Source organism: Lissotriton helveticus, chromosome 11, assembly GCF_964261635.1.
Source record: "Lissotriton helveticus chromosome 11, aLisHel1.1, whole genome shotgun sequence".
In the NCBI taxonomy this organism is placed as follows: domain Eukaryota; kingdom Metazoa; phylum Chordata; class Amphibia; order Caudata; family Salamandridae; genus Lissotriton; species Lissotriton helveticus.
Genome location: NC_136072.1, coordinates 1,117,467,397 through 1,117,611,575, shown reverse-complemented (window position 1 = coordinate 1,117,611,575; position 144,179 = coordinate 1,117,467,397). Strand labels below are relative to the sequence as shown.

At 43.7% G+C, this 144,179-nt stretch overlaps 1 pseudogene; it reads left to right on the top strand.

Annotated features, from left to right (window-relative positions):
* Positions 1 to 66,321: 66,321 nt before the first annotated feature.
* LOC144790947 (nicotinamide N-methyltransferase-like) lies at positions 66,322 to 127,884 on the top strand (annotated as a pseudogene).
* The last annotated feature ends 16,295 nt before the right edge of the window (positions 127,885 to 144,179 follow it).

Here is a 144,179-nt window from a genome sequence, read left to right as displayed (position 1 = left end):
TGTATAAGGAATTAGGTTAGGTACTCCTCAGTGTCAAGTACTAATGTAATGGAACCCTATTTTGAATGAATAGTGCATCCCACTCATCATCCTTACCTCACTCTTTTTAGATTATGCAATGTGCACTTTAAGGTAGCCTTTCCTTTGCAATGAAGTTGGCAATAAGACCCTTCTCCTTACTGATGTGGCAATTCTTCTAAACGATATACACCTTATTTTACACTGTTCTTTCCACTATATTCAGCCCCATGGACCTCGTTTGTGGTCCCTATTCTACGTATTGTTAACATTAGACAATGTAAGGCTGGTATTGCGTTTCTGCTCCACCTTGGCACCAAAGAGATTTGTTATGCTGTAATACAGTTTATAAGAGTGACTCTAGTATTCCGGAAATGCTATGAAGATCTATGTCTTTAAATTTAGGATTAATTTGTTTTTTGCATCGAACATGATGAAATATATTGTAGGAATTGTTTAATTATTGATTTTTCACTGTTTAATTGTCTATTGCTCGTGTCTGTGTATATATTATGTTTCCACTTTTATGGCACATGCCGATTAAAGATTATTCACTGCCTGACTGACAATAATTTTAAACGTCTGGGCAGCTCCACATCATGTGGAATAAATTTGTCATGGCATCTGAGATTTACAAATCAATCTTATACAGTGTGAGGTACACCCAATGTAAGATATTAAATTATTTATATCTAAAGTAGGCAATTAAATAACCCTTCTGTGGCTAATCTGAGGCTCCAAGCCACCCCTTGTCGTTTTAGACACAGGCTGTAGGATTTCCCATTTGTCTCTGAGCACCTGCAAGCAACACCTGTTTGTGGACATGTAGAACCATGGCATTACTGTTTGGTATTCTTGTGTATAGTGTCTGCACCATTGTATATGTTGGTGGATTTCTAGGGGGGGGGGGGGGGCGGTAGTATTGATATTCCATTGTTGTTTAAGAACATGCCCAGTCCTACTGTCCTGCAGGAATAGTCCTCTCTGGATATCCCATTAATCTAACAAGGCTGCCCTCATGGAATAAGTGTCCTACAATGTCAAACCCTACTATTTCCCAGTGATGTAAGTCTTGAGGAGTGAGGTGTCCCTGGGTGGTAGGCAGTCCCTTCAGGGATATCGCTGACACATATGACAGCACCGGCCTTGTGTAGGCAATCCTCCATCTGAGACATCACAGTGGTGTTCTGGCCGGAATGGGATGGTCTTTCTTGGTTTCAGGGTATGCGAGCATTAGTACCTGAGCCCTCATGAAGGTCTGCATCTTTTTAGCCCTGTTTCACTTCAGTGATGTTCCATAAAACAATATGTGACCCACTGAGATTTATGCCACTATATAGTACCCTCTGAAGTATGAGTCCCCCATTCCCCTTCTATTAGCTACAAGGAGTCCAACTCCCTGAAAATTGTTGCCCGGATTATAAACGATATGTTTGTAAAGTAGTAAAAAAATTGGGGAAGCATAACCATTTTATCCACTGTTATTCACCCTGCCACGAACGGGCATATGGACCAAAAGGTCACCCGCAAACTCAGCGATCTGATGGCTCTATCCATATTGCCCTCTATCATGTCGGGTTACAGGTGGTATAGTGTTATGATCAGATTGGGAAAGGCACATGGTTCCCAGCACATCACCCAGTCTCCCAGGGTTGCCTGTCACAGTGATTGTGTTGGCCTTAGAGGAAATACACAGGACATGGTTATACTTTAACAACCAGTCCTCCCACCTTCCAAAACTCTTGAAAAGTTTTAGCTATTGGTTTCAAATCCATCCCCACATCTCTCACACATTACATTATGTAACTTGTGTATGGGTGTAAAGGAATTGCTATCTTTGAATGACACCCCAATGTTTTTTGACTGATGCTGCTGTTTTTTGACTCTGAGAGAGCAATGAGGCCTGCTAATTAGACCTCAGTGCCTTGACCCTTAAGTGTATGTCAAATTTTCTATACCCAATTGGAAAGGGTTGACTTACCTAAAAGTCCCTTGTATATGGTACCCTGGTACCCAGGGCTTGCAGCGCTGGTTGTGCAACTGTGGAGGCTCCCCAAGGAAAAAGAGTCCCCAGTCCGACACTACGGACTGGCAGAGCAGTTATGCACAGCTAGCATTGAAATCAATGGCACAGCCACTACTTCCCTCTGTGCATTTGTGTAAGTCACCCCTTTGGCACACCTACTGAGTACTAAAGCAGGGTGAAACATATGATGTGGACAGGGCAAGTAAAACCACCTTTTTATTGTGTTTACCCACTGACCCTTCAGCAATGCTAACTCCTAAATGGTGCAACCAAGAAGCGGCACTCCAAGGTAAAAACATCATTAAGCCTGACTTTTATCTCAAGTCAAAATTAATCTGAATTGTTGCAATGTACAGCTTTTACAAAAACTGCCACATTGTTCCGTTTAATACTCCTGTGCCGTTCAGAGCACACATGAAGACTGTTCCGAAATGCAGCTTTCTGTTCTCCTGCAGAGACGTGCCAATGACCCAGGAAGGAGAAAAATGAGGGATTGCGAGTCAGCAAGGTGTTACCTCCCTCCTGCAGGAAGCTACTTGGGTGTTAGCTACAAAAGGCAGGCTTTAAAGTAGAAGCCACCTTTTAAAGGCAGATATGTTCCTCTAGGAAGGAGGGCTTCCTTATTGTTTAGACAGACAGGCTTGCACAGGGATCAGAGAGGGGTAACCAGATGCCAAACTGGTTCCCCAGATGTGTGTATCTCTGAGATAGCCACACATCAGGGGTCGACTAGGGATGTCTGAACACAGAGAGTGGGGTTTCACCATCTTGAGAGTGGGAAGAATGTTGCATCTTGGGATATCCAGATGCCACACTCCACAGTAAGTGGTCACCAGGTGGGAGGGAGCCTGGCAGCTCATTGGCTACCAACTGCATCCTACCCTGGGGGCATTTCCCGAGCTTAAAGAGGGCACCACTGGCTCCCAGACCTCAGATCTCAACCATTCTGGAAGAATTAAGCACAGACGAAGAACTGCCCTGCTGTACCGAGGTACCAGCAAAGAGTGTCTGCACCACTAAGACAGCACCTGATGCCCCAGGCAGCAAGCAAAGGAGGGACAGTGCCTGACATGTCCTGCTTAAGGAGAAGCCATCTCCAGAGCCCAACAGAGTTAAAAGATGCCAAGGGCCAGCTGTGGGGCCTCCTGTTCACAGCATAGGGACACAACAGCTGATGAAGCCTGCTGGGACAAGTTGGTAGCATCACAACCAACTCCGGAGACACCATCCCCACCGCCGAACACCTACAGTTCCAGATCCACACCGACCCCCAGACCACCCTCAGAGGAACACTCATCTACGGACCCCCGGGTCCACGCGCACAATTCAGCGAAACCATCACCGACCTCATCAGCCCGCATGCCCTAGCCTCACCAGACTACATCCTCCTAGGAGACCTGAACTTTCATCTAGAAAACAACAACGACAGCGCCACCACCACACTGCTCGACAACCTCGCCAGCTTCGGACTCAAGCAACTAGTGGACTCCCCCACTCACCTCACCGGCCACACCCTCGACGCCATATTCTCAGCCAGCGACCACATCGCCTGCAACCACGCCACAGGACTACACTGAACCGACCACAGCTACGTACACTTCACATTCAAGAGGACCACATCTCACCACCGCATGCCCCGGATCCCCCGCAGATGCTGGAGCAAAATCACCACGGACCAGCTTACTACATCACTGAGCCAGAACCCACCTGACAACACCAACATCCCCGACACCAACATCGCAGCGCTCAACCTCGCACATTGGATCAACAGCCGCGCTGATGACCTCGCTCCACTCAAGAACACCCACAGCAAGACCACCACCAGAAAACCCTCATGGTTCACAGACACTCTCAAAGCCGCAAAGAAAGCCTGCCGAACTCTCGAAAAGACCTGGCGCAAAGAACGGACAACGGAGAACATGACAACCCTCAAATCTGCCACCCGCGAATACCATCAGCAGATCCGAAACACCAAGAGGACATCGGTCAAGGAACGACTAGACAACAACGGCCACAACAGCAAAGAACTCTTCAGCATCGTCAAAGACTTCTCAAACCCGAACGCCAGCAATAACGACATCACCCCTTCGTAAGACCTCTGCAACTCCCTTGCCACATTCTCCCACCATAAGATTGCAGACATACACGACAGTTTTGGACCCCAACCTCCACCTCCAGACACCAGCCCAACGACCCCCACCAACACCATCAACTCCTGGAACCCCATCAGCAGTGAAGACACCATCCACATCATGAACACCATCCACTCCGGCTCCCCTTCCGACCTATGCCCCCATCACATCTTCAACAAGGCCGACACCATCATCGCACCCCACCTACGGAACGTCATAAACAGCTCCCTCACGTCAGCTACCTTCCCTGAGAGGTGGAAGCACACAGGGATCAAAGCCCTCCTGAAAAAACCCTCAGCAGACCCCAGGGACCTCAAGAACATCCGGCCCATCTCCTTCTCCCCTTCCCGGCTAAAGTCATCGAGAAGACCGTCAACAAACAACTGACCGCGTTCCTCAAGGACAACAACTCGCTTGACCCCTCCAAGTCCGAATTTCGAGCAAACCACAGCACGAGCCCGCCCTCATCGCAGTCACAGACAACATCAGAACCATGATGGACGACGGAGAAACAGCAGCCCTCATCCTCCTAGACATCTCAGCAGCCTTTGACACCGTATGCCACCGCACCCTAATACAACGCCTCAACAACACAGGAATCCAGGGGGAAAGCCCTGGAATGGATCACCTCATTCCTCACTGGCAGAACCCAGAGAGTCCGCCTCCCCCCCTTCCACTCCTCGTCAACCGAAATCATCTGCGCCGTACCCCAAGGATCCTCACTCAGCCCAACACTCTTCAATATCTACATGAGCCCCCTCGCCACCATCGCACGCAAGCACAACATCAACATCATCTCCTATGCCGACGATACCCAGCTGATACTCTCCCTCACCAAGGACCCAGCCACCGCCAAAACCAACTTCCAGGAAGGAATGAGAGAGGTAGCAGACTGGATGAAGCACAGCCGCCTCAAACTCAACTCGGACAAAACAGAGGCCCTCGTCCTCGGAAAATCCCCCTCGCATGGGACAACTCCTGGTGGCCCTCGGCGTTGGGCGCTGCACCGACACCCACGGACCACGCACGCAACCTGGGCTTCATCCTGGACTCCTCGCTCACAATGACCAAACAAGTCAACTCCATCTCATCCTCATGCTTCAACACCCTGCGCATGCTCCGGAAGATCTTCCGATGGATCCCCACTGAAACCAGAAGAACAGTCACCCAGGCCCTCGTCACCAGCCGACTGGACTACGGGAACGCCCTCTATGCTGGAACAACTGCCAAACTCCAGAACCGTCTCCAGCGCATACAAAATGCCTCCGCACGACTCTTCCTCGACATCCCTCGCCACAGCCACATCTCAACCCACCTGAAAAATCTCCACTGGCTCCCCGTCAGCAAAAGGATCACTTTCAGATTGCTCACCCACGCACACAAAGCAATCCACAACAGAGGCCCAGAATACCTCAACAGCCGAATCACGTTCTACACCCCCATCTGCCGGCTCCGCTCCACCAACCTCACCCTCGCCATCATCCCACGGATCCGCAGAGCCACAACCGGAGAAAGATCATTCTCCTACCTAGCAGCAAAAACCTGCATTACCCTCCCCACACACCTGCGACTGACCCAGGACCACCTCAGCTTCAGGAAACACCTCAAGACATGGCTCTTCGAGCAGTAGAGGCGTCCCCCCCTCCCTCCCCCCCCCCCCAGCGCCTTGAGACCCGCACGGGTGAGTAGCGCGCTCTACAAATTCTTTGATTGATTGATTGATTGATTGATTGAAAGTCTTCAAGCCGCTGCCACCGTGTAGCACCAGAGACCAAGACCCAATGCACACAGTTGACCCTGAGTTTAGTGAGACTGGGAGTCTGTTGGAGAGTTTCTAGGACCCTCAAAAGATGGGGTTTTGACCCAGGAAGCTATACCTGTGACTACAACACTGGGCAAATGGTAGTCCAGTGCTGACTGGACTTTGACCAGACCTTAGCGGACCTTGTGGTGTGAAGACGCTGCAACCCAAAACCCCACACACCCTTCATGGACCTAATAACACCTTCAGGAAGACCATGTCACATCCACTGCATCCCGAGGACATCTTCAGCATCTTTTATCCCTTGCATCAGGACCAAATTGTGGGAATCAATTGCAACTGGAATGAAGTACCTTGAACTGCTTGAGGACTGCTCTTCTGTGGAGGTAACTGTTTCTATTGACCTTGCTGGTCCACCTGACTAGCTCCCTGCAAAGTCGCTCGCTGTAAGTACTCCTACCTGACTGCATTGAGACTTACCCAAGATTTCCATGACAAAGTTTGTGTCAAATGTATTGAATTTGCCAAGGCTTGTTTTCAGTTGAATGAAAATGCTTTGATTTATTACTACTTGTTAAAAACCCTGCGAGGAATATTTTTCATTGTGGTGTCTACATTCTTACAAAAATATAGTCTAATTTTATAAATTGGTGTCAGGTTTCTTGAGTGTCAGGTTGATTTCGTCTGCACTTGTTTTTTGTGCTGTATAAATGCTTTCCACTAGCTCCTCTGTGTAAGCCTTGCTACTTAGTGCAACATCTAACAGAGATTGAGTTGAGGGTTTGACAAATGAAACTTACTGAGCTTAAGAAGGTTGGTAAGTGTATTACACAGTGATGTTGCACATCCACACCATATAATAAACTCCATTACCTCAGAATATGTCTTAAAAATGTGTCACAGCTTTTAGTGATATCCCCAAGGTTGGTCCTCATCATCTCATTTTGATCCCCATGGTTTCTACAGAAAGTGCAACCAATTTAGGGGATAGCGGGTACCCATATCTTATCCCACTGCAAATGCATTTCCATCTTAGATAAAGTGCCCTGTTTGTGCTCTGGTTGTTGGGGCAAAAGATACACAAATGATGGACGGAATTCAGAGCAAATTAAACATTCATCCCCCCCAATCAAGAGATCTTGGTTAAATTCATCATTCTTTTGCTCACCATGCCACCCCAGTTTAGACCCAGCCATATGCAAATCAGTTTTGACCCTGTCCCGCATGGGAATAGTCCAGCCCGAACTGCCAATCCAGATCCTCCCTATGAATGGGGGTTGAAATGCTACCTTGTGGCCCCCGTGATTCGGATGTGACAATGACTGCCCCAGCCTATTGTATCCTTGAATGATGTTTGTGAGGGCATGTGAATATTTTTCGAAAAGCTGGGTGTGATCTTCATGCACCTTGTGTGAGGGGCTGAAATGGGCACCTATGGTACTCTTTTCCCTCCCGTTGCCCCCTCTCTCTCATATCCAGGATGCTTTGGATCAGCTGCCCTTGACGGGCATCAGGGACTTCCTGGCAGATGACACACTACTCCCTCTGTTTTGGTAGGGCATGATCTGATGAGCAGACTTGGGATGTGTTTGGAAGCATTAGGGGAGAGAAGAATGCAGAAGGTCCTGCTTATGATGGGAGCTAAGTGTGTTGCTGGGACTTGTCATGCTGTGAGTAACGTGCCGGAATGGCTGATTGCCCGGGTGAATTTTCCTACGGACTTGGTGCCAAATTTGTGTATGGACTACGGAGTTGTATGAGTCATCTCAACACCCAAGTGCATGGAATACCTGGCTTCCAGCAGGTCTAAACGTGTTGACGAATGGGGTCATTTTGTTCTGGGGTACACACTAGTGACTTCGACGAAGGGACCTGGGTGCCTGCTTTTATGCACTGGTCAGGGACCGCCCTGATCCCTCACCAGACTGCCTCCTCTCCCCCCACCACCCCCACGGAGCACCCAACCCAGTCCTGGGGGATTAGCAGCAGAGTGGAGCCCAGGTCCCTGAAGGCACCCAAATCACAGCTTAGCATGGATTCCAGATCGACAGAACATATGGCAGCCCTGAGCTTTTCTTGAACACAAGTCAAGACTTCAGGTTTACCTAATGCTTTGTCACTAGTCTTTATTATGGTAGTGAGTTTTCTGAAGTGGGTTTGAAGTGGTTGTGTCATTTTGAGGGTTTGGACTTACTGTGTATTTGTATTCTGAGGTTGAGCTTAGGCATTGCGACCCCAGGCAGTCAGCACTCCCTGCTGCGGCTGTGGCCCCGGTACCTGCTTGGCTGGGATCCCTGTCTGCTGTGGCAGCTGCCATGTGCTCAGCCAACCACACAGCCCCTGGTGCGGCGGGGTAACTGTAGCCTGCTTTCCATGATTGTACATTGTGATTACGTTGCTCTGTGTTTGGTTTTGGGGATGGACATTCTGTGGGGGTACTATTCATTTCTACTTGTGATAAACCTTTAGGCGACAATAGTCAGCTCTGTGGTTTCCTCAGTACCAATAGTGGCATTATATAGCATTTGGAGGCACTCGTTGGATCCCTCTGGGGTTCCCTGGCGGAGACTTCTTTCAGCCAGGTGTCACTTGCATGATTGTGGTCGCCCGGCCCTTTTGGGGTCGATATCGCCATTTTTATTCCAAGGGAGCCACTGAATGGGGACGTGGATGGTGGCCTGCCTACTTTTGGCACAGGGTGTCGTTCTGCCACCCGGGAATGCTGTACTTCCAACAGCTGTCAAATTCAAATTCAAATTCAAAATTAGCTTTATTCGATTTGTTTGGTAAAAATCATAAAAGCATACAAAACATTTTATACAACAATTTTTCCCCAACGTTTAAAAAGTCGAAAAAGCCATTTTCACATGATAAGAACATAAAGTCAGTGATGTCATTTCAGAAGATCAACCTTAGGTCGAAACATGTACGAAGATTTAAATATATAAAAGTTACATCATAGAATTTCTAAATTTCATAACTGACTTTAAAAAACGAGAAACGACATAGATGACATACACATCATCTAGCAAAAGTAACTTAAAATAAGCGTTTTTGCATGTTCTTATGCCCCAGCATTTAAGGAGGGGTAATAAGTACAATTTCCTTGGGGCAGAATACAGTTTACAAAAGAACATAACATGAATGTTACTTTGTGATGAGTGATCATCACACGGACAGATTAGATTCGGGGTAGACCAATCATTCTGTTTTGGTAAAGTAACCATACGGAAGAAAGTGCCTAGGCGGAGTCTGGTAAGTAACATACGGGGATAAGGTGCAGTTTCGGTCCTGAGATACAGTTGCAAGCCTTCAGTGGGAGTTATTCTTTGGTAGCTCAAAGTAGTATTTTTGAGTTTCTCAGCCTCCCATCTAATACCCTCCAGATGTGTGATTAGAAGTTTTCTGAGAGATGACCTAGAGAGGTTTTCTAAGGACTCTGGATCGTCAAAGTATTCAGGACAGCCAATCTTGGAAAACATCAACCGGACCTGTCGCAGCCATTTTATTTTGGATGCAGCGTCCAAATTCATACAATCACTGATCAGGTCTCTGTTGAGTTGGCATTCCTTGGTAGTCCAGATTTTGTGCCAGAGCAAGCACGGGGCCAGCTTTAAGGAGTCGCTAAGATATTTGAGGCCAGTCTCAATGTGAGTGAGATAAGTAGAAGTAGTTTTACCCACACCCAATAAATAACGGATAAAAAGGTTCTCACAGGTTTGGAGTGAGGACACATCTTCAAACCCCCATAGGCCTGCTCCATACGTAACTGTCGCTACACACTTTGCTTTGTAAACCTGTATCATCTCAGCAGTCGGCTTGCCCCCAATTTTCGCTGCAAAAGTTCTCAGGGCCCCAATGGCATGCGTAAAGGCAAGCCTCCTAGCCGATACTGCATGCTTCCAGTCTCCTTTTCTCCCAAAGACAACACCCAAATAACAAAAAGTATCCATGCTCTCAATTCTTTGCTCGTCAAGGTAGATCGAGCATTGTGACTTTTTACTCTTTTGGGTGCACGGCATAGAGAAGGTTTTGGAAATATTCACTTTTAAGTTTCTTTTTCCCATATAGGATGAAAATTCTCTAACCGCTCGCTGCAACCCCATCATGGTCCTAGACATAATAGCCGCATCGTCGGCATATAGTAAGATGGGTACAGGCCTATCATTAACAACTGGATAATCATTTTGAAACATTGTCAGGTGGTCTACAACAGAATTGATATAAAAACTAAATAGAAGGGGCGCAAGGATACATCCTTGCCTGACCCCTCTGTTTATGGGAAATTTCTGTGTGCATTGTCCCTGGGTCCCGAACCTTACTCTGGCACCAGCCTCTCTATACAGTTCTTTAATAAATACAATGATGGTGGGATCCACCCCAATAAGCTCCAATGTTGACCAAAGCTGCAGATGATCCACACAATCAAATGCTGAGCTAAGGTCAACAAAGGTAACAAACAGATCCCCTTTTTTGGCCTCAGTATATTTTGCCATCAGTAGGGACAGATTTAAACATTGTTCTTGAGTGCCTAGCCCTTTTCGGAAACCATATTGGAATTCCGTGATGATCTTGTTTTCTGTCTCCCAGTACTGGATTCTCTTGAGGATAATCCTTCCCGCAATTTTCATAAGGCCATCTAATAGGGATATAGGGCGATAGCACGCCGGATCGTCCCTATTTCCCTTTTTAAAAATGGGGACAACAATGGCTTCTGACCAGGTTTTAATTAAGCCACATTTATTTCCCATGTTCAAAACATTAGTTAGGAGTGGAGTCCAAAGTTCCAAATTTGCTTTATAGACATCAACTGGTGTGTAGTCCGGACCAGGGGCTTTCCCTGAAGGGCTTTCCCTAATTGCATTTTCCACTTCTAAGGTGCTGAAGACCAAATCAATTGGATAGGGGGAAGCTGGGGGGTCACTTGACTGATGAACCTGTGTAGATTTGTTCAGGGGTGAAAGAGCCCTTTGTTTATTCGTGTTGTCCCCCTGACTATTGGTATAAAGTTTACCATAGTGTTCAACCCAGCGCTCTGCTGTGATTGCTACATCTATACAGTTCTCAGTTTCCTTAGTGTTATAAGCTGATCTAATCACTTTCCAGAAAAGGTTAGTATCCTTATTCCTGGCCGCTTCTCCCAAAGCTTCCCAGGCCTCTCGTTTCCTAGTTGCTTTCCTGAGGTTAATCTCTCTCTTATACTCGCGTCTGGCCTCAGAGATTAGGACCCTGTTTTTCGGGATGGCCTTTAGAACTTTCTTCAAGTTCTTTAAGGCAGCTGTACACCTAGGGTCAAACCACCCGGTAGCGCGTTTCCCCTTCTTTTTATGGCTCTTAGTAAGAAGGCTTTTTATGTGCTCCTGAATATTAACAAAAGCTGCCATAATCGCCTTAGGCTCAGTGTCTTCCTCTAAACAGACAGATATGTCTGCAAAGCAAGAGGTTGTTAGGTTGTGGAGAAAGATTGTAGGGTTTAGGGTCTCCCACTTGAGCACATAGCCATTTAACTTCGTTAAAGTAACCTCCAATGGATAGAGTGGGCCGCTAATTTCCTTTGCTTTCTCCTGTGGGAGCCTGACCCCAAAGGTAATAGGGTAATGATCACTCATTGGTTCATCCCCTATCTCCCAAGAGGTTATAAAATTAGGTATAGTGGGGGATATGAGTGCAAAGTCGATTATACTTTCACAACCTCTTCCATTGTATGTTGGGGCAAAGGGAACTGGTGGAGAGCATACCTGATTAATGAAGGTGAGGTCGAAAGTAAACACAATGCTGTTAAGGAGAGACCCCAGCTTGGTGTGTGAGAAATGGAAAGGACCGTCCTCCTCTCGATCTGCAAGGCCGCACAAACCTAACTCAGAGAGTGGACAGACGGTACAGTTAAAGTCTCCCACCCACAAAACTGTACTGTCTCCCAGGTTTTGATCTCTCTCCTTGTGAATATAGCTCAACATTTTATTCAGGATGCATTCCATTTCATTTACAGGCATATTATTATAAAAGTTCACCAGTATAAACTTTTGTGTGGTGCCCCATTTAAACGAAAGGATTTGAAAGTATTGATCCAAGTGGAAATTGTACACCTTTATATCCCCTATATTTGAAATGTATATACACAGGCCCCCTTTGTTACGCCCCTGGATGGCGGGAGCCGCGGGTGAATGGAATGTACGATACCCCATGATATGCCTTTCCTCTGCGAGCCAAGTTTCTTGCAGGCAAAGTATATCATGCTTCCGGACGGTCTCCAGCCATGATGTCTGCCTGATCTTATTACCCAAGCCTGCTACATTCCAGGATAATAGTGAGTGTTTCGGTTCCCTAGCCACCTGGTGTGTGTGACCCACATACTCCATAGCATCAACCTGGTCTTGGGGATGTGCCCTGTCTAGATGTTGTATGACTTGCGCAAAAGGCGGGTGACGGGCAAGGGAGGTTTGGGTCGCCATCGCATGGGTCGAGTTATTAGGGATATGTGGCGATGTGATACTATTACTGGCAATTATTGCTTGCATTTGGTCACTTGATCGTGGTGGTTGATCGTCGGTTTCCAGTCAATCCACCTGATCTAAGCAAGCAAACCTATTCATGGTAGGTACACCTTCCCACCACTTGTTAATGGGCTGCCAACCCTGTCCTTGACCCTTCCATCTATGATTATGGACCATAGTCCAAGCCCCAGGATACTCAACTACCTTTTTAGGGGGATAAAAGAAGGTAAGGGGTTTGGTGACAATTGTTTGCTCCGCCATATATGGATCCCATGTGGTGATAAGGTGGGCAGTGTGAGGGTCAGCAAAGGACACCACGATACAATCTCCTGGTATCGATTTATAAGTACGGCCCACCCAGGGGACTCTCCTGGCCATAAGGACCCTGCTCCTGTTGGTTTGTGGGATCTGCCTATTGGTGTTCAACCAGTGGATCACTTTATTTTTTAGGGACCACTGGGTTTCAACAATATCAGGGGCGAGCGGAGGTACCCCGGCCAAAATAACAACATAAGCCCCAGCCTCAGGGGGGAGGTCAATATAGCCCCCACGAAAGTTCTGACGATTCAGGTGTGAGTTTGGTAAGGGCTCTAGGAGAGGAGTGGCAGAATTACTCGCCTTCTGGTCAAATCTAGAGGAAGGTTTAGGCTGGACATGTTTTTTAGTGGATTCTTCCTTGCCTTTTGGAAGATTGGCAGGGACATTAACAAATTTCCTCGGTTTGGGGATTGGTGTCGGCTTAGATGATGGGGTGGGTAAGGGTGCAGGCAAAATCAGAGGGACAGGAGGGTCCTCCTTTAACACTGTGGCTACTTTAGTGTTAGTCTTAGGGTCTGAGACAGATTGAATACCAACATTACTAGCCAGGGGTAAACCCTTGTTAATATGGGGATATATTGCTTCCAGCTGTTTTAGACTAAGTGTGGCCAGGGATACTAATGTTTTATCCATTTCAAGTAGGTGATTCTCAATACGAGACAGTCTGAGTTCAAATGGTGTCAATAGTTGTTTTAACGTGACCCAGACAGTTTGAAGAAAGTCTTCATCATCACCTGGACTATCCGTATCCCTCTCTATCTCTTTTAACCCTCCCGGTGATAGGTTATCTACAGGAATAGTAGGATTCTCGACCACAAGGGCATTAAGGGGGGTAAGAAGATTGGAATTATTATCACCCCCTATTGGCTGTGTAACTAACGGTGGTATTTGTTTGCAATCCCCTACGTTGGGTAGAGTTCTTCTACGATTGAAAAACTGCTGCCTAGCCACTTTGGCTTTTTTGCGAGCATAGGCAGATTTTACATTATTTTTTTTCTTCTTCAGAGCATAGGAACCTGAATTTGTGCTTTTTGCTACAGAGAAGGAAGGGGCAGTTATAACCGGCAAGATGGTAAGATTTTCCTGTTCGGTAGGTAGTGCACCCTCATTAGGTTGGACGGTCATGGGTGAAAAGATGAGGGAAGAATCTAGTGATGGTGAAGAAAAAGAAGGGGAATGATGAACATCCGCAAGGATCAACAGAGGAGGGGGGCGTTCAGCCGGCTGGGGGGAAACAGCGGACGCGATATTTCCCAGAGAGGATTTTTTGGAATTAGCAAAAGTTTGGGAGAGTCTACGTGCCGCATCTAACTCAATTGAAACCCTTTTCTGCATTTTTGTGATTTCTACATCTATAGCCAGATTTGTTTTTGCTAGAAAATTGTCCAAGGTGCCTTTTGACTTAGTTAATCCCAGTGCAGTCTTACTGCGAGTCCCCCGAGTACACATGATGTGTGACGATTATGTTTTATATGTAGTACTCACAAAGCTCAAGGTCCAGGCACAATGGCGATGAGGGGAACCAAGGGGGGTGGGCCAGGCCAGACCTCTTAGACCTCGAACGGCCTCAAACGGCCCGCTCTTAGCCCGGTCTTCGCCCCGGGCTGCGTCCCGCGCTGCGGGAGAACTGGGTCAGTAAATAGGTGATCGGGTAGACAAGGGGGCGTGGCAGCGGGGAGAGCGGACCGGAAGTTGGTGAGTGGTCTTGCAGGGACTCCTGGGCAATGGAGTCCCCTGCACGCTCGCAGCCCCGCTGACCGCACTCACCCGGTAACTCTGCAGTCCTTCCCCTGTGTCCCGGTTGTAAAATGCACGCAGCGGCACCCGCGGAGCGGGTGCTGCAAGAAGTGACAGGAATCCTTTGAAGAGGCGCTGAGGGCAGTTCAATCAGCCAAAAAGTGTGTCCGTGCTCTGGAGGGCGTCCCGCCGGAGAAAAAGAGGTGAGGGTTTTTAAACACACACAGCTGCAAAGGGCGGGGGGCGGCAGCGGGGAGAGCGGACCGGAAGTTGGTGAGTGGTCTTGCAGGGACTCCTGGGCAATGGAGTCCCCTGCACGCTCGCAGCCCCGCTGACCGCACTCACCCGGTAACTCTGCAGTCCTTCCCCTGTGTCCCGGTTGTAAAATGCACGCAGCGGCACCCGCGGAGCGGGTGCTGCAAGAAGTGACAGGAATCCTTTGAAGAGGCGCTGAGGGCAGCTCAATCAGCCAAAAAGTGTGTCCGTGCTCTGGAGGGCGTGCTGTCACTTGCCTGGGTACTGCATTTGGTGACAGATAGGGCGGATCTAGAGCAGGTAGCACACCACTCAGCACAGAGCCTCCTTGACTGTCCCACTTTCTCCCTCAGGGAGGTGCCAGGGTGATACGAGAAGGAACCGGGAAACCTTGGGGGTGCGCATGGTCTGCTTGCTACCGCCATTGTCCCCATGACCCTTGGGCTGAATCCCCAACTAGCCTTTGGGGATTCAGGGGGCTTGTGTGCAACGTGAACCTGTGTCTATTGCCCCTTGTGCGCTTTACGTGCTATCCTTTAGGAAGTTTTTAGCAAGAGGTGGTGTGTGCAACCTGCCTACTGCCGAGCTAATTGATATAACTGTAAGAGGCTTCCAGTGTAATCCAAGACAACCCCATGAGGGCAGCTCGATGGACAGGAATCCCCCTGGCTGGCATCCTCACGGTGTGGGAGCAGTTTCTCATTTGTGCTCCAAAGGGGATGCTCCAGGGGAGGAGCATGCTCCAGTCCAATTCTTGGTAAACTGGATGGACATTCTTAGCTTGGACAATAGGTCCCACCCTAGTATATTGGTCTGGGATGAAAGATAGTATAACAATTATTCCCTTATCCTATTCTCCCCTATTTCCAACTTGAGGGGTTCTAAGAGGGGGACATCGGCAAAGGAATCTGAGATTTCCTGTATTTTGGCAGTGGGCTTCGATATGGGAGTTGCTCATTCCTGCAAGCATGACCTTGCCGTCCGTCTATCCACCAAAACGTGGTATGGTTTGTCTCCTATTAACATCATGACCTCGGGGTCCTCTGCAGGGCTGCCCGTGGCTGATAGTGGGGGGAGTTTGTTTTAAGTACATGGTAGCCTCTGGCATGCACTCCCTGGTTTTCCCCTATGTTAGTGGCTCCCTTTCTATGCTTTCCACTTGCTGTGAGATCCCAAGAAGCTAGAGCATTCTCCCCCAACAATACTAGCTTCTATGTAGGTTACAAGTTGGGATCAGCCTGCAGTTGGCACCGGGGGCCATAGTATCAAGAAAGGGCGATACATTATCGCCGCTTTTAACGGCAGGAAACTGCCGCTAAAGAGGGGGCAATGGGCTTGATAATATGCCCTTGTGAATTCCCACAGAAGCCCAGGTTCTGATTTTAACCTGGGCTTCTATGGGAATTCACAAGGGCCTATTATCAAGCCCATTATCACCGCTTTAGCGGCGGTTTCCTGCCGATAAAAGCGGCGATAATGTATCGCCTTTTCTTGATAATATGGTCCTTAGTTTTAACAAAGCCATTCTTCCAGCCCTCTCTTGGCCCATAAGTCTAGTTTGCATATGTGTCCTTGTGTGTTCTATGATGTTTCTATCGAATGCCCCCCCATCAGGTCAGGGAAATGCATGTGACTTGGTATGGGTGTGCCACTCACAGCAGTGTTTCTCTAGTTTCTGAGCCTTTGCGGGGAACCTAGCATGCATGTATTCTAGTGGTGTCCCCAAGATGGATATGGAATATTGTTAGGGAGTTTATAAACGTTTGACTGTTTCAAGGTTTTATATAATTCCAAATTCTATTTTGATCATGGGGAAACTGTGCACACTGGACTGTGCTGGCAACAATCTACTGGTTGTAGAATCTACTGGTTACGAGCTCTATAAAAGATGATGCATCACAAAAACGCTTGAAAATTGACAAAGACAAATGCAATGAAAGAGTAACAACCTGTAACAAAGTGCAACTGTTAGCCCAGAACAGTACGAGTTGAGTATTAGCAGTAAAATAGCAAATGTAGAATTCTGATTTGTGCGAGAAAATTGTTATTTCATAAACGCATAAACTTACTAACATGACATAACATTCAAGCATGAAGCACAATTATAACATTTTAACAGGCACCATAATATAAACAATCGATTAATGGAAAATGGAAAAGAAACTAGAAGAGAAAAGATCAACAGAAAAAAATTATTCTTAGCCTCCTCCTAGTGCCTACAGCTCGAGGAGAGGGGTTCCACTGTGTTACAAGGAGGTAAGTGAGCTCGCTAGTCTCTCAATATCGGTTCCTAGCCAAAAAATAGCAACAATTTGTGCAGAGAAATAGGAACAACCTGACAACTATTGGCCCTCTGTGACCAGACACAAGCTACATCTTATTCACCAAGGTCTGAATTTTCCCCAAATGTCTGAATTACACCCTATTTCACACCCTGGGTTCATGTATACCTTATGTTGTACCACCCAGTGGTCCAAGCGAAAAGATCCACCTCTCCAATTATTTCAGGCACTATCAGTGTTAAAAAACTGACAGTCCCTAATAAAACTCCTTTAACTAAAATATAAGATCAAGGTGGTGGCCCTATATAACACATCAAGGGCCTAGGTTTACCAGATATGTAACACTCAATTGTTCAAGCGAAAGAAATAAGTGGCCTTACATAATACGCAAAGGGCCTGGGTGTGCCAGTTGTATAATGCTCAACGGTTCAAGTGAAAACAAAATGCAAACTACCTTCACCTTCTCTAGTTTGCTGACTAGGGAAAAAGTGATCTAACCTGCTTGTCAAAGTTTTTCACATGCTGGGACTACTGATCAGATGTCGTTTTTTGCCCTTGTGACGGCAGTCTCCAGACGAACCTCCACCCCACAAATTCAGCAGAGCTTTCAATCAATTATGGCATCTGCTCACCTGTTTCATTGCGCCGATGTGAATCTCTTTGGGCAGAGGTCTTTATCCTTCGACAGTAGTCAGGCTTGATAAATCAATCTCTCATGGCTGGCTCACCAAAATGTTGATCAGATATGAATTTATCTGAAAAAATGAAAAAAACAAGGGAAGTTTGACAAAACAGGAGATAGTTGATTTAATTAAATGAAGCAGCCAAGAGAGCATTGACAGAGCCATGTCTGAAGACAGTCTCAATGTACAGAAGTTTTGGCCAATCATATATACAGATTTTGAGGTACAATAAAGCAATTCCACATTCTTAGAGAGCACTTGGATCCGGGCCTAGTCAGAAATCATGAATACAACCATCAGGTAAGGTAGACAAAGTTTCCTCTTGATTGTGGTTAGAGTGATTATGGGCCAGTGTGTGAGCATCCAGATATTGTATGGGGAACATGTGATCATCACATGTGGTGTGCCTGCTGTGTGCCTGATGTGCTGAGTGTTGCTGACTACAGGTGGTATCTAACTTTGTGGTATTTTGGGAACAAGTGCCTTTGGCCAAATATGTTTTATTGGGGTCAAAATGCAAAAAAGGAAAGAATGTGGTTGACCACGGTTCAGCACATCAATTCCCAGGTAGATATAAACAATTAAAGAGTCTGTGCAACTACTTCCAGAGCTCGCCGCACTTCTGCTCCACTGGAAACCAGATAGGCAAATTTGTGTAACAGGGAAGGTGCACCAGAACAAAGTCAGTAAACTCCAAGTATATCCAAAGCATCTTTATTGTTATTGAAGTTAAAAATTGGACATCAGCCAATGCGTTTCGTTCCACAGCTGGAGCTTCATCAGGGCTTCACTATTTTAATCCAGGCCCGATCTGTCTGTATGCTTGAGCCAATGTACTCCTAGGCCACATAAATTAGAGAGCATCCTGAGATCTCAAATAATAAATATAGTTTGCTTGTAGAAACAGCAATTTTGCTCACCAGTCCAAACTCATAAATATCTTAGTAGTGGTCCAAGTCCTCGACATCAACTGTAAAGTGGTTAGAAATTGAAATATATCACTAAGTATTCCACATTTCAACCTTTTGAAAGTCCGGATGAGAGAGTGCTGTTGCTGTCCCTATATCTGACTAAGGATATTGGTCGCTACATTGGCCGCCTGAGAGGATTCTCTCTAATTAATATGGCCTAGGAGTACATAGGCTCAAGCATACAGGCAGATCGGGCCTGGATTAAAATAGCGAAGCCCTGATGAAGTTCCTGCTGTAGAACGAAGCGCATTGGCTGATGTCCAATTTTTAACTTCAACAACATTAAAGATACTTTGGATATACTTGGAGTGTACTGACTTTGTTCTGGTGAACCTTCCCTCTTACACGTCTTTTATTGGGGACAATTTCCTCTGACTTATTTGTGATGTAACTGCCTATCTATTGGATTGATCAGGATTTTCCCTGGTTGCGAGATTGTCTTTGGGCTGAGTGTAATCCCACCTGTGACCTATTAACCGTAAGGACTAGGTTTGGGTCGCAGGGCCTGTCTGACCATATAGCTCTGACTTGGGATTGATGAAGAGATCATCTTGGGTGAATTAGACAGCAATGATAGGAGTTCGTCATTGCATGTACATAGAACATAGCGGTCATTGATATAATATTTACTGACATTCTCATTACTATGCTTACAGTTGTCAGAGCGTATATTGACATTGCTTTTACTGGTATTGACATTGTTATGCATGCATAGTTTATGGCGTACATGGACATTGCATTTATTGGTATTAACACTGTTGTGCATGCATATATCATGGTTTACATTGACATTGTATTCACCAATATTTACACACAGATTACGCTTCTTTTTGTGTCATATTGTATTTTGTTCTACTCCTGAGATTCAGTTGAACTTCTCATATAAGGTCAAACAGCACTCTCCTTGTTTTTCTCTGTGGTAGAACAAAAACACCGAGACATAATAGAGAAAGCAATCTGCTGTTTTTGAACACCTAGGTTTTATCATATAACCTGGGACTTTTCGTTTTGAAAACACACACACAGCAAATAAATTCTCGCAGAGCAAAGGTCCAGAGATAAGAGGGTTGAGCCAGCTGAGATGCAGAACAGCTATTTATGTATGCAAGGTATGGGGTTTACCTCTAATCCCAGTGATCTAAATTATATCAATTTGCTTCTTAGTGAGGTTGGGCTTAGGTAGATCTGTGAGCTAACATAGCAGGGGTTTATTTTGTGTATGGTCTTTTAATTGTTCTAATCACGTTGTTGACCTGAATATGTTTTCTAATTGCAGTGCAGTTGGTATATAATAGAGAACAATGGTTTCAATACATAATTTAAGCCTTTTTCATCTCTTTTTCATTTATTGTGGACATGTATGAGGGAGAAAACAAAAGGTCATGACCTGCTACTGCGATCTCTGAGAGGGTTTAGAGTGTTGTTTTCTGGGGTGCACATGTCTCTCTGGATAGGTTAGAAGGGCAAGTGAGGCAATACCATCTTTTCGGATTTGGGCCCATAGATACTGATGTGGCATGGTGACTCAGTCCCTACATACTGATGTTTAAAGGTCCCAGGCATTGTTCTGTTTCTGTGCAGAATCCTTGCAACATGGTGCCATTAAAGTTCAGTCTGGTACTCATTTATGGGACTCCTGAGTACTGCTTGTGCATGTCCATAGTACCCTTACACCGCTGGTGGTATTAGGGATTAATCATTCACAGTATGTAGGAAGCACCTAATTCTTCTAGATTTCAAGCTTGAAAGTTATATAACAATTTTTTTGTGTTGCACTTTGTTAACCATTCTGCTATACTATGGCAGCACACACTGTTGTTATTTCTGTAAATTGCAGACCTGCAGTACATTCACATGTAACACAACATGGATTCGCTAATGTGGGTGGTGCTTTGTGGTGGAAGTGGACGCCACTTAAATAATTGATTTAGGTAAATGAGGAATTTGGCCCAAGGGACGAGGTTTGGGCAGGGCCGCATTAAAGTTTTCAAAAAAGGGGGAATGAGCCTTCACCTCGTTTTCATTATAAGAATAAATGATTTTGCTTCATGAACAAACTTTTTGCTTTCTGTTTGTTCTGGTACTTTATTTATACCTTTTACTTAATACTTTTTCTTATTGTTTCATACATTCATTTTGGTCCAAAAAAAAGAACTGTGTCTGGTCATTTTACAAGACATTCAAATTATGAGAAATGTTCAAATCATAAGACATATTACAACACATCAGACATTTCTTTACAAGAGACAAATACAAAAAAGTGAATACATCTAATACATGTAAACACTCAATGTTGCTTTAACTAGCTACATTCAAGATCCTAGACTTAAGTGTCTATATTAGGTATCTATCGAAGCACAGGGAAAGAAATAGATCTTCTTTTCTTTTTTGAAATTAAGTTTTTCCAGGGAGGAGCAGGTCTACTTATTTCACAGACTGGAATTCAATTCTTTATTCCTCTGTGCTCTAATTGTATGCGGACGCGTTTCGATGCCTGGGCGTTTAATTCCAGGTATCTCGTCAGGGCTTTTGAGTTCTTGGACCTTTGGTTGTTTCTGTAATGGATGCGCAATACAACGATTAAAAACCTATTTTACATCTCCTTTCCTTTCTGTTCTCCTTCTAGTCTTATTAATACCTGAGAAGTTCTAGTCGTCTTCTCTTGTGATATTTGACGCCTATGTATTTACCTGCGTCTTCAAGCCGTACTGTCTGCTTCTTCAATTCTTTTAGCTTAGTGCGGCCGGTTTTTGTGAAAGGATGAATTTTATTTACTGCGTGTACTATCTTGCAACATTGTTTCAGTGTTGCTCATAATTGGGGAAAGCATACCTATATTCTCCGTGCGTGTTTGCTACTTCGCTTCTTTATGTTCGTGTGCGCAAAACTTTCACTCACATATGCTGAAAAGTAATAAATAGAAGCGGTTGTAAAGGTTTGCTTTGATCTTTTCAATGTTTTGCATTTTCTAAGTTCGAACAGATCTTACCTCTTTAAACCATTTGATTATCCCGTCATTGTTGATACCTTTCTGAAATGGCTAGCGTTTTGTCCCAGCTTTTTACTAGAATTCTGGGTAAGAGAATTTTGTATCTCTCAACCATTCGGAGAGTATGCTCACTGTTTGCCCATTTTGTTGTATTGTGGGTCACGTGGTTTGGCAGAGAATTTTAATGTTTGTAAAGCTCTGTCATTGTGTTTAAACCTGTCATGGTACTATTGTATTTGAGTATTAAATATGCCTCTTTTTGCAGAAGTGCACTATCAATGTCTTTTGGACGTTTTGATAAATCAATTGTCTCTAGGACTGTCCATTTGAACTAAAGTTCTCCATGTGATTTTTAAGATTAGGAGAAACTGCACTCATCTAGTCTGCCAAACCACGTGACTCACAATGCATTACAACAAAATGGTCCTGCCAACAAGGTGTGCAAAGCAAATTGAGTCAAGCGTCTATAGAAAGTAACTAGAGCAAGGTATAAGGCTTGTGTCTATAGAAGATTTTGATCTGCCATATCAGAATAAGGTGTATGTCCTGCTAGAGCTGTCCAGGTTGCCCAATCATCACTAAGGGGACCAATGCATACAGGTGCAGGTACATGTGGGAGGGCACCAAGGAACCAAGTGTGGTGTTTCCAGTAAGACAATGGTATTTCTATGAGCACATACGCTCTGTATTGATTTGAGGCAGGAGGAGTTGTATGTGTATAAATTGTATTGGCATTAACAGCCGGAAAATTGACCCCTGAATAAAATGCTTCAAAGATTTAAGTTTTCAAAAAAGGGGAAATGCCCCTCCAATGGCTACAATAAGTCCTGTAATTGTTCATTCAGTTATGGGCAAAATTCCCACTAATCATAAGAAAATTCCATTTTGGATCGCCCAAAACAATCAACCAAATTAAAGCTATGTTTCCCCTTATGGTACTACAAGACAAGCAAAGACTATTGGTTATGTACTTTCCTAATGGGATGGTTCCCAGTATAGAAGACTGCAACACCTGGGGGGCAGTTTATGCTCCAGTCTATACTATCTGTCACAGTACTTCTGGTATGATGAACATAAAAGGAGTACTGACATAGATTCAGAACGAATATAGGACAGCTGCTGCCCTGTATTTGTGGGTAAGAAAATGGGAAACGTTCTCATAGTGTCCCTAATGATTCTGTCAAAAGTTAAAGGTGAAGAAGCATCTCTGGCTATACACCAGCATCTCACAGTGGTTGCACAAGTCAACCATAAATGTACGTTGCCTATAATTATTTTTGATGTGTATGCATCCTTAGGACAGACTCATTTGGTAACCAGACCTAAAAACCACCTATTGGCATTCCTAGTACAGACAAAGAAGCCAAGCAAACCCAATAGTTTGTTAAAAAAAACATCGGATAAATCTAAACAAATTCTAAAAGGTAAACACCAAAGGGGTTCTCCACCCTCTGAGAGGATGTACGATTTTTATGACCACACAAAAATCAAGACTCCAGACAGGTATCAGGTTCCTGATACAATTTTTCCACATTCCTTTCAGGAAACAACTGAATAGCAGTAGGATAGAGGAGGGAGATCTGAACACAGACAAGAAGAGTATGTGAAACTGAAAGGGAAACACTACTCTCATCTGACGTGAAGATAAAGAGGAGGACAGACATCCTTTGTATAAAGTCCTTTTTCAGAAAAAGAAAGTTGCAGCCATAACCACTAAATATGACACAGACACTGAGAACCCTCCTCCAGAATAGGAGTTGGGGGGTTACTCTCATCGACCGCTTGGCAGAAGTCACCATAGAATGCCAAAATCTCCAGCAGTTTCTGGTTGAGAAAGCAATTGATATTACCGTTTAGACCCCAGACTGGCATGTAGTCCCTGCCGATAGATTATACCATCTAGACATTCAGGTCAAGGGTGACTAACAGCGTTATGTTATGTTATGTTAAAGAGATTTGTTAAGCGCACATATAAACTGGGGAGTCTTGGCGCTGTCTGCTCCTGAGTAGGAAGAAACCCAGTTGTTGAAGAGCCAGGTTTTTAGCTCTATTCTGAATGAGAGGAGGGTAGGGGGGAGCTTGGATGTAGGAAGCCAATTTTTTTTGCAGCAACAAACTTCCGCCACCCCAACTAGTTAGTAGATTCTGGGAGTAGTCATAAGGTTCACCCCTAGCGATCGCAGCAGTCTGCCAGGAGTATATATATATATCTGAAACAAGTGTTTTAGAAACCCAGGACCAATATTGTGTAGCGCCTTATAAGCTATGTACATAGGCTTACGTTTTATGCAACTTCTAACTTGCAACAAGTGTAACTGCCGATTTACTTTGGTTACGAAATTGAATTTAGGAGTTGTAGTGAGAATCCTGACAGCCGCATTCTGCACCATTTAGAGCTTATTAGGGTTCTTTTCCCTGCATATTGACGTATAGAATGTTGCAGTAGTCCAACTTAGAAAGGACTAGAGCTGTAGTTACTGTCTTTCTTGCCTCCACTGGAATAAAAAGGGAAGAGTTTTTTTATCATTCCGAGCAGATAAAAACAGATGGCGATTAAAAAGCTGATTCGAGGTTTGAAATCTAATTTGTCATATATTATCACACCCAGATTTTTTGCCTTGGTTTCTGGAATAGGAGGAGATCCCAATTCTTCCTGCCACCATCTAGACACGGAGTAAATTACCAAACAGGATCACCTCAGTTTTATTGGAATTCAATTTAAAGTAATGTCTAGACATCCATGAACTGATTGCCAGCATACCATCGTGGAAGGTGGCCAAGACCTCTGTGTCGTTTTTAGAAATGGACAGGACTATTTGGGTCTCATCAGCATATGATAATAATGCAAGGCCTAAGGATTTGACTAAGAGAGCCAGCTCTACAACATAAATGTTGAACAGAGTGGGACTGATAGATGAGCTCTACGTAACCCAACAGGGAAGAGAGAAAGTATCTGATTCAAAATTGCCCAGAGCTAGTGATTGTGATCTATCAGTCAAGAATGATATCAGCAGGGATTTGGCCCTATTCTTGATGACCAAAGTGGCGATACGGTTGATCAAAATCCCGTGGTCAACCATATCAAATGCAGCTGATAGGTTGAGGAGAATAAGTGTTGCTGCTCCACCCCTGTCGAACGCGACCCTTATCTCTTCAGTGGCTTTAATCACCACTGTTTTAGTGCTGTGGCTGGTTTGGAAATCGTATTGCGTTTCATCCAGCAACTTGTTATCATGAATATATTGTGTGAGCTGACTATTCATCACTTTTTCAACACATTTAGCAGGTAGAGGGAGACCGGAGATAGGTCGGTAGTTGTTGAGAACAACTGTGTTTAGGTTTGGTTTCTTTATAAGCAGAAGAACAGAGGTTTTTACCACTGAGTCTGGAAAACTCCTGTAATGAACATAGTATTAAAGATGACTGCAAAATTTGCACCTATATAGTCTGGGATAAATTTCAGAACTGGCCTTGCTCACAGTAGTGTCTATTTGTTCATTGGTAACTGAAGAAAAGGTCATGAGAGTGCAGACATTGGGCAGCACCTTGTCTGGATCAGATGCAATCTTGGCAGAAAAGATAGCCTCAAACTTAGAGTAGATTTGGTTTACATTTCTCTGGTAGTACTGGGCTAATGAGACACAGAAATCTTGTTCAAAGATGTTGAATGGTTCTGTTGGGGTGATGCGAGCTTAGACACCATGTGAAACAACTATTTGGTGGAATCCTTAGCGGTTTCTATTTGCTATGTAAAGTAATCATTCTTTTCCTGAATTAGGAGACATAGCAAAAGCCTGCTTATAACATGTTTTCTCTTGGAGATTGTAATGCGACCGCCAACATCTTTCCTGTCTCCTGCATTGCTGTTTTTCAAGCATAAGTGCTTCGGAAAACCATGGAGCAGAGGGAATTTTCCTGTTTTTGGAGACTTTCGTATAAGGAACTAATTTATAAAAGGCACCTTCGAGCCACTGTGTGTAGCTTTGACTGGCCTGCTCTGTGTGGGGAGAAAGCTTGGTTGGGTGTTAATTAACTGTTGGGTGAGGAGAGAGCCATTTATGTTTTTGCTGGACCTCGTCTGTTTGGGAAGGTACGGCCTAATATTAGAAGATCGTTCTAACAGTGTAAAAAAAAATAGTGTGCTGGTCAGACCAAGCTAAAAGGGGGAACCTCCTTGGTAGTGATCAGCTTAATATTAGTAAACAAGCCATCTAGGGTGTGTCCTGCTGAGTGAGTGGGTATTTAGATGTTTGTGTGAGCCGTAAGGATCCTAATGTGTCCAGGAGGGTTACTGTGCCTTATCAGAAATAAGATCTAGGTGGAAATTAAAATCACCTAATAAGGTGAAGTTATTTTCACAAGCAGTAGCCTCTAAGAAGAACCCCAAATTGTCCAAGAAATTGCCCCTAGGTCCAAGAGGACAATAGAGGAGCATGCCTTTAAATTATTGCTTCATTGAAAGTGTTATGTTGAATGTAAATGCTTCACATACTGAGGAAGCAGCCGTCTCAACCATCACTGAAAAACAATCTTGATATATCAGCGCAAGCCCACCACACCTTTTCCTTGGTCTATCATGTCTATATGGCTGAGATACCCGCCACCCCCTCTCGACACAATCCCCAAGGATGGGAAACCGAAACGGTTCTGGACTTTTGGAAGGCGGGAGGGAGTGACCCTCCCGGCCGTATTTATTAAAATATGAAACAAAATCAAAACATTAAAATAACAGTTTCATATTATGTACAATTTCATTTCCACATTACGATGTTTGGCTAACCTAAACAGATCTCTAATACAAAGATTCTCCTAGCCGATCCAACATCCTACAAAACATTTGACTTGAAATTGTACATCCTAACGTTAAGGGCCAACGGCAAGGTCGTAACCGGTGTCAGATCCCTAAACCATAAATACAACCCTCACTTGTGAGAGGACCGACCGCACAGAGGCGTACCTCAAGTGCATCTACCAATTTCCCTTGGACTTGACGGGGGCCCCAATGAACTCGACGCCATTTAACGGTCGTCCGAGGACTCGTGTGAGGTGTCTAAGAGGTAGCGTAAACCCCCTCCCGAACCCCACACAACTTACCCATCTGCCGTCGCAGATGTCCTGGCCCCGGGAAATTCCCCAGGAGGGCCCGTAGCCCCTCCTATCCAGGAAGGGGCCTTGACCACCTTTCCTTTCCTTCCGGCGGCCTATCCTTAGACGGGACCGCCTCCCCGTTGAGGGGCCAATGGCCACCTCCCCCGAGCGCTCCCATCCGTAATGGGTGACGCCCCCCCATAGGGATCTTCCAATTACTGCTCACCGATCATGACCTTACCGCCTGACAATAAATACGACAAATCTACCTAAATTACTAAATCACGAAAGAATTATAGCCTATTAAAAGCATGATTACTGATCAACACCACTGCAAAATCCCTTATTTGCACAACATACTGAAAGTGACCATCTTTATTGCATACTCAAAATAATATCACGACAATCCTCACAATCCTGTAAGAAAATAGGGTTACCACATCAAAACTTTATTTCAAAACAACTAGCTGTCCTCAGGGGCTGGTGGGTGGGTCAAAAATGGCTCTTCGTTCCGTCCTGAGCTCACGTGCAGTGGGGAGGTGCAGCTTCAGAGCACAGGAACAAGAGGATGTTTCTTGGCTTGTTGCTTCTTTTATCCGTCTTCGGGGCGGGCGTCAACCCGCCCCCGCCCGCCACCGAGGGCGTGGCCGAGTGCGTCAGTGTCTAGGACAACCCACTCCAGGGCGGGAAAAGGTGCGCCCCGGCTACGCCGCTTCGGGCATACCAGCCGAGACTCGCCTCCCGCCCAAGATGGCTTCCCGGGGGGATCGTGGTACTCCACCATACGTTCGGGGGGACCGAATGGTCGCCCCTTTCCATATGGCTGAGATACCCGCCACCCCCTCTCGACACAATCCCCAAGGATGGGAAACCGAAACGGTTCTGGACTTTTGGAAGGCGGGAGGGAGTGACCCTCCCGGCCGTATTTATTAAAATATGAAACAAAATCAAAACATTAAAATAACAGTTTCATATTATGTACAATTTCATTTCCACATTACGATGTTTGGCTAACCTAAACAGATCTCTAATACAAAGATTCTCCTAGCCGATCCAACATCCTACAAAACATTTGACTTGAAATTGTACATCCTAACGTTAAGGGCCAACGGCAAGGTCGTAACCGGTGTCAGATCCCTAAACCATAAATACAACCCTCACTTGTGAGAGGACCGACCGCACAGAGGCGTACCTCAAGTGCATCTACCAATTTCCCTTGGACTTGACGGGGGCCCCAATGAACTCGACGCCATTTAACGGTCGTCCGAGGACTCGTGTGAGGTGTCTAAGAGGTAGCGTAAACCCCCTCCCGAACCCCACACAACTTACCCATCTGCCGTCGCAGATGTCCTGGCCCCGGGAAATTCCCCAGGAGGGCCCGTAGCCCCTCCTATCCAGGAAGGGGCCTTGACCACCTTTCCTTTCCTTCCGGCGGCCTATCCTTAGACGGGACCGCCTCCCCGTTGAGGGGCCAATGGCCACCTCCCCCGAGCGCTCCCATCCGTAATGGGTGACGCCCCCCCATAGGGATCTTCCAATTACTGCTCACCGATCATGACCTTACCGCCACAGGCCGGATAGTTGACCGGCTATCCGGACCCCCCACAACAACTCCTGCCTAAAGGTCATGTTATAAACTCTTTAACCAGGCTATGAGGTCTCCTATGAGTAACTCATTCCCCACCCGGGACAAATGAACACCGTCCCCCAAATACATACTGTCCCCTCTGATACAACCATGCGAGACAGAATGCAGAGAACTTGAACGAAACAATCTACTCACTTTGTTATTTATTTTCCTTACTGAATGATTCAGAGCAGAAACAGAAATAGCCCCCCGCCACACTTTTCGTGGGATCATGTGGGACCATGCAACTGTGCACCCTGGAACTCTCCTTGCTAACCAACTTACTGTGGAAAGCATTGCCTCAAGAAGAAGTCGTCTACCAGTGGCCACCAAATCGTTGCCCCCAAGATGGACTATGATTATAGACGGCGGTGACCTTGTCCGCCCTAACAAACCCTCGAAAAAGGATTGAAACTGGTCAATACAGAGCCCGCCCTTTCCGTAGAAGGACACACTGTACCCGTATTCCCCAGCCACGTGAATCATGTCACCTGCTTTGAATACGTCCGCGGCACGCCTCACGTATGAATGGCCCACGACCCACACCTCCTTTTTCCCAGCCGGTGATGTCTGACCGCTGGTCCCCATGTGTCGGGTCGACTGCACAGTCCGCCCCGCCTCGTAGGCTTGCGCAACTGAAAAACCAAACAAAACAAGAAGCGTGAGTACATCATTACAGCTTCATAACATGTGCAAGCGCACATACCTTTTATAACAGTTCGAGGACCAACGCCCTACACGTTTTACTTCTTCCACACTCAGACCCCTGGCTGTAGCCTCTGTAGCAGCCCCTATCCGAAAAGAATGGGTCCCAAACTCGCCGGGGTTCAAGCCCGCGGCCGAAATCGACATCGCAAGCACCCGCTGGAACTGAAACCTTGTCAGTGGGGTGGTGTCAGCGTGTGTCAACAAGGTCCCCCCCCATGATGCCACTCTCTTCGCTAAATATTCCTCCACGCAAACCACAGGGCACATGGGGGACCCGGGAATCCTCTGTATGATTATGCAGTCCCCAAACGCACCCTGATCGGTTTTGGACCTGACAAACGAGACAGTCATCGTCTCCCCCTTGACCTGAACGTGCTCTTGGCACAGTCCCCCCATCGTATCCCGCTTGTTCCTCGCCACTAGTTCGCTTACCCGCATAGCCCCATGGAATGCTAGCGCAAAAGCGGCTCGGAATAACACTGTCTCATACTGTGATGAACACGTTGCCGGGAGTACGGAAAATAACAGGGCCAACCTATCCAGACCTATCGGGCGCCTCTCATCTGCTTTGCGACCCTCCAGGCGTTGCCACCCCCGTAGCGCTTTCTGGACTACGAAAGACGCTGTCGGGTCCTGGATCCCATGAGCCCTTGCCATAAAGGAAATGGCGGCCCGATGCCTCTGGGCCGTAGCTACTGATTTGCCTGCCTGATGTAAAGACAGCAAAAATTTAACGACAAGCGCCTCCTGGCCCCAAAGCTCCCCCCTAGCAGAACCCAAAAAGGACCAATAGGAACGGAACGCCCCTTCGTATGCCTTCCTTGTCCTGGGCGCTAAACTCTCTCCCACGAGGTTTTGTAGTTCGGGGCACCGAGAGACCAGAGAGCTTCGGGAAAGGGTGCTGCCACCGGGTCCGCTGCGGGCATAAAACCCCAGAAGGCCTGCATATGGAAACGAGAAAGCGCATCAGCCGCTTGGTTCAATACCCCCGGGACATGTCTTGCCCTAAAGAGCACATTCAACTGCATGCACAATAACACAATTTCTTTAAGCAGTCTCAGCATCCATTTGCAACGTGCTGCCTGGTTATTGATACACTCTACCACGGTCATGTTGTCAGACCAAAACACCACAGACTGATCCCGGAACCCCTCAGGCCAAGTTTTCAGGGCCACCAAAATAGGGAAAAGTTCGAGAAAAGCAATGTTCCTCGTCAATCCGCACTCATGCCACGATGACGGCCATTTTTGAGCCGTCCATTGTGTGCCGAATATGGCGCCAAAACCTATACTCCCCGCCGAATCTGTCCACAGCCCCAGCTCCTCAGAGGACACCGCCGGATTGATCCAGACAATTCGACCATTGAAATCCGCAAGAAATGCCAACCAAATGCGCATGTCCTGGCGAACCTCTGCCGAGAGCCTTGTGCGGTGATGACCCTCCTTCAGGCCGACCATGGCTTGTGCAATCGAGCGAGAAAAGGGGCGGGCCATCGGCATTACTCTCAGGGCAAAATTCAACTGGCCCACCACTTGTTGTAATTGATGCAGTTTTACTTTAGTCTCACTGATACATGTTTCAAGAGATGCCCTGAATTTCAAAACCTTTTCTCTTGGTAGTCGAAAACAACCCTCTACCGAGTCGAGCTCGATCCCCAGAAACTCGAGGGAAGTCGAGGGACCCACGGTCTTACCTGGCGCCAATGGCACACCAAATTGGTTCATCAAGACACAAAATTCATTTAAAGCCTGTCCACATTCTGGATCCCCGGCTGCCCCCAAGAACAAAAAATCATCGAGATAATGCATAACATGTTGAAAACCTGTCTTCTTTGTGAAGACCCATTGCAAAAAACAACTGAACATTTCAAAATAGGCACAAGATATAGAACATCCCATTGGCATACATCTGTCCATGTAATAGTGACCCTGAAACCTAAAACCAAGGAGACGCTGATCGTCTGGGTGTACCGGGAGCAACCGGAACGCTGACTCGATATCTGATTTTGCCATCAGCGCCCCGGGCCCCAGGCGATGCAACATGGCGACGGCCTCATCGAAAGATGCGTACCGCACCGAACACACCTCCGAGTCTATCGCATCATTCACTGAAAGACCACGTGGGGCTGACAAGTTATGTATCAGCCGAAACTCACCCGGGTCCTTCTTGGGGACCACCCCTAGGGGGGAACAAACAAAATTATCAACCGGTGGCAAGTCAAATGGACCGGCGACACGACCTCGAGTCACCTCCTTCCCAATCTTTGCCTGTACCACAGCCGAATGCTGTAAGACCGATAGTTGATTCGTACAGTTAGCTACACCCTGAAAATCCCCCACTGGGATGCGGAAACCATATGAAAACCCGTTCCGCCACACCCCAGCGGAAGCATGATCCGGGTATTCACTGAGCCAAGGAATCATTGCCATGGTATCAATCGGAGTAGGTAAAGTCGCCCCTCGGACTATTTCAGACCTGTTTGGCGCTTCCCTTACCACCGTTATCACCCGTTTTGGCTCTGCACATGGACTCAGGATGGGATGGCTGCCCACACCCCCCACATTCATGTCTGAACTTGCATGACCCCTGGGGCCTCGTACATTTACCTCTGTTAAAATTCCAACAGATCCCCCTTTTACCTGCGTTGCCGCTCGTCTTCGAGTGGTACTCGCTACCTGCACCCGTCCGAAAGGATGTCCCAGAGTATTGGCGGGAAGATTCACCCCCGCTACTCCCTGACAATGGTACTTTTAACATTCCAGTACTCTCCATTTTTTGCCATGACACGGAGTCGTAACAATCCCAAGTCAAAACTGGGTCATGTTCCTTAGCTTTTCTAAAAATATTGTCATAGCAGAACCACTGATTGCCCCCATACGCTACGGAGTACTCCATGATACGCGATTGATAAATAGGCAACTCGGTCAGCAACTCGGGCCTGCGCTCACCCATGATGGAGGTAAAAATGCCCCACGCTCTGCCCCAAGTACCAATGTTTTCGTCAACCTTAAAGGCGGCCATTTTTGCGCGCCAAACACTCGGATGCATGAGCTCCTTTTGGCTCTTAACATGCTCCATCTCGTAATGGTCGGTAAGCAAAGAAAAAATATTAACATACTTATTCGCCCAAATCTTTTCCTTAATTTCCAGTGGAACATGCTGAGCCACCTTCTCCCTTCGTGAAGGTACGGACCCTTCCCCCGCGATCGGCAATGGGCGCTTACCTGAACCAGAAGCTGCATTTGCCGTCGAAACTGGGCCCGTTGCATTTTCCGCCGCCGTAACTGGCGGGGTAACAGAAGCTGGTATCTTCGCAGCCTCCCTAGATTCCCGCAGTTGTCTCATTACTGCCCGGGCGTCGTCAGCCGTGGTGCCCTCGTTATCTTTTCCCAACCACGCTGCCAATTGTGCCGCTAACTCGGGAGGCATATCTTCTCTGGTCACGGGGGTGACCACCACGGGGATCGGATTCCCCCCCTTCGGCACCGGGGTTGGCTCCTCAAGTGGGGTATCAGGGGCCGGAGTTTCACCCCCAAGCGCCCCCTTTCTGGACCTCTTGCCTCTCCCACCGGGGACCACTCCCGGCAAAGGCCGTTTCGGTCCTCCCTCCCCGTTTTTAGCCGCCATCTGCTTCTTCAAATCGGCTACCTCCTTCATGAGCATGCGGAGCATCTGATCGGTACTGACCCGCTTTTCGACTTTCTTAGGCATTCCCAGACGGGATATCTGTAAGACAAAAAGAAAGATTACAACGCTCAAAAATGGCTCTTCGTTCCGTCCTGAGCTCACGTGCAGTGGGGAGGTGCAGCTTCAGAGCACAGGAACAAGAGGATGTTTCTTGGCTTGTTGCTTCTTTTATCCGTCTTCGGGGCGGGCGTCAACCCGCCCCCGCCCGCCACCGAGGGCGTGGCCGAGTGCGTCAGTGTCTAGGACAACCCACTCCAGGGCGGGAAAAGGCGCGCCCCGGCTACGCCGCTTCGGGCATACCAGCCGAGACTCGCCTCCCGCCCAAGATGGCTTCCCGGGGGGATCGTGGTACTCCACCATACGTTCGGGGGGACCGAATGGTCGCCCCTTTCCATACACTGAAAAGCAGGCTGGGATGGCTATGCAAAATTCAGGGCCAAACAAAGGATCAGCCCATGTTTCAGTGATAAATAGAAGGTCCAATTGCCAGTTATCTATCAGGAAGGCTATTGCGTTTTTGTGTTTAGGAAGGGTGCACGCTTTGATAAGAGTTCAACGAAGTCGGGCTGTCTCGTCAGCAGTTAGGCTGGAAATGCTGCTAATGTTGTGTTGAGTGTCTAGAGTAGTTGCAGGAGTACTACTGGAGGGAGAGATGCCTCCATTCCAATTAAAGTCAACATACAGGGTCACACAATAGTAATCAAGCAGAGTCAACATGAGCCCACAATTAGCACAACAGCCAATTGCCCTTGTGGGAAGTTCTGCAATGTGGAAACATGCCCATTCATGCTGTGTGTAATTGCGAGCCCCATTGAGCGCATGCAGCTCCTTACCAGTGAAAATTACAGAGTTTTGTTTGTTGCTGCGATTTGGCCAAGGGTCCCAGTGCTATACGCGATCTGGCCTCGAAGGGTGCAGACAGGCTTGCATTTGGTGCAGCAGCGGTATGCCCGTTGCGTGAGCTCACTGAGTCGTAATTTAAATAGCCCTCAATGGCAGGGGGCATATCCAGGAACCAACTCCGAAGCGTGATAGAAGGTGAGTGGGCAAATGAAAAGGGAGACTTAACTAGGGTCCAGCAACCCCTACAGGCCTCACAGGCTTCCATGTGAGCACGGTATCCTGGTAACACAAACCAAATTAAAATAAAAGTGAGAAAGTTAAAAGATATGGGGGCAGATGTATCAAAATACCTATTTGCGATTCTCAAATAGCGATTTTTAGAGAATCGCTATTTGAGAATTGCAAAATGGTATGTATATAAAAAAATCGCAATTTTTTAGCGATTTTTTATAATTCCTTAACTGCGATTAGCAAATTGCTAATCGCAATTAAGGAATAATTTCCCATTCATTTCTATGGGCCAGGAGGCACATAGGAATGAATGTGAAGTTATTCACAATTTGAGAATCGCAAATTGAGAATAATTTCAAGGGTGCAAGGGTGTCATAAGGACACCCTGATGCACCCCTGCAATTTACATGTGTGCGCATATGGCGCACGTACATGCCCCAAGGGCATGTATGTGCACCATATGGCACCTTCACGAATGCCAAAAAGTGCATTTGTGAAAGAAATCGCAAATTACCACCAACTTGAAGTTGGTGGCTAATTTACGATTTCTTAAGGAGAAATCGCAATAATTGAATGCTTGATGCATAGCATTTAAGGAATCGCAATTTGCGATCCCTTAAATGCTTACGCAAAATTAAGGAATCGCAAATTTAGCGATTTCTTAATTTTGCTATGCAATTTCCTTCATACATACCGTTTAGCGAATTTTTTGCCGCAAACGCTGCTTTTTTGCGAATCGCGGCTTGAGACTAAAAATTGCTTTGATACATCTGCCCCAAAATGAATAAAATGGAAGTCTTACTTCCTTAAAGATGGCACCAGCAATCTGGGAGCCAGGCACCTCCCGAAATGGCACTGAGTGCCTACAAGGAAACAAACTGCAGGGCTGTTAATCCGTGCACAGGAGGAGCTGCATGGACGTGCTGAGCCGTGATTTAAATAGCCCTCAATTACCGGGGTTGTGTCCAGGAACCGACGCTGAAGCATGATATAAGGTGAGTGGGCAAATGAAAAGGGAAGCTTAACTGAGGTCCAGCAACCCCTATAGGGCTCACAGGCAACCCTGTGAGCATTGGTTAATGGTAACACAAAACAAATTAAAATAAAAGTGAGAAAGTTAAAAGTTAAATGAAAAAAATGGAAGTCTTGTTTCTTTAAAGATGGCTTCTAGAAACAGTTAGCCAGGCACCTCCCAAAATGTCACCCAGTGCCTACAAGGAAACAAACTGCAGGGCTGTTAATCTGTGCACAGCGCACCATTAAAGCAATATTCTGAAAAAATGTTTCTTTATCCTTCTTCATATTTCTGGCAGAGGTCAATTGGACCCCACAGTTTGCTCAAACCTCCCCCCAGGGAGAGGATGTAATACTTCCTTCCTTTTCTGCTCTCTGAACAAGTAAAACAACTCTACACAGCATAATGGCCTCTTGCACTAGCCCCTATGCTTTATTGCAATCATACTGGCTGGGATAAAGAATCTTGTTATACCCTTAAGGTCCAGCCTACAAGTGCAACCACAATATCCCATTAAACAAGATGTTAAGGCACCCGTTAGGGAAATACTTTCCCAATTGGAGTGAAAGAACTCTGGGCCTCATTTATGAAAAGTGACGCATCGCTGCGTGAAAACAGCGATGCGTCACTTTTCACTGCGCCCTCCTTGCGAGACCAATGATGCGTCATATTTACAGTATGACGCATCATGGCGCAAGGAGTTACAGATACGGTACACAGACAAAATATCGAAAATAAAATATCGGAAAGACAAAATATCAAAGTTTAAATATCGAGATACAAAAATATCGAAGGTAAGTAATATCGACAGTCTAAATATCGATATTGGCATGATATCAGTAATATCGAAGTTGTAAATATCGATGTTAATAATATCGAAATTAATAACTTTGATGTTACTAATATCAAGTTTTAAATAAATTTAGTGTATATTATATTGTATTTATTATGTTTTATTATTTATTTTTAATGTTATTTTTATTAAATATTGTCTTTTACTACTGTAGCGGGTTGTGGGTTTATAGGGGAATAGGGTGGGAAGTAATTTAATTATGTTAAATTAATTATTAATTAGTAGGAATTATTAATTAATTAATTGAGAATTAATTTTTAATTATTTTTAATTAATTTATTAATAGATAAATATGTTCTGTAGCGGGTTATGGGTTTATAGGGGAATAGGGTGGGAAGTAATTTAATAATAAATAATTAATTGATATATGTTTGTACATATTTTAATTAATAATTAATTGGTCATTAATTTCTATTAATTAGTTAATTAATTATTATAATTTTTACATATTTATAATTATTAATTAGTTGGTAATTAATTATTATTAATTATTTAATTACATTAATTATAGTAATTTTTTTATATATAATTTATTGTTATTCTTAATTAATTAATTGTGCAAAATAATATTAATTATTAAATTAAATTAATTACAGCAAATGTGCTAATATATTTACTTTATTGTTATTGTTAATTAATAATTAATTGGTAATTAAATAATATTAATTAATTTTGGGTACAGGGGTATTTTTAGGGTTCAGGGTCAGTTTTCAGTTCATGGGTACAGGGGTATTTTTAGGGTTCAGGGTCAGTTTTCAGTTCATGGGTAAAGGGGTATTTTTAGGGTTCAGGGTCAGTTTTCAGTTCATGGGTAAAGGGGTATTTTTAGGGTTCAGGGTCAGTTTTCAGTTTTTGGGTAAAGGGGTATTTTTAGGGTTCTGGGTCAGTTTTCAGTTCATGGGTAAAGGGGTATTTTTAGGGTTCAGGGTCAGTTTTCAGTTCATGGGTAAAGGGGTATTTTTAGGGTTCAGGGTCAGTTTTCAGTTTTTGGGTAAAGGGGTATTTTTAGGGTTCTGGGTCAGTTTTCAGTTCATGGGTAAAGGGGTATTTTTAGGGTTCAGGGTCAGTTTTCAGTTCATGGGTGAAGGGGTATTTTTAGGGTTCAGGGTCAGTTTTGGGTTTTTGGGTAAAGGGGTATTTTTAGGGTTCAGGGTCAGTTTTGGGTTTTTGGGGTACAGTCGTACAGGGTAAAAATAAAATTAATTTAAATTAAATCAATTAAATGAAATTAAAAAATATAAAATTACATTACATTATTAAGTTTTTAATTTATTTTAAATGTATATGTATTAGTTTTAAATTTTTAATTATGTTTTAATATTTTTATTTAATATTTGTAACATTATATGTATTTTATAATTATTTTTACATTATTATTAATACATTTAAAAAAACGATATTTTTAAATACGATATTTTTGTACTACGATATTATTTTTTCGATATTTTTGTACTTACCTTGTTAGGGATAGGATTCCTATATTTTTGACTTCGATATTTTTGTCCCGATATTTTTGTATTTCGATATTTTTGATTTCGATATTTTGTCAGACATTCACAGATACGTCAGTATTTCTGACGTATCTGTATGGCACAAAAGTGACGCATTGCTGGAGTGTGTCACAAAAGTGACGCAAGTCCAGCAATGTGTCCTTTCACATGGGGCCTGCGTCAGTCTTACGCCTGCTGTGAGGCAGGCGTAAGAAATTGACGCATTTGTGTCCTAGAAATGGCGCAGTGAAATCTTATAGATTTCACTGCGTCACTTCTATGACCCTGTCTTGCGTCAGAACGCCTTCCCTGCATACATTATACCTGGCGTAGGTACAATGTAGCGCAGGGGTTTACAAAGTGACGCATCTACCTAGATGCGTCACTTTGTAAATATGGTGCAACAAGGGACATTTTTTACGCTGCTGGTGCATCAGAAAAAGTGACGCACCGGCAGCGTAAAAGTGACGCACGGCCTCATAAATGAGGCCCTCTGTGTCTCAGATGATTAATCCTCTTCCTCGTGTTTTGAAACCAAATCATTTTTATTGAATAGCCTTAGACTATAGATAATTAAATAGTCCCTTTTCCATTGCAGGGCACACATAGTACAGCACTAATTCATAATATAGACCATAAGAAAAAAAAACTTTGATATATCCAACGGGTTCTTCAGCCACAATTTAGCACCTGAAAGCAGAGATTGGACACCTTTCTCCGTGCTTGGTTTTGAAAGAAAATATGCAAGGCTCCCTATGGGCTATAAGAATAGACCAGAACTATTTGCTAGATGCATAATGTTAAGTCTACACAATACTTACTCTGACGCATTGTCCTATGTGGATGATATCTACCTCACGAACGATGACTTAAACCCACATTTTGCCAGAGTAGTTTGCATTATATTGGGATATACTGACCTTGGCTATAAGATTAACTTCAAGAAATCTAATATAGCTTTTAGAAGTGTCTTTTTCCTAGGATATGAATTTACAGATAAGGGAAAGTGCCCTGCACCTCATTTCTTGGAGAATTGTGCACAGTTGCAACCTCCAAATACATTAAAGAAATTACAGTCCGTGCTAGGATTTCATAATTTTGGCAGAACATACATACCAAATTATTCACAATGCATTATTCCACTCTTATTTTTCCACTTCACCTTGGACATCAGAACACACAGATATACTCAGATCTTTGCAATCTGACTTACTTGCTACACAACACGTACATACATGTGTAAATACCACAACCCTTGTCATCTGTGTTTTACTGGGTGTAATAGAATTTGCCTATATCACTTTTAATGAAGGTGGAACAGTACCAATTGCATATAAATTGCATTTATAATCCAGTGAGGAAATGTGTTTTGCTTCCACGAAAACAATACTGACTGCAGTGCAGATGGCTACTCTTAAAGAACAGCTGCTTGCTCAAGGGAAACAAATCATTGTTGTTACTCATGTGCCAGTCTTGGAGGCTGTCACAAAAGTGAGTGTTCAAAACACTAAAAGCCTCTATCCTAGATGGATACAATGGGCAACATCCTTAACAGATGTTGATGTAGACTTCGTCTTTGAACCGTCTTTGTAGACACAAAAACTTCTACAATATGATCAGGTCTATTCAATGTCAAGGTCTGTCTTACCATTTGAACAGAGTGAATATATTATTTAAACTGATGGTTCAGCCCAACCTTTCTATAGGTTCTCAACAGCAATATTCAGCAGCATGAGCTACTGTTGTTGGTGTGATGTTGGATGGGAAATTCCAAACACAAAAAATAGCAAACTGTCCTTAGGGGACTGCACTGTGCAGTTGTCTGAACTAACAGCTTTGCGTGTTGCACTCAAATGCACGGATCTGAGTTCCCCACACTTATTGTGTGTGATTCATATTACTGTGTTCAGTCCTTTAACCCGTTCCATGCTGATGACGGAACCGCTCCGTCATCAGCTACGGGTGCGCTGTGCTGATGACGGAGTGGTTCCGTCATGGCCCGCCCAGCTCGATAGAACGCTCATGCGCGGCGCGAATTCCGCGCCTGCGCTGAGGGTTCTATTGAGCGGGGCGGGCCGTGACGGAACCGCTCCGTCACGAGCACAGCTCAACCGACGCTGGTGACGGAGCGGTTCAGTCACCAGCATGCAGGCGCCGCGCGGCCGCCCCGCCCCCTTAGCACTGCGGCGGAATAGCCGCCGCAGTAAAGGGGTTAATGATAAATTACAATATTGGCAACAGATTAGATTCAATGACTCTAAAGGCAATACAATCAAGCATAAAACGCTGTGGGTTAAAGTGGCAGACTTCAAAGATAGGTTCCCACAAACTCATGTAATACATACATTGAGTCATCAGCATGTGGAAACTCACGTTGTAGGGAATTCCTTGGCTGATGAAGGAGACAAATCTTCAGTCGTGACTGCTATTGTTGCTGTAATTACTCGTTCTGAAACAAGAACAGATAGTTATATCTTTTTGGCCCAGGGCCATAGCTAGGAGTATATATTTTGGGGGGCATGGCCCCCAGTAAGACAAATGAAGTGTTCTGTGGGGGTATCATTTGTGTGGAGTGGCAGCTTTTGGAAAAATGCTGTACTAACTGTGATATTTCGACATTTGCAGTTGGATTTACTTTGAGGTGAAATTGAGTGGCAAATGGTTTAAAGCATGTCAGTTAAAACTGAACACAGTTCAAAGATAGAGGTATCAAATCTCCAAAGGAATGAGTGAGGACTTTACTGTCCCAAGTTGTGCACCTCACACATTTTGCCTGTAAAATTATTCAAAATTTGACCAGATTTACAGACAAATTTACAAGAGGTTTGGAGGTTTTTCTTCAGTGGACTTTTGTAATAAGCTGTAGCATATGGATATTCACAAAGTACATACGATTCTGTCACATTAGTTAAAATGACGTACAACTTAAATACAGATTTACAGGTGATTTGGAGATATACCCATTACCCTCTAAGCTAATAATTGTTTGAAAAAATTGAGGGCAGTGACACCTACAATCAGTGAGTAAGATTGATGAAAGCTGTATAGAATTAACAGAAAAGTGTATACGCCACAAGTGAGTACTATAAGGAATTCAAGAGTAAAATATATGGTTTAAATTTTTTTAGCCAAAAGCCTCACTGTATACTTGGTATGGTTGGTACCCTTTAGGAACCCCCATGATTATCCCGAAATTAATAAAATGATATTTTCAATATATATTTGAAAATGCAATAATCAATCAGATTTTCAATTAATGAAAATACACAGTTTACTATCAAACGCAAACTTTTAATTTTAGGAAAACAAATCTCAGTTCCCCATAACAAAAAATTATCAGTGGATAAAAAATAATTTACATCCTTAAATACCCCGTTTTCATTTTCGGTAAATGTGTGTTTGGTGTGACTTTCATCAAGCATGTTCAAGTACTAATACAACAAATGGATAGATTGTTTCTAACCTGTCCATTTGTCAGTATCTCATGCAAAGGATGGCCATAATCTATCTGCGCCCATGTTATAAGATTGTCATGCAAATATGGCAAAGATTACCTTCACTGCACTTCGGCCATCTCTATACTAGAAGTGGGTGAGATTATGCCCTTGATGATAACAGTAAGGGCTCCAGTATGACAAGGTCAGTATAATAAATTGGCTATGCATCATCATGCCTTGGATTCCCAAAATAAGCCAGGAATTACCACTATATATTAGAATCACCACTATAACAGAGTGAAACCAGCTGGTCGGGAAGGGTCAGACAAATGACACTATTGCTCTCAAGCATGTATGCATATGCAAGCACACATTTATGTATTTTCTCACATACACAAGCATACACACCAGCAGCATTCAACCTTTTTGGATATACTCACCCTGCCACCATGTCTGTGGGTGCCTTCTGGATCACATTCCTCTGCTTGTCTCCCACTGCCTGTGAAAAACAACAGGGGTATACCCAAATGGCCCTCCTATACCTGGGTAAAGGACGTCATTTATACAAGAAAATTGGTATAAAATGAAAAAAGATGGCACAATTTACGAGTAGAGCACATTTAGAATTCATATTTTTAGGAAATATATCAAAACATTTTCGTAACCCACATGCGCAGAGGCACCTAATCAATGAAATACATACAATTATCCCATATATCACAACATTCTATACAGTGACAAATACAAATACATTTTTACATATATACAACAACACAATAACCTCTACAAAAATAATTCTCACTAGTGTCCCCCTAACCTTTCGGGCTAAACCACTTGGAGGAATTCGGGGTGATACACCTAAGGCAAACAAATCAATAGGCCTAATTCGAAAACAACTGCATATCTAATGGGCTAGCGGGCCAAGTTCAAACTGTCACCCTTGAACCATTTATGTTCCATGGAACACTGAAACGCTAACGGTCTGTAAAGGAGGAGCTAACAAATGATGCTGCTACTATTGCGGTAGCAATAGACGAAAAGACATGAGTGGTTTACTTCTCTAATGTGTATAGTAGCAGGATACAAGAGGAATCCCCCCAGGGTCTTTTACCCAATCAGGAGGAAACTTCAATTAGCTTTTAGCCTATCTAATTCCAGTTTTCCCCTGATGATGTGTTAGAGGCCTTAAATGCAAACAAGGGAGGCAAAGCGCCAGGCCCTGATGGGTTACCTATTGATTTATTTAAATCCACTCAATCCCTATGGTCACCCCTGATAACTAGGGTCCCACATGCCAGCTATGCCAAGGGCTTCCTAAAAACTTGGTCTGAGTCAGTAATAATCCTTATATTTAAAAAAGGAGAACGCGATAACCCGGCATGCTATTGCCCGATATCACTACTAGACTCCCTAATGAAGGTCATGGGTAGAGTGGCTCTGAATAAACTATGATCTTGGGCCGAAGAAAATAACATAATCAGTGATGTACAATACAGCTTCAGACAGGGGTTGGGGACAAATGAGCAAGTCCTGAACCTAAACATCCTGATAGGAAAATACCCTCAGGCTAAGGGCGGGAATCTTTACATAGCGTTTGCAGATTTAACTGCTGCTTTAGACTGTGTAATACATAATAAATGATGGAGTATACTACAAAACATGAAGATTGACCCAGTCATAATTTAGTTCCTAAAGCAATTATATTATGGGGCCTCACTAAGGTGCATTACGGTACAAATGGCGAATGCATCGTGCCGTTTGCCGTAGACAGGCGGGTGAGACAGGGGTGTGTCCTTGCGCCATTCCTTTTTACCCTACATACCAACGCTTTAGAACTGGAGCTTGAAGGAGCGGCGCAGGGTCCCCCCTATGTCGGTAAACACCCGATGGTTGCGCTCGTTTATGCGGACGACACAGTCCTGATGGCGCGCACGAAGCTGGGTTTGTAGAAAGCCCTCAAAACTTATTCTTGCTTCATGTATAACTTAGGACTGAAACTAAATGCTAAAAAAACATTTGTTATGACATGTAGGAAGGGGAGAAACAAATGTGATAGCATTCCTCTGGGGGACAATAAGGTAGACTCCACAAACATTTTTACATATTTGGGTGTTTTATTTGCAGTGGGGAGTAGGAGTCTGCTATTCATGAAGTCAACTGCTGCTGTTGTTAATTTTTCAAAGAAAATGTGAAATTAGCCCCCGCAATACTTCTTAAGATTTACTTAGCTAAATGTATTAGCATTGCGATTTTTGGGTCGGGAGTGTGGGGTTATCATGATGTCTCACTCATCCAGTTAGTTTTCCGTTTTTTAACTGTCATAGTGAGCTGGGTATCTCGTATGTCTCTGATATCATAAAAATGCAACCTGATTTATTATGGCACCGTGTATGGACCACTAGTAGTGCAAGCTTAACTAGAGAAATAATCAGGGACACAATAAATCTGGACCACGTGTGTAAAATTAAGTGGCTGAACTATGTTAAAAAATTTCTTTGCGACATAGGTCATCCTGACTATTATTCTTCACCAGAGAAAATGTGTACCAACCCCGGAAAGGAGCTCAAAAGAATCTGTTTATCCCATCTAGAGTCTCTTAGAGCTGCCTTGGAAATTAATAAAGGGATGGTAGTTCAACATCAAATGACCCTGATTACGTTCAACATTCAACCCTATCTTGTATGCTGTATTAAGGGATACGATAGATATCTCCTGACTCGATTCAGATTAAATAGCTTTCACCGACTTGTTAGTTTTCCAAAAGTCAATGATTGGTCCAGAGAACTGAGCCCTTGCCCTTGCGATAAAATGTCACCTCAATCTACCATTCACGTGATACTGTTCTGTAAATTTTACACAAGGGAAATAATTAGATGGATCATTCCATTACTAAAACAAGCAGGCTTGAGACAATGCAGACCAGCTTTTTTATATTTACAATTTTAGATAGCTTTTTAACAATTTTTGCTATGTCTGGTTTTCTGAAAAATATTTTTAGAGTTAGGAAAAGTTCAAATGAATTAAATGGTTGTGATTTTCGCTCGGCCACTGTTAACATGCAAACTAATTGAATGCACAATACACACTTTGCACTAGATACTGTATAAAGAACATAACAAATGTTTTAAAATGTTTTATGCTTGTTTATCCTTTTGTGATTTTAAATGTCTAACATCGAATAAAGCTAAATCTGAAAAATTTGAATTGAATCAACATACTTATCAATTAAATATTTATTTAAATAAATAAAAATAATAATGAATTAATAATACATTATTTATAAATATTAACACATACTAATTAATAATTACTTCATTATAATTAAATTACTTCCCACTCTATTCCCCTATAAACGCCCAACACACTCCTAAAAAAATAACACAATTAATATAATTATCAATTAATCAATTAATAAAAATTAATTACAGGTCAATAATTTATTAACAATAATTTAATTATCAATACCAATAAATAAAAAATAATAATTACTTCATTAAAAATAAATTACTTCCCACCCTATTCCCCTATAAACCCACAACCCACTCCTAAAAAAATAACACAATCAATACAATTATCAATTAATAAAAATGAATTACCAATTAATAATTAATCAACAATACATTACTCATCAATACCAATAAATAAAAATTAATAATTACTTTATCAAAGTTAAATTACTTCCCACCATATTCCCCTATAAACCCGCAACCGGCTCCTAAAAAAAGAACACAATTAATATGATTATCAATTAACCAATTAATACAAATTAAGGACCAATTAATAATTTATTAACAAATTAATTATCAAAACTAATCAATTAAAAATTAATAATTACTTTATTGTAATTAAATTACTTTCCACCATATTCCCCTGTAAACCCACAAACCGTTCAAAAAAATAATGAATATATTTACCAATTAATTATTAATAATTAACTACCAATTAATAACAAATCAGTAATAAATGAATTAAAGCAATTAACAATATAAAATATGAAATACATAAATATTAATCAATAAAATATATTGATTAATTAATTATAAATAAATTACTTCTCACCCTATTCCCCTATAAACCCACAACCTGCTACGGAATATTAACACAAAATGTATTGAAAAATAATTAATAACTTCTAAAAATGATTATTAAATATAATATATTTAAATTACTACCCACCCTATTACCCTATAAACCCCTAACCTGCTACGGAACTAAAACACTAAATGTACTCATATTAAAAAATAAATGCAATACTTAAACAAAAGCATAGAATACATACATTTAAAATACATACAAAGTAAATACCACTAATATATATACATCGATATTATTAACAACAATATTTTAACAAACAATATTACTGTCTTCGCTATTAAACAACTCGATATTTCTTACCTTACTGTCGATATTCTGGTCCACGATATTCATCCTTTCAATATTTTTGTACCTTGATATTAAAATCTCGATATTACTGTAGGTCGAAAAAAACTCAATAATATGTCTGTTTACCACAGGTAGTCACCTCCCCTGTTAGGATAGCAAAAATGGGACAACACGAGTGCGAGAGGATTATGATCACTGAGCCCAGACCAATAAACACTTAAGTTCTCTACAGCCGAGACTAATGGTGCAGTCAACATAACATGAGCGATGATACTGGACCTGCCACTTCCTGCATAGGTGGGAAGCAAAGCCACTGTGTTTGTTTGCTGTAAGCAGTGTAAATTGTGACTTGAAAGAAGGCCTTCTAAGAGTATGCCTGATGGTGTGTGCTCAGAATGATTAGATAATAAAAAAGGATCCCCCTCCTCCGACGGTAAAATACAGTTAGAATAACACTGGTGAATATTAAATTCCCCTAGAGTTATCGGGTAGTAATGTACTAATTTATCTTCATAGCATTCCAAGAGTTCCTCTAGAGCTAGGAGGTGTCCTAGTTCATGGTTTCTGAAAAAAGAGTTGTAAAAATTGGCCACTGGCAGGGTGGGATTTTTTTTTTATTCAGCTCTACTGCTAGCACGTGAGGTGATCGGCATTCCATCAATCTGGCCTTACAAGACAGTTTCAGTGAAAACATTAAAAGCAAACCCCCTCTGGCTCTTCCCATATTCAAAGGGGTAGCATGTTTACAGAATGAAATTAAACCATCTAGATAAAAACATTTGTTTGCTTCCCAGATTTCTTGTAGGGCAATAATGTGATGCGTTGAAAGAGCATTTTCTCAAGATATAATACCCTTTTTCGACCTAAGACCCACTATATTCTACGAGAGGGCCTTTATACATGGGGCTGCAGAGAGGGTTGATGGGAGAGTAGGGCCAGGAGAGTTATCACACGTTGGGTCGGACATAGGAGCTGGTGGATTTAAGATGTCTGGCACCGTGTAGGATAAATTGTTACCCTGGGTCTTTTCAACCTCCGGCTTTAGTCAGTCATTTTCGTCCAGACCCTGATGACTAGCCAGGGGTTCGAAAGGGTTAGTCAAGGGTAGAATTGTATCTTTGTTACTTATGTGGTCAGGCCTGACTGGATTTGAGGGTAGCTGCCATTGGGGAATTGCAAGCAACTGCTTAGGGGGATAGAAGAACTGTAAAGAGACAGTTCTAATTGTAGAAGTACAGCTCTTCCTATAAACACATCCCACTAGCGACTTAGCCTGCAGGGAGTGTTAAAAATGTACAACTATGCAGTCCCCTGCTACATTTAATTTTGCACGATAACCAATCCATCCCACTCTTCTGGCCATTATGATATCGGAGGATATGTTCTGGCCATTTACAACATTCTTATTGCACAGGTGAGTAACCTTATGTATTAGGTCCAGGGAAGTTTCCTTTGTACCTTGAGATGGTATGGGAACCCTTAGTAATACTGCAGCTAGGGGAGCAGATGCAGGAGGCAGGTTGAGAATGTGTTGATTTATGTCCTTAGCCATAAAAGGTTGGGGCAGGGTACATGAAGATGATGAACCTTTCTTGGATGTTATAGGCCTGCTTAGCTGAGCCTCCTCAGATGCTGGAATCGAATCACTGGGCATATTGTTGCATATGGATCTACAAGACACTTCCTCAGTCTCTGGGTCTTTAAAAAGCAATGGCTGACTAATTTGATTTGAGTTGTCAGACCCAGAACAGGGATTCCCTCCCCACTCACCCACTGGTTTTGATCTTTCAAGGCATTTATTGCACATGATGATAAGTGCATTTACTTTCCTCTCAACTCCTTTCAACTTTAACATTACTGGCGCTAAAAGGTATTTAGTCATTGACTCCAATCCAACAAAAACTGTTAAAAATTGGAGCCGGCTGTTAATGGAGATTTAGACTGTGGAGACTTCCTCTTGGTCTTGCTAAAGGCTATTCGCTTCCTCTTGGTTAGGGGATTGTCTAAAACTAAATCATTGCCCTATGCCAATTTGGCTGTCAATGTGTTTGAGGTGGTTGCTAGTGCACCAGAAGGGGACACCAAGGGTATGAGCACAGAAATGAGAGAGCGTAAAACGTGGGCTGACAACCCTGCAGTATCCCCTGTCATTTCCTGCCCCTCACCATTTGAGGCCACAACTGACTCCTGGGCAAATTTCTCCACCTCCATTGAGAGCCTTTTCTCTGTCAGGGCTATCTCCTGAGTTATCACGTGTGCTGCCCTGGTTAAAAATGAATCAATTTTCCCTGCCATGCCACCTCACAAGGTCCCCCCTTGTACAGCAGTCATTTTTCTTTTACACATGCTGCGAACGCTGAATTAACCAGTCTTGTGATAAGCACTATATACTCTGCTTGAGAGACCAAGGGGAATGTTTAGTACACTCTTTGGCAAAAAGGGTAGAGAACAGTAGCACTTCAAGGCAAAGAGCACAAGGTACCTTGTAGGTGAAAAGGGAACCACGTCCAGGCCCCCCAAAGTCAGCAAATTCCAAATGAAACAGCCAAGAGACCAAGCCCAATCCATCCTCTTACAGCCGCTGATGGGAGCAGAGGGGCCCGTACTTAGCGCGGGCTTTGCCCGGGGTCGGCCCGGCATGCATGCGCACGTCCTGCGCCACAGGAGCCTTCGGCTGTGAGCAGGTCAGCGGTTCCTGCCGCAATGGGAGATGGAGTCCCGTGTTGTGCCCTGTTCCGCCGGACCAGCTGCAATTACGGTCTCCCATGCCGTGAGAGCCCTGGAGCGTTTTCATGCACCTCCTGGCACTCTTGAGCACGTCAGCAGCTCCTGCCGTGAAGAGCAATGGGGGATGGATTCCCCTGTTGTGCCCCATTCCGCCTTGACCAGCTGCATTTAGGGGTTCCTGCAGGACGTTTTTATGTGCCTCCTGGCACTTGTGAGCATGTCAGTGGCTCCTGCCCAGAAGAGCAATGGAGGATGTAGTCCCCTGTTGTGCCCTGTTCCACCTGGACCAGCTGTAATTATGGGCTCCTCCGCCACAAGAGCCCTGGGCCATTTTTATGCGCCTCCTGTCGCTTGTGAGCACGTCAGCGGCTCATGTCGCAAAGAGCAATGGGGGATGGAGTCCCCTGTTGTGCCCCGTTCCACCAGGATCAGCTGCAATTACGGGCTCCCCAATTAGCAGTTGAAGGCTATGATTATTTGAAGGACACAATTGAATTAAAATCGATTTGGGTAACCAAACATTGCCAAGTTCAAGGGACAGAAACTTTGTTTCGAATATGTTTCATCCCAACACAAATGATCTTCCTGAATGACACCGTCCAGCAGAATACATGTTTGGGACAGGCTAAAATCAAGGAAATTTAATCCCCAGACATTCATTCCACCGCCCACTTGGACAATTGTAAAAGTTTAACAAATTACACTTAAGAACTACTCAATAGTATGTCCAGAATGGTGAGTTTAATGTTATACTTTTAGGTCCTTACAGGTGGTTATTGTGGCCAGCAGACTCAAATTGTTATCATGCCCATTTTCTTAATTTCACACCGGGGGTTAAGACAAGCCAACCCGACCATGATGTTCCCACTCACAACATTCAGATATTGTTACCACCTATGCAGTGGTAAAATTGACTCAGCAATAGTTGAACATTCCACACTATCTGCAGTGAAACAACATCTTTCTCTCCAGTCAGAAGACATGGATTTATCATATTTTTTATTAGGCCCTAAGTCCCCACATTCTGAAAGATTTGTTTATGCTACATATAATGAAAAATTGACATAATCACAAATGGAAGCTGCCGCATGTTTAAAACAAAGTGATCAAGATAATTTGGATAAAGTGCTTGCTGTGGTTGATAATAGTATTAATATGCGGTTTTCTGGCATTTATAATTTGAATAACATTGTGTTGTCTGTTATTGCTATGCAAAAGTGACATGTCAACATTTTATCATGGGCAAAGCCAGCTTAGATCTATTATTCAGTCTAGCTGGAATCTTTAAACACTTAAAAATGGGTGCATACCCATGCACTATTTACATTCCAGTAACTTATTTTTGCCCTTTAATTTAACTCGCAAAGAACAACTCTTGGCAAGGAAAGATATAACCTATACAATGTTGCATTTGGAGGAGTTAGAATAGATCCTATTCACAATAGCTGAAACACCTTCAGCTGTCTGGTTGTTACACAGCGTGTGATCTTTACCCATTTTGGCATTTCAATTCACAGCCTTCATGAAACATTTCCCTGTCAGTAGATATGAAACCCCTAGGAGGCAGCTTCATTCATGAATGATGGCCCTCCTCTTTTCCTATTGTTGTTACCATGCTGGCAAAGAGGTCTTCCTTACTGAAAAATAATGCAACTCTTCTGTTGGGCACTCAGTCGTTTGCAAACACCTGATCATACACAGCACGTGTAAAGCTTCAGTAACAAATTTGGCGTTTTTTTTTTAAACAAATACCAGCTCCTGCAATTCTTACTCTTATTACTATACTTTCAAATGGAAGTTATTTAATGTTAAGTGATCAGGATTGTTGTGGAATGCAACCTGGGATCCCACACATTTCGTCGGTTTCGCAACCTACCACATATCCCGTTCCACCCTACGCTTTGAGTTGGGGATAGCCCATTATGGCCTTCCATTCCAACTTTGAAGGCAGATTTTAACAAGCTAAGCAGACTCAAAGCACTATTGTTTCAAAAAGAAGTAGCATTAGCATCTGCTCGAAAAACTTTTGAGTTACAAGCTGCAAAGACATCTTGTGAGATTCAGTCCTTGTTAAACACAAACCTCCCACTGCATTTTGGCAAATTAGTTAATGATATTTTAAAAGCATCTAATACTGCCGGCCTAACATTTTTCTTTAGGATAATGGGCTCCGGCCTGGTTAGTTCATTCTAAGCTATTTTCAGAGTAATACCAGCTTTTATTCAGAGTAATACCAGTTTTTATTCATTCCCTGTTTATTAGTGTGTTCAGAGGATTCCAACTTTTGTTATTCCTTATTTGCGGCTTCTAAGCCAATTTGTGCTTGTCCACAATGTATGTTCCATTTGCAAACCCAATGGAATTACCACTGCTCCAGATGTGTTGAGATCTTGTTGCTTCATAAATTGGACCTTGATTGGTCACTAACATTCTGACTGACCTGGCTTACCCATGTGCAACCCGTGTTTCACTGCCACTGTAGCCCCTTTGAATGGGCACTGGCATTGTAAACGCCTGCTCCCATGAACATTGAACAGCTGATGAGTCCATTAGCGACCCATTGTCAAAGTTGTCCCTTTGGCCTGCGGGTTTCTTCACAATGCAAGGTATCACCACTCCTTTCAGAGGAGATCTGCACTTGAATCATTAAATACTGGCTCTAATAACAGGAATGCAGGTTGCTCGGTTGAGTTCTCAGCATTGACTGAGACCGAAGACCATCTCTGTTCTTTGGAAGTTCTAAACTGGGGTGTAAATCAATCTACTTCTGTAGTGATGGAATACTTTGGGGATTTGCTGGCCTATGAATTTGGGAGTGACCTCATGGATACCACCAACACACGTTAATGTGGTTGTTTTCTAAATTGACATTTTCATTTTTTATTATCCCTAAAAAATGTTATAACATGTTCAGTAGAAATGCTTTGAATTTGCTTATTTTGTTAGTTCATTCATATTATTTATTTAGTTGTTGTGCTATTTCCTCAAACGTTGTTGTGTGTTCCCTATGGTGTCCATTGTTGTTTTTCCCATGTTAGCCTAACTGTGCATGTTGTAGGCCACTTTCGCTTTGCACACTTTACAAAATATCATGCTTGTTTTCGTGTCCATTGTATGTTGTTCTTCTCCTGAGATTCAGTCAAAAATCTCATGCAAGGTCAAACAACACTGCACCTTGTTTTTCTCTGTGGTTGTACACTAGCACCTATAGATAATAGAGAACTCTAGCTGCTGTTTTTGAACACATAAGTTTTATCATATAACCCAGGACTTGCCATTTTGAAAACACAGACACAGTGAAAACATTCTCACAGAGCAAAGGTCCCAGGACGAGATGGATGCACCAGATGAGATGTAGAACAGCTATCGAGGAATGCAAGGTATGGGGTTTGAAATAAATCCCAGAGATCCATAATATATCACTTTGCTTCTTTAGTGAGGGTGGGCTTAGGTATTAGGTATGCTAATCACATTGATGACCTTCATATGTTTTCTAATTGCAGTGCAGTTGCTACATAATAAGAGCAATAGTTTCAATAAATATTGTAAGACCGAAATTACCTGCTTGTGCTTTTGCTGGCCGCTACAGTCTCGATCTTGAAGAGACCCTTGCTCTTGGACGTTTGGACGTTTTAAACCACCTACATCTCGCGGAACCCGCTGCGCGGGTCCCGCTTCGCTCAGAGTGAGCGCTCGCCTGTTTGCTGTGGGGAAAGAGGGGTGAGCGACAGGGCAGGGCTGCGAGCGTGGAACCGGGGACTCGCTTTCCCAGGAGTCCCGGTTCTTCCACAGGCCGTCACACCTGGCCCGCTCTCCCTGACCGCCCCGCCCACCTCCAATCTACAGAAAAGGCGTGGACGCCTCTGCGTCCTGGGAAATTACCTGCTTGTGCTTTTGCTGGCCGCTACAGTCTCGATCTTGAAGAGACCCTTGCTCTTGGACGTTTGGACATTTTAAACCACCTACATCTCGTGGAACCCGCTGCGCGGGTCCCGCTTCGCTCAGAGGAGTGAGCGCTCGCCTGTTTGCCTGTTTGCTGTGGGGAAAGAGGGGTGAGCGACAGGGCAGGGCTGCGAGCGTGGAACCCGGGACTCGCTTTCCCAGGAGTCCCGGTTCTTCCACAGGCCGTCACACCTGGCCCGCTCTCCCTGACCGCCCCGCCCACCTCCAATCTACAGAAAAGGCGTGGACGCCTCTGCGTCCTGGGAAATTACCTGCTTGTGCTTTTGCTGGCCGCTACAGTCTCGATCTTGAAGAGACCCTTGCTCTTGGACGTTTGGACGTTTTAAACCACCTACATCTCGCGGAACCCGCTGTGCGGGTCCCGCTTCGCTCAGAGGAGTGAGCGCTTGCCTGTTTGCTGTGGGGAAAGAGGGGTGAGCGACAGGGCAGGGCTGCGAGCGTGGAACCCGGGACTCGCTTTCCCAGGAGTCCCGGTTCTTCCACAGGCCGTCACACCTGGCCCGCTCTCCCTGACCGCCCCGCCCACCTCCAATCTACAGAAAAGGCGTGGACGCCTCTGCGTCCTGGGAAATTACCTACTTGTGCTTTTGCTGGCCGCTACAGTCTCGATCTTGAAGAGACCCTTGCTCTTGGATGTTTGGACGTTTTAAACCACCTACATCTCGCGGAACCCGCTGCGCGGGTCCCGCTTCGCTCAGAGGAGTGAGCGCTTGCCTGTTTGCTGTGGGGAAAGAGGGGTGAGCGACAGGGCAGGGCTGCGAGCGTGGAACCCGGGACTCGCTTTCCCAGGAGTCCCGGTTCTTCCACAGGGCGTCACACCTGGCCCGCTCTCCCTGACCGCCCCACCCACCCAATTCCCAGTATCTACCTTATAAATACGTTGAAGTCTCGCTGCGCGGGAGCGCGCGGGAGCGCCCAGGGCTAAGCCCGGGCAAAGGGCGGGCCGTCTGTGGCCGTCCGTGGACGAACGAGGACGGGACGGGCCACCCTACTTACATCACCGCCTAAAAACCTCGAATACCGCGGAGACGAAGCGTCAACAAAAGGTAATTCTCCTTCTCTCCGTTTTAAGTGGCACATTAATTGCACATCAGAAATAAAGACCTGTCTAGAGTGTCGGCTGATATATACATCCTACTCGAACGTGACTCTCTGAGAATTTTTATTGGTTAAAATCACTTTAAAATTTGCAACAGGAAAGATAAATGGGTCTAAAAAAATTACGTTCACGCACCATATTCATGAAGCGAATGGGAACAGAGGAAGCAGTCAGGAAATCTACAGACAAAGCGATAAAACCTGGCCGAAGTACTCTAACTCCGGCAATCAATGAATATTTCTCTGCTATACCATCAAAAAAGATACTCGATAAAATAAAGTTAGACACTGAAAACAAACCACATGGGAGTTCTGGGGATCAAACATGCCTATCAGATTCTCCCCATTTGTCACACAACGTAAGTGACATGGCGTCCATCAACAAGTCTAATCACTCAATGAATGATCAAGATTTAAAAGACTGCAAAGCTATTCTCCTGATATCATCAACTCCCATAAAAGGCCATGAGAGTTTAAACAAAACAGAGGATCTAAGTATACTTATCCATGAGACAGAAGAAAATAGTCCTACAATAAAATTACTTTTTACAAAGGACAATGGGAGCCTACAAAAATTAGAAGATCCAAGTATATTCAACCAAAAATCAGAAGAAAATAGCTCCGAAACAAAGCTATTAAATTCTGATACAAAAAAAATATCTGCAAAATTACAAGAACAAGATTCCTTCTTGGACCTCTTTCTAATTGAAAACAATAATCTGGACAAATCTACAATTCCATTATCTAAAGCTTTATTCTCACTACAGGAAATATTAGAATCGGTTCTCTCCTTTTTAGGAAACATCCTGGAAAACTCAGATCAAACTCTGGATGTCCAAATTGGTATTCTAAAGTTTCTAGTAGAAGAGAAAAGGAAAAAGGAGTCCTCAAAAATAATGGAAAATCAAGTAAAGGATACTACCAAACAAATGGAAAATGGCCCCAAACAAAGTAACTGTAACTCTTCTACTCAGACAACAGAAAAAGATTTAATAGAAACTCACAAAAGGAAAAAATCGGAATCTCTAAATGAATCTACACTCTACTCTTTAAAGAAATTATTTAGAGAAAAACCACAAAAAAAGCAAAAACAGTTTCCGATTTTTATCAAACACAGAAAAAAGGATACAAATGATAAAGATTTTGTAAAGGAGGATGAAGACTTCAGCACAAAAACTAATTCAGAAACTCTAATTGTAGAAAAAACAACAAATAAAACCAAGGAATTCGAGCAAAAAGGAAAAAATAAGAGGAGAAAAAAACCTCTAAGAAGGATTCACAAAAAGAAAATACGTAAACTAAAATTCCAAAAAATCAATACATCTCAAAATGATCTACAGGAGAAAAAAGAAGAAAATAGCACGCCACACACGAGTAAAAAAGGAGAATCCACCAGAGAAAAAATTATAGAGACAAAGCGAACATTGAACCCAAGGGCGGATGAATATCTCCCAACCAGGATAGTTATTAAGACAAGACATGAGAATATCGATGTCGAAAGAAGCAACGAGAAGGACATCGAACACAGTGTTAATATACAGTCAAATGCAATACAGTTTGAAGAACTTTTCCCCATCGATAATAAGCCACTAAATAGAGGCAGGATAATCAATCTTTTGCAAAACATACAGTCTCTCCAATTACTGACTAGCAGTGAAATAGACCTAGTGACTTTCCCCAAAAGAGGTCAAAATAAAATTGCAATGGTTTCTTTTTGGTCTCCAGTAATACCCGGGATCATACTTAAGGAAAAAGAAATAATACACAGATTCGGATACGATGTAATTGAGAAGGTTGAGCCCAAAGGAAGTAAAAACTATAAAACCTCAAACAATAATATGCAACGAATCTCTAATCCATATCCAAAGAAAGGTCCTGGATTATTCTCGACGACTGAAGACTCTGGGGCTAGCTATTTAAGAGATATGCGACAAGGAGAAGATTTCTTGAAAATCCGTGTGAACAAAGGGGAAAGGGAAGTTTGGTATCTGGAATCAAATGAGAACAGAGCTACTGACATCGAGAAGGTGAAGTCTTGGACCTGGCTATCAGGGACGCTGAACTGTAATAAAAGTTCTAACCACCTGAAGTACCCTGTTTAACCAAGGTCTAAAGTTAACATCGTGGAACATAGCAGGGAGAACAATAAATAAAATGAAGGAAGTCCTCAATAAACAACCTGATATCCTGACCCTACAAGAAACTTGGGCAACAGAACCCTTTTTACAGAAAGGCTATTATGTTTATAACATATCTGCAAAAGCAACTAATCGGGGCCATGCAATAGGAGGTCTGGCTATTTTAATGAGGGAGGACTACTTATGGGCACAGGAGATAGTTGAGACCAATAATGACAATCTACAATGTATTAAACTTTTTCTAAATACTTATAATACGACTCCACAAAGAGCAATCTTGCTGTTTAACATATACGCCCCCCCTGGTAGAAAGCAGGACACCTTATTTGAAGATATCCTGGAAACCATCACACAAATAATAGAAGCCCATATGTTTCTATCCTATATAATTATGGGTGATTTCAATGGGAAAATCTCAAACCCTGAAATAAAAAAGTGGGAAAGAATTTTTGAAGATGAACGATTGGACTTCTCTACTCCCCAATTCCCCAGAGATATTCACTCAAATAGAAGAGGGAAAATGATGCTATCAGCACTATTTCACATAAATGGGATAATCCTGAACGGGAATATTAGAGGCGATATCCCGGCATCATACACTAGACAGGGAAATGGGAGCTCTTCGATAATAGACTATATTATCTGCGGCAAAGATCTATTTGAAACCCTCACGCATCTTCACTCTAATTTTACATCTGACAGCGATCATGCCATGATGCAACTATGTACTAGTTGGTCGGCCCAGCCTGCAGCGGAAGGACAGATGATCCTTTATAGAAATGAAACCCTGGTAAATAGCGTACAGAGACGTATCTTTTGGAATTCATCTTCTATGGATAAAATAATAATACTGATTAAGCATAAACATTTATTAAGGAAAATCTACTCTGAAGACCCTATTTTAAATCTTGAGATTATGCTTAATGAATTTAAAGAAGCATTAATAAAAATGACCCATCAAGGAAATACTGGTAATAAAACGAAGAAAAATACAAATAAAACTCAGAATACAATCACAAAGAAAAAACTAAATAAACTGATACGTGCTCAATATTTAAACTCTTCTCCTACTACAAAGAAAGAAATAAACAAACTGAAAAATCAACTGAGAAGAGAAAAAATAAGTAAGAAAAAAACCTTCCAAGATCGCAACTGGGTTGATTTACAAATCGCTGCTAAAGAACATAACCAGAGAACGTATTGGTCATTAATAGCTAAAATAACAGGAACAAAAAAGAAATTGCTAGCAGTACCGGTACCGCCAAAAGAGTGGGAAATCTATCTGACAGATCTTTACAAATCAAATATGGTTAAATCACAAGAAAACTGTGCAGATAAAGTAAAGGAAAAACAAAAGTCATTAATTCCTAAAACTACAACAATATTAGTAGAAACCCATATTCGAAAGGCAAGAAGTACAGGTGCCTTCGGCCCCGATCAAATACCGATCAAGGCCCTGCAGGCGGATCCTAAGGAATGGAGTTTTATGTTAACCCCACTCTTCAACTATATCTTGACCACTGGACACGTACCAAAATCATGGCAGGGGAGTATTATCATCCCTATTCACAAAAAAGGTAGCAAAACGGTAGCAGGAAATTATCGTCAAATAGCATTGATGGATGCTACCGGAATTTTTTTTGCTGCAGAAGTATTATTCCAATTGAAAAACTGGGCTTTTTCGCTGGGTCTGATACCTATGTTCCAGGCTGGTTTCAGACCTAAGCACTCTGTCACGGACAACATTGCAATTATTCAGGTTATTCTTGATAAATACGTGACACGGAAAATTCAGATTGTCTATATGGCATTTATAGATTATTCGACCGCATTTGATCGTGTAGATCGACCCACATTATGGAATAAACTGAGGAGTTTTGGAATCAATGAACACCTGCTTCAGGTAATAATAAGCCTCCATACTACAACTTGGTGTCAAGTCCAAATGGGGGGCGAAAAAGGTTTAACGAAAAGAATAAATACAGAGAATGGTCTTAAACAGGGATGTCTCCTAGCCCCTTTGTTATTTTCGCTATACCTTAGCGACCTGCCAAATCAGTTACAGCAGGGCTCAAGCCTGCCTCCAAAAATAAACAAACAAAGTATCCATTCGTTGCTTTATGCGGATGATATAGTGATGTTTGATCTCACACCATTTGGTCTGCAAAAATCTCTGGACATTTTGCATCAATACTCAAAAGAAAATTTTTTAATCCCGAATGTAAAGAAAACAAAAGTGGTAGCCTTTTCTGGGAGGAAAAAAAGCGTCAAATACAACTGGAGCCTAGGTGGAGAAAAGATCGATGAAGCAAATGAATATATTTATCTCGGCAGGATTCTCTCAAAGAATCTAACAAACACAAAGCATATTGATAATTTAATAAAGAAATCTGATCTACATGCTGGAGCACTCTCAAGACTCTATAGTGCTACTGGGAGCAGGCATTTTTCCTCACTATTAAAAATATATAAAGTGAAAATTCCTGCAGTCCTGTCGTATGCAATGGAACATATCCCTATTAAACAATGGGGCTTCATGGATCGCCAAGAAGGAAAAATCCTGAAAAGAATGATGAAGGTCCCTGTCGCAACACCAGTACAAGTTCTAAGGTTAGAATTTGCGATAACAAGTGCTTATGCCACGGCTGTGGCCAACATCATAAGGTGGGCCTACAACCTCCTCCACGCTAAGGAGGGAACACTTAGATTCCTGTTGAATAAAGAAACCTTTGACACAGAAGCAGCTAAACAAACTTTTCTCGGGAATATGATAGCTGCATTTCGAATGGCCGAAATTACTACAGAAATTTTACTCACCTGGTCTGCATCGCAATTAAAACTCTTCCTAAAATGTTTTACACCTAGGTTGAGTTTTGATTTGGATTTTGAGCATAGCAATAAATTAAAAACATACAAATCATTTACAGACCTCTTAGAGTACAAACATATCCAGCCTTACATCGGGTTTTCCCTTACACACAGTGCAAGGAGGGTGATTTTGATGTTACGAATGGGTATTTTACCTGTGCAAGCATATATATCAAAATGGTCAGTAGGGGAATCTTCCTCTCTCTGTTCTTTATGTCAGGGGGGCGAGCAGACCGTAGAGCATTTACTATCTGTCTGCCCTAGTTCTAAAGTAGTAGTAGCTCGCGCTAAGTATCTAGATCCAATATATCGAACTTGCCGGTTAACAAAGGAAAAAGAACTGTTAACAGTGGGAAAATTGCCTCCGAACGAATTTGTGTGTTATAAATTTTACAAATTTTTCAAATCTATGTTGTTTTTATATTAATTAGTGATGTATATTTTGTATTCTTCTTTTTTATTGTTGTAAATATCATATTTGTGGTCCTCTGTTGAGTACCAACACAAATAAAATCTTTTTGACTTTGACTTTGTAAGACCGAACTGATTATCCAGTCAAATACTTTTGTGATAAAAGGAGTATTTAAAATAAACAAACATGGAATAGAAAACTCACACTAAATAATTGTTACATTCTTATAAGAAAGGCTCATTAGCATCATCCATGGAGATGGTGCAAGGCTCCTGGTTGCAGGGTTGTCGCACCACAACTTCATCTCTGATCTGGTCCAATTACTCATTCAATAAGGGAGATGTCTTTCATATATGGACCACGCTAGTCACCATTTGTCAAAGTCTGAGTTTGACTTAAAATCAACTTCAGTGAAGCTAAGCACTTATTTTTTGCTAGTCACGAGGAGGCCTGGTGGTCTATAACAGTCTTAACTCACCCAGTGGCAGTCGGCAATTGCAGGACTGGGGCACATCATCTTGGGTTTCAGCCTCTTGATGCTGGAGGACTACACCATCTTGCAGTTTTATCCCAATTACACATTGGGCCGCTACAGTCTCCACATAGCCTGCATCTGTGTCGGATCCCTTTTCCGTAGCTTTCTGAGCTGTTGGTAGGTAATATCACTGCAGTGGTCTCTAGGCCAGGTCTATCATGGCTGATCCACTGGCTCTGATATTTCTGAGGTGATGTTCTAGGGCAATGGACCTAATTTCACAGTGACCCCCCCAGGCATACAGTGAATGCCGAGTTTACACCTCCAATTGCGATTTTCCCTACTTCACGGTGGCCCCCACCTAGCATCCAAGGGACTATGACTTTGGACGGTAATAGCCCTAACTTCATGGTGACCGCCACTTTGCATCTGGGAGTCACTGGCTTTCATCAGAAAGGGCATAGGGCTTGCACACTCGCAGTGGTCCAGTCTGGACTGGATGTCCAGACTGGACTGGGGTCCACTTGACAAGATCCCTTTTGGGCCTCACTTACCAGCGCTCTCCTCTTCCTCACAGAATTTATTGGCCTTGGAAGACAGGCAGAAGGCGGGCAAGTGATTTTGATTTCCTGGGTGATGGCCCTTACCCAGCAGGGGAACTAGTAGATCTTGGTCTTTAGTCCTATCTGCAGCAGGTAGAAGCCTTGGAGATCTTCGTTCAACACAGGTGCATGCTGTGAAAATTGTTTTGGGACACTTCTAACTTTATAGTCTAAATCCACACTTGTAATGTGATTCAGTGTATTTTCCTTTGAAATTTATGTTGTGGGTGTTGACTTCTTTGAAGTGTCATCTCATATTATATGTCTTTGTCAAATCAACAGTCTGCCACAGCAGGGTCATTTGCATCATGTCAGGACTAAGCCATCTGGCTAAGAACCTATTGAGAGTATTTATGTATGTTCTGTGCACTTCATTGAGAAATCAATAACCAAAAGCACCTCATCTGAATCTGGACATTACGTTTCATATAATTAGGTGTGAATCAGGAGGAGATGGCTTAGTCCTGAAGGAACCTGTTTAATTTGGATGTCAGTCGGAAAGCCTTCAACCGCAGGTCAGAGGCTTTCTGACCGACATCCTTGGTTTGACTTCCGAATGCCATATTACGATTACGGCGGTCAGAAGTCAAACTGGTTGGTAATTATGGCTGGCTTCTAATGAGCTCAAGGAGCCCGTCGTCAGTCAGAAACCGCAGCATAATCCCTCATGGATGGCGTTTCCGCCTTCGGGATTATGATGTTTGTTTCAGGAAGACTTTCCATCTCAGGCTATCTGACATGGAAAGCCTGTCTCAAGAAACTTAAGGGGCCCCTGGCAAGACTCCCATCCTTTATCGGCCCCCAGTTGAGGGCCTGTGGGGCATCTATGGTGCCCCCTGTAAATCCCTGGACTGTGTTACAGGCACTGTGTGGTGCCTACCACGCTGTGCAGGAATTCAGGGAAACTCCCATTTCTCTGTGGGAGCTGCTGCTGCAGCCTGTTTCCGACTGCAGCACAAGCTTGCGCAGTAGCATTGTAATAGGGGGTGCAGGACCACAGTTCTATGGTTAGTCGGTTCTCACAACAAGATGGTGTGAGACATCGTAATAGGACCCTTAGTTTCAAAACATCAACAACTTCCCACCTTGGTTCTCAAATCAAATTTTAAATTATGAACGTGTAATAATACGCAATCAGACCTTTTCAAAATGATGTAATGAAAGCAGGGATGCATAGTGTCTTAAGTATATGTTTTGTGTATTTATGCATTAACTTGAGGACTGCGTCATCTGCATTTTGAACATATTAGTCCCCTTTGGCCTATAGGGTTGTCTTTGTTACATATTATAAAGCTTTCCAAAAGTGCAGTTTTCTGAATTTTGACTTAAAGAAACACAGGATGTGAGGTCTAACAGTCCAAATACAAAATGTGTTCACTCAAGTGGTCATGTATAGTTGCCAGTTTACCTTTGGGTGGAGGATACACATAGGGCCTGATTCACATAAGTACACTTACACTTTTGCTATTCATAAACTCAGAGATAATAGTATGTGTTTTACTATGCAGTTGGGGCTTAGAGCTCAACACATAAAAAGATAGGCCTGGCCAAAAAAATGAAGGTAGAAGAGTTGGAGGAGCTGATATAGAAAGATAGAGTAGATTTAAAGTGATGTAGGTAGAGACCACTGGAGCTAAAAAGTAAGAGAAAGATGAATGTCGGACGAATGAAGAAGAGAGAGGTGAGAGGTGGGTCTAAAAAAAAGAAGGAAAAGATTGAGGTGAAACAACATTGTACATGCAGATGAAGAGGAGAAAAAATGATTATGATGGAGCGAGTGACTGAGTGGATGAAATATGGAAAGAGACAGAGAGGCCTTTTCTTGTCTGTAATAAGGTTCAAGCCTGATATGGTTCTCATTTTCTTTATCTAACTGTGTCAAGCAGTTGCATGATTGTTATGGCAAATATCAGATCATGGCAATTCAGAAAGGTGTATAGTTTCAAAAACTGATATCTTTACATGATTGCAACTACCTTATTATGGTTATTCAAACTGTCACACTTAACGCTTTGGAAAGTCACATTAACACACTGCAAAGATGGGAATATCACACAAACGCTAACTGAAACTTGCCTGCTTTAGAGCTCAGTACCTCAAATTGACAGTCTCTTTGTTGCAATGATGAGCACTGACCCGGAGACTGCAAAATTCCACATCAACTACCACCCACCTCTGGGTAACCTGCTCTTCATCGAATATCTCATAGATCTAGCTGCTCTAAAAGCAAATAACAACTCCAATAGCATCTTACTGGCAGACTTCAAATTACACTGGGTAAATAAATCTGTTTTAGGTGGGTGCCAACTAGCTCTCTTTTCAATAAACCACGACTGTATACAATTCCATTCCACACCTATTCATAAGAAATAAATCTATCCTTGACCTTCTCAGCAGAAAAAACCTTATTGATACTGATGAACTGGTCTGTCCACCTTCCTATTCTGTCTCTCTGTTAGAATATACCTATGAGCAAACAAGTAGACTGATGATCTGGGTAATGCCTTTGAACAATGATGACCATTCCCTATTAAGATTGAAATTTTCTTCAAACCGAATGTACTCAGTGGAGGAAGATACTGATCCTATTCCACTTGTAAAGATTAAAACTCTGCGAAGTTAGAAGTCTGAAATGAACATGAACATACTTAAAATAAATCAAAGGAAACTCTGTAAAAACTTGTAATAAACAGCAAATAATACAAACAACGCTCTTTCCAGACTGAAGGCGAACTCTTCAGAGCAGAAATCAATATTGATAAAACTAAATCCAGGAATCTGTTAATCATTATATCTGTTGTATCATTCTCCAAAGTACCAAAGAAGGCTGTGACAGGCACTCCTATTTCTTCATAAACAAAATAAAAATGATCAGGCCTTCTCTCCTGAAAATCAATACTGCCAATTTGTTTTTTTTTTACCTTTTTTCTTTTTTTTTTTCAATCCTGCCAATCTAACTATAACTGAATCTGCTAGAGGAAAACTCTCTCTGCTATCCACTCATCTTCCTTGACAGGCGTGGCCATCCCAGCCACCCATGCCCAGAACATATCACCCCTCATTCTCTACTTTATTTATGTATTCAACTCATTCTCAGTCCAAGGGTAGTGCCAGTGCTTAGTTTGTAAAACAAACTAAGTGCCAGCACCCTCGCCAGGAGGCCCCTGCAGCTTGCCCCTGCAAGCACTGCCAATGTCAGTCCCAACAGAATTACCAACAATCACAGTCCTACAGAAGTGACAATTGAGCCCATTCTAGGGACCCCAAACCTATGAGAATGGCTTGAACCACAGGAATTCGTTATTTTCAATGTATATTCAATAAACTACTGTTGTTGTGCTCATTCTTAAAAAGAAAGACATTTTCATCATGTAGCAGACTGTCATAAGTACCAGCATTGACAATTAAGTGTGTTGACCTCCGGCTCAAATTAAGTACTGGTACTGTGCCGGACTGCCTTAAAAATGGCCATGTGCGGGTGAACTGCCACGTGACCAACGAATGGCTACCATAATCACGGTGCCAAAACCTGGTAAACCCCCAGATGAGTGTTCCTCTTATCGGCCAATATTTCTGCTTAACGTTAAGGCCGGGAAACAACCTTTACAACGCAACTTTTACATCGCACTACCATTACAATGAAACTTTTACAACGCAACATCCATTACAACGCATGCCAATACAACGCAACCATTACAACGCATGACACTACAACGCACACCACTACAACGCATGTCTTTACAACGCAGCCTTTACAACGCATACCATTACAACGCATAACATTACCATCCAACACTTACCCTACTGTTGCACCCCCTGGAGTTAGAATAGTAATTTTTACCCCTACACTATCCAACACTTACCCTACTGTTGCACCCCCTGGAGTTAGAATAGTAAATTTTATCCCTACACTATCCAATACTTACCAAAACATGCAATGTAATGTTATGCGTTGTAATGGTATGCGTTGTAAAGGTATTATGCGTTGTAATGGAATGCGTTGTAAATGTTGTTTTTTAATTTTCGTTGTAATGGCATGCGTTGTAATGGAATGCGTTGTAAAGGATGTTGAGTTGTAAAAAATGTGTTGTAAAGGTATGCGTTGTAAAAGTGTGCGTTGCAGTGACATACATCCGTTGAGGCCAAGATACTAGCTAAACTGATCGCAATCCGACTGACCCCACACCACGACACCCTGATTCACCCGGACCAGTCCGGATTCATGCCCAATAGGAGCACAATGCTTAATCTCAGGAGAGTGCATGCAGTAATGGCATGTACATCCTGTCTCCAAGAGCCTGCAGTTATCCTCTCTCTCGGTGCCCGATGGCATTCGATATGGTGGAATGGCCATATTTGTTTGCAGTTCTCAGACACCTGGCCTTCGGCCCAAAATTCTGCGCCTAGGTGAAAGTACTGTACTCATGTCCACTTGCGCATGTGGTGGCAACTGGGCATATCTCCAAAGACTTTCCATTGGGGCGGGGTACGCGCCAGGGATGCCCCTTGTCTCCATTATTGTTTGCACTGGCAGACGTACTTTGCATCTGCCGCGGTACCCACCGCCATCATAATATGGTGGGTGGTATTTCACGTTACAATGGCGTAATGTTCGCCACCGCCGGCTCGACGGTGGCTATCGTTACGCCATCATAATGAGGCACTAAGTCTCTTTTTTGGAAGTTGAAAATCTCCAGTGGGATGTAGTTGGACGATGAAGCTGACGATAGTTCCACGAGACCGGATACCCTTTTGACGAAGATCCACTAAACAGGATTGGTTTGCAGTACAATAGTTATTGTTATTGTTACTTTAGTTTGTATAGCGCCAACTCACCTACAGGTCTCAAGACGCTTTCAGACCAAGAAGACACAACAATTTCCAGCAAGGGGAGGAGTAAGATAACCAAATAGTTAAAAGTGACCTAAGGCTTCCCTAAACAGAGTTGTTTTCAACTGCTTTCTAAACTGTAAAAGATTGTGTATGGGATGGGTTAAAAAGAGTTTGATAGTTTTACTTGCTGTGAGAGATTACACCAATAGAACTCAAACCCACTTGAATTAGAGCCTTTCATTTCCATCTTGTCTTCAGAAGGTATGAGTGATTTACTGAATCAAATGCTGAGGATAGGTTCAGTATTATGGGAAGTTAGGTGCTGGGCCAGTAACCTGGTGTCTGTGCCTAACAGGCAACGCCAGCCATATTACAATGTTTCTTGCGGACTTTCCATGATGGCGATGCTGCCATGGAAAGGCTGGTGGGGAATGGCTTTGGAGGCCGGTTGTGGGGCCCAGGGGGTCGGCGGGTGCACTTGGGGGGTACCCATGGTACCACCCTGCAGTTCCCTGCACTGAGTGGCAGGCACTGCAATGTTAAAATGCGGAATGCGACCGCCAGGGTGGTGGTCGCAACCTAATACCACAGTGCGGGACTGCCGCATGTCTGGCGGCCGGTCCCAACACCGTGAGGATCTGCGGCGTACCCCAGGGATCCTCCCTCAGCCCGATGCTGTTCAACATTTACATGGCCCCTCTCACACACGTAGCCGGACAGCACGACCTCAACATAATCTCCTACACCGAAGACACTCAGCTGATCCTCTCCCTCACCAAGGACCCCATCACTGCCAAAGCCAACCTCCAGAAAGGAATGTAGGCTGTTGCCAACTGGATGAAGACCAGCCATCTGAAGCTGAACTCTGACAAGACGGAGGTCCTCGTCCTCAGCTTCAACCCTTCAGCCTGGGATGACTCCTGGTGGCCGACGGCACTGGGGGCAGCCCCCACACCCACGGACCACGCACGCAACCTGGGAATCATCCTCGACTCAACGCTCTCAATGACCAAGCAAGTCAACGCCGTCTCCTCCTCCTGCTTCAACACCCTCCGCATGCTCCGCAAGATCTACAGATGGATCCCGACAGATACAAGAAAGACAGTCACCCAGGCCCTCGTCAGCAGAGCCCCGACCAAGCTCATCAAACGACTACAACGCATCCAAAATGCCTCGGCACGACTGATCCTCGACGTACCACGCCACGGCCACATCAACCCCCACTTGAGAAACCTGCACTGGCTCCCCTTCAACAAGAGGATATACTTCAAGCTCCTCACCCACGCACACAAGGCACTCCACAAGACTGGCCCAGCCTCGCCGCCAAGACATGGAACACCCTCCCACTGAGCTTACGATAGACCCAAGACCTGCTGACCTTCAGGAGGATACTCAAGACCTGGCTGTTCGATCAGTAGCGCCCCCCCCCAGCGCCTTGAGACCCTCGCGGGTATGTAGTGCGCTTTACAAATGATTGATTGACTTATTGATCGAGGATGGCAGGCGGACTCGGGTCTGCCTGCCATAATAATAGGCCACTTAGTTCGAACGTATCAATCTTCACCATGACCTCCTCCAGCAGCTCCCATCAACAATGCCTCCTTCTTGGACAACACTGGCTACCTTGCTCCTCTGAATTTTACATTCTCAGGTATTTTACTATGAAATTTCTTCTAACAATCCACTTCGTGAATCCCAGCCGTGATCTATTGCAGTTGGCCATACCTTTCAACTTTGAACTGGTATAACACACCTAGATGTCCGCAATTGGCGCTTTAAATTTTTGAGTGCTATTTTTCACTCAAAATGTTAAGGATTAATTTCTCCGGTTCCACAGATTGCAGTGTTGGTGTCAAATAATTTATTAAACTTTACTCTATTTCTATAAATTGATGTGGGATTTTTCTTGTGTTGCGTTTTTATTACTTATTAAGTGCTGCAGGAATTATTTGCACAGTGCAGCTAAGTCAAGCCTGACTGCCCCTGATCCAAGCTACTGAAGGGTTAAGCCGAGGTAATATGGTAATTTTTCTAGTTCACCCTGACAAGGATTGAGGCTGTTGCTTGTGAAGAACTCACCCCTCCTCAACCAACAACCGACTTTCTCGCATCCATATTTCTTGTTTCCTTATAAGGAAGAAACATGTGACGTTATAGTTTTTCAGTTCACTTAAGTATGAAACTTTTTCTAATCTATACAGGTGATGTTAAAGGAGAAACACTGATCAAACTTTCCTTTGGCCCCGTTGTCTATTACGCTCTCCCAATCTGTGAATATTTCAACGAGATTACCTTTGCCTGCTCAGATAACAACTCCATTCAGGAGATACAGAAATGGCTGGATAATGAACCTGATGCCTTGGACTGGAGTCAGACAATAAGGATGATTTGTGAGCTTCAAGGCTGTGGGTGAGGGTTCTGCTATATATTAAGACTGTCCTACTGTGATTTCCTTTTACAACTTTTCTTGTATATCCTTTTACAGGAAGCTAGTGCTCACTGAGTGAAGCAGACCTAGAATGGGAAAGTTAAGGAAAATGAAAGTTTAGAAAAATAAGGAAAAATCTCCTATTCACTATGCTTGGACTTCTTGTAATACGGTTTCTACTAATGAAGTAAGACTGTTTGTTTAGGCAACGTAAGGCTCAAATATATGAGGACTAGGTCTATGCGTACCATCGCAATATGTTGACCCGATTCCTGGCTAGCTCACAGCGCAACATCCGGACCCGTGCCTAATGACGTCTACAACCTCAGAAGATGACCACCCTAATCCAGCCAAGGAAAACCTGAAAACAGATCTTACCCTTTCATTAGTAACTCAGGCATGCCCAAAGAGATGCACACAAGAAGGTTCACAAATTGCTGTTTCAATATTTAGTGACGCAAGTTGACTCTTGTGTAACATATGAGCGCTGCAATAATTAATAGAATGAAGCAAAACAATGTCCCCAGCATAACAAGAATGGTGAAAAGAATGAATAATTAAACCATTGTACATTTGCATTAGATAATATGAATGCACATAATTGTACTCTTACGTAGCTCTACCTACGCTAACATAGGGGATGGGGTTCTGCCATATACCTTAGAGTGGTCTAACTACCCAGTTACCGGTGTGCATGTGTCATCGAGTAGAAAGTCCTCATGTTAGAGCAGTCTGCCACCCGTCTCGGAAAGTCGACTGGGCTAGAATTCAGGCACAGGGTGACCACAGAAATCTAGTGGGATGCTCCTCTGCCTCAGTAAAGGCTTGTCCAGTTTATATACTACCTGCATTCAGTGCTTGAGCTCTTATCCGGCTGCATCTTGTTTAATCTATGACGAACTGGCCCGTAACATTCAGCAGTTAATAACACAGTTTGTACAGGGTACCAGGGACCTTGCACAGAGTGTTCTAGCAGATGATAATATGCCTGCTAGGAAATATGCATGCAAACTGTTATTTTATGAATATGCTATTTCATACTGATGTGTAAGCAAAATATGTTACAAGATCACTGTTTAAAAAGATGTCAACTTCAAATGTGAGCATGTAAAAACGGAAGTGTTTGTGCACAGGGCCTAATAACCACACAACATTCAATGATCATGAACACAGTTACTCACAATCACGGATAAACCAAATGCTCACTAAGCTACCTTTGATTCTATTTTAACATCTTTCCTGACATAAATACTTTCCATACCAATTCAATTGTAGGTCTTGATGAAAGTGATGATTAGTCCACCATTTGATGAATGTTGCACTAAAGTTGTAAATTGTGTATGAAAGGGAGATTATGTTTTGGGTTATTGTCACCCTCCCTAATTTAATAGTGAAAACATACAAAGTGCAATTACCCTCTTGCTCACCACATTTTTATAGGATTATCATTTTGAATGATGAATCCTCACTTTCATAATATGGTAGGCTTCATAACTGGGTTCAACATGTATACATTGTAAGCAGCCAAAGTGCTCCTGCCTTATGTACATCATTCGGGTGGAGTCAATATGACGATCACATTGAAAGTAGCTTGTTTGTCATTTACATGTTTTTGATAAAAAAAATGCCATTAATAAAAGAAAATGCAGGGTCTGTAGCTTGCCCAGCTTAGTTTACATTTTGTGACAGAGCTACCACATCAAAAGGTTTTAGGACCAACAGAAATAGAAATTGTGTTTAGGCTAAATTTTGTTGTGTCAAATATAACGGTACACAGACATAATATCGACTCCAAAATATCGTTTGGACAGAATATCGAGTTTTAAATATCGTTTGGAGAAAATATCGACAGGACAGAATATCGACAGCCAAAATATCGTTTTTAAGGTAAGTGAAGTAATATCGACTGTAAATAATATAGAAAGTAAAAATATCCAAGTATATAATCTAGATAGTAAAAAATATCGTTTTTTAAATAATATGTAATTATTTATAGTGTTTTTATGTTATAATATGTGTGAAAAGGGTCATTTAATGTTATAATTATTTTTAATTAATGATATTTTTTAAATTATTGTGTAATTTTATTCTGTAGCGGGTTGTGGGTTTATAGGGGAATAGGGTGGGAAGTAATTTAATTATAATTAATTAAATATGTAAATGTATTAATTGGTAGTAATAATTAATTAATTGGTAATTAAATAATATTTGTTAATTATTTAAAATTTAATTGGTAATTAATTTAATTTAATTTATTAATTGCTAATTATGTAAATTAAAATAATGTATTTCCTGTAGCGGGTTGTGGGTTTATAGGGGAATAGGGTGGGAAGTAATTTAATTATTATTTATTAAATATGTAAATGTATTAATTGGTAGTAATATTTAATTAATTGGTAATTAAATAATATTTGTTAATTATTTAAAATGTAATTGGTAATTAATTTAATTTAATTGATTAATTGCTAATAATGTTTAATTAAAGGGGTATTTTTAGGGTTCAGGGTCAGTTTTTAGTTTTTGGGTAAAGGGGTATTTTTAGGGTTCAGGGTCAGTTTTTAGTTTTTGGGTAAAGGGGTATTTTTAGGGTTCAGGGTCAGTTTTTAGTTTTTGGGTAAAGGGGTATTTTTAGGGTTCAGGGTCAGTTTTTAGTTTTTGGGTAAAGGGGTATTTTTAGGGTTCAGGGTCAGTTTTGGGTTTTTGGGTAAAGGGGTATTTTTAGGGTTCAGGGTCAGTTTTTAGTTTTTGGGTAAAGGGGTATTTTTAAGGTTCAGGGTCAGTTTTGGGTTTTTGGGTAAAGGGTTTTTTTAGGGTTCAGGGTCAGTTTGGGGTTTTTGGGGTACAGGGGTACAGTGTAAAAATAAAGTAAAATTAAATTTACATTAATTTAATTTAATGAAATGAAATGAAATTAAATTATATTTAAATAATTTTAAATAATTTAAATTAAAAAAATTATTATATACTTACCAATACTTACGTTGTAATGGTAGTGCGTTGTAAAAGTTGCGTTGTAACGTCATATATCCACTGTTGCACTCTTTGCAGTGGGAATAGTAATTTTTACTCTTTTGTATTTGTACGTTAATAATATTGGCTATTATTTAATTAAATTTTGTTACTATATATATATATGTTTTAAGAAATATGATTAAAAAAATATTATTTTTTTACTTTCATTAGTTATTTAATTATTAAAAGTTATTTTAAGTATTGTTAATTATATTTTAGTAATTATTTTTTTATATTAATGTAATTAAACATTGTTTTTATTAAAGTCGATATTTTTTACAACTATATTTTTGTAAACGATATTTTGTACTCGATATTTTTGTACTTACCTGTTTGTACATACAAACTCGATATTTTGGTTGTAGATATTTTTTCCTCGATATTTTGGGTAGTCGATATTTTGGTAGTCGATATTATTTCAGTGATCCAAATATAACACCTGACAATATGACAATGCCCAATTTTACCTCCATAATGAGATGCTCAAATGACAGACCGACAAATCACAGGACATGAGCAACGTTTACCTCTTTCTTTTTCTGACTAAAAGTGAAGCACTAACAGAGAGAAGCAGTGAATTCAATTAATTCACATTATACGCAGCATGCACACGCCATAAAAACCACTCAAGACACGGCCCAAGAAATGCTCAGTATTGTAAGCAAACATCGACAACTCCATAGACAGGATGCAAAGTTGAATGTATGTCAGTACAACGCGATCTTTTAAATCGTGGTACTTTACAATGCTGCCATTACACCGCAAGTCGTTACAACGACTTGCGTTGGAGGGCCGGATTGTGTAATATTATAATTTTATATTCCAACACCAGTCCACGTAACAGTAGGGAAGGTGTGAGAATATAAAATTACAATATTCCTTAACCAACAGCGCCATCCAGCGCAAGTCGTAGTAACGACTTGCGTTGTAATGGCAGCGTTGTTAAGGTAGTGCGGTGTAAACACCTCGTTGTAAACGATGTTTCTCTGCAAAGTTGCAGACCATGTGCAGAGATGCAAAATGCAACATAAAGGCCTCCACTATTAGCACAAAAACAGTTTAATTTGAAATTACAAGAGGTGTGGATATAAGCACTCTAGATTCCCATCTGCAACATTTCACCTGCGACAAGCTGGTGACCTCCATTGTACCAGATGGCCAAGAAATTGAGATTACCGCAAACATTAGGTGTTACTATTCATATTTCAACTATAATACACCATTCCTAATGGTGCTTACTAACACCTATACTAGAAAATATACTTTTGGAGATGTTGAGTCGGAGTGCAAAGCGAGTATAATTTGTTGTAACGTAATTATGTGAATTTACAGGAAACCTTTGCAAGATAACATGGAATTATGCAAGGAGCATAAGCCTGCATTTTTCTAAGCTCAACATGCACCATCGAGTCCATAATGGACCTAATGATGAATTATGACCTTTGAAAATAGAACTAAATGTAACAGAACTAGAACAGTAGCACCCAGCAGCCATTGATGCTCTATTGCTGTGTTCTTGGTATCAATTGTTGCTCGAAATTACGCAAAATTATGCAAACAGGCATAGTTGCAAAATGTTGGTAATTTCGAAAAATTACTTAGATTACCAAATCAAAATCAAAATTTCTTCCAGGCCTAATGTTGGGAAGTCATTGGACCTTGAAAAGGGTATTATGTATTTTTGGATGTTGGTCAACAAACTGATAGACTCTGTTGGATGATTTTATCATTGGTGTCAAATATTTGCATGACCAAGCCATGACACAAGTGACGCTTAAATATAGCAATGGCCAGAGCCACACACCTATGCAAAACACACAGGTTATCTGCCCTCCACAGCTTCCCACACCCTGAGCTGCTTTAGAAGCAAGAGCTGTTCAACAGGCAGGCAAATAGCTATCTTATGCTATACTATGGAAACAGAAGACACTGTATAATGCATGTTTTCTCTAAGGAAGACAGATTGACAATAACAATTTCTGGTTACAATGCAATTGTGAAACACCTTTAGGATAATGTTCTATTAAAACACTGGTTCTGTGGGGTCATCTTTACATCTAAGTGGCCCCCGTTTCTGAGCATGAATTGATCCTTTTAGGGCAGATGTCTTCAAACTTTTTGATGCCGAGACCCCCTTGTCAAACTTTTCTAGGGCTACGAACCCCCTTCTGCCAAAAATGTCTAGAATCTTGTACCCTTCATCATCGACAACTATCGACAACTATAAACGCCCCCAATTCCTATAGCAAATCATTTAGCTAAAAACAAAGGGCCTAATTTATGAGGAATTGGCATATTTATGAAATATGGTGCATTCCTGACCTTTTCCCTTGCATTGGCGCACAAATCGCTTCCTAGCACCAACACAGGCAGGATTGTTTTTGTACAGGAAGGGGCACCTTCCTTCACAAAAACAATCCAGAGGCGTTTTTCTCTTTCTATGTGAGCTGCAGAATGCAGCACACATGGAAAGAGGAAACAACTAGGAGAAATAAAACCATCTCTCCTTGTTACACCTCCACTGGGGAGGCATCTGTTTTTTTAAACTTCCCAGGTTTAAGTGATTTTGTAAATATTGGGCAGCATCAAAATCCATGGGTGTTGCGTGGGAATCTCACACAAAGCTCATGGAACACCTCCTTGATGCAGAGTATTTCAAAGCAGTGTTTTGTGCTGCTATGTCTTACTCCATATCTATGAGGTCATGCAAAGCCATGCAGGGTGATTTTGCACCACCTCATAGGTATGGTTGAGAGGTTTGTGCCACTGGAGGGTCAAAAGTGATGCTCTGGCGATGCAAGCCTCTCATAAATAAACCCCAGAATATTCTGGGACTTACTTTTGAAGACTTGCCACACCTTTACGCCACCTTGTGCCATATTTACAAAGTGACGCATTTAAGCGGATGTGTCACTTTGTAAAGGCCTGTTCTACATTATAATGTTTGTAGGGTGGGCGTTTCCCCGCAATAAATGGTTGTAGAAGTGACGCAGTGAAATCTATGAGATTTCACTGTGACACTTCTAGGACACTACTGTGTCAATATCTTACATCTGGCTCACAGTAGTTGTGAAACTGACTCAGGCCCTTTCACATGGGGCCTGCCCCATGTGAAAGGCCCATTGCTGGAGCTGTGTCTGTTTTCAGACACACCCCAGCAATGTGTCACTTTTGCACCTACATACTTTAGAAATACTGACGTATCTTTAACGGGATGCACCATACATTAAATGCGGCACATCCATTGTGACAAGGAGGGCACAGTGAAAACTGCTGTCTTCCTGTTTTGTCGCAGCGATGCAACAATTTTCATAAATGAGGCCCACTGTACGTTTTTGAGGTCTTTCATCAACAGGTATCTACATAAAAAACTAATGGGCAGCACAAATGAAAAATAAATTAAAAAGTTGTTACTGAGTGCGAAATGCACTGTAGTACATTATGAAACCTCTATTAGTGAGTACACTGCAGAGGTCTACATGTAACCAGAGAGCCACAGAATTACATCTTGCTTGGTTCAGTGGAAACTAGTGATGTGTAGTTTTAGTGCTACGGGTTCACTGCCTATGACAGAGAGTACTGTGAATATGCAAGTCATTATTTTATACTTACATTACACACAGTGTAAGATAGAGTGCTGCAAAAGGTGGACATAGTTTTATGATAAAATTGAGCTTCCAAAACGTAGACTTTAGTAACACCAGAGTGTATGTAATGCAAACTATTTTCCCCATAGTTGTCCCTTCAATTCCTCTTTAGGGGTGCTAAAGGCTGTGTAAATGCAGTTGCTGTGAAAAGCAAGCACTTCCCAGCCCAGTTGTTAACGGTCAGCACTTCCACTAAAAAAAAACATTTTTATCATCACAAAGCTTGGAGTGATTTGATTAATTAAAACCGGACCTGCTCCCAAGCATCCCTTACACTTTTACATTTGCATTTCATCCAGAGAAGCAGCTGATAATCTTAATTAGCCCTCTTTGGAGGGCTGTCTTTCTTCAAAAGGAAAGTACACATTTTGAATTGCAGGGAGAAGTGAAGCTGGGGAATGCGCGACCCCCTTGCTAGGACTCCAGGGCCCCCCTGGGCGTCGCGCCCCACAGATTGAAGACCTCTGTTTTAGGGTATTCAGAGTCACCTTTTACAGGAAGAACTCTATAGACATGTCCAAAGAAATATTGAGACCAGAAATCAACTTTGGTGTCTCTTGAGACACATTAGGGTACATACTCCAGGACTAAGGAAAGCGTTGTCTTTTGCTGTAGCGTACAAAAGGAGACTTAGGAACAATACCTGACATGAACCAGTCAGTTAGCTCAAACTCAGTGCTCTATTGCACTGCCTTAAAGACTGGATTAACATATCTTTCCTGTGAGATAATGAGGAGATGACATCTGGAAAGAAGATAAGAATGTATTTGGGTTTGTATATGGAAGGTTACTAAAACCATCTATGTTTAGGGTTTTACTGGAGTGTGAGAGATGTATATAGGTACTTACCTTTCTAGTATCTTGAGAAATAGGTGTTGGGTGTAGAACAGGTAAGGTGAGAAATGGATGCTCCTACCTTGATTGTATAACTGATTAGTTAATGTGGCTGTGTTTTCAAGAGAGATCTAGGTGAAGGATGCAGAAAGTCCTTACAGGAGACCAAGAGGGGTAATTTAAGATGCTTAAGGTTCAAAAGATGTGAAGGTTAAGGCCTGTAAATTGGACCAAAATGTCCCTAGTGCCAGAGATGTATGTTTTGCAAGTCACATGTCTGATATTGGAAACAGGGGGCCATATCAATGTTTGTTTTTTAAATGAGGAAGATTGTCGACAAGATGCAGGTCTATGATGTAATATGGTGGGTGAAAAAATAGATGTTCTATTTGATTTCCCCACAATTCACACTAAATTGTTCCTCAGCAGTCACACGTTCTTGGTTGGTAATTAAGGCTTAATTGATATCATAAGGAATGTTTCCATTGGAATCCAATGTGTCCTTGTAAGGTCTTTAGCTTCTTTTAGGTTTAGGGGACGTGATAGAAACAGCTGAAAGGAGAGCAAATGATTTCCAAGGAAGGGTTCATGGACTGGAAAATGGAATATTAAAGCAGAGAGGAGCATGAGGATAATGATACTCACCAGATGATATTTATACAAGTGTTGTGGCCTATCACATACCTTGGACAATACTCTTCATTGATTGAAATAATGAACACACTTCTCATCAAGACATGAAGTGGGTAACATCTATTTGGTCTGCACCCAAACTTTGTCAAGTAAAGATATAATGGATGGCATTCAAGCAGATATTTTATATTACAAGTACTGGCTTCATAAAAGCAACCAATCATTGTATGTATAGTATTACAGAAATATCCTTTTATGTGACCACTGAGACCTTCATTACAAGTGAGATGAAATTCAGGATTCGGACAGAAACTCCAATTTTGGAACACATCAAAAATTCATCATCATCGCTAAACATCAGTATTTAGATAACAAATTTAGACATAAAATGACACACAGTACAAACTGTCATCATTCTCATTAAAGCACAAAAAGAAAAAAAGAAAAAAAGATAAAAAAAGTTAAAACATCTATACAATTTCAGTTCAATACGACATTAACAAGCAATTTCTTCCATGAGACTTAAAACGGAACCGACCAAGCAAGAAACAACATAATGACAAAGTGACTGTAGAAAAATAAGTACAGGTTTACATGTAAAAAATGCCATCTGACTTAGGGTACGTTACCAAATATTGACAAGTAAATGATCTAAAAAATGTGAAAAAAAGACAAAGTGCAACAGTGTTTGGCCTGAACGTCCATCATAAGGACATGGATTGTGGCAATATCATAATTAAAATTACATCTTACACTGCCTATAAGATATCTTGTCACTGAATGCCTTTTCAATACATAATTTAACAAAATAAGAGAATGTTATGTACTAGGAGAGAATACTCGCAAGCCTTGGTCTTAGTCATTTCAATTTTTCCCTAGTCTACCCACTCTTTCCTAGTAAAGCTGCTTAACCCAAGCTTTATCGTGCAAGGTTATTTGTGTGGCTGTGAAGTACAGGTCAGGGTTATACCATGCATGCCATAACACGCATGCCTTTACAACATAACCATTATAACGCAAATGCCATTACCACGCATTTATTTACTACACATATACCTTTACCACACATGCCATTACAGCATAAAAAATTATATATATATATATATATATATATATGTGTGTGTGTGTGTGTGTGTGTGTGTATATATATATATATATATATATATATATATATATATCCACAAAATTCCAACTCCTTCTGGATCCCTGCAACCCGTGAGAGGTGGCGTGCACACCGGCGGAGTAATGCCGACACAGGTATGCTTTCTTGCGCCCAAAGTCCATAAAGCACGCTCTCAGGACAAACCGAGGAAGTCACCCAATCTCCATAGTGCTGTTTATTTCACAACGCGTTTCGCCGACAAACGGCTTGATCACGTGAAAGAATGCAACAAAAACATTGGCTTATAGCTTTGTGTATGCATGGACATAAACAGAGGACTCACATATTCGTAAATTGATTGCATTGTAAACGTCTGAGAAATGCAACATTACCTCATATCTGACACGAATAATAAATAATATTGTCTCTGTTTTTTTCAACACAAGAAAAATAATAATAAAATAATAATAAACTCATGTACAAAACATCCTTGTAAGTGTCTCTCGAAAATTACCGAAGTCCACAAAATAAGGTCCATTCCATCTGTAACGTGTGAAACTCATTGTATAGAACCACATTAAAATAACATGGAACATATCGTGCAACCCGACCTGGTTGTCAGGCATCCCGTAACCCCTCCCATTCTCACACTAAATGCGTGTGGAACTGAGTGTAGGCTCCCATCGTCAGTCATGTTCGAGAGTCAAGCCTCAATACGGGAAAACAAAATGATAATAACATCTTATTGGCCAGTGCCCAAAGATTCCAAATTAGTTCATCATCACAGAGACACGCACAAGTGAAAAGCAGGTAATGGCAAGGGCCCAGGTTGAGGTTATTAACCTCACGTTGGGCTAGATGGATTGCCCGTCCTGCCCCCGCTAAAAGGATTTCCGGACCTGTGGGTTGATGCAGTGAGGGGACCAGAGGAGGCGCTAACAATCATGCAAAAACATATGGATACACTTTCCAATCATCACGGACTGTCCTGCCAAAACCCGTATTGCCACAAGGTATGATTATCACCCCTGCATCACTCACCCGGTTAAGAACTAAATTCTGGGACTTGTGGTTCACGACGATCACGTGGGCTGCTTGGAGTGAGCAAAGACATCAAGGGTGGGGTGGGCCATGTTCAATTAGCATGGGGCGGGACACATATATAATGTAATGTTTGGATATGCCTCTTGAAACACCTTTTGGCGCTGATGAAGGCCGACTGGGCCGAAATGCATTCGCCGCTGCACTGTGATTAAAGGTGTCTTCGTGGTTTCCCCCATGGCGGCCTCTGCTCTTTTCTTTTGGAGGAGTTACTTTGTGATATATATATATCTTCTTCTTTTGGAGAATTGCTTTGATATTTCAGCGTCAACGCCAACATTCACGCATCAGAGACCCCCGCATTGCAAAGCGGCTGCGGTGTTGTTGGCTTCTGTTTCGACGGACTGCTTGTCTCCAGGGTACTGGATTTACGCTGCAACCCACCATCAATCTCGGGAGGTACTGGGCGGTGGGCTATGTGGAATTCATTCCCGATGTCCCTGCCTCCACTTGGCCCGGAGGATTGGTGGTTTATGCGGTACTGGGGACCCGAGGAGGTACTAATTTTGGGAGGCACATCAACATTGAGGATGGTAAAACTATGTGATGCCGTCCCCTTCCCTGACATTTTCAGCTCATCTGAATTTTGCATTCTGGGACATGTAGGCGTTATTGAACTTGCCACAAACTTTACTCACCATGGAGGCGGAGCTATCACTCAGGCAACAGGATGCAGCTGGGTATTTGAAACCGCGATAGTTATCGCGCATCCTGTGAACACCTCAAGGCACTGAAGAAGGCTGTGATGTATGCCGAAATGCATTTGCCGTTTTTGTGTTCCGAATTAAAGCCTCCAAAACTTCCCCGCCTGGTGTCTCTTCTTCTTTTGGAGAATTGCTTTGATATTTCAGCGTGAACGCCAACATTCACGCATCAGAGACCCCCGCATTGCAAAGCGGCTGCGGTGTTGTTGGCTTCTGTTTCGACGGACTGCTTGTCTCCAGGGTACTGGATTTGCGCTGCAACCCACCATCAATCTCGGGAGGTACTGGGCGGTGGGCTATGTGGAATTCATTCCCGATGTCCCTGCCTCCACTTGGCCCGGAGGATTGGTGGTTTATGCGGTACTGGGGACCCGAGGAGGTACTAATTTTGGGAGGCACATCAACATTGAGGATGGTGAAACTATGTGATGCCGTCCCCTTCCCTGACATTTTCAGCTCATCTGAATTTTGCATTCTGCGACAAGTAGGCGTTATTGAACTTGCCACAAACTTTACTCACCATGGAGGCGGAGCTATCACTCAGGCAACAGGATGCAGCTGGGTATTTGAAACCGCGATAGTTATCGCGCATCCTGTGAATACCTCAAGGCACTGAAGAAGGCTGTGATGTATGCCGAAATGCATTTGCCGTTTTTGTGTTCCGAATTTAAGCCTCCAAAACGTCCCCGCCTGGTGTCTCTTCTTCTTTTGGAGAATTGCTTTGATATTTCAGCGTGAACGCCAACATTCACTCATCAGAGACCCCCGCATTGCAAAGCGGCTGCGGTGTTGTTGGCTTCTGTTTCGACGGACTGCTTGTCTCCAGGGTACTGGATTTGCGCTGCAACCCACCATCAATCTCGGGAGGTACTGGGCGGTGGGCTATGTGGAATTCATTCCCGATGTCCCTGCCTCCACTTGGCCCGGAGGATTGGTGGTTTATGCGGTACTGGGGACCCGAGGAGGTACTAATTTTGGGAGGCACATCAACATTGAGGATGGTGAAACTATGTGATGCCGTCCCCTTCCCTGACATTTTCAGCTCATCTGAATTTTGCATTCTGGGACATGTAGGCGTTATTGAACTTGGCACAAACTTTACTCACCATGGAGGCGGAGCTATCACTCAGGCAACAGGATGCAGCTGGGTATTTGAAACCGCGATAGTTATCGTGCATCCTGTGAACACCTCAAGGCAATGAAGAAGGCTGTGATGTATGCCGAAATGCATTTGCCGTTTTTGTGTTCCGAATTAAAGCCTCCAAAACGTCCCCGCCTGGTGTCTCTTCTTCTTTTGGAGAATTGCTTTGATATTTCAGCGTGAACGCCAACATTCACGCATCAGAGACCCCCGCATTGCAAAGCGGCTGCGGTGTTGTTGGCTTCTGTTTCGACGGACTGCTTGTCTCCAGGGTACTGGATTTGCGCTGCAACCCACCATCAATCTCGGGAGGTACTGGGCGGTGGGCTATGTGGAATTCATTCCCGATGTCCCTGTCTCCACTTGGCCCGGAGGATTGGTGGTTTATGCGGTACTGGGGACCCGAGGAGGTACTAATTTTGGGAGGCACATCAACATTGAGGATGGTGAAACTATGTGATGCCGTCCCCTTCCCTGACATTTTCAGCTCATCTGAATTTTGCATTCTGGGACATGTAGGCGTTATTGAACTTGCCACAAACTTTACTCACCATGGAGGCGGAGCTATCACTCAGGCAACAGGATGCAGCTGGGTATTTGAAACCGCGATAGTTATCGCGCATCCTGTGAACACCTCAAGGCACTGAAGAAGGCTGTGATGTATGCCGAAATGCATTTGCCGTTTTTGTGTTCCGAATTAAAGCCTCCAAAACGTCCCCGCCTGGTGTCTCTTCTTCTTTTGGAGAATTGCTTTGATATTTCAGCGTGAACGCCAACATTCACGCATCAGAGACCCCCGCATTGCAAAGCGGCTGCGGTGTTGTTGGCTTCTGTTTCGACGGACTGCTTGTCTCGAGGGTACTGGATTTGCGCTGCAACCCACCATCAATCTCGGGAGGTACTGGGCGGTGGGCTATGTGGAATTCATTCCCGATGTCCCTGCCTCCACTTGGCCCGGAGGATTGGTGGTTTATGCGGTACTGGGGACCCGAGGAGGTACTAATTTTGGGAGGCACATCAACATTGAGGATGGTGAAACTATGTGATGCCGTCCCCTTCCCTGACATTTTCAGCTCATCTGAATTTTGCATTCTGGGACATGTAGGCGTTATTGAACTTGCCACAAACTTTACTCACCATGGAGGCGGAGCTATCACTCAGGCAACAGGATGCAGCTGGGTATTTGAAACCGCGATAGTTATCGCGCATCCTGTGAACACCTCAAGGCACTGAAGAAGGCTGTGATGTATGCCGAAATGCATTTGCCGTTTTTGTGTTCCGAATTAAAGCCTCCAAAACGTCCCCGCCTGGTGTCTCTTCTTCTTTTGGAGAATTGCTTTGATATTTCAGCGTGAACGCCAACATTCACGCATCAGAGACCCCCGCATTGCAAAGCGGCTGCGGTGTTGTTGGCTTCTGTTTTGACGGACTGCTTGTCTCCAGGGTACTGGATTTGCGCTGCAACCCACCATCAATCTCGGGAGGTACTGGGCGGTGGGCTATGTGGAATTCATTCCCGATGTCCCTGTCTCCACTTGGCCCGGAGGATTGGTGGTTTATGCGGTACTGGGGACCCGAGGAGGTACTAATTTTGGGAGGCACATCAACATTGAGGATGGTGAAACTATGTGATGCCGTCCCCTTCCCTGACATTTTCAGCTCATCTGAATTTTGCATTCTGGGACATGTAGGCGTTATTGAACTTGCCACAAACTTTACTCACCATGGAGGCGGAGCTATCACTCAGGCAACAGGATGCAGCTGGGTATTTGAAACCGCCATAGTTATCGCGCATCCTGTGAACACCTCAAGGCACTGAAGAAGGCTGTGATGTATGCCGAAATGCATTTGCCGTTTTTGTGTTCCGAATTAAAGCCTCCAAAACGTCCCCGCCTGGTGTCTCTTCTTCTTTTGGAGAATTGCTTTGATATTTCAGCGTGAACGCCAACATTCACGCATCAGAGACCCCCGCATTGCAAAGCGGCTGCGGTGTTGTTGGCTTCTGTTTCGACGGACTGCTTGTCTCCAGGGTACTGGATTTGCGCTGCAACCCACCATCAATCTCGGGAGGTACTGGGCGGTGGGCTATGTGGAATTCATTCCCGATGTCCCTGCCTCCACTTGGCCCGGAGGATTGGTGGTTTATGCGGTACTGGGGACCCGAGGAGGTACTAATTTTGGGAGGCACATCAACATTGAGGATGGTGAAACTATGTGATGCCGTCCCCTTCCCTGACATTTTCAGCTCATCTGAATTTTGCATTCTGGGACATGTAGGCGTTATTGAACTTGCCACAAACTTTACTCACCATGGAGGTGGAGCTATCACTCAGGCAACAGGATGCAGCTGGGTATTTGAAACCGCGATAGTTATCGCGCATCCTGTGAACACCTCAAGGCACTGAAGAAGGCTGTGATGTATGCCGAAATGCATTTGCCGTTTTTGTGTTCCGAATTAAAGCCTCCAAAACGTCCCCGCCTGGTGTCTCTTCTTCTTTTGGAGAATTGCTTTGATATATATATATATATATATATATAAATATATATATATATATATATATATATATATATATATATACCCATTTGAAACGAAGTCCCACTCAGATCAATCCTGACACCGGAATTCACAAGTGTTGTTCAGCAAAGGTTGGGGGTTTATTCATGTCATAAACCTGCCGTGCCGCGTCTCGCCACTGAAATGGCTTTTTCACACAGCATTATCGAACAAAGCCCAGTCGTTACATACACTTCTGTTTACCCCCAACCTTTGCTGAACAACACTTGTGGATTCCTGCATCAGGATTGATCTGAGTGCGCGAATGGGACTTCGTTTCAAATGGATATTAATTGCTGGTTTTCTTCGCCGGTTTTCCCGCCACCCCTATAAAGATTGGGAGCACTGAAAGGAGTTTCTTGGATAAATATATATATATATATATATATATGCGTATATATATATATATATATATATATATATATATATATATATATATATATATATATATATACATATATATATATATATATTATCTACTGGTGCTTGCCAGTAGGTAGTTATATTTAGGACCTATTTTCCATTGGAAATCCGCAACATTCTATTTGAAATAACTTTGGCGCCGGTTGACGACTCTTTGTGAAATTTTCAAAACTGATGGGGCGCTCCGGTCCGTTCCTATCCTGAAAGTCTTGGGGTGATTCGTGAAGCGGGAGCTGAGAAAAAAGGCGGGGTTCCAAAACATGTTTTCCCCTTGCAATTTTCCATAGGTACCGTTCATCACGGCTACATCCCGAATGGCTGAACGGAATTACACCAAATTTGGCAAAGTGGTAGTCCTTGGTTCAGACTTGTGCCTTTTGCTTAAATGGTGTAAATCCTTTCAGTAGTTCCTGAAAAAATTACAATTAAAATACATATTTATCTATGACCTCGTGGATCCGCACATCTTGCGCGCACTCTAAGCGCACCGTAGCAATCACGCGCTGAATGCTAATTGGCTGTCAAGTGGTTGTTAACATTCAAAACCAGGAACTGTTGGGAGACATTTTGTGCCTCGAAGAAGGGAGGATCTAGAAAATAGTGGGGCAAGTGTTCAAAAGGTATAAAGGAGGCATGTAAGAAATATTTTGATCATTTAAACCTGCTTATGGGATCCCAAAAACATTTTTTTGGGGGGGAAATGGAGAAATGTGTGTTGGGTACATGGATCTGCCGTAATAAAAATAAAAAATGAAGCAGGGGCTCCTGTACTTGTTTAAGCATTAGCTACCTGGGAGGGCCAAGTCCCGGGCTCTAAAATATTACATTTGATGGGGGTCCAGAGGGGCCCTGTAGCCCGGGGACCTCTACTCCTTGGTGCTACAAAATAAATGGATGAGGGAGCTCAAAGTTCCATCTAAGCCCCAGGGATTACCACCTTCCGTGATTTTTTATATTTTGGGAGGGGGGCCGCTTGGTCTGCATTCTGAAGCAGTCGAAAGCCTTGGGCAACACCGCCCCCCAGGAGCGGTTCCTGCTGTATCTACCCCCGGGACACTGCTGTTTGCTATGGCAGGGCCGGAGTGGAGGTTCCTGCTCTGTCATAGCAAAATTGAGGGCATATGATATTAACAAGTGCCATTTCACCACAATTATTGTAAAAAAGCCAAATATGCGGTGAAAATTATATTGCCCTATTTACTAGGTGACGCTAAGATGCATTAATGCTTGTTAGCAGCCGGTTTACTAAGGGCTCGACTCGTATCTTCAGTGAGTTGCAATGTAGGTGTTCTCAGTGGGAAGGTAGGTGTTTCTATGAGAATATAAAAAGAAAGAGGGAGGTATGACAATAGCGTTGTATTTACAAGGCGGACCTGGATTTGGGGACCAATAGGAAAACTCTCGCTAATTGCGGTTTATGTCGGATCCTAACATCTGTTCTGAAGTAGACTTAAGCATGTTTAATATGCGAGGTGGCAGATTTACAAATTCCTTGCGTCACTTTTGCATCACTTTTAACATGGGAAAAGTGACGCGAAAGTGTTGCATAGGGTTGGAAATCTGCTACACAATGTTCTGTCTTAGTTTGCTTTTCTTTCTGTCATGTAGAGGATCCAGGGTAAATATAACGGTTTCTGTACAGCCAGTACCTTTCAACCTGTCCTCCAAACTGCTTACTGCCTGTTACCATAGTAACAGTTCATGGAACACTTAAGTGAGCACACAGGTTTCAAGTTCACCACACAATTTTGCTCATCGAAACAGTTTCTGTGCTGGAGTTTTTAAAATTTTCCATAGGAACCGTTAATCCCAGGTACAGACTCTGGTAAAGATCTGGTAAAGAGTTAGCCTCAGTATTATACTTCTAGTTATAAACATAATTTCTATTTGAATTGTTTAATGTTTTGTAAGCATATGATTATCACACTAAATAATGGTGAAATTTTGTCAGACAAAAAAGACGTATATACTTTTTTAAATTAACTTTTATTTAAACAACAATAAATAAGTAGAAACGTAACTTTAAAATAACAATGTAATAAATACCTAGAAACATAACTTTAACATAACAATATAATAAACAAAATGTTCGATGGAATCCAATGCAAGGAGGGTAGGTAACCTGCAAAACAAAAAGGAAAATAAGTGTTTAAAATTAGATCAATGTGACTGTATGAGGTCAAAGATCACAAATTAAGGTAACACTTGGCAATATTTGTTCATTTGCACGTCTGTAGTGTGCCTGATACATTCCACCTCTCTTATAGGCCCGCATTCAAGAGGTGTCTGTATGGAAGTGCCTACTGCATCAGATTTACAGTATGGACCAACAGGTCTTTAAAATGATTTAGAGATGAGACAGAATTAGGTGAGAGATGACGTCATTATGCAGGACAATATTCTTTATTTGGAATGCATTTAATCAGAGGCATTGTGTATCTAGGCCGCTCTGCTTACCTTGTGTAAACACTGTGGCGAACAGAGTTCACAACTTGAACTCAGCTTTGGTTCTACGCTGCAGACTGTATTCAATTCAGCCTTGATTTTTGTATCGGTAGAGTGGACAGCAGCGTCCATAACTTTAAAAGAGAAAGAGAAACAATGTGAGAGAGAGTGAGAGAGAGAAAGAGAAAAAAAACACCATTAAAAGTATGAGAGAGAGAAAGTAATAGATGGAGCAGTTAATACTGAAGAAAATCTTTGTAGCTCACCGTTTTGCCTCCGTTGTATGTTCAAGCAAGTGCCGGTTCATAGTGCACCCTCCAGTTTAGCGATCTGAAAGATAGTATAGATTTAGTAATAGCATAGTACATACAACTGCACAAGTATATTTTTGCTTTATGTCTTCGTACACTCAGGATACTGTATTTCATCAACTTCCACTGCAAGGAGGTGTTTGTGCGATGTTTTTCTTCCAAAGTACTATACCCCATGCACTCCCACTGCATAGCGGTGTGTTCTCATTACTGTGTACCCAGACTGTTGAACCCCATTGGTTCCCAGAGTCCGGAGGTGAGTGCTTCTTTTTGCGCACTTAGGGGCAGATTTATAACCTCCTTGCACCACTTTTGTGTCACTTTTCCCATGTTAAAAGCGCAGACTGTAAATCTGCCCCTCAGACTGTTGCAACCTATCCACTACCACTGCCCGGAGGTAATTGTACATTCGTACACAGTCAAGCTGCTGCACCCTACCCACTCTCTCCACCCACAGGTGACTTCTCGTTGCTTCGGAAACAAGCTTTTCTCACATTGTGCCATTGGTGTGATTCAAAGAGGGTACATCACGTGTCGATGCAGCCTTCTCAGACACTGCTACGATGGCCACGCATCATCGCAGAACTCCGCGAACGTTGAGCTTTGGAGGTGTTGGGGGAGGGTTCGCCAATTTGTGAAACACAATCTGTAAGATAAAAAGGAAGTTAATATTGTGCGTCATTTCTTTATCAAACGAGTGAGGAAGTGAAAGAGTGGCTCAAAAAAATATTCGCAGCTCACCTTTCTGTCACCGGTGTGTCTTTCACCACGAGCCGGGACATAATGCACCCTGAAACTTTACATCTAAAAGATAGTAATAGAAAGATGTTATGATTGGTAATTGTTACCATCTTAATGAGGAGTAGAATTACATCGACCTTTAACACACCTTCCCTCCCGCATTTAAAAAACAACTATTTGTACAGTTCCAACTTGTTTAATAGGCTTGGATTTTTGTAAAATTACTATAGTAGTAATTTTTTTTATCCGGTTGTGAAAGCAAGTGGTGTGCAGTGATACATGTGCTTTCGATCATCACAAGCGATGGACATTTGACCGATCATAAAAACGTTCCTGCTATTGGAAAAAAAATACAAATGCAATAAGGTATGGTATATACGACTGCGTACGCCTAAATCGTGGCATCGCCTTTTTGTATCCAGTCTGCTGCACCCCATCTACTTCTGCCGCTGCACACCTTTTCGTGCACAGGGCACCTTCTACATCATGCAGTCCCACTCTGTTACCAAGAAGTCTCACATATGGTGCTAAGTGTTGATATCGCTATGGCTAAGGACATACTTGTGCTCCCATCATCGCAGGTTGCTCACATGCTCAGTCCTTGTGGAACCACTAACTCAGTGACCAAAGAGGCCACGCACGTAGTGGTGGCCCCCCTGCTCTGTGGTTCGGACCTACATTAGGCATCCGAAACACTAGGACGGGCCATCACAGCGCTTGCAATGGGAGCAACTCTAAAATGGCGTAGAGCATGTGCGACCCGTCTTTTTTATTGGTAGGGTTACGTGTAGAGTGACGTATGTGCTGGATGGATGTGGTGTGGAGGTATACCAGCCATGAGGGAGGGTGTGTGTGCCGAACTGACAACTAGACATGGAAGTAAGAAATCACTACAATGGAAATCAGGGCCATGTACGTACAGTTGTTGTGTTTCCCTGGAAGCGTAAGCGGAGTGGGCTGGACTGAAAAATCTACTGATTCAGGTGTCCATGTTGTAGTGCTGCCATCACCCAGGTCATACACGCAAATGTGTCATTATGTCTGTAAAGTCCCACAATATGGCTAACATGGAAGGTACGGGGTATCACTGGCCCTATATTCATCCATATTTGCACACATAAAAGATGGTGAACGTGACGCATTTCTGCGAATATGAATGTTTGTCGCACATTCAATGGAGTGTTGTCACATATTACATCATTTATGACATGGTCAGTGACATCACTGATGACATCACAAATGACATCACTGATGACAACCTATGGTTTTTTCAGTGAATATATATATATACATTTATATATATACACTGAAAAAACCATAGGTTGTCATCAGTGATGTCATTTGAGATGTCATCAGTGATGTCATCAGTGATGTCACTGACCATGTCATGAATGATGTAATATGTGGCATCATCACTATATATATATATATATATATACACAAAAAACAATGTTGCCCCAGTGGAGAGAGCCTCACAGTTCCAGCGATTTATTTTGACAAAGGTGAGCCACATGAGAAAACCCACTGAGGCTATTGCAATGTGCAGGACTACAAGAAAGAGAATGCCTTGAGGCCGTTGAGCGGGGCTTATTGAAAATAAAGTACGTCACTGTTGTTCGCTGTGTGTGAGTCAGTATCTGCCAGTGAGCAAGTCGGGAGCCCGAACTGTTTATGGCTGTGAAGTTTAGCTGCTAGCGTCTGTCTCATCAGCTGCACCTTTTCACAGGAACTGTACCTTCCCGTGAGGCTCTCACCAATGGGGCAACCTTGTTTTTGGTGGATAATATGCAGCAGGCCCGGTCGCGGAGACTGCCCGCCGTGGAATGGCGGATCACGAGTACCTGACAACCTGGTGCTCTGGACGGGTGGGTGTTCCCCGCTAAGGATTGTATTGGCAGCGGTTGGGGACGTGAGTAAACAGCAATCCACTGGGGTTTTAATTTTGACAAAGGTGAGCCCATGAGAAAACCCACTGAGGCTATACAATGTGCAGGACTACAACAAACAGAATGCCTTGAGGCAGTTTGGTGGGGCTTATTGACAATAAAGTACGTCACTGCTGTTCCATGTGTGTGAGTCAGTATCTGCCAGGGAGCAAGGGTGGGAGCCCAAAACGCTTATGGCTGTGAAGTTTAGCTGCTAGCATCTGCCTCATCTGCTGCACCTTTTCGCTGTACCTTCCCATGAGGCTCTCTCCACTGGGGCAACTTTGTTTTTTATATTTTCTTGTACCGAACGTTCACCGCCGTCGCACCACCTAGGTCCCGGGTGCTTTAATCCTGCGGTGGTGTACCGCAATATATTCCAAACACTTCAGCATCCATTCCGATGTTGCAAAAAAGGAAAGCACGCAGGTCTCCGATTTCTAAGTGTTTATTACAGACCCCCTACCACTCCAACAGACTTGTTTCGCCTCACGGCTTCGTCAGTGTTGCCGTGTGCACATGCCAACACTGACGAAGCCGTGAGGCGAAACGCGTCTGTTGGAGGGGTAAGGGGTCTGTAATAAACACTAAGAAATCGGGGATCTGCGTGCTTTCCTTTTTTGCAACATCGAAATGGATGCTGAAGTGTTTGGAATATATATATATATATATATATATATATATATATATATATATATATATATATATATATATATATATATATATATATATATATATATATATATATACATATATTACCTACTGGCGGTCGCCAGTAGGTATATATAATTAGGATTGTTTTCCATTGGGAAATCGCAACATTCTATTGGGAATAACTTTGGCGCCGGTTGAGGGATCTGCCTGTAATTTTCCTTAACTTTGCCTCGCTGCGCTCCGCTCCTTCCCTGAAAGTTTCGGGGGGATTCATCAAGCGGGGGCCGAGATAAAAGCGGGTCCCAAAACGTGTTTTCCCCATGCTAATTTCCATAGGGCGGTTGGACTCACTTTTAGCCCGAACGGCAGAATGGATTTCCACCAAACTTGGCAAAATTGTAGAGACTGGTACCCCGATGTGCCTTTGCTATGTCTCAAGATATATGCTCCAGTGGTTTTTACAAAAATTAACTTTGAAAAAATATATATTGGGCTACATTGGGCTATATATGTGTTAGAGCCCAAATGTAGCCCAATGTAGCCCAAAGATGGCCACCAGAGACAACAAATGTAGCCCAAATATCAGCCATATGTAGCCCAACTATAGCCCAATGACAGAATGTCCCAGAGTGTTCTAAAGAACAACTAGAGCGCTAACAGTCTTACTTATGACAAAAGTATGGCACACCTGAAGTCATCTTGATTGGAATAAAGTGTCAACACTTAAAACATTTAATTTGCAAAGGAACAAAATGAGGGGGTTCATTTTGCCATAGAAATTATGATTAGTGCTGAAGAAAGAAAAATTAGGGCACATTTTGAGTGACTTCTCAAATCCTCTTATATTTCATTAAAAAAATTCTGATATGCAGTCTCCCAAGATGGCCACCAGAGACAAAAGAGCCCAAATGTAGCCCAAATATCATCCAGATGTAGCCCAACTATAGCCCAATGACAGAATGTCCCAGAGTGTTCTAAAGAACAACTAGAACGCTAACAGTCTTACTTATGACAAAAGTATGGCACACCTGAAGTCATCTTGATTGGAATAAAGTGGTAACACTTAATACATTTAATTTGAAAAGGAACAAAATGAGGGGTTTCATTTTGCCATAGAAACTTTATATATATATATATTCACTGAAAAAAACATAGGTTACACACCAGTTATAGTTAGGAATTAGCATTTAAAAAACCTTTGAAATTCACTGAAAAAACCATAGGTTTCACACCAGTTATAGTTAGGAATTAGCATTTAAAAAACCTATGAAATTCACTGAAAAAACCATAGGTTTCACACCAGTTATAGTTAGGAATTAGCATTTAAAAAACCTATTACATTCACTGAAAAAACCATAGGTTTGACACCAGTTATAGTTAGCTGAACATTTTACTCATACACACACCCCCCCACACACACACACACCCCACACCCACACCCCCCACACACACCCCCCCCACACATACCTCACACACCCACACCTCCACCCACACCCAAACACACCACACACCCACACCCACACCCACACACATACCTTACACACCCACACCCCCACCTACACCCACACACCCCACACACCCCCACCCACACACACCTCACTCCCCCCCACACAGACACACCTCACAGACACACCCCACACATCCCCCACACACACCTAACCCCCCCCACACACACACCTCTGACACCCCCCCACACACACACACACACCACACACACACCTCACACACACACACACCCACACACACACTCCTCACACACACACCCACACACACACACACCCACACACACTCACACCCACACACACACCCCACACACACACCCACATATCCTACACACACACACACCCCACACACATACCCCCCCACACACACCCCACACCCACCCCCCCCCACACACACACTCACACTCATTATTATTTTTTTTTGAGGGGGTGCGCGCCCTGGTACACGTATCGGTACACGTACCGGTACGCATACCCTGGAGAAAAAAAGAAAGACAGAGTTTTTTAAAAATGTAGCATTTTTATATAAATTGGAGGTACCCCGCAAATTTTTTAAAAAAAAAATAAAAAATGTTTTGCCTTGGGGGTCCTTGTGGGACCCCCTGAGCAGGCCTAGGGGGTCAGGGTGCTTCTACTCTGGCCCCTTTGCGAGTTTCACACCTTTGTTTCACTGCTTTCTTGTGCCTTGGTTCTAACAAGGCACAAGATGGCTGCCAACACTTCCTGGTTTTGAGTATTGACAGACAGTGGCAGCCAATCAGCATGCCTTCCCGAGAAAGCTGCATGCTCATTGGCTGTCAACACTTCTAACCAGGAGGTGTTGGCATCCATCTTGTGCTAGTGTTGACAGACAGTGACAGCCAATCAGCATGCCTTCCCGAGAAAGCTGCATGCTCATTGGCTGTCAACACTTCTAACCAGGAAGTGTTGGCATCCATCTTGGGTCTTAGTAGACTGAGGAACAAGAAAGCAGAAAAACAAACGTGTAGAACACAAAAAGGGGGCAGGGTAGAAACACACTGACCCCTTAGGGCTGCTCAGGTGGTCCCACTAGGATATTAATATATTTAAACGTTATCCGCTAATAGAATTAGCATTAAAAAAACCTTTGAAATTCACAGAAAAAACCATAGGTTTCAGGCTTTATATTGTTAGGAATTAGCATTTAAAAAACCTTGCAAATTCACTGAAAAAACCATAGGTTTCAGGCGTTAAATAGTTAGGAATTAGCATTTAAAAAACCTTGCGAATTCACTGAAAAAATCATAGGTTTCAGGCCTTATATAGTTAGGAATTAGCATTTAAAAAACCTTTGAAATTCACTGAAAAAACCATAGGTTTCAGGCCTTATATAGTTAGGAATTAGCATTTAGAAAAATCTTGCAAATTCACTGAAAAAACCATAGGTTTCAGGCCTTATATAGTTAGGAATTGGCATTTAAAAAACCCTTCAAATTCACTGAAAAAACCATAGGTTTCAGGCCTTATATAGTTAGGAATTAGCATTTAAAAAAACTTTGAAATTCACTGAAAAAACCATAGGTTTCAGGAGTTATATAGTTAGGAATTAGCTTTTACAAAACCTTTGAAATTCACTTGAAAAACTATAAGTTTTAGTGGTGTTATAGTTAGCTGGACATTTTACTCATACAAAACCATTGAAATTGCTCCTGTAATAGTGTATTAAAAGGTGTATGTGATTGTCACGTGGATGATGTCATCAGTGATGTCATTTGAGATGTCATCAGTGATGTCACTGACCATGTCATGAATGATCTAATATGTGACATCATCAGCAGTGGATTGCGGGTGCGCGAAATATAGTTAGTACAACTAACTATATAGGAGCAATTTCAATGGTTTTGTATGAGTAAAATGTCCAACTAACTATAACACCACTAAAACTTATAGTTTTTCGAGTGAATTTCAAAGGTTTTGTAAAAGCTAATACCTAACTATATAACTCCTGAAACCTATGGTTTTTTCAATGAATTTCAAAGGTTTTTTAAATGCTAATTCCTAACTATATAAGGCCTGAAACCTATGGGTTTTTTCAGTGAATATATATATATACATATTCCAACACGATTTCCAAATCATGGCACGCTCTCGGTAGGTGGTGATTCCGCAGGTGTTTATTTAAATGTTGTAACGCGTTTCGAGAGACTCAGCTCCCTTGTTCACACATCGAGCTTGAGTGACTCTGTGCATTTCATAGACGTCTTTTGGTTTACATAAAAAAAGAGGACTGCATACATTCAATAATATCCGCCATCTTTGAACATGTATTTGTTTTTAACATTTCATATATCTCCAATTCAAGGACAATGTATGTTAAACATTCAGGTTGAGTCAATAATACTAATTTTCACTTGCACATTATACACGATGTACCTATCTAATTTCTTGCAGGTATCAACGAGCTCTTTATGCCTGTACCTACTATAGTTAGGAGTCTATTTGGACATTGCCTCTAGTATACTGCGCACCTGTCTAGTGACCTAATGCTCGCACCAAGTGGTAAGTTGGGGGCAATTTTTTGTTAATCTGTGTTTTCTATCCAATTCTAGCGCCAAGTGGCCATGACGGTAATTCTTAACAGAGTAACACTTTCCAGTACAAAGCAGACTGTCTATGTAGCACTTCATTAAAACAAAAACAGACAGTGAAACTGGTGAATAAAGTGAAAAAGTCTCTTATCTAATCCTTTCTTGGTGCTCTCCAAGTGTTGTTTTTGAAGAAAAAGTTAGGCGGCCCGTGACTGTGCTCGTGGTTCTAACAATGGGCCCCTTCCTTCCCTCCTGTGAGGTAAAGAGAAGACAAGAGGATATGATTAAAACTTGAATTGACATATATGCACATTATTTACATATTTCACAACATTAAAAACTGTGATGATACTTCATTGATATGACAAACATATACTTTTGCATGTACATATTACAAAGGATCGAGGTGATGTGCAGCACTCATGTTTCTAACAGGTGTGTTGCCAGTTCCTCATCCTGATTGTGTCCTGTCGGCTGTCTTGTTTCGTAGTCTAGAATCCATTTGGATTCCCTTTTTCTGAGGGCCAACTCTTGGTTGCCTCCTCTCTGGCTCACATGAATCTGTTCTATCACATAGTATCTTAGAAGGCTGCAGATTGAGAGATGGAATTCTGCAAAGTGACGTGCTACGGCGTATTGTGGGTCCCTATTGGTTATCGCTTGGAGATGTTCCATTACTCTTTTCTTTGCCATAAGGGTCGTACTCCCCACGTATCTCTTCTCGCAAGGGCATTCCAAAATGTAAATGGCAAATGTCGTGCTATATGTAAGGAACTGGGTTATCTCTTTTTTCTGTGATTCGTATGGAATACTAAATTCCTTGACCATTCTGCTGTATTTGCATGCTATACACTGTCAGCAAGGATAAAACCGTTTCAGGTTATGTCGGTTACGGTCACTGTACTCTGTGATATCCCCCCGCATGAGTATGTCCTTTAAACTCTTCTTCTTGCGGTATGTTATCATAGGTCTGTCTTTAGGTTTTGGTCCTACAATGGAGTCACTTTTAAGAATTTTCCAATTCTCCTTCAGTATCTTTTGATTTTTACGTGATTCCCTATTGTAAGTGAGCACTACTCGAGTGTTTAATAGATCTTTGTGTTTCTCTTGTGTCCTTACCTCTAGTGTTTTCTCTCTGGTCACATCATTCATTTTGGATAATGCTCGGTCTAGAACCCTCTCAGGGGAGCCTCTTTCCCTAAATCTTTGTAGCATGATTTGTGATTCCTTCTAGTAGTGTTTGGTGTTGCTGCAGTTCCATCTTGCTCTCAGCAGCCCACCATATGGAATGCTCCATTTGAGCATTTCAGGGTGGCTGCTAAGAGCATGGAGGATACTGTTGCCTGCTGTGATCTTCCTAAAGAGTTTAGTTTCTAGTGTGTTGTCTGTTGCTGTAACTTTTACGTCAAGGAATTCTATCTCTTCTCTGCTCATGTTGTGTGTGAGTTCTATGTTGTAATCATTCTGATTTAATGATTTTACAAATTCCTCAGCCTATTGCTCATTGCCATGCCATATTATAAACAGGTCATCTATATAGCGTAACCATTTAATCACTTTTGTAAAGTGGGCATTATGTCTAGCATCGTTTTGTATCTCCTCCTCCCACAGTCCCAAGAACAGGTTTGCAAAGCTCGGCGCGAAGCTCGTGCCCATGCAAGTACCAGTGGTCTGTTTGTATAGGTCACCATTAAACATAAATACATTGTTTTGGAGACATATGTCTATCATACTCGCTAGCATTCTTGTATGTTCCAAAAACATTATATTCCTTTCCGCTAGGTAGTGCATGCACGCTCTTATGCCCTGTTTGTGGTCAATGATCGTATAAAGCCAGCATACATCTAATGTTGAGAATAAGTATCCCTCTTTCCACATTATACTTTTTATTTTCTTCAGGAAATCTTTAGAATCTTTCACATATGATGGAAGGTGCGTGACATATTCCTGCAAAAAAAGGTCCACATATTTTGATACATTCTCATATACACTCCCGATTGATGATACAATGGGCCTCCCTGGAGGGGTTTGTGAGTTCTTATGCACTTTAGGCAAAAAGTAGATTAAAGGTAGTTTGGGATAGTCTTTTTTAAGAAAGAAATATTCTTCCCACGTGATAATTAAATTTTTTTGCCATTCCGATAGACTTCTCCACATACTCAAAATATCTTCATTATATATCTTAGTGTTACTTTTGCTGTAAAAAGTTTCATTGTTCAATTGCCTCATAGCTTCTTTTATGTACATTTCCCTGACTTGAATAACCACATTCCCCCCTTTATCACCAGGACGGATTATTAGAATCCTGTCTGTGGCAAGGGATGATATGATATTCCTTTGTTTCATGGTAAGATTAAAGCCCTTATGGTTGCCCTTAGATTGTTGGTGTTTGCACTCAAGCAAAGAGTTGGTAACTACCTCTTGAAAAGTGTTCAGGTTATCATGCGGGAGAATAGTGTAAAAAAATGATTTGGGCCTGAAGCCCGTTTTATCTGCTCTGTCCTTGGTTATGTCCCAGGTTTCCATATCATTTGGACTACCAGATATTTCAACTGAATCCTCCCCTCTCGCCAGGCTTTGTATGGTTTGGAGAAAACTTGCATAGCCTACTGTGATTGCGGGTTGGCTAGGTGTTACTTGTATGTAATTGTCCTGGGACCAGTTGCTGTTTTTGAGTGCGTGCCATTTGGTGAGTTTAAGTTCTCTTATATATTTGAACATGTCAATGGAGTTTCTGCATGACTAAATATTTCTGTAGGAAAAAATTATAGTCCAAGGCACAGTGTTTTTTTCTCTCTCGAGAAATGACAATTCCCTACTGGATAAGTTCACAATAGTTTTGTTTACCATTTCTGTGTTATCCATTATTGTTTGCGTCTCCTGTAGCCCCCACGTCTGGTTCCCATTGGCTGTGGTTCTTTTTCTTTTCTTGTCTCTCTGATTCCTTCTTTTCCTTCGTTGTTTAATACGTCCTTCCCTCTTCCTCGGCCTCTTCCTCTTCCCCGATTTCCTCTTCCCCTTTGGGTGGGTGTTGGTGGGGTGATATTCTTCCCGATTGCCGCCCCCTCTTCAGCACTCAGAACTCGTCTAAAAACTTTGCTCTTTTGGTGATGACTTCTATCTCTGGCGATGTACTTGTACTTTGTACAGAGGTGTCTGTATCAGAAGAGCTTGTTGCTCTCGGTGGTGCTCTTGTCGTCTGCATGCCTGGATTTGTTTGTGTGGATATCGTTGTTACTTGGATGTTGTACATGTGATCGTATTTTTTACTGTAGGTCAGTATGCGGCCTGTTTCATAGTCAATACAATTGCGGTGCAATTTTCTTTGTTTTCTGAATTTAATGTCTTCCTCCTATTGCACTAATCTTGTTTTAAGGTCTTCTTTGAATTTTTTTATAGTTGCTTGATCGCTGTCATTTTTTAATTCTTCTTCTATTTCCATTATTTCTTTCATTGCTTTATCCCTATCTTCCCAGGCGTATTTGACTAAAATGTAGAGCATATTCCTGGAGCTATTGGTGGAATTTTCGGACCATTCCTCCAGCATACGCGGATTTGGTAATTCGTAGGACTGGGTTATATAAATTCTCAGTCCCCTTGGTACCATGTTTTTATCCATGTAATCTTCGAGGGAGATTGCCTCCCACCATTTGGACGTTTCAGGTCTTTTTAGCTTCTCATATTTCCTCAGTGTGCCCATGAGTGTAGTTTCTTTATCTTTTCTATTCACAGTAGGTTGTCCTTTGCCTGGTGCACAAGCCAATAGTGTCTGCGCTGCCATTCTGCGTTGGGCATCCTCTTCCATGCTTGCATGTATATGTATTGTTTTTATCTTTCTTTCACAGGTAATATTTTTTTAATATAATGCCTTTTCTTAATTTTGTATGTAAAGATATATGCCTATTGTGGATAAAACACTACAAAAAAGGGGGATTTTACCTATGCCTCTTGTGTTATTTCAAACAATTAATGTATGAACAAGGATAAACAAAACTTTATTGGTTTATCCTGACACTTTATTTATGTCATTTTGTTTTTTAATTAATTGTTAGTGTTAATTTATGATTTGCCAGAGAAAGAACATCATCAACTAAACGTCTTGCCATACAATTGCAAATTCGTAAATCAGAGTACATAAATCTTACTATAAAACACACAGAAAAATGTGTAAATCAATCCAAATACGAAACACATATGGTGACAATTTATACAAACATTGATATACAGTTACCAAAGGACAATAAGAAAAGCAAACAGTTATATATTCAATTCACAGGGGATGAGAAAAACTATTTGTAAACACCCCAAAGGCCTGATTGAGTATCACATTTAGTCTTTTCTATTAGATCAGGGAGTGAATGTTTTGTGGCAACCGAATACCATTAACGTTATTAACGGATGAATGCCGTTGCCGACGCGTTTCAAGTCCCGCTGTCTGAATCACAGGACTCTCATCAGGGCAGAATGAATCATTTCCGTGGGGAACTTTTGCATAGCCAAGGTTGCGCTGACCTTTAGAATGTCGTCAGTACTGCAGGTGTCGCGCTTAATCGTGTTAGACTGGGCGGCGTGCTGCTTGGCCGTTGTGATTTTCAAGATGCCGATTTTTTAATTACATCTTCGTTGGTAGGCGGAAGAAGAGCGGAAATGGATGCCGCTTTTTTTTTAACTCCTAACAGTCGCGTGTCCTTTTTATTATCGAACTCTCAGCCTTGGCAGTTTCATATCACTCACGGGTGTATACGGGCCCGTATACACCTGTGAGTGATAAGGAGGTTGCCCTTATACACCAGTGAGTGATATGAAACTGCCAAGGCTGAGAGTTCGATAATAAAAAGAAAACGCGACTGTTAGGAATTCGAAAAAAAGCGGCATCCATTTCCGCTCTTCTTCCGTACTGACGACATTCTAAAGGTCAGCGCAACCTTGGCTATGCAAAAGTTCCCCACGGAAATGATTCATTCTGCCCTGATGAGAATCCTGTGATTCAGACAGCGGGACTTGAAACGCGTCGGCAACGGCATTCATCCGTTAATAACGTTAATGGCATTCGGTTGCCACAAAACATTCACTCCCTGATCTAATAGAAAAGACTAAATGTGATACTCGATCAGGCCTTTGGGGTGTTTACAAAAAGTTTTTCTCATCCCCTGGGAATTGAATATATAACTGTTTGCTTTTCTTATTGTCCTTGGGTAACTGTATATCAATGTTTGTATAAATTGTCACCATATGTGTTTCGTATTTGGATTGATTTACACATTTTTCTGTGTGTTTTATTGTAAGATTTATGAATTGTGATTTACGAATTTGCAATTGTATGGCAAGACGTTTAGTTGATGATGTTCTTTCTCTGGCAAATCATAAATTAAAACTATCAATTAATTAAAAAACAAAATGACATAAATAAAGTGTCAGGATAAACCAATAAAGTTTTGTTTATCCTTGTTCATACATTAATTGTTTGAAATAACACAAGAGGCATAGGTAAAATCCCCCTTTTTTGTAGTATTCAGTGTCCCAACCTACCCTCGTTCCCATAGGGCCCAACCATCCTTTATTGTGGATAAAGGCACTGTCTGAAGTCACTCTGCGTTCCATTTGTTGCCTGCTATCACTCCCCTACCCCTCCTTAATGGAAGTTCCAGATTCCCCTTCTTTCATTCAGTGGATATGCTTCTTCCGTCAGGTCTGGCTGGATCTTGAATAGCCCCTATGTCTTGAATTGCAGTAACCAGCAAATGCCTCGTTTTTTTTTACGTGTCTAGGTTGACCTAGTTCGTACTTCAACCCACAGCCCCCCAGCGGCGCCCCTCCCCGAGAGTACACTCCGAAGGGTCCGCGTGTGTGTCCAATCCGGCCCCAGAATGCCCCCCGCGGTTCTGGGCTAACCTCTGGGTATGCTGCTCCGGGTCCGAATATCCACTCATTTGGCTTCACATTCCTAGATCCATGTGGGTTGCAGTGGGGGGCGGCAGTAATTCCTCTCGTTTATCCAAATCACGCTTTCAGCTCCTCCTGGAAGAACCGCAATTCATCTGGTGGCGCACGAACACCGACAGAGCCATGGCTGGCAATTCATTATTCCAACACGATTTCCAAATCACGGCGAGCTCTCGGTAGGTGGTGATTCAGCAGGTGTTTATTTAAATGTTGAAACGCGTTTCGAGAGACTCAGCTCCCTTGTTCACACACCGAGTGTGAGTGACTCTGTGCATTTCATAGACGTCTTTGGTTTACATAGAAAGAGGACTGCATACATTCAATAATAGCCGCCATCTTTGAACATGATTTTGTTTTTAACATTTCATATATCTCCAATTCAAGGACAATGTATGTTAAACATTCAATAATGCCAATTTTCACTTGCACATTATACAAGATGTACCTATCTAATTTCTTGCAGGTATCAACGAGCTCTTTATGCCTGTACCTACTATAGTTAGGAGTCTATTTGGACATTGCCTCTAGTATACTGCGCACCTATCTAGTGACCTAATGCTCGCACCAAATGGTAAGTTGGGGGGCAATTTTTTGTCAAACTGTGTTTTCTAATTAATTGCCGGCCGCCGCTCTGCCGGTAATCGTGCGCCACCAGATGGTGGGCGGTTCTTCCAGGAGGAGCTGAAAGCGTGATTTGGAGATATATATATATATAAATATATACAGTTCCACAAGTGCCCAAAAAGCGGAGTGCACTCCCTGTTCGCATGCTCCAGTTAGGGGAAGATACAAACGCAGTCAGCGCCAGCAGAGCCTGACGCGTTTCGGGTTACCCCCTTCCTCATAGGCTTTCCTGCATCTTTGATGAAATAGCAAGTAAAAAGCCACCAGTTTCATAGTCCTTCATTTATTGCTATTACCACAATCAAACTCAGGTGAGTATTTGTAAGTTCAATTCACAGTCAATCGTTCCACCGTGAAGTATGCTGGTACTGGTGGTTTCTTCATATAAACCCAAGTGGGCTACCTGCAATGACACCAAAATTTAAAATGTAATCACAACTGCTTCTGCGTGATTCTTCTCCGTTCAAAATCTATGCAAAGCAGGTCCGCAGCACTGATTGACACACCAGCAGCAGAACCACTCCGTTGTGTGGCGGTACTCTCCTCGGCCGGGCGGCCGAAATACATAAAGTTCCACAAGTGCCCAAAAAGCGGAGTGCAAAAAAAAAAAAAAAATATATATATATATATATATATATATATATATATATATATATATGTGTGTGTGTGTGTGTGTGTGTGTGTGGCATCACCAGTATTTAGTTATAGTTAGGATATCTTTCCATAGGAAGAGTGTCTTTTCATTTTCCAATAACTGGCTTCGTTTGACGAATCTTAGCAAAATTATCAAAACTAGTATGACTCACTTCAGCTTCTGTCCTTAAAAATTTCGAAGTGATCCATGACGCACAGGCTTAGAAAAAGGGGAGGTCCCAAAACACTTTATTCTCCATGTTAATTTCCATAGGAAATTTTAGACACAGCTGCAGCCGAACTGCTGAACGGGCTTCCAATACCTGCAGCAGTTGGACTCTACTAAAAAATGCACTGCAGTTATTGAATTCATTAGAAGTGCATTGAGTATTAATTGTGGAAGTATTCATCTTTACTTCTTTCAGATATTTAGGTATTATAATCTCTTTATATTACATATTGTTCAGAGCTGTCGTTTTTTTAACAAATTGTAGTCTCTTTTAAGAGTTTTAGACTACTTTGATGAAATTAAGATGAGACAACATGTATTGTGATTCTGTCATTTGTTATGATTTTATTATGAACTTTTATGGCATTCTATGCTGAATAAAGTTTATTTGATTTCATAGAATCAATCTAAAGAAAACATTGTTTACTATTACTTCTTTAGAAGACTTTCCTGAGTGGGAAGAATTACACAAGGGCCAGCCTTGCAGGAAGAGCCGATTGATGTATTAGTGGGTGGACAGACAATTTCTCTGCCAGAGCTACATAGCAATTTTCTAGATTGCCCTGTTAGAGGTGCCGCCTGCAAAATTTAGAAATGTCGGCTAGCCCAACAGACATTTTTAGGTCTCGCCTCTCAATGCGCATGCGCATTGAGCGAGACTATAGGGGCTTAAACAAGGGTTACCTACACTGGCGATTTGATGCTGTGCCCGTGCGCTTTTAGGTCAATGCGCAAGCGCATTGACCTAAAATGCACGTGCACATCATCAAATCGCCATCTGTTCCCCAGCAGCACTCCTCCCACCCCTTTGAACTGAAGCTTAGCTTCACTTCAAAGGCCCCTGCTGCTTCACACTCGCCGCTCTCCTCGCTCCGCCCCGTGTCGCATTTCTCATCCCCCCTCCACACAGCAATGCCCTCCGTCTTGTTTTTCTCTGTGCCCTTACCTCTCCAGCCCCTCCCTGCTCGCCGTGCTCCTTGCTTCCAGCCCAGGCCAAACTCATGCCTTCAAAACGTGACAGCATTGTACAGCCGGGTCGCCTTTTGGTCTCCTGGTTAACCTTCTCACTCCCTCTTTCTCCCACGCCACCTCCCTCTCTGTGTCTGCCTCCCACTCTCCGCTGCCGTTGTTTCACATTCTGAATCTCTCCTTTTCAACTTCGTTTCGCCCCTCGTTTATTTACATTTAAACATCAGCTGTTGTGTGTTTGAACTTGCTGGTGTGGCCCCTTTATCTCCCTTTTTCGGCTCTTGACGATCTTCTGCGGCATATCTTTTAGCCATCTGTGGCACTATTTTTTTTCGTTTGCATCAGCTCGCGCACAGCTGATGGCTTAAGTGTAAAAACACACCCAGCATTTCTTTGTTTCCTGATCGTCTTGGGCTCTTATCTCAACACATTTTTGGAGCAGTTAAAGAATGAGATTAGATGTCAGACGTGTTCCGAGATCACCAATTCCATGCACCAAATCCCTCCCACTTGTTTAACTTATGGGCTGGTTCTGCATTGCACTTAATCTCCCCGTGCGGTCCCCCCCCCCTCCTGTCCATCTCTGCTTGTTATTTTCAGTCCTGCCATTCTTCTAGAATCGTTCCACCTCCCACACAGACAGAATTATTTCTACTTCTAATTATATTTGAAAATGCATTTTTCCCAAAGCAGTGTATAGTTGCACTGGGTTATTTTATTTAATTAGTTTTATAAAGAGCTTGGTGTTTACTTGTAGCATGTTTCGTTAAAGCTTTTGCTTGTTTCCCCTGCAGTAACATATGCAACCCCCTTAACTGCTCAAGGGTCAACAACAGCATGCTCCCTGCAGTTAGCCTCGCATTGTCTCACTTTTCTGTCTCCATGCTCTAATCTTTCAGTCTCCCTGGCAGACTTCCTCTCTTCTCCCAAGGCCTGCTTACTGGTAGTGCTTTTCCTTCCATTAGCCTATCCTTCTCAGGGAATTTATCCACCCAAGCATTTTCGTTGCGTTCTGATACTCGTTTTATTACTGTTCCCATTATTAATGGAGGAGACTACCATTACTAGAATGCACAGGAAGTGCCTTGCTGTATGTGCCACTCGCCCAGGCAAAGGGAAGCTTGTAAACATTTGGGGCAGATAGTCTTGGTGTGCTCGATAAAAAAGATTTTTGTTGGTTCTTAGTTTATGGTAACTTGATGTCTACCTGCTTCTGGACGAAACAGCTACTTTAACTTGTTTTTTTTTGTAGGCATGGGGAGGGCTGACATCAAGTCTCGAACTGGGTTCCCTAGTTCCAAAGTCAGCTGCTCATGGTCTTACGCCACACCCTCTCTCCAAATATTGCTGGGCATAGATATCAGTGTGTTCTGCTGGTAGTGGCCGAGATGAGTAATTAATTTTTTCTCGTTTGTTTTCCTGTAGTCACCTCGAGAGGGGGTAGTGCCTGGGGCTGTAGAAGTTTATGAACTGAGTAGCTCACGCTGACACCATGTGTGACCTTGGGCTAAGTTGCAAGCCAGTTTACCCATCACACATTTTAGGAAGAATATCACCAGGTGTCTCTAGTTGGGAGACTGCATCACCCCAAAGGTGGTTTGATGCCATTGAAAGACTGCTGGAAAAATAAAGCCATGTCTGGAGAATACCACTATACATCAGTATCTTACCAACGCAGTCACCACGCAGTCTCTTCTCTCTGTCTTATGATTTCTGCCCTGCCACCATGTACTTCGGACCCTCACCCTCACAACCTCTCACCTTCACACACCCTCACACACCCTCACTCACACCCTCACCCACCCTCCCACCCCCTCACTCGACCTCACCCCCCTCACTCACACTCACCCCCTCACTCACCCTCACCCCCTCACCCTCACAACCATCTCACCCTCACTCACCCTCACCCCCTCACACCCCCACACACCCTCACACCCCCCACCCCCTCACCCTCACCCTCACACATACCCTCACACCCTCTCGCCCTCACTCACCCTCACTCACCCTCACACCCTCACCCACTGTCACCCACCCTCACTCACCCTCACACCCTCACCCCCCTCACCCTCACAACCCTCTCACCCTCACTCATCCTCTCACCCTCACTCACCCTCACCCCCTTACACCCCCACACACCCTCACACCCCTTCCCCTCTCCCTCACACCCTCTCACCCTCATCCTCACACACCTCCTCACCCTCACACCCCTCACTCACCCTCACACCCTCATCCTCATACCCTCACCCCCTCACCCACAACACCCTCTCACCATCACTCACCCTCTCACCCTCACTCACCCTCACTCACCCTCACCCCCTCACAACCCCACACACCCTCACCCTCCCTCACCCCCCTCACCCTCACACACCTCCTCACCTCCACACCCCCTCACTCTCACTCACCCTCACACCCCCTCATCCTCACCCTCACACCCCCTCACCCTCACACCCCCTCACACCCCCTCACCCTCACTCTCACACACCCTCACTCACCCTCACACCCTGCACCCTCTCACCCTCACACACCCTCACTCACCCTCACACCCCCTCATCCTCACACACCCTCACACCCCCTCACCCACCCTCACACACCCTCACCCTCACAAACCCTCACCCTCACACACCCTCACTCACACCCTCTCACTCACACACCCTCACCCTCACACACCCTCACTCTCACACACCCTCACCCTCACACACCCTCACCCTTACACCCCCACCCCCTCACCCTCACACCATCACCCACTGTCACCCACCCTCACTCACCCTCACACCCTCACCCTCACAACCCTCTCACCCTTACTCATCCTCTCACCCTCACTCACCCTCACCCCCTTACACCCCCACACACCCTCACCCTCAGACCCCTTCACCCTCACCCTCACACCCTCTCACCCTCATCCTCACTCACCCTCACACCCTCATCCCCATACCCTCACCCCCCTCACCCTCAACACCCTCTCACCATCACTCACCCTCTCACCCTCACTCACCCTCACTCACCCTCACACCCTCACACCCTCACACACCCTCACCCCCTCACTCTCATACACCTCCTCACCCTCACACCCCCTCACTCTCACTCATCCTCACACCCCCTCATCCTCACCCTCACACCCCCTCACCCTCACTCTCACACACCCTCACTCACCCTCACACCCTGCACCCTCTCACCCTCACACACCCTCACTCAACCTCACACCCCCTCACCCTCACACCCCTCAATCTCACACACCCTCACCCCCTCCACCTCACACACCCTCACACCCCCTCACCCCCTCTTCTTCACACACCCTCACACCCCCTCACACTCACCCACCCTCACCCTCACACACACTCACCCTCACACACCCTCACCCTCACACACCCACACTCACACACCCTCACTCACACACCCTCACACACCCTCACCCTCACACACCCTGACCCTCACAAACCCTCACCCTTACACCCCCTCACACCCCCTCACCCTCACTCACCCTCACACACACTCACACACCCTCATGAGCATAGCATAACAAAACATAGCATAGCATAACAAAACACAGCATAGCATAGCATAACAAAAGAAAAGCATAGGATAGCGAAACATAGCATAGCATAACAAAACAAAGCATAGGCTAGCAAAACAAAACATAGCATAACAAAACAAAACATAGCATAGCAAAACACAACAAAGCATAGCATAGCATAACAAAACACAACAAAACATAGCATAACAAAACAAAGCATAGCATAACATAACAAAGCATAGCAAAACAAAATATAGCATAGTATAACAAAATATAGCATAGCATAACAAAACACAACAAAACATAGCAGAACAAAACATAGCATAGCATAACAAAACATAGCATAACAAAACAGCAAAACGAAACAAAACATAGCATAGCATAACAAAACACAACAAAATGTAGCATACATAACAAAACATAGCATTGCAAAACATAGCATTGCATAACAAAACACAACAAAACATAGCATAGCATAACACGACATAGCATAGCATAACAAAACAAAGCTTAGCAAAGCATAACAAAACATAGCATAGCATAACACAACACAACAAAGCATAGCATAACAAAACAAAGCATAGGATAGCAAAACTAAGCATAGCATAACAAAACAAAGCATAGGATAACAAAAACAAAACATAGCATAGCATAACAAAACATAGCATTACATAACAAAATATAGCATAACAAAACACAACAACACATAGCATAACAAAACATAGCAAAACACAACAAAACAGCATAGCTTAACAAAAAACAACAAAACATATAATAGCATACCAAAACATAGCATACCAAACACAACAAACCATAGCATAGCAAAACAAAGCATAGCATAGAAAAAGACAACACAACATAGCATAGCATAAAAAAACATAGCATAGCATAACAAAGCATAGCATAGCAAAACATAGCATAGCATAACAAAACATAGCATAGCATAACAAAACACAGCATCGAATAGCATAACAATTCAAAGCATGGGATAGCAAAACATAGCATAGCATAACAAAACATAGCATAGCATAACAAAACACAGCATAGCATAGCATAACAATTCAAAGCATAGGATAGCAAAACATAGCATAGCATAACAAAACAAAACATAGGATAGCAAAACAAAACATAGCATAGCATACAACATAAGTCCGCACCACTCAAGGGCACCACAACATCACTATGCGCTACTACAGCATCACTATGCGCTACCACAGCATCACTGAACGCCACAGCATCACTCGTTCGCCATCACAACATCACTCAGTGCCACCACAGCATCAATATGTGCAACCATTTAACAATACCTGGTTCAAATATGTTTTCGCAATGTTTCAAGCTTTATTACAAATGTAACAAAAAGATGTTAATATTTCACTTCTGTTCTTGGATTTTCGTCACAATTAAATACACTGAACATAATCTTCACAAAAGTTATTTACAAAACTTTAAGCTATTGCCAATATGAATTACAATAACTTTTATTTAAGTATTAATTATTGGAAAAAAATGTAAAAGCCATTGTCATTTGTAATATCAATACATGTAAGCCACGTAAATACAACACATATTGCATTACAAATGCTATAGGTGTCACATTTGCGAAAGTTATAACTATTGGCATTGTAAATGACACAGCAATTAATTTTGCTATTTTAAAAAAAAAAACATAAATACAAAATGTGTAATTTACAATACCAATAGTTCAAACTTTCCTAATGCGAGACCTATTGCATTGCAAATGCTTGTTAGCATTGACAGTAACTGCTGTTACAGTGGTTCCTGCCAATATATTGAAAGTTTGATAATTAGTCCCGTTAACATGACAAAGTCATATGACAATCTTACAAATATTTTTTTATTTTCAAAAAGAAATTCCTAAAGCCTGTAATGAGTTCCAGCAACAGGAGGAAATATGCATGTTTCGCTGCACACACTGTGACTTATCACTGGGAGCTCGTTCCACACTGACAAATCAGTATGAACAACACCATGCTGCGCGCAACAGGACACAGCTACTTAAGCTGATTTTGCTGCCAACTGTAATATATTTTGTACTCGAACTGCATTCTTCTGACCACGAACAGTCGCGAACATCCCGATAGAAAAATTGAGAAGAATGTAAGAAGTGATTAGCGGAATTTGGCCAGAACTCTGTTTTACAAGAGTAATACAGAGACACCAAAATTCCACCAATTCCACAGCGGGGAACAGAAAATGTTGCCCACCCCTAGTAATCAGAAATAGTGCCTGCTCAATCAGATTGGGGGCTTTTTACGTAAATTTGTCACATTGGTTCATTGTATTTTCCACCATTAATCTACTGGTTTCTTTAATGGTAGAACTCAAATAAGTGAACCTCAATCCAAGGGGGCTGAGGCATTCTCCATGCTGTGAGAAGTCCCAATCGGAGATCTCCATTACAACCAGAGCCTTCCGCCATGCTTTCCTAAATGAGACACCCTCTGTGAATTGTGAGTGTCAGACTCTTCCTGAAAGAGGTAAGAGGACTGCTGTTGGGAGCTCAGGAACTTTACTCCTGCCCCCCCTATTCCCTCAGGGATCATGGCTGCACAAAGTGACATAGGATGACGCCCTAACTCTGCGTGGGACTTTGAGATGACTGTAACATTGGTCCAGGAAGCCAATGGAGACCTACTAGAGAGGCCAGTCTGAGTGGGCTATACTTAAGGACCACTACACTGCCCCACTGGGGTACTGTATGCAGCCTGGGGGGCATGGTGGTGGCTTCACGACTCCCAGTAGGGAACTACTCAGGGGATGATTAGCCTCACCTCCCACTGCCTGGTGCCTGCTACCATCAGATTTGGGGCAAGATTATTGGGAGAACAGTGACTCACCTATCCTTGAATATGACACTGTACCAGAAGGGCGAGGCACATTCTTTGATCCCTGGCCCTCACCCTGCTCAGTGCCATAAAGTGCTCCTGCTGAGGACCAGAGCCAGGCCTATAGGATACCTTGGGGTTCAGACCCTCCTTCATAACACCTCCTTACTGCCCCCCTGATGTCTTTGGTCAACTGTTCAACTGCCGGAACTATTGCCCCACCTTGGTGACATGAGGGCCAAAGCTTGTGACCGTGGGGTCAGAGGCCATGTGAGTATTGGACCACTGATTCACTCACCTAGAACAACTACATTGAGCACAATTGAACCCCTCTTTTCTCACTAAGATACCCGCATAGACTACTGTGTCAGTCCCATTTCCTGACTGTCTACCCCTCTGGCATTGCCTGCCTAACACTCTCGACCCTGCACCATGGGACACATGCACTGTGTGAAGGACAGCTCCTAACCACTGCCTCCAATTGAGGATCCTACCCCTAACACACAGTCCTCCTCTACGCCTGCTGAGGTGAGCCTGACCCTGGCAATAAACTTTATATGATTCTGGCTGTCATTGTTTTTTTGTAGGTTGACCTCAGCATCTTGCGGGACAACCACTGCAAAAGGTCTGACTAGGGGCGCAGAATTAAAAACTAAGTGTCTGAGCTACTGCCCCATTCATGAAGTATTAAACATCCAAACTTACTGATGTGGCTGTACACATTAAAACATTTAAAGCTAGAATTTAAGCCTAGGAGGGTAGAGACAGGTGCAACATCATTTGACCCAGAAAATATTGAAGAGGGATCCATGGTTGCATTTCTGGAGAATTTGTTGCAAGAGGTGATTGCCCTGTAGGGCCTCTCAAAATGATATGCCCTCGAACAAATGCACATGGTGACAGCCTGCCACCTGGCCCCTACCCAAGACTGGTGGTGGCCCACCTCCATCGCTTTTATGATCAGGGCTTTCTACTTTGACAAGCACAGGGCATCCTACCCCTCTGTAAAGAAAAGGCTACATTAGTTATCTATCCCCTACACCCTACTGTTCCCAATCAGTCTTCGGTTGCAACTTGATGGTAAAACTAGTTTTTTTTACACTTCTGCAGAGGCCTGGAACTGACTGGACAACTATGATGCTTGCAACTTCTGGTAACATTTGCTGTGTACCCCTGCCCCGGCTATGCACAAATGACACAGTTCGATGAGACGCAGGGGGACATTCCCCACACCACACGAGTCTTGGAACTGGAAGGGACCATGAGGGGGAGATCAAGGTTTTGCCACAAAGTACTCTGGCACTGCTTCTGAGAGAGACCTGGGCTGTGACTCCAGTGCTGTACCTCCTAGTTTTATGTCTGGAACTGCAAACAACATTATTTAAAGACTAAGGGCCTCATTTACGAGAAGTGGCGCATCGCTGCGTGAAAGCAGAGATGCGTCACTTCTCAGTGCGCCCTCCTTGTGACACCAATGAGACTTCATATTTATAATATGACGCATCATGTCGCAAGGAAGGACAGATACTTCAGTATAACTGACGTATCTGTCAGCCCAAAAAGTGGCGCATTGCTGCAGTTGTGTCAGAAGCCTGAAGCAACTCCAGCAATGTTCCTTTCACATGGGGCTTGCCCCATGTGAAAGGGCCTGCGGCACCCTTACGCCTGCCATGTGGCAGGCGTAAGGTTTTGATGCATTGGCGTCCTAGAAGTGGTGCAGCTAAATCTCATAGATTTCACTGCGCCACTCCTATGACCCTTTCTTGCGGGGGTACGCCCACCCTGCATACATTATACCTGCTGCTGGTATAATGTAGTGCAGGGGTTTACGAAGTGACGCATCTACCTAGATGCGTCACTTCGTAAATATGGTGCAACATGGCACATTTTTTACGCCACTGGTGCGTCACAAAAAGTGATGCACCAGTGGCGCAAAAGTGACGCAGGGGCTCATAAATGAGCCCCTAAATACTCAGCTTCGGGAACCCATGGAAGAGAACCAGCTGCAGGAACTGCCCTTCTGGCCATCTGATACCTATGTTGAAGGCATTCTTATATTCTTGAAAGTGCTTATTGTTGTGTTGGAAGACTCTGGGGTGGGTGGGCTTGATTTCTACATTGTGAGTTTCCTTCCTCCCCCACTTACTAACCTGGTGTGTTTGGTTCACAGTGACATCACCAACAGTGAGTTCATCATGATTTGAATGAAATACCACTGTGCAACTGTCCTTGTGGGATTTTGTTTGGGAATTTTATTGTTGTTCTCTCATTAACAGCATTTGTTAATTGGTTTTCCACTAGGGTGTACTCTTTTTACATGCTCATCATATGTGGTTGGGTGGATCAGGCGGGTGAAGGGGCCTTCCCGATTCAAGCCCTCTCTTCTTTACCTCTCTTCTTTAGTATGGCTGGAGTGGTTCCCAACTTGAGGGTGATTACTTGCAATGTGCTTGGAATCAATCCCCCACCCCAAATGATATAGAGTACAAATGTTTCTTAAAAGGTGGAGGCATTAGATCTTGCGTCTTGCTAGAAATCGGGTTTCCGTGAAGGCAGAGTATGCACCCTGTCCAAGCATGAACAACTATCCTAGTCAGGTTAAGTCAGATACATTCTTTCAATAAGCCTGTGCTCACCCTCTGGTAGCTTGGTACAGAGCAGTGAGGCTTAACTTAATCAAGAATGTATCAAGTTTATGTGCAATACTAGTAAAACTGTCAAAATACTACAAAATGACACCACACAGGTTTACAAAAATAAAGTATGATTTTATAAATCAGATGAGTAGAAGCTGAGTTATTACCATTTAAAGTTAAGAGCTTGACACATTCCTGATTAAGTTAAGCCTGACTGCTATGTACCAGGTTACCAGAGGGGAGCAAAGGCTCATTTAGATTTTTATATAATTTTTCAGACCAAGAGCTTCGTTCTGCAGTAAGTACTTTTAAAGTTATGAGTTTTTAGAGTTTGAAAAATCAATCACATTTGTGCACAATTACGCACCACTGAGATCAATTAGAAAAAAGAAAAAAATGCAAATAAAAACATAGGGCCAGATTTAGGTAACCCCATTTTCCCGACTCTAAAATACCGAATTTTACCGATTCGGTATTTTAGATTCGGAAAATGGGATGTAGGAAAAATTTCGGTAAAAAATACCGATTCGGTAAAATTTGGATTTTACGATTCGGTATTTACCGATTCGGTAAACACCAAATCGGAAAATACCGATTAGGTAATACCCATTCAACCCTATGGGCCTCCAGGCCCATTAGATAGAATGGGACTTACCGAATCGGTATTTACCGATTCTGTAAATACCGAATCGGAAATAGAAAATACACCCAATTGAGCCTGTCAACCAATCAGGATCATCCACCACACCCCACAACAAAGCAACAGAGGAACCAACCAATCAAATGCATCTACCTCACCCCACTACCAGGAAGTGGCCACACCCATGCAGGTGCAGAGTAAATGAACAGTCTGGAGAGCTGTGAGACACTGAGAAACAGGCTGCCCTGAGCTGAGCTGAGCTGCATAATGGAGTCCTAGGATTCAAAGAGGGATGGAGCAGAGCGCAAAAGGAAACTGAAATTCAGCACAGCTGAACTGCAGGTGCTGGTGGAGAAGGTTTTGAGACACCACACCCAACTCTTTGGTAAGCAGTCTCTGCATGTTGCAGAGTCTGTGAAAAGAAACACCTGGCTGGGGATCCAGTCCAAGGTGAATGCCATCGGGGTCACAACAAGGGAAATTGATGACCTGAAAAAACTGTGGTATGATCTTAGGATCATAACAAAAAAAAAGCTGGCAGCACAGAAAAGAGAAGCCAGTGCCACAGGGGGAGGAAGGAACCGGGCACCTGCACTAACAGACCTGGAGCAGCTGGTGGAGTCCACCCTGGAGCCAGAGAGTGTCCATGGGATAGGGGATGCTGACAGCTCAGCCAGAGCAGCAAAAAAACAAGGAAAGCTGCATGGACATCAATCCTCACCCCCTTCCCTGTCCCCCTTCCCCAATGTGGTTGTGTGTATCACACTCCAGTACAGGCTTTAGGATTTACCTGCAATGTATCATAGGAGACGTAGTCAGAGAAACATACATCAACACATTCATCACAGAAAACAGCAAGGCATGACATACACTACATCCAGAAGCAGTTGAGGACTATGCAATTGTGTGACAGGAATGTGATTTAATAATGGCACACAGGTGTACATCACCACTGAGCCAATGTTCATATCTGTCCACAGGAGAGTCATCGCACAGGACAGCGCAGGAAAGGGAGGAGAATGCAAAGCCAATGGAGAGGAGTGAGGACGCAGGCACAAGTGCAGGGAAAAGCATTGATCCGCCACCCGCACCCACAGCACAGGCAGCAAAAACACCAGTGCGACCCACGACAGCACAGCCTTTGTCACCTCTGCTGTACAACTCACCACAGCAGGACCCACCAGCACTCTCCCCCACACCAACTAAAGTTTCATCAGAACTGGTAAGGCCAAGGAGGCATGATGTGCCCCCTCTCAGGAACTTGGAGATGTCCGGTGAGGATGATGGGAAGGGTGACACTCAAACAGATCCACTGGAGGCAGACAACGCTGGGCAGCAGTCCGCATATGAAGATGTGCGTGCCGGTGCCAGACGCCGAAGGGTACGGGAGAGAAGCGATGCTCAGGATGGAGAGGGGTTCTTCTGTGAGCTGGAGGCCACTATGGTCAAAGTGCAGCGCCTGCAATCAAATGGAATATTAGCAGTGCAGAGACAGGTGCGCCACTTAAATACCAAGATGGGCAACATTGACCGGGGGATTGGCTCCATGACAGAGAGCATGAAAGACATGGCAGAGGGAATGAGGGACAAGTTGCAGTGCATTATGGCTCTCTGTGAGAAACTAGATTCTGACCACACAGAGAGGCACCGGGATAGGCAGTGTATGCGGCAACACACCAAGGCCATGAACCAGCTTGCTACAGCCAACTCCCTGCTATGTCGGCGCTCTGTCGCCATGCAAGATGGCATTGTGCACTGCTGCACGGATTTGTCTAGGGGGATGGAGAGAGTAACCTCTGCAATAGAACTACTACTGACAAACCAGTCAGCCAATGCTGTGGACACAGGTGTGGGGGACACTGAAGACTCCACCAGCAGGAACAGCTGTAGCACTCCCATACCCGACATTCGAAGAAGCAGCAGGTGCCAATCTGCTGACCCTGGCTCCACTGCCAGCATTGCTACCCAGCCTTGGGCATCCCGCACTGTTGTGCGTGGGCACAAACAAGAATTCTGCCCACAGGACATGTCAGGGTGAAGTAACCTGTGACCACCCAGTGAGGTATTCAGACATTGAAGTAGCATGGTGTGCTATCAGTAAATTGCCATCGTGCCCATTAAACTACGTCATTCAACAACAAAGCCTGGCTGCGTCTCCTTACTTACTTAGAAATAGCTGCGTGTGATCTCTGCCCGTCTCAGTCTCCCATCTGTGGCTGGCGCTGCTCCTGCTGCATAGGGCTCTGACTGTTCAGTTCCATCATCAATGTCCTCATGATATGTCATTTCCACTTATGTGCCTTTCTTGGTGGCAAGGCTGTGCAGCATGGCACAGGTCGCAATGATCTTACAGCAGATGATAGGAGTGTACTGCCGTGCACCTCCGTTCTTGTGGAGGCATCGGAACCTGCTTTTTAGAAGTCCAAATGTGCGATCTACAACGCTGCGTGTTGCTCTGTGTGCCAATTGTAACGCCTCTCACTCCTAGTAGATGGATTAAGGTAGGGGGTGAGCACAAAGGACCGCACAGCATAATCGCTATCGCCTAGGTGGAAAAGAGAGTGCCATTACTTACATACTCATAATAAATTCATCTGCAGTAACTATCAGGGTGTGTCACAGTTATTTACCTAGCAGGTATCCTTCCCCCAAAATCTCCAGCAGCAAGGCATGTGTAGATCCCACTGTTTTGGAATATGTAGGAGTCATGGGTGCTCCCAGGGAATTTGGCCACAATGTCTGTTATGATGTTGCCAGCGTTGCATATCACCTGCACATTGATTGAGTGTGTTGAATTTCGGTTCTTGTATATGTATTCTGTGGCTGCAGGTGGGCAGATTGGGATGTGGGTGCCATCTAAACAGCCTCTGACGTGAGGGAAGTGTGCCAGTTGATAGAAATCAGTTTTCATCTTCACCAGTTCCGCATGTGCGTCAGGGAAGCTAATGTAATGATGCATTCTCTGCATCATGGCCTTCAGGAACTTCCTGAATAAACGGGGCAGGCAGCTCTGGGACACCCCACCTACCGCAGCAATCACACTCTGGTAACTCCCAGATGCAAGCAGGTATAGGCTACACAGCACCTGCACATGGGGTGGGATGGCATGCGCCCTTGGTGTTGGGTGCTCCAGGAGTGGGTGCAGGTCCCTGATCAAGTCCAGGATGGTTTGGGGGTCAAGCCTGTACCTTTGCAATATCTCGGGCTCACTGAGTTGGAAAAGCGTAATCCTCTGCCTGTAGACTTGATCCTCCCTTCTCCAGACCCTCTCTTCTGCTGCCTGTAGCCGTAGCCGCCTTGCAATGACGTAGAATTCCGCCATTCTGGTTCAAACGGTTGCATTTTGGGGCCTTTTTTATAGCCTGCACCTGGTTACCACCTGCTTTCACTCCATGGTAAATACCGACTCTTAAATACCGAATTTCATGAAATTCTGTATTTTTGAGGTTTCCTACATCTCAATGGTCATTTTTTACCATTTCTTATTTACCGATTTGGTAAATAAGAGTTCGGTAAATAAGAATTCAGTAAATTCCAAGTCGGTAAAATACCGACTCGTATTTACGGAATCGGTCTATTTTTGGCTCCTACATCTCAAGAAGCCAATTCCGGTCGGTAACGGCCGAAATTCGGTATTTTCGGCTGTTACCGACCGGTATTTGGCTACCTACATCTGGCCTATAGAGTTGACTTTCAAGGTTCACCTCTTGGATTTTAATAGTTAGCAAGGCCAGGTTCAATGCTCCACCATTTTATTCTTGGGTATTCTGCCGGGAGTAGACTGCTGAGGTCATTGGTAGCTGGAGATCTAAGGAAGAAGGGGCCACTTGAAAACACACGGCACTAAGGGACTTGCAGGTAAGTCTGGGGGACCCACTTAGGGAAGCAGGTTGCAGAGGCCTCAGGCCCATGGGAGCACAGCTGGATCATTGTTACTAGTCGTGGTTGGGCCGGGTGAGGAGCAGATAAGTCAGCCAGGCAGTGTACGCCAAGATGTCCTCATTGTCAGGAGCAGGCAATTTGAAGAGGTGATTTTGGGACAGCTGGGCCACTAACAATGTGGGTCTCAGGGATCTTGATGTCCCTTGATAGGTGCTTGCTTCATAGACAATTGTACTCCAAAGGGGACACTTCATCTTAGTGCGGGTTGCAGGAGGTCCAGTACCCTGGGTATTGGTGTGGATCTGGAGATCCTACTGTCCCCAAACTTGGTGGAGGGACTGATGTCACCCTTCAGAGCTGGTGTGCCACTTTTGGTCCTGGTGCTGCGTCTGAGTCGCCAGGGAGCAGCAATTCAGTAAATCTGGAGTCTGCAGTTTGGTGAAGACTGGAGGTGCTCCAGGGTTCTTGGAGTCCTCACAATTGCAAGGCAAGGCATCACACAGAGTTTTGCTATGGGGAACTCTGCGAAGTTACAAAAAAATTCCACGATGTTCCTCGAGTGGTGGAGTACAGTGCAAACTGCAGTTTATGCTGGTATTCCTGTCGCTCGGGTAGAAATTCTACCCGAGCGTCAGCTCGTGCTCGCAAACTTATTGTTCGCGATCGCGAGCGGGAAAAAAACTCAGCTGCAAACTCTGCGAACGGAGTGAAGTTTACCGCCCAGGCCTAATCACACCCTACTTGTCGAGTCTCTGGCATGGTTTGGCCCCAATTTCTCTGCAGCATGGCTTAAGTTCTTGGCCATCGGCTCTTCATGGTCCGATTCTTCTTTGTGTCCATCAAATCTGAAGTTCAAGGTCCAGGGATGCCACCAAAATACTTAATTTGGAGATGTTATGGGGGGAGACAGGTGGTAGGCAATGGGCTACCTACCTTGAGGGTGTCTACACCTGCTAAGTGACCACATACTGTGGGGAGGAGCACTACCCTAGCTCTGATAGAATATTTTCCCAACATCTCAAGAAGGTGAACTTTTAAAAGTAGTGTCTAAAATGCCTGCCACACCTTAGAGATGATGTTGGCTGAATGTGGACACTCCTCCTATCTAACTAATTTCCCCGCCTGTTCATCTGCCTAATGTGGAGCAGGAGAGGGGGGTGGGTATCCTCCACTATCTGGGGGAGCTTGGGTTGCACTTCAAAGGCAGTACCGCATTTGCAACTTCCTCCTCTGAAAGATCATTATGGCCTGGTGGAGATATGAAGCACCTCCACTCAGCAGGCTTTGTTTCAGGCCTCTGAGAGCATGGGATCTCACCCTACAAGGTCAAAAACCTATCTGAAGGTGTCAGGCTGGCTATAACTAGTCAGAGACCACACCAGTGCTTGGTTAGGTTTCAGGGGTCCCTCTAAAGGGTCTCCTGTGTGCATGTATAAATAAATCCAACTGTGGCATCAGTGAGGATTTATTAAGGCAAAATGTTTGGTACCAAACATCTTAGGGTACAGTGAGATCATTATGAAACTCGGAAACTCGTAATGACAAGTATCCAACCCATGTACTCTTTATGGCTTCCCTGTGCACTTACAATATTCAAGAATGGCTCAGATATTGTAGGGTCATATCTGTCCACACATGGGATAGAGTGTACCCTGCCTTAGGACTGTAAGGCCTGCAGTAGGGGTAGTTGATCTATACCTCATGTAGTGTATAGGGGCATGGCACACGTGGCTGTGTGCCATGTTGACTCCGGTTTTCTTTCCACCAAGACATGCAGTCTACAGTGGCAGTTTGCATAGTGTTGGTGAGGGGTTCTTTGGAGTGGTATAATTGGTGCTGCAGCCCCAGAGGACCCTCTTCAGTCCCAGTGCCCTAAATAAAAGTGGTACCATTTACTAGGGACTGACAGGGTTGGCTGAAGTTGTCCCAAACGTGGTACAGTTTTGGGAGAGTGATCTCGTAGTGGGAACCTAATTGGCAGGGACACAGTGCAGTTACATTTCAAAATAACATCTGGCTTCAAGCAAAAAGTGAGGGCGAATCATGTCAAAAGAGGCACTTTCCTACAAATATATTTTCACTACCAGGAAAAACTTAATAGTACATGTCCTACTTTTTAAATACACTCCACCCTGCCCTTGGGCTGTTCAGAGCCTTCCTTAAGGGGAACATATATTCATTAAAAAGGAAGGTTTGGGCCTTGCAAGTGGTTTAACTTACCAGGTCAATATGGCAGTTTAAAGTTGCAGACACAGGCTTTGCAGTGGCAGGCCTGAGACATGGATAAGGGGCTACATGTATGAGTGGCACAATCAGTTCTGCACGCTCACAAGTGGCATTTAATTTACGGGCCCTGGGCACATGTAGTGCACTTTACTAGGGACTTATAAGTACATTAAGTATGCCAATAGGGCATGAGCCAATTTTAGCTTGCTCAGAATAGAGAGCATATGCACTTTAGCACTGGTTAGCAGTGGTAGAGTGTTCACGGTGCTGAAGCCAAAAAAACAAGGTCAGTAAAAGAGTGGGATTAGGGCAAAATGTTCGGGATGACCCTTCAGAGAGGGCCATTTCCAACACTCCTCCAAGAGATCCTATAACCAGAATGGAAAGCCAAGCACTACAAAAAAACATTGGTCGGAAACATGTATACCACTACATACTGATCATTTGCCAGGGGTGTGCTAATTTTGGTGGTTGCTGGGAATAAATCCTAACTTCTGTGAATACCAAAAGTAGTAAGTTTAGGATTTTGTCTTATGTTAGTTCTGTGAATCGGGCACACTGTTTGCAAATATAATGTCCCTTTTGGAGTAGATTTCTATTAATAACTACAATGGAACAATACTTTTGTAGACTACTTTTAGGACAGAATGTTTGTGTCAGACAGAATTCTGATAAAAATATTCTGGTACTGCGCCACTTAGAAGTACCTGGCTGACAAGTGCACCACCTCCACTGTTTTTTGGCACACAAGCAACCAGAGCACTATCAGGATGTAGAGGAATAGGTGCAAAAAAAGAAATGCAAAGGCTTCTTCATCAATGCACCTAGGATCCTCGTGACATACCGGATAGATTAGGACAATCTCAACACTGCTTCAATTGATGAAAAAGCTGTAGACACACCTCTTTAAAAGAACACTATATCATGGTACAATGCGTCATCTAATATGGTCTAGACCCCCCTTCATTCCCAACCCCTTGTGGATTGAAACTTTGGCTTTGACTGAATACAGGGCTCAACTACTTTACATATAGTGTCGGCCCACACAAATGCCACATATAGGCACATATGCATAGGTCTTGATGAGGGAGAGTGAAAGCCACTGATTTCTTTGTATTGCATGTAAATATTGTCTTTGTGTTTTTTACAAAATCGTCCATAGTAAATCATAATTTATGGCTATGGTTTACATCTTAAAAAACATGTTCATTTATTAGCTAACAAATCATCATTTAAATGTTTTCTGTTTTTGGATAGTTTGCTTAGATTTAAATTAGTGTTAAGGAGCAACAGTGTAAAAGGCATTTACTTGCTTTTGATCTCCTGGTAAAGTAACTTTCTAAAAGGCCTGATGTGGATAACCACATTCAAAAGTTTGTGATTATTCTTGGTAACCCTCTTTTTATATATGCCCTACTGACAGCTTTGGCGAGGACCTCAATATTGAGGCCTACACATTGTGTACAAAACATTGATCCCTAAATATTGTTTACAAATATATCATCACATTGAAGTTAATGGAAGATCTACACACAATCGAGTGATATCGTTCCAAATTATATTTAGGCCACAATATAATAACAACTCACAGTAAAGCGGTGAGATGGGCCAGAGTTTGAATGCAATACAAACTGTAGTAAGGCAATTTGTCAGATATTTTGTGACTGGAATACTAGTTTACTATGTTTGTCAGTATCCTTAAGGTAAGAACACTGACAGGAAGAGATGTCCTCACAATTGTGAAGCTGCACTTTATGTTGTGCCATTCTCTGAACTGTCTGTGGAGGGCAAGGTGCTACTGATCCGTACACCTAGTGTGGCTTGTTTGTGGTCATTGTTGACATTTTCTGAAGAAGGTTTAAATGATAGCCCCTTCTGAACGTCTAAAATGTCTAGGCCGTGTCTGCAGGTGCAGTTCTCCATTGGCACCATTGTTGCATTGCTGTGGGGTTGAGAGAGTTTACTCAAAAACACATTCCCCTTGGGGTTCCCTTGGGCCACTGACCATGCACTGTTGATGTGATCTCAGGGAATAAAATGTAACAGCTTTCACTTTGCAGCTTGCCTAGTTTAAATTATAGTAGATCTCTGGAAGCCACCCAGGTCATATAATTTTTTACAGTTATTTTATTTGTATTTTCAAGACATGATCTCTTATATGCTGGAGAGGCAGAGAACTAGGAGGCAGCCTCCTCCAGGCAAGAGCTATTGTGAATGCCTTCAGCTTGCAAGCATGCCATGCTCCCTATAACGAATAGACTGAAAACGAATGGCGCTCACATCTAAGGAAGGATCATATAGTGTAACCATGGGTTTCAAATTATCAGTGCAAATTAAACAACAATGGGTAGAGGCAGTTATTCAGACTTTAATGTGCTTAATATGCAAATTCAAGCACTTCCAAATCACGTTGTATTCACTAGGATATTTTTTTCTCCTTGCTAATAATGTAGTTGTCTCAAATTCCTGCTTAGTTAGGTATAAATGCAAGAGTGGTGGTAATACCTTTCATGCAGTCCCAGAAGTGCTATGGTATGCATGACTCTAGATTGGTTAGTTCTCTAAAAGATGACCAGGTGCCTACAGATTTAAAAAGTGTGCCATCTTGAGCTGTTCTTTGACTGGGTGAGAGAAAGTTCAATGGTTTATCACTTTTCTCTAAAATAGCTGTGAGAATGAAAGGTTTCCTTGTAAACATGACAGAAAGTTCAATTCTATTAAGGACACGGAGGCGAGGATTATGCTCAAACTTTCTATATTACTCCTTCCAACAGTCTTTAACTTTTAACTTTATAACAAAAAACTAGCATTCCCATAGTGCCTTAGCAAAGTCATATTTAGTCCACCTATAGACGGCCTCCATCATCCCCGAGGGCATGTGCTTCCTGTGTCAACTCCTCTTTCTTGACTGGGAACACTGAATCCTAAAGTCTTGTCAGTCATTTTCGGAACCTTCAGAACCTGAAAGAGGTCAAAAGACAAACTCATGACTCTGATCTCAAACACAACCAATAACCATTCTTAACATATCCTATAAATAAATTGTTAGAACAATTACAATTTTAACAGTGATGGATTATGCCTTTCTTTGCATTCCTAACTGAATTTGAGACCACATTGAAAATAACTTAAAGCATATACTTATACCATACGCGCGGAGATACCCCTTCGGGGCTGATTCATGCGCGATACAAGACCATAAATAAATAAATAAATAAATACAGCAGGCTTCTACCCTGGCGGGTACACTCCTTGAACAATCACTGGTGGGAAACGTGACTTTCGGAGCCCTGGGCAGGAATAATCTTCGCCTCCGTATCCTTAATAGAATTGAAACTTTCCATCATATTTACTAGGGCATTTTTCATTCTATGTTAGGACTGGAGGCGAGGACTATGCTTGTTCAAAGCTTATCCACCACCATTGACGCCATGTCTATGACTGGTTTAAAGTAGACTCTCTTAAACATAGAGTATGATGGCCAGTCTGCGGCATTCAAAATATCTTCCAACCTGGACCCCAGGGAGAAAGCTTTTGAAGCCATGGCTCCTCTCACTGATTGGGTGCCAAACTGCGAGACATTTATGCCTGCTTCTTGCATTACCCATTGGACCCATAGGATCCCACGGGCTATAGTTGATAATCCCCAGTGGGGCGAGTTTCCTCCGTCATATTCTTATACTCCTTGAGACATCAGACCACGCACAGCTTAGGTAGATTATCAAAAGCTGGGTAAGATACCACTCTGGATTCTGACTTAGTTCTGTGGACAATGTGAAATGTAACACTCTGTGGAGTGAAAACCCGTCCAGAAATGTCCAGTTCTCTTACGTCCGATACTCTCTGGCACAAAATCAAGCACAAAAGCATCACCAGCTTAGCTGACTGTTCCTTACGGGACAAATACTTATTGGGTTCCCAAGATTGGAACAGATGCAATACTTTGTTAACGTCCACAAATGTGATGAATATCTAGGTTCTGGAGGGAGTGTGAGGAGAATTCCCCTCATCAACTTACAGACCATCGGGTGCTCCCCGACTGGCCTACCCTGGATGGGGTCATGGCCTGCTGAAATCGCGGATATCTAGGAGTTAACTGTGCGGTAAGTCAGTCCCTGGGGTGCTAGTGATGCCAAGAAGTTCATAATGGTTAACGCCTCACACCCCATGGGATCCTGATTGCTCCAAACACACCGACTGACCCATCTGGACCAAGCTGAATTATATTGCTTATTTGTGCTGTTCTCCCACGCTGCTCCCACCAGCTTTTGAGCCTTATCCGAAAGGCCAGAGATGCTCCAGTGATGCCTGAAATCCACCAGCCCACTAATGGCATTCTCCCTTGTTGGAGTAGAGGATGGGGATTGGCCCAGGGATCCCTCAGAAGGAGAGGATCTCGGGGTAGAAGGATTGGAGAATCTTAGGAAAGTTCCAGAAGACCTGGAAACTACATTTGAGACGTCCAATATGGTGTGATCAATACCACCTTCGCTTGCTGTCTGCGGACATGCGTTGTGAGTCTCATTATCATTGCGAATGGAGGAAAGGCATATCCCGCCTCCATGGAGCAGTTCTGGAGAAACCTGCCCTTCATGGCCACTAGAGTGTCTGAATTCCAGCTGAAGAATTTCGGTAGCTGGTGGTCTAACCGGGACAATAAGGATCTACTGAAAAGGACCCCATTTGCTGTGTAGTCTCTGAAATATCTGTGGGCGCAGTTGCCACAAACTCATGTCTGACCAGCTCCTGGAGCACAAGTCTGCACAACATTGGAGGCTTCAGGGAAGTATTCCACCTTTACCAAGATGTTTTTGGAGAGGGAAAACATCCAAAGGTCCTCAGCCAGATCTGCCAGTGCTTTGGACTTCGTCCCCCCGAGGTGGTTGATGTAACGGACAGCCGAGACATTGTCCATTTTGAAGAGTACACTGCAGGACACTTTGTCCTTCATCCAACACTGGATCGCGAAGGAGCCCGCCATCAACTCTAGCCAGTTGATGTGGAGCTGGCCTTCTTCAGCAGACCACTTTCCTCCTGTAAAGGAGTCCCCACAACGGGATCCCAGCCTGACTTGCTGGGATCCAACTCTATTACCGTCTGGATCGCAGCCAAAGATGACTCTGCCATTCCAGGCTTCCATATGGTCTAGCCACCACCTCATTTCCATGAGCACCTCCTCGGTAAAGGGAACCTGATCTGAGTACTGCAGGCCCTTGTGGAGGTTAGAGGCCTTCAAACGTTGTAATGCTCTGTAATGGAATGGCCCAGGGAAGATCGCTTGAATCAAAGAGGCGAAAAGACCCACCAACCGAGCTATCTGTCTCAGTGAAGTAGGGAAGCGTGCTAACATTCTCCTCAGTTCCCTGCAAATGTTGGTTATCTTCCTCGCTGGGAGACTCAAAGTGGGGGCCATCGAATCTATGGTGAACCCTAATAAGGTCACCTTCCTGGGTGAAGTCAGAAGAGACTTTTTGGCGTTTATCACAAACCCCAGATTCTAGAGAAGATTCACTGTCTCCTGCAAACGGTGTGAGAGTCGCAACAGGCATTGCACTAAGAGCAGGATATCGTCCAAATAAATGATGAGCCACTACTGGTTGGAGAACTTTCGTGAAGCACCACGGGGCCGATGAGAGGCCGAAAGGAAGAGATGCAAACTCGTAAACTTGTTTTCTCCTTTGAAATTGCAGGAAGGTCCTGTGTGGAGGAAAGATGGGTTCCACTAAGTACGCGTCCTTCAAGTCCAGATGGACCATCCAATCATTGGGTTATAGACGGTCCCACAAAAAATGAAGTGGCGGTAGATTTATTACCGGGCGTTGGCCTCCTTCCTTCTTGTCTACGAGAAATATGTTGCTGAGAAAGCATCTGGGGTGCAGACGGGATGGTACGATCGCTCCTTTCTGCAGCAGGTCTGCCACCTCCTTGTCTATTAGCGAGGCCTGGTCCTGCACGAAAACCAGCGGCCTGGGCCAGGCTGCCTGAACGGGTGTGCTATAAAACTCTACCTGGAAACCTCTGATGGCTTGAAGTACCCAAGCATCTGAGGTAATGGACCTCCAGTTGTGTTCGAAGCCCGCCAACCTTCCACTCACTTTTAGATGGTAAAAAGGAGAAAGGCTCACCTGATGTGGGCATGGGCTGGCCTCTGTCTGTTCCTCTGCCTCCGCAGCCCCTGTAGCCTCTCCGTGACTGGAAAAACTCTTGTTACCTGAGTCTGTGGCTCTCTTGCTGCCCCTTGGAGGGCCTTGGGTGTAAAAGCGGCCGGTCAAACACCCTTTTCCACGACCGGCCCCAACAAAAACTCCAGGGTGGAACACCTTATTAATCGATGACTGTGCCTTATCTAAGGGCACACAAGTGGAGACGAACTTCGTCAACTCTTTGATGAACTAATCCCAAAAGCGACCGCCCTGCGCCACTGTGCCCACCTCTAAAGAGGCCAAATCCCCAAGCTTGGGATCTACTTTTAGGAGAAAGGAGCAACGCCTCTCTGTAGAGAGGGCACAGTTAGCATTCCCCCAAAAAACTATTGCACGTTGTGCCCAATCGGAAATTCTCTCTGGGGAAAGAGGGGTGCCTGCCAGTTTGGCCCCCTCCGCCAACTCCAATATTTTTCTGATGGGGCCTGTTATGTCGATTAGCTTATCCTGGCAGGATTTCCAGGATCTACCTATCACTTTTTTTGGGCCCTTACATACTTTTGCAAAAAGGTGGCCATCTTTGTGTTGACCTCTGACATAGTTGGTACTTTGCCTGGAAGGGCAGGGTGAAGGCATTCTGCCCTGAGGCAAGCCCGTACCTCCTTTTCCAGAGGTTTACGCAGCCTTCCCGCAACAAAGGCCGTGACCTTTGGAGAGGATGTCCACTCCGAGGACCTTGGATGTATTAAGTCCTCTGGTACTAACATATCTGAGGGTTCATCGCCCTCTTTGGATGTGCCTGAGGGTGACACTATGGGGTGCCAGTATCTAGAGGGACCTGCCTAATCTGCTGAATCCCCTAAGGATTCCTCCTCCTCATCCTGCCCTAACCCTGGGGTCTCTGGAATGTCTGGGGTGATATCCAGCTCTGCTACCGCCAGCCTTGCCAAGAAGGCTTTCTTCAATAATTCAAAGGCACTGCACTCCGTAAACCTCATGCCCCTCCGAGACTAATGCACTTACGTGTTCACATGCTGACCGGTAGAATATGACGGGCACCACAGATGCAATAGGGAGAAACTGTGTGCAGTGTGTCCCTCAGAATTTCCTACTAGGACTTGTGTGTTCACATGAGGCAGCGCAGGATGGCTGAGGCTGTAACTCTCTCTCGATTTTTTGGAGCGGCAGTGCAACAGGGCAAGAATACAGGCATTGCTGTTTGAAGCTGCATGGTGGCAGACACGCATTTGAAAAGAGCTTCCACAACAACAGGTAAGTTTGTTTAATAATTAGCGAGTTCACTGGGGAGTATATGGTGTTTTATCTTTGAGGGGCTCTGTCATGGCAAGAAGTAGTTAAATGTTGCCAGGGAAGGGTCCCAAGGCAATGTTATGTCTGAGGGCCACGGTCAGATTTTAACATTTGGGGTCAAAAGAAATATACACGCAAGAAACATTCAGGCGTATATTCACAAGAACGTGTGCTAAACATCAACAAAAAATGCTAATGCACCTTTACACATCGCAGCCTATCGCAAGAAAATAACCCAGTGTTAACGTGGAATTGACAACAAGGTTGTACCATGCGATAGTCTGACGAAACCGAGGCCAATGTCTGCAATACAACCAACTCGATGGAGATAAAAAGACAAACCTCAACGCGAAAAAACATGCGATGGGCCAAAGCGCGATGAGGAAATCCGCGATAAGCAGCACCAGACCTGCAATACACACATGGCAAGCGGGATAAATCACTCTAAAAGCAGAAAACACACCCAAACACAAACTGACCAACACCCAAGCACCATGGAGGCAGCGGAGCAGGTGCAGAGGACGAGCCCAAACCAACAAGCACCCCGGACGACCAGCCAGGGACCTCGGGGACAGGGAAGGGCAAGGACAAGAAGAAGAGGAAGACAAAGTTCAGTCCGCAGGAAAACAGGATCCTGATTACGGAGGTGATGGAACACGATCAGCAACTGTTTGTCACCTCCAACGTGTCATTGGGAACTAAAAATGGGATACGGCGGGACATTGTGGACAAGGTGAAGGCCGTCGGAGCGCACAAGAGGTCAATGGACTAGGCCAAGAGGCGATGGATTGACATCAAGCGAAAGACCAAGGAGAAACTCGCAGCCAACCAGAAGGCAGCAATGCAGACTGGAGGTGGGAGCCCAGCGCCACAGCTTGTGCTGGATGACATGGAGGAGCTGGTGTCGACAGTCATCAGTGTGGAGACTGTGGCTGGAGTTGGGGGACCGGACACTACTCAACAGGACACAATCAACTGCAACAGGGTAAGTGACCACCATGTACTGGGGGGACAGGTGGAGAGGGCCACAATGGTACACATGCACAATCAAGCAGAGCACTGTGCACACCCATAATGACTTTGAGTCATGGCCCGAACTACACACTGTCACAATGTACAATGCCATGCTGTCTGTATGTCAACATGTACCATGCGGCTAAATATATGTGGACACATTGTAATACACCATCTCCCCTTTATTTATTTATCTATTTATCTGTATAGTGCCTGAATCACCCCCGCAGGGGTATCTCTGCGCTAGCGGACATGTGAGAAGGTGCCGATACTCTGTGAGGCGCCTAGAACAAAAATGTTTTCAGGGACTTTCTAAATTGAAAACGGTCCGTAAACTGCCTCAAAGTAATCAGAAGCGAATTTCAGTTCCGTGGGGCAAGGTAAGAGAAGGCCTTCCCACCGGTCCTAGTCTTGTTAATACGAGGGACTTTGAGAAGGAATTTGGAGCTGGATCAAAGGTCTCTAAGGGGAATGTATTGGCTAAGCTTCTCCACAAGATAGGCTGGCCCGTTCCCATACACTGCCTTATGGACAATTACAAGCAGCAAACGTTACATTTTATTTGTTTTCGCACCGGAAACCAGTGGAGCTGCTGCAGCCGCAGACTCGAAAAAAGATCTATAGGGAGAATTCAGTGCCAATCGCGCTGCTGTGATTTGAACTACCTGCAAGCGATCCAGCAAGGCCTCATTGGCCGAAATCAGTAGAGCGTTGCAGTAGTCAAAACAACTCAGGACTAACGTCTGAATGGGAGTTTTCCGTGTATTTTCTGGGAGGAACGGAAATACTCATCTCAGCAGGCTCAGTACATGTAAGCATGAGCTTACCATATGAGTCACCTGCTCCTTCATGTTCAGGCTCTGCTCAATGCGCACCCCTAGATTCTTTACTGATGCTTTCGAGGCGGGGGACACCCAACTCCCCTGGGCACCACTCTGGTGTCCACAATGAAGTGGCTTCTCCGAAAAGCTTAATCTCTGTTTTCCCAGCATTTAATTGGAGAAAGCTGGTACACATCCACTGAAATATTGCTAGCATGCTGGCAAAGAAATTGATCTGGGCTGTGGTGGAAGATTTTTCAATACAGAAGGTAAGCTGGTTGTCCTCCGCATATTGGTACGAATCCCTATGTCCTCGTAAGATTGACCAAGGGAGCTACCTAGATATTAAATAAGGTGGGGCTTAGGCAGGATCCCTGCGGAACTCCCTTGGTCAACTTCTTGGACTTGGACCTATAAGGTCCCAGGTTGACTGTCTGGTAGCGGTCAGCTATTTTCATGAATACAAAGCTGGCGTCCTTATTAGACTGATTAAAATGTTTTAGGAGGCTGCTTTGCTCTATGCAAATCATGTGCGTGCTCTGAAGACGGAGGCTCGAGTTGTTATACCTGCATGGGGCTGCCTATAAATATTGCCATATGATATGACACTTACACGTTACCAAATGACTTGTAGTTATTCGGTTGATGCAGGGCCGATTGTTACTGTCACGGGAAAGGGAAGGTCTTCCAACAGTTTTTCTAAGCAGGGACTGAGATTCATGAAAGAGGCAGGGAGCAGGTCAGCTTTTATGTCCGACAGGCACCAAAATGCTTCAGTTTGAACTTAAGGGCGCTGATGGACATTACATAGCTTAATTATTCTAAAAAGATGAGCTGCAGAAGAGCGCACAAAGAGTCTTCTTTCATAAAGTGTGTGGGTAGGAGGCACAAAGGTGTGCATGTGTGTGTGTGTAATGGGGTGAGTCGCAGTGATGAGTATGGGCCCAATTCACAGAACTAACTTAAGACAAAATCCTAAACTTACTACTTTTGGTATTCACAGAAGTTGGGATTTTGTCTTAAGTTTGTCTTAAGACAGACTTAAGACAAAATCCTAACTTAAGTCTGTCTTAAGTCTGTCTTAAGTCTGTCTTAAGACAAACTTAAGACAAAATCCTAACTTCTGTGAATACCAAAAGTAGTAAGTTTAGGATTTTGTCTTAAGTTAGTTTTGTGAATTTGGCCCTATATATACAAATATGTGTGCCAGTGTTTGTGTACATAGAGGTGCGCATGCATAGAAGGGTTTGTATGAGGGGTGGTAGCCTTGCAAATGTAGGGGGTTGTGTTTAGTACTGTGCATTCAAGAGGTGTTGCAGACTTGTAAGCAGGTTAGTCAATAAGTAAGAAATTCATTGTGGTTAATTAAAACCATTTTGTGTAAAACAATCTAAATAAAGGCGCAGTGGATTTAAATCACATGTCAAGCAGATAAAGAAAGGTTACTTGCACAAGTCAAGTTTAGAAAAGGGGTGACAGGTTTGGGGATTGAAAAGCACTTCTACTCTTTTTCTTGTGAGCAGAATAGTTCTTCAGTTGTCTCAATCTCATGCCAAAAAGTCAGGTGTCAAGTGCATTGGTATTCACACTAGCAGCTTGTCAGCATGATATATTTAAGGATTGTAGTGTTTTAAACGGATTGAAAGCTCTGGATTCAGATTCTGAAGAAAACTAATGCTGCATGGGCTTAAACGGGGATACAGTGCACGCACGCGTGCTGGTCAAACTATGTGTCTCACACCAGCCAATTGTTAGTCCTGGCACAGTGTGCTCTCCAGTTGTTTGTTCTTCGGTTTGTTGCCCGACCAAATATTTGGGGTACCAGCCGCCACTGAACAGCCACGAAGACGGCTGGCTGCATATTTTTAAACACGTGTGAATGAGCAATTTAAAGCATGTTAATCAAGTTGTACCTCTTTGCTTTCAGGGAAACTTGGGTTGAGAAGCAGAACAAATTAAAAAGAAAAGTCAAAAGAGTTCTCAAACATGATGTCACGAGCTGTAACCCGTTGTCTCCCGTCATCCACCCCAAGGCTGACTGCCTGCTCTTGGCTCACTGTTTGGAGCACTTTGTCACAGACAAGAAGTCCTACTGTGATGCTCTGAAAAACGTCTCCTCACTGTTAAAGACCGGAGGACATCTCATAATGTGTACTGTCCTCGGAGCAACGTTCTACATGATCGGTGACGTCAAGTTTCCACTTCTCTGCATGGATGAGGATTTTCTGAAGGGAGCTCTTACCAAGGCCGGTTATGTCATTGAGGTGTTTCACCCTTATCTTCGGAAAAATCAACATTTGTATGATAGAACAGATTACAAATATTTCACCTTTTTAAAAGCGCGCAAAGAAAGAGAAATGTAATCTTCCAATTGATAAAGAGGAAACTGCCATGATGCGCACTCATGGAAATGTGAGCTTGGGAGAGCATCATATTCCTTTTTCAATTTTCTCATGATGTTTTTAGCACTTTCGTTAAAATTACACTGAAAATTTAGCAAAAGATACATATGTTCCATCGAGTAGGATTTAAATGTTGAGTAATAAAAGCAAGTACAACTGTTAGTGAGTAGTTGATTCATGAATCTAATCAATAAACAATGTTGTCATCCTACCTCCTGGGCATGACTTTTTTTGAGAACCTTTGACTTGAGTTTTTTTTGTTTTTAATGATGAACTGAAGGATCTGGATCCATTATAAAGGCATGTTTTTTAAAAACATATTTTTTATATGAATTTGGTGCTGGTCCTTTAAATTCAGGGTGAGATTGTGTAAATCTCATGCCGGGCCGTCCCCGCAGCAGGTCTCCAAGGTAAACAGCCTCTTGCATGTTGGAACAATGTAGGTAAGGGAAGTTGGCAAGTCAGATCCATAAGTCCCCCCTTTGATGATGAATTAAGCCATCAAACTCTTATCTTTATCTCATCTGATGTCACTTTTATACTCCTGTTGTCCTGATAAGTTTTAGTCTAGATTGCTCTAGTGCTTTCAACTCATCATCGTAACCACATTGTCTATCTTCTAGTTATAACTCCGCTCTCTCTCTTTTCACTCGTTTTGTTTCTTTCTTTAGTTTTAAATGCCTGTAGATTCAAATGGAAATGTTTAGAATTAGTACGTAAGCAGCAATTGTTAGTACTGGTTTTAGTATTTTTCCCACTAATCCTCCCATTTTAGTAAACCATCATCCTACTGCAGACAATCCATTTCCAAGGAATTCCTTGTTCCTCCCTGCTCCTTTTCCCCTCACTGCCACCTTCTATTTATCCTCAATGATTTGGCTAGAGCACCCATTGTCTCTGGGGCCTGGTGATGTAATGAGAATGTTAGGGTTAGGACGTTCTACAGTGTGCTCTCCTGAAGCATTTGTGGAAACAACTGGTGATGATCTAACAGCTGTGGCTGAAGTGTTTCTGTTGATACTTCAATAAATTCAATCTGTGGTTTCCAGTGGCTCTCTTGCCTGTTTTTCCCATGTAACACTGGCGACAGAGGATGGGCTCTGGTATACCCCGTGAGTGAGCCAGCCAAATGGAAACACCTCAACACACGGGAAGAAATAAAAGATGAACCTATGGACTTAAATTGTTGTAAACAGGTCGCGAGTACACACGTTTAAAGACAGCGTTTTCTTTAGCTAATTATTGTCTTGTTGCCTTTCTATGTCACTGGTTTCTGACTGGTTCCTCTCAGCTTTCTACACTGACTACAGCCACACTCTATGAGTGTTGTGAACATTTGGGTGTATTCTCTTCCACCACTTATATACACTTTGTGAGTTTGTGAGCAAACATGTACAGGTTTACTTGGGTTTCCACTAGATAGTCCTCTGGGCTGTTCCTTCCTAAGTGATTTTTTGGGGTAAAACCCTCCCACTTTCACCCAGAATGTGCTTTATGTGATCTCTTCATAGCACATTAATTAGTTTCCTACTAAGGGGTCTCCCCACCACCTTTCTTACCATTGTGCAGCTTTTAGGTCTCTCAGGGCGCTCTCCAGCCTTCCATGGATTTGTGAGGAAGAATATTCTTTTTTTGAAAGACAGTTCATTGCACGGAAGACTAGAGTGAAATCTTGGTTCCCTACCTGCTATCAAGCGGTGCAACTGGTACGCGGCCTAGCCTGCTCCTGCCAAGCATCCAGCACTACCCCTGTGACTTACGGAGAAGGGGGTAAGGGGGCGGAGTAGGCTGTCAAAGACGTGCCCTACATATCTATTCTAGTAGGGGGAATACATCTGCTCTGCTTTCCGCTTCTTCCCTTGCCCTCCCCCCAACTGTAGAGGAGTCAGTAGACCAGGAAACCCGACAGGCCGGCAGGGGATAGCACCTTTCCCTGGGCAGGGGGCGGCGAGTACTGGGACTGATCTCTGGGAACTCAGTCATAGACCGAACATCACAGTTTGAAAATGGCAAGTGGGAAAGGAACTAAACCTGTGCAAAGCAAACTAGCCACATTTGCATGGTAGAATGAGGGTGAGGATAAGGATGTTGTGTCTCAGGGGGTCTCAGACAGCCAGCAAAGCCCACCACTGTGGCAGGAATTGACATTCCAAGACATTATGGTAGCCATTACGGGAGTGCAGACCTCCCTAGAGACTCGTATTGACTCTGTGAATATCAAGGTCTCCCTCATAAGTGCTGACCTAAAAAAAATGGACTCCAGAGTAAAGGAAATAGAAGATGTCACAACAGTACTGAATAAAGACACTGCCCTGCTAAAACAACAAGTGTGCCAACTACAAGATCAACAGACCAAAATGGAGGGGCTGCTTGATGAGTATGAAGGTAGGGCATGCAGAAATAATATACAAATCCTGGGAGTCTCAGAGCGAGCAGAAGGTACTGTGGTAGAACTGTTCGTTGAGGAACTCATTCTGACACAGCTGCAACCAAACAGACTATCAAACTACTTCTCCAGTAAACACGCCCATCGTGTCCCCGGGGGCAGACCTAAACCAGGAGCCCCTCCGAGGCCGATTATAGCACGAGCCTTCAACTTCAGAGATCGTGACATCATAATTCAGACTGTCTGTGCTAACCCACCGCTTAAATTGGAGGACAGTTTGGTCACCTTTTTTCCAGACTTTACCACAACAGACCAAGCTCCACATTGAAGTTTTATGGCGGTGAAGAGGGCGTTGCGTGATAAGGAGATAAAATACGCAATGCTTTTCACGGCAAAACTCTGTATTGAATTAGAGGGCAAGGAGTGGTTCTTTTCCTCCACTGAGGATGCGTGGGATTGGCTGGAAGGCTGGTGCCGGGTGGAGAAATCGTATAAAGATCGAAATAGAGGACCATGTGCTAGCAGACCTGACTACAGCACTGAAAATGAGGTGATCCTATCAGGAAAGAGACGGACTCCACATCACGCAGCTGAGAAGACAGCTGGTATAGACACATTTGCCACGTATTGTGACCTTGAGGTAGAAAGGTGGCTTAAGTAGAGCATAGTGGAGTATTCTCCACTGGACCATAGCTGGCATTTGTCACTTTGTTATATAAGCCTGGGTTGGAGAACCTGATATATGCCACTTCAGTACCAAAGGCGCGAGAGGGGGCCAGGATCTATCGCCATTATTCAGTATACCATGAAGCCATCCTTAAAATATGTGCCTCTCGAATAGGGGGTGGGGTGACGGGCACTCCGCCTTGTTGGGGAGTGGGTAGTTTGTAATCCACTGGCAGGGAGGGGGGAGGTATGGGAGGGGAATAGATTATTAAGGTTTTTCACCTTTGTTTGTTCTCAAATCACAGTGTCGAATGTTAGACTCCATCATTCCTGTTCTCATTTCGAATGCAAGGTATGCAATCATGTGGTTCCTAAGGCAGTTTATGCCCGAATATCATTTCATATCTATAAACATGGGTATGGCGTTGTCATGTGCAGCTGTTGCCCCTCACGATGCGCCCACAGGTTTTCTCACAATCTTTTCTCATAATCCATGGCGGGGAGTACGAAAGAAACATCATTATCCATTCTGATGTGGAATGTAAATGGGGGGGACAAAATAAAGCAAGGAGTTGTGCTACAGTATCTTAAGAGACAAGCCCCAATTTGGTTTTGGTGCTGGAAACACACTTAGTGGGTAATAATTGTAAGGCCTTCATTCGGTGGGGATACAAACTCCTGGTCCGTGCAGGGGTTTACCTCAGGTTTAAGTGGTACCGGTATCCTAGTTCAGAGAAGCCTTGCACTCACTCCAACCCACATATGAGCAGATCCCCAAGGGAGGTTTGCAGATTTGGAGGCCAGCTGGGAAGGGAAGCCGCTTTATGTGGTCTCAGTGTATCTTCCCCTTGCGCTGGGCAAGGAGGCGCTTAGTGACTTGGGCAACATTTTGGTGGATCTCCCCATGGGCACTCTAATTCTGGGAGGGGATTTTAATATGACCATGGACGACCTTAGAGACAGACAACCACAATGCCCCCTAACACGCCCCATTACACAGATGGAGGAATTCACAAGGGCTATGGGCCTAATAGATGTATGGTGCTCTTTAACCCGACATGACTTACTACTCCAATGCACACAAGAGCATGTCCCGCATAGACTATTTCCTTACACATCTAGCAGATATCGGGCATTTTAGACATCTATGTGGTCTGCCGAGAGGGATATCGGATCATTCCCCAGTGTGAATCGAGCTTATCTAGCACACTAAAAGGCAACACAGTACCATAGTCCTCAATCCCTGGTTGCTTAAAGGTCCGTACATAAAAAAAGTTGCTTAATATGCATACAGACCACTATTTTACTGAACAGGTCAGCTCAGTGGACTCGGCAAAGATAATATGGGAGGCCTACAAGTCGGTGTTGAAAGGGCATGCTCTAGTGCTAAAAGTGGGATATGTTCGAAAACAAAACCAATAGCTGTCACAACAAGAGAGTGAACTCCAGCAGCTGGAGGCACAAAATACCTCCTCACCCAGTGAGGCCACCACACACCAAATAACCATCAAGCAGCTAGAATATAAAACTTTGGCGGGAGAGAGGACACAGGCTTGACTATTACAAACACAACATAAGGTGTGTGAGATGGGAGACAGGGCCGGGAAAATCTTGCCTGGCTGGAGGAAAGAGAACAAGGGGAACAGTGGGTACCTGGACTGTTAATTAAGGGGTGCAGAGCAGATCTCAGATCTACAAGACATCGCAGAGGCATGTTCTGACCACCTGGAGATGGTTTATATCTCCTCAACTACATATATGGCTGAAGACACCCGTCAATTTCTAGCAGATATACGCCTACCTACTTTATCGGAGGCTGATAGAAATGTAATGGTAGCAGATTTTACAGCTGACGAAATTTGCAAAGCAATAAATAGTATCCAATCAGGGAAGGCAATGGGGCACAATGGAGTCCCTATTGAATTTCTTAAATCCATGGTCTTGTGGTAAATAAATAAATAATACCTCTATTTTTGACTGGATATAACAATAACAGATAGCTCAATAAATAAGAGTCAAGATTCGAGGTAGTAGGAGTTTGCAGGTTTAATACAGCATAAAGGACAGGAACAGGACAACCTGCACGGGCAAGATCTGGGATGGCTAGCCAACAGGGGGGCCCCGACAGCTGTCGGGCAGGAGCTGGAATGAGCGCGCTAAAGGGATAACTTTTTTAATAACAGTGCACAAGCATATATACTTAAACAAAATACATGGTATTCAATAAAGTAGGCGTAGCAGTGGGCGGGGTTTGTAGCAGTCGCGAAAGATAAGGCTGAAATGGGTGTAACAAGAGGCGTGAACATAGACATGTGGTGTAGACGTAACGGAATATGTCATTAATGGGGCGGAAACATGGAGGGGGCTACCTAAGGAGCCGGGACCTCTAACCTAGTGGTGCGCGCAAACTGACAATGACGTGTTACTAGGGAGAAGCTGGGGGCTATGACTTCTGCGCTAGGAGCAGAGACTGAAGTCTGGAGAGTCAGAGCGACATGTACCTAAACACTATCTAGTATCTGATGTTTAGAGAACATATTGATAGAATCCAAAAGTTATCAGGGTAAAGGCTAACAGACACTAAGACTGGTGCATGCATTATTCTACATGTAGTGTGTGTTGAGGAATATTAAATGACCATAAATACAGTATTTCTCTTACATGGAGACGTAAAGGCTAGACGATGACTGAAACTATTGATGCGATTCAGTAGCTTAGGAATGCAGAGAAGGAGGACTGGACTGATAACTGGAATCATAACATACTCTTGGCAGACTGGCAGGCAGAGCCAGGCCGAGCCGGGCACTGTGAGGCAGGAAGTAAGTGAAGGGTCAGGGATACAGGTGGGGGCTGTATCGCTCCTCAGAGAGGGTTCAGGAGACAGGAGCTGAATCTGAGTCCGGGCCCTTTTGAGGCCTAGAAACGGGGACTTTACAATGAAATAACGTGCACACTGAGAAACGTGGCAACGTAGCTTTACATAGGCCTAATACTCGTAGCTTTCACGAGAACTGGAAACTGACATACTGGAGATGGACACAACTGTAATTGCGTCTTTAATCGATCATGGGGAATACATATGCATATTAATCATGCACATACAACATAGGATGGAGGACACGTAGGGACACAGAACATGGCAAAATTTACTTTTCCACAGTCTTACGGGTCGCGCCCCACCTTAAAACCTTGTATAATGAAAGCCTTGAGAAAGGAATCCTGCTGGAAGACCAACATCTGGCTTCTATTGCAGTCATTCGTAAACCGATTTCCTTAATTAATATCGAGGCTAAAGTTCTGGGAAATCTCCTGGCTTCCCACTTGGTGTCAATAATCCCAAAGTTGGTACATGCTGATCAATCAGATGTTATACCGGGGCGGAATACGGCACTGAATATCTGCCACATTCACACTCTCTTGGGGCGTCAAAAATATATAGAAGAAGAAGATGCAGTGGTGCTCTCCCTGGATGCCTCCATGGCATTTGACTCTATAGAATGGCCTTATCTCTTTGAGGTGCTGGGATGCCTGGGGTTCGTCCCGTGATTCCTGGGGTGGATTAGGCTACTTTACACAGAGTTGCGGGGTCAAGTAAAGGTCAATAACCGCACATCCCAAATATTTACATTAGGCAAATGCACCAGACAAGGCTGCCCCCTATCCCCCTGCTTTTCTCCTTAATCTTGGAACCACTGGTGACCTGGGTGAGAGGGGACGTACTACTTAAAGGGCTCAAATGGGCGGAAGGATGTGAGGATAGGATATCACTCTATGCGTACAACATTCTGTTATATCTAGCGTCCCCCTTTAGATCAATACACAGACTTTGGAATACTTTTACAAATTGCTGCAAATACACTGGTTATGCCATCAACTGGACTAAATCGGAGCTGTTTGTTCTTCGGGGTCCAGTTGTGGTAAATAAATAAATAATACCCTATTTTTGACTAGACATATATCATAACAGATAGCTCAATAAATAGGAGTCAAGATTCGAGGTAGTAGGAGTTTTTGCAGGTTTAATACAGCATAAGGACAGGAACAGGACAACCTGCATAGGAATAGGATGGCAGGGCCCAGCAGCTGCTGGGGCTCGGTCTGGGATGAGCGCGCTGCCTTTTAATAACAATACATGAGCATATATACATAACGCAAACACATAGCATTACATTGCAGTAGGTGTAGCAGTGGGTGGAGCAGAAGGCGTGACGCGTAGCAGTCGCGAAAGATAAGAGTAAAAAGAAGGTGTAACTCAGACATGTGATGCAAACGTAACAGAATATGTCATGAATGGGCGGAAACATAGGAGGGGGCTACCTAAGGAGCCGGGCCTCTGACCTGGTGGTGCGCGCAAACTGGCAATGACGTGTTACGAGGAGAAGCTGGGGGCTATGAACTCTGTGCTAGGAGCAGAGACTAAAGTCTGGAGGGTCGGAGCGACATGTACCTAAACCCTATCTAGTATCTGATGTTTAGGGAACATGTTGATATAAATAAACTAGAAGTCATGAGGGGAAAAGCTAACAGACTCTGAGACTGGGCTATGCATTATTCTTCATGTAGTGCGTGATGAAGAATATTAAATGACCATTAAATACAGTATTTCTCTTAACATGGAGCCGTATAGGCTAGACAATGACGGAAACTATTGATGTAGTTCAGTAGCTTAGGAATGCAGAGAAGGAGGACTAAACTGATAACTGGAATCATAACATAGTCTTGGCAGACATAGAGGCAGAGCCAAGCTGCACCGGGCACTGCGAGGCAGGAAGTAAGTGGAAGGTCGAGGATACAGGTGGGGGCTGGATCGCTCCTCAGCAAGGGTTCAGGAGACAGGAGCTGAATCTGATGTCCGGGCCCTGTTGAGGCCTGGAAACGGGGACTTTATAATGAAATAACGTGCACACTGAGAAACGTGGCAACATTACTTTACATAGGCCTGATATTCGTAGTATTCACGAGGACTGGAAACTGGCATACTAGAGGAGGACACAACTGTAATTGCGTCTTGAATCGGACATGGGGAATAACATATGCATATTGGTCATGCACACATAACATATGATGGATGACACGTAGAGACACAGAACATGACAAAATTTACTTTTCCACATTCCCTCCTTGTCACTACGTTTCCATCAGGAAACATCAATATTCATGATACCATCTATCATTTCATACAGTACCATTTGTTCATCTCGAATTGTCTTGGAACGGGATTTAGAACGGGGCTTGGGACTAGGAATACAAGAGGTAGCACACATGCCGCAAATCGCAGGGCCACATTGTATACAGAGGCAGCAGCTGAATATGATCGCTACTGCGATACCTAGAAAGGACAGGACTTTCCATCCCCAGGCGGAAATTATATTCCAGAACCAACCGGACCATGTCCAGGTGCCTGGATCCTGGTATAACAGATGGGCAATTTTATGAAGTCTGGTTATAGCTGAATAAACAGACGGCGCGTTATTTGGAATGAAAATGCAACAACTGGATCCGATGACTCTACAGGCCCCGCCCCTATCGGCCAGTATGACGTCAAGGACGAGACGATTCTGGAGCACAACAATTCTCATAAAGGATTGCTCTTCGGTTAAGTTACCTAGAGCGGAGGCAGTCTCATCTACTACAGCTTCAAGGGTTCTTGTTAACCTACGGATTAGCTTACTGTTTACAACTGTACCTAAATAAGGGAACACACCTTTATCAATATCAATGAATTGCTCTGCAGCAGTTTCAGTATAATCGACAATCGGGAGGTTTCTCTTGTGTCTAGTATGTACTAGGAAGGAATTCCTATGGTAGTCAGGTGGGGCTAGGAAAACAGGTGGCAGTAGGAAGGCAATGTAACAGGTTCCCTCCCAATCGAGGGGCAGACGAACATATGCGGTTTGACCACAAACAAAATAAGAATGACGTGAAGCTTTAAAAATAGATTTCCCACTGTCACTATACTTGACAATAGTAGTACAATCACTATGTCCTACATGTACGGAACCATAATTACGGACACATAATTCGCCTTTGACTGGTAATACTGAAATAGCAGGTGAGTCTGGAGTAGTATCAGACTGAACATTCAGGACCATGAAATTCGAAGAATAGTTACCTAAATTATACACTTCATTTTCTAGATCTAAACCTGTTCTGTGGGGGAAACCTTGCTTGTCTGGGAAACATGTGCTGTTAAGAAAAGACATATCTGTTAAGGATGACGTTAACGTGGACCATGCTCCACACGAACCATTATGTGAAAAAGGATAAGGAAAAAGTGGCAGAACTCCCTTTGACGTCTGGAAAGGGGGGAGTCGACCACACACCCAACAATTAGTGGCATTGCTGGTTTGATGTGAATAATGCAACATGCGGATAAATGTATTGTTACGCATAGCGAGGCGGTATGAATATTCGTGAGGAGGCAGATCACTAAACGTGTGCTCTACTGTAACATTAGAAGGCTTATTTACATGAGGAACTGGAAAACACAGGAAAAATGCGTAACTAGTGCAGGAAATCAAAAGGCTGAGAAATAATATGAAACTTAGAAAAACGATACATCGGATTGAGTTTTGACTGACTCTCTCACTATGGGGGTCTATTTTATACATGTCAGAAACAGTCTAACCGTTTCACCTAGGGGAGGACTTATACAATCAAACTGACTGACTTATTTTACTAGACCTTAATTTCTGTTTATACTCCTGTTGCGGAGTTTTCTCTAACAGGGGAGGGGTTGTGTCAATGTCATTTGCGGGACAGTCCTTAGGAACAATGTTTTGACAAGTCTTGATATCCTGGGAAATGTTCTTGGAGACCGGTTTCAATCCGTAGAATTTCTTGACGTGCGAAAGGTGCACCCAGCCGCGGCGTCCTTCCAATTTCACAGCTGTACGGGTGGTGAGGAGGACCTGACGGGGCTCCTTCCAACGTGGCTCCAGCGGACTTGATCTGTCGAAGTTACGTACGAGCACCATCGAACCTGGAACGATTTCATGCGGTGCCACCTCGGTATTGTCTGGAAATGTGGCGGCAACCTGTGAACGACATGAGTTGAGGGCAGACATCAAGGAAGCTAGGTAATCTGTCAGCATATTACATGAAACATCAGTAATACTTCGGGGTCTAGGAGTACCCCACATGTTAGGGGGGCGGCCGAATACGACCTCATACGGGGACAGACCTGATCTGGAATATGCGACCATGCGCATATAAAACAAAGCAACTGGCAGAGCTACTAGCCAGTCCACACCCTTATCTTTACATATTTTGGCAATTCGAATTTTCAGAGTCTGATTATGTCTCTCGACTAGACCGGCTGCTTCAGGATGGCGTACACAATGAAACTTCCACTGGTACCCTAACAACAGGGAAACGTGCTTCATCAACTCAGATGAGAATGGCTGACCGTTATCAGAATATACGACTCTAGGGAGTCCATATCGAGGGAAAAACTCACGAACCAACTGCTTGGCAGTGGTCGCGGCTGTGTAATCTGGGACTGGATATGCTTCTGTCCATCTGGACAAAGCGCATACAACTACAAGAACATACTTGAAACCTCGACATCGCTCCATCTGAATATAATCCATCTGGAGGACCTCAAAAGGGTGGTCAGGAGGCTGGAAACCACCTTGTTCCACCGGGACACTTTTACCTGGATTAAACTGACAACATATCATACAGGTACGGACTTTCTGCTTGGCTGCAGCTCGTAAATGCTTGTTGAACCAAATGTTCTGGATACTGTCTAACATTGCTTTTTCTCCTAAATGTGCTGGACTATGTGCGGTATTAATGATGACTTGAACCATAGAGTCGGGGAGAAACCATGCGGTCCTACCCTTTGTTAACCATCCTTGATCTGTCTGGACCCCTCCTTGTTCAGACCACTTCTTGGTTTCATCGGGAGTAGCATGTAACTGGATATCTATGACATCTTGAGTAGGGTCCTTAACTGTCATACATGTAGTCAGATCTGGAGTGTGTGTCATGTTAACTGGACTGTCTAGAGTCTGTGCTGTAAGCTTGGCTGTGCGATCTGCTAGATCATTACCTTGGGAAATAATGTCAGTGACTCCTTTCGTATGTGCTTTGCATTTCATGATAGCAATAGATGTCGGTAAATGTACTGCATCTAACAGAGCTTGGATAAGGAAACCATGCTGAATCTTGGTTCCATGAGAAGTCATGAAACCTCTCTCCTGCCAGAGCACTCCAAAGTCGTGTACAACTCCAAATGCGTAACGTGAATCTGTGTAAACATTAACTTTCAGGTTCTTGGCGTGTATACAGGCTTGTGTCAGAGCAACTAGCTCTGCTGCTTGAGCGGACAGGGTATCAATACGGTGTGTTTCAATAACTTCGGTGTCAGTAGTCACTGCATACGCGGCGACTAGTTCTCCTGTACTAGTTCTCATACATGAACCATCCACATAAAGTGTCAGGTCGGGATCTAGTAACGGAATGTCTGTCAGGTCTTGTCTTGGCTTTGTCGTAATGTTGACTACTTCCACACAGTCGTGTGCGGCAGGATTTGAACTAACTGATGGTAACAGTGTAGCAGGATTCAGGATGTTGCAGCGTCTAATATCTATGTGTGGCTGGAACAGTGTCAATTCATAACCTGTTAAACGTGCAATTGTCAAGTGCTGTGTTTGTGTTCGGTTTAAAAGAACTTCCACGGAGTGTGGGACTTGTACTGTCAAGGTATGTCCTAAAAGTATGGAATCACTTTGTCTGATAGCTAGTGCTGTGGCTGCAACTGACTTGAGGCACGCAGGCAGAGCCTGGGCGACTGGATCTAGTGTGCTCGAAAAATAAGCACAAGGCTTGTATTGTCCTGCTTGATCTTGTGTAAGAACAGATAATGCTGTACCTTCGCGTTCAGTAACGAAAAGTGTAAAAGGCTTACTGTAGTTCGGTGTAGCTAGAACTGGAGCTTGGCATAAAGCTTTCTTTAACTCGTTGAAACTAAGTGTATGTTCAGATGTCCAAGGGAGAACAGTCGATACGGCTGCCTCCTGTGTCGTTAACTGTATCAGTGGCTTGGCTAGAAATGCATACTGAGGAATCCATTGTCTGCAATAAGAAGTAAGGCCGATAAAGGCACGTACCTCCTTCTGGGTCCTGGGCTGAGGAAGACTCGCTATTAACTGGATACGGTCTGGTGTCAACTGCCTACCCCTCTTGGACAGTAAGTGTCCTAAGTAGACCACTTGCTGGACACAGAATTGAAGCTTCGAAGGGGACACCTTGTGCCCCATCTCGGCTAGGAAATACAGAACCGTCAGGGATGCTCGCTCGCAAGCACGTTCAGAACGGGCTGTGATCAGTAGATCATCGACATACTGGAGCAGGGCAGTGTCAGTTGGCATGTGAATATTATCTAGTTGTCTCTTAAGTGCTTGACTGTAAATACTAGGACTTTCTGTGAAACCTTGAGGAGCTCGTGTAAACATATAGCTCCTTCCATTTAAACAAAATCCGAAAAGAAACTGGCTATCTGGATGAATTGGAACACTAAAAAATGCGTTCTTGAGGTCTATGACAGTGAAGAACGTGGCTTCGGAATCAATAGCAGTTAACAGGGAAGAGATATCTGGGACAACTGGGTACTGCGGAATAATACATTTGTTAAGTTCCCGTAAATCAATCACTAATCGATATACTGGGGGTGCATTTGGATCAGTACGTTTCATGACTGGAATGATCGGAGAGTTACATACATTGGAGTCAGTTTCTACAACTACTCCCTGAGCCATGAGCTCGTCTATAATTTTGGATAAGGCTGCTACAGCCTCAGGTGGAAATCTATACTGCCTGATTCGTGGTAACACTACACCTGGTTTGAGAGTCACACGATGGGGTGTGATTTGCATGTAACCTACATCAGTTGGACCTTGCGCCCATAAATGCTGCGGAACTTTAGACAGTCTTGAATCAAAATCTCGTAATACATAGTGACCCTTAAAGTCACGTAGGAACAGACGTATTCCCTCTGGGGAACAACATATAACTGCACCTAACTCTTTCAGTGTTTTAATGCCTAATAGATTTTCTGGACATGACTTAGTAAGTAATAGATCAGTAGTGCGGGACAATGGACCTACTTCTAGAGTGACTGGCTTTGAAATCTCATTAACGATAGGCTTTCCTGAAAATCCAAGGGAAACATTTCTTGAGCCTGAGAGCGGAGCCCCTGGAACTTCGGCATGACTAATTGTGGTCCTACTTGCCCCTGTATCAATCAAAAACTTTCTGTCTTTCCCTAATACTTGACTGTGAACATAGGGACCTTCTTGATCTACAGGTATCTCGATGAGAGGCAAGCCTACCTCCCTCTCTAGGCTGTTTCATGAATATGGCTGGTACTCTGGATACTCAGACTGTGCATACTGGTACATCTGCGATGTAACATGCTGTGTTGCAGCAATAGGCTGCGGTACTGTAACTGTCTGTTGTGCATTCTGTGGCTGAAGAGTCTGTGAAACTTGCTCTTGTCTAGGCGGACGTGGTCTTTCTTTAGTCTTACCAGTAACTATGTTATGTTTCAGAACTGCACACTCATTTATAAAATGACCTGGCTGTTTACAATAATTGCAGTTCCCTTTAACGGGAGCTGCAGGATGACTGGCTTGATTCGGACCCCTCTTCTGACTGTCTTGAGGAACAGATTGTGCAACTAGTACTTTCATTTTCGTGTCTTTCATACGTTTTCTCTCGTGTTCTTGCTCTTCCCTGATTCTATTCTGGTGGTACTGGAGCATCTGGAGCATCTGGGACGGAGTATTTGCTTGCCAGGTACTTTCAACTTTCAGAACTCGGTTTTTAATTGGTGGACTTGAATTCTCGACTAATTTGGTAACGAAAAGGTGAGGGTATGACTCACTACTTGTCTTGAGACCACTGTTGATACTAAAGCACTTTTCAAACCTAGAATAAAAATCACTAATATCTTCATCTTGTTTCTGTTTACAGGCTGAGATTGCATCCCAGTCTTCTTTTCTCGTTGTTAATAATCTGGGTAAAACTTGAATTAATAATTCTGGTAATTCTTTACATTTCTCTCCAAGACCAGTACCTGGTACACGTATCTTATCTTCTGCTTCTAGGACTGCCCAATCTATCTTTTTCTCTCCCACCTCCCATTCTTTTTCTTTTAGCTTTTCATACACCCCTGCGGGCAGCAGAACCTTTAACATTTTAATGATATCTGGGTAAGTGTATTCTCCCATACGGAGCATGTCTTTTAATTCTCTATGGAACCCTGCTGGATCTTTGTCATGACAGGGAATTAATTTCTTCATTTCGAGGAGTTCCATCTTTGTGATCGGAGTGTATACAAACACTCGCTGCATTTCGCCACCCGCTCCTCTGACTGGGTGGACTTCTCGTAACGGATTCTGTCTGTCTATGTAGAATGATTTACTTTCTGGGGGTGAGACATGAACAAAATGCGGGTTTAAGAATGTTCTATATTTGTGGCGCTGTTCTAGAATGACACTAATTAAATCGGTACCTAGGCCTCTCCATTTGTACTGGAGTAACTCGTTCAAGATATCATGTAACGGGCCTGGATCAGAATGTTGACCCTCATACAGAGTAATGAGGTGCTGAATCATATACATACCCACCAGTCGCTGCTCGGCTGGGGGCATTTTCAGAAACATTTGTGCCACTATTTCGTCTGGAAAAGTGGTAGAATCAGTAATCCATCTGACTGCTGATCGGACTAGTTCCTGTTCATGCATAGTACTTAACTCACTATAACCGATTCGTGATTTCAGAATGTGATCGGTAGCTTGAAATACTTGTTCTAGGGAACCTTGTTCTGGTGCTGAATGATGGAAAATAGACTTGTGTTCTAGACGTAAATGGCGATCTGGAAATCTAGGTTTTCCTACATACGCTATTCTGGCAGTATTCTCGTCGTCTTCCTCTTCAGGATCAGAGGTACTTTCTTTCTCGCTTACTTGTGCTGCTTTACGCTGTTCGTGTATCTTTATTATCTCTCTACGGATTTTCTTGTACATACTTTCCATGGCACCAATGGTATTGTGCTTTCCTTCGGCTATATTATCACTCCACTTTGTTAGAGTTTTCATTTCTTCCGGGTCTTTAGACGGGTAATCTTGTTCTCTTATTAGACAGTTAATTAAGAACTTTAATATCATGCGCTGAATCTCGGCTTTCCTTTGAGACATGGCATCACTAATACTTTGTGGGTCATCCCCTGTACGGATGAAACGATATATCCTGTCTAGATCTTCTTTCATATTCGGCAGGGTGACTAGATACTCGGTCACTCTCCTTACGCGTACGGAATATAAAACCATATTAAACTCGCCTGGAACTGGGTCATAGACACATTCGCCAAGGGTTTGCCTGATCTCTGCAACAGACTTATTACTTTTAGGAGTACGCTGTGATGCTTGAGCATGTAATTCGAGTGCTGATAAACGCTTGTATGGCGGCGGGGTTTGAGGAAGACCTCCTCCTGCGGCCCCTAAACTAGAATCATCAACTGATGCTTTTCGTCCTGGCAGGGTCGGTAATTGTAACGTGGGCTGGACTTGTATAGCGGGCTGACCCGGGGGGGCTGTTAAGGGCACCCCGGTGTCTGGAGGAGCAGGAATTACCTGATTTACAGGGACTGGCGGAGCGCGAACAGGATTTGCATATTCGGGGACTGTGTCGTCCAGATAGGACGAAATAAAAATATCAGCTGCGGTCGGTTTGTGACGTAGCTTGGTCGGAACTAATGGTGGCGGGAAATTACTGGATGCCTCTGGGGTCGCTTTTGGCAAGCCCTCAGCAAGAAGAGGATACATACCCTTAATGAGGGCATTCCTCTGTCTGTCTGATTGCTCAGTTCTAACTCGTTCACCTATCTCGATTAATTCTCTTTCTTGGGCTCGTTCTTGGGATTCTCTACTTAGTTCTGTCTTTCTGATTTCTTTTTCGGTTCTTTTATGAGCTTCTTTACGCCATAACTCGATGGCGTCTTTCTGTGATTGTCTGGCTTTCTTTTTCCATAATGCTTCTTCTACTCGCATGATGCATTCGGCATCCCATGTACCCGATACGGGCCATCTATACTTTTCTTCTAACTGTTTGGTATATTCTACCCATAAATCTAGATACAATATGGCACTTATGCCATGTTTCTGATACATAAAGTGACCTGGACTGTCCCTAGGCGGGACGGGAACTGCTGCTTCCAGCAGACCCTTTCTAGTTTTTAACTGACGTAATTTGGAAAATATGGGCATGACTGAACTGTAATCTAGACACAATACAATACACAATAAACACGATACTTATTTCCCATTCATACCACGACATTGGAATACATAAAAAACATTTAAAACAACAGTTCAAACAGAATACTACCTGGAAATACTTGAAATTACTCGAGAACAGAACTGACTAGAACAGAAA